Source organism: Setaria viridis, chromosome 1 (genome assembly GCF_005286985.2).
Source record: "Setaria viridis chromosome 1, Setaria_viridis_v4.0, whole genome shotgun sequence".
Lineage (NCBI taxonomy): Eukaryota > Viridiplantae > Streptophyta > Magnoliopsida > Poales > Poaceae > Setaria > Setaria viridis.
In genome coordinates this window covers 15007394-15151572 of record NC_048263.2, presented here as the reverse complement: position 1 = coordinate 15151572, position 144179 = coordinate 15007394, and the positions used below count along the sequence as shown (strand labels likewise).

Genomic DNA, 144179 nt, shown 5'->3' with positions numbered 1-144179 from the left:
ACGCAAATGTTCTAAATGCTCCTCCATAGACTTGCTGTAAATGAGGATATCATCAAAATAGACAACTACAAACAATCCTATGAAGGGCCTCAGAACTTCATTCATCAAACGCATAAATGTGCTGGGCGCATTAGTCAAACCAAACGGCATAACCAACCATTCATATAACCCAAATTTCGTTTTAAAAGCCGTTTTCCATTCATCACCTAACTTCATGCGAATCTGATGGTAGCCACTACACAAATCAATCTTAGTGAAAATAATGGCACCACTAAGCTCATCTAGCATATCATCAAGGCGTGGTATAGGGTATCGGTAGCGAATGGTAATGTTATTAATAGCACGACAGTCTACACACATACGCCATGAGCCATCTTTCTTTGGAACAAGTAACACGGGAACGGAGCAAGGGCTAAGAGACTCACGAATATAACCCTTGTCAAGCAACGCCTGTACCTGGCGCTGGATTTCCTTCGTCTCATCCGGATTTGTACGGTACGGTGCGCGGTTCGGAAGCTGTGCGCCGGGAATGAGGTCGATCTGGTGCTCAATGCCACGAAGTGGTGGAAGTCCCGGTGGCAAATCTTTTGGAAAGACATCAGCGTACTCCTGCAAAATGTTAGCAACCGCAGGGGGAATATCCAAAGATGGTGCATCATCAAGTGAAACGAGCACACTAGAGCATATAAGGGCATAGCATGGCAAAGGAGCATCGCGTAACTCATCAAAATCAACACGTGTGGCAAGCAAAACAGGAGCATTCAACTTGATTTCAGAATTAATAGATGTCGATGGTTCAAGGTGTTTAGCAGTTTTAGCAGCTCTAGCAAGATCATCTTTAAGAATTTGTTCAGGTGTCATTGGATGTATAATTATTTTCTGACCCTTAAACATGAAAGAATAGTGATTTGAACGACCATGATGCAAGCTATCAGTATCATATTGCCAAGGTCGCCCAAGTAACAGAGAGCATGCTTCCATGGGAATAACATCACAATCGACAAAATCAGAATAAGCACCCATGGAAAAAGGAACACGGACTGATCGAGTAATTCTAATTTTCCCACCATCATTAAGCCATTGAATGTGATATGGATGTGGATGCTTACGAGTGGGTAAAGACAACTTTTCAACCAGCGTGGTACTCGCCAAATTATTGCAGCTGCCGCTGTCGATGATGATGCGAATCGACCGCTCCTGCACAACACCCTTGGTATGGAAAAGAGTGTGTCTTTGATTCTTCTCGGACGGGGCGACCTGTGTACTAAGAACATGCTGCACAACAAGACTTTCATACCTATCGGCGTCGCCCGGGTTGACATGTACCTCCATAGCTGCATGGTTAGTGGCAAGCATCGCATGTCGAGTATCTTCAGAATCACTAGCGGAAGAATACTCACCATCGTCACAAAGAAGCAAAGTGCGCTTGTTCGGACAGTCCCGAATCACGTGGCCAAATCCTTTGCAACGATGACACTGAATATCCCGTGTACGACCTGTGGGAGGGGCGGCGCCTGTGGAAGGGGGAGCGCTTGCAGGTTTGGCCGTTCGCTCGCGCGGTGTAGTGGTAGGCGTGGGTGGCGCAGGGAGAGCGGGGGCGGAGTTGGAAGTCGAGCTTCTTCCTGCAAAAGAGTTAGAATATGTCTTCGAGCGGCGTCCCTGCACTTCACGTTCAGCTTTGCAAGCATATTCAAATAATGTTGTCATATCTGTGTAGTCCTTATAATCAAGTATATCCTGAATTTCGCGGTTCAAACCACCACGAAAACGTGCCATAGCAGCGTCATTTTCCTCCAATAACCCACAACGAATCATGCCTATTTGTAATTCCTGGAAATATTCCTCAACAGATTTGGAACCTTGCTGAAAACGTTGCATTTTATTAAGCAAATCGCGAGCATAATAAGAAGGCACAAATCTATGGCGCATAGCAGTTTTTAATTGCTCCCAAGTGGTTGGAATGGTATTGGGATGTTTGTGTTTATATTCACGCCACCAAATTAAAGCAAAATCAGTAAATTCACTAATAGCAGCTTTAACTTGAGAATTAGCAAGAATATCATGGCATGAAAATTTCTGTTCAACTTCTAATTCCCAATCAAGATATGCAGCAGGATCATATTTGCCATTAAAAGGTGGAATTTTAAATTTAATCTTGGAAAAGGAATCATTACCACCGGGACGCCGTGGCACGCGGCGGGCACGGCCTCGGCGGTCGCCATCGTCCTGGTCCGAGTCACCACCATAACCCTGCTGCAACTCGGCGACTGTTGTGTGCAATGCATCGAGTCTAGCCACAACTGAGTCGAGTGTGGCCTTAGCGGCCGTCTGTGCAAGGTCGAGCTGGTCACACCGCTCGGTCGTCGAGGAGATCGTCGAGTCCAGCCGTTCATGAATCGTCTGAATGTCGGTGACAAGCCCTTCAACTTGCGCCCGTATGCCCTGCAGCTGGTTAGCCCCCGCGTCGACATCATCTGCCATGGTTAGCGCAAATACAAGAACAAAAGCAATGGCAAAACAGGGGTGTAACGGCTCACAAGGCACTCACACTAGTGCTGTTATCAAATTCTTATCCGTTCTTACCACGCACACAGGGGCGAACTGCAACCAACCGGTGGAACCTGTGAAAGATTGGAGGAGGGATTGCCTGGAGAAACAAAAGCTGCTCGTCGTAGAACTATGTGGATTTTTGGGAAGGCTGCACTCAAATGAAGGATTAGCACAATCAAACAATAATGCAAGGTTGAATTATAGTGCCAAACACGTAACAAGTGTTGCTGGTAACAAGGGAAATCGAAAGAACAGAGGCAAAGGTGGAGAGGGCGCACCTCTTTTTTTTTCTGTTTTTTTTTTTTTTTTTTACAGAGGGTGCCCCAAAACTGATAATATGAACACAGAGGATCTCAAATATCAAATTGCGGCACACACTTTTTCCGAAATGACAGGGGTATTCCGGTAAAAAAAAGATGTAAGGCGAACCTCAGAAAAATGTACCCCGAAATGACACTTTTCGTCGTAGAACTCTCTCTCTCTCTCTCTCTCTAGAGTAAGGCGAACCTCAGAAAAATGTACCAAGAAAGAGGGATATGGATATGAAAAGTTGGCACGGGATGCGTGGGGAAGGGCGTGGTATGCGTGGGGGGGGGGGTTACGGAGTTGCCCCGGAGGGTCGTGACCCAGGGGGGTTCACGGCGCGCGCAAGGAGTTTCCACCGAAACAAAACCGGATCACCTTCCTTCTCCCTGTTGGACTCTTTTTTTTTTGTTTTGCTTCTTTCCTTTTTTTTTTGCACTCTCCTTTTTTTTCTGATTGCTTTCTATCTTTCTTTTTTTTTTTGGATAGGGGAGGGGGCGATCGGAGGGGTGGGATGGCGCGGAGCGGTTGTCGCGAAGGGGGGCGGTGGGCGTGGCGTGGTAGGGTTGGCGAGCAGCGGAACGGCGGCGGCGGCGAAAACTAGGGTGAGAAGAAAAACGAGAAACAAGAGATTAAACACAAGTAGCCAGCAACAATTGAACGAGTAGGCACACAAATTCAACAAAGACACTTATGGAAAGAATGTGCGAGGCTAAACGGTTGCTGGGACAAGGATCTAACCTGAAAAATTTGTTTTGGTTTTGTGGACTGTAGGAAGGAAAAAAACACTCGGTAAAACTCACCGATCAACCTGGAAAGCTGATACCACTTGATAGAGTCGGAGTGCCCGATCTTTCGGTGAGTGGAGATAAATTCGACTTGGTGGAAGTAGACCCTCACGATCCGACTACGACGAGCGAACCCGAAGCGCCAATGCAATCGCTGAACCAACTCCCGATGGTTACCAACCTCGCCGGTGCGAGATCAGCCTGATCACGAAGATCGATTCCTGTCCGCAATCGAAGAACGAACAAGAAAAAGAGGCGAGCAATCTAAATATCACTCGAAGGTGGAGTTCTGAATCAACAAGGACAGCGCGTATTTGCGCGTGTTCAAGAGTAGCTAAAGCTAGATGTAAAACAAAACTCAAGTCGTAAACAAAAAGGACTCGGACTAAATAAAGGGGGCGCAGCCCCTGGAGTCCGAAGGGGTCACGGCGCCCAACCCTAGGCGCCCCACCTGGGCTGCCCTGTTGGGCCATCTTCTTATTCCGATGGGCCTTCGTTCCTTAACAGCATGATGAAGTTTAATTCTCTCGCACGGGCTCGAGTGATTGGCCCAACTGGATGAGCAACTGTAGGCGCCTGAGGTGGATGAGCAACTGGAGGCGCCTGAGGTGCTGCTGGTGTAGATGTACTCGTGGTGTCCTCATCAGAAGTGCCGTCGGATTTCTTCCGATTTAACCACTTGAACAGGACCATTTAGCAAACCCACACGAAGGTGAGCGGTTCCAGCAAATACAACAAGTCCACCGAGTTAACAACTTAACCATTTAGTTTGGTTATGAAATAAACATCAGAGTTTTACAAGGTTTCAAAGGAAAACAACAGAAGGTAAAACCACTAGCGGAAGCAAAACGTCGGGGTCGGACATCCCTGGTGAGGCCAACTGGGACATCACTGATCCCTCTCCTCGCCGTCTGAGGAGGGATCCCACTCGACCGTCCAACCCGGAGGGAGCTGGGGCGGCCAAGTGCCAGCGGCAGAAGGCTCGGGAAAGACAACTTCACCTGAAAAACAGGAGCTACAAGAAGGCTGAGCTACTAAGCTCAACAAGACTTAACCGACAGGGAGTAACTACTCCACCACTTCTAGACATGCAAGGCTCTTTGGCTGAGGGGGGTTGTTTGCCAAGAAGCACTAAGTAAAACCCTATTTTCAAGTTTTAGCTCCGGTTTTAAGTTCATTATCCGGTCTAAGTGTTTGCAACGTATTCTAAGCAATCATAGAACCAACCAAAGGTATATATATATCATCAACAAAACCATGTCATCATCAGATTCCTTATTTACTCAGGGTGACATAGCGATCAAGCAGTCTCAAACTGTAAGAGGCAGACGAATCGATTCGAGTTTCTTAACCATGCATGGAGAACCTAATCTCACGACATCCGCGCACCACAAGGGTCGCTTCCTATGTCGGCCGTCCCCATCAATTCCCAGGCGCGTGTCAGGTCCAAACTTCCCTTGGCATGCAATGCTCCACAGTCCCGGCCTCTACCGTACTGTGACCGTACTTGCACCCACATGATGCACCATGGGAACCTCGTTCCCGGGACAACAGGGGTATAAGCCATGCCCTAGTTCAATCAGGTACTAGGCTTCTCCATCCCATACTAGGTATGAGATTAGTACCTTCAAACACTTGATCACGAACACCACCACTGTCGGGCCTTAGCAAGTTTCATAAACAGACGGGGTGATCAACCGACCACCAAAGAGCTACCCAACCCTGCCCCGTCCATCGTCCTTATAGTTGTAACAGAAGGGTAGACATCCAACTCCTACAACTCGCGAGTGACAGGAATCACTCGGCTTTTACCATTTCCTATTTAAGCAGAGCATCTACTCGGTCCAACAGCTAGTGTTCAGATCATGGGAGCTAAGTCATGCATCTAGGGTTCCAACCAACTCCTATACGTAAATGCACAAGCATGTTTAAGGAAGGCATGCGCAAGTTTGTCAAAACAAACATAGGATTTTCATGCAACCAGGGCTTGCCTTCAAGCAAGAAAGGAGGAAGCTGCTCTTCTGCTTGGGCAGCTTCGGCTTCTGGGGGCAGGAGCTCGGCTACACCGTTGTCTTCTGGCGCAGGGTGCAGCTCGTAGCACCCATCGGCGAGACGCAGCTCTACACGAATGCAATGCATTAGTTAGAATAGACGGTTATTTCAACAGCAACACTTGCAAGTATGAGCCCAGAAACTTGCAACAAGTAACAAAAGGGTGGAAAAGTTCAATGGAGTTGATGGAGATCAAGAGGTAAGGGTCGGAGGAAAGGAACTTATGATCTGACCCTTAAACTAGAGGGTTTGGTGTGCTAGGGGTCCTCAGACTCAACGCTGAAAGGTCCCCAAGTTTTACACATACACCCTCGGTTCAAAGAAAAAGAATACAACCGAGTCCTCGAGCGAGGCGGAAAAAGGGTCGGCGGAACAGACAGGGTCGGGCAAGACGGAACCGGGGTCGGGCGGATGAGAGGGGTCGGGCGAAGCGGACAAGGGTCGGACGAACAGAAGGGGTCGGATGAGACGGACAAGGGGTCGGCAGCTTACCTTCGTCTCACAAGGAAAGCTTGGGGTCGGGAAGAAGCAGACTTGGGCGGAGGGACTAAGGCTTTGAACAGCGGCGAGGTCCGGCAGTGCTCCGGCGGCGGCGGTGCTTCTTGTGGATCACAAGTAAGCTCTTACGCAGCACGAAGGAGCAAGCGGCTGGGTGGATTGGGGAAAGCAGTGTGGAGCGGAGAGGAGAGTTCCTCAGGGACTTAGTGTGGCAGCGCTGGGAGCTCGAACAGGGAGCAAGAGAAATGGCGGGAGGGCAGCGATGGCGAAGGGGACTCCGGCGGGGCTTGCCATTCCCTTTTATAGCAGCGCGGGAGTGAGAAGGGGAGCGGCGCGAAGGCCGGGGAAGAAGCAATGGAGTGCTCTGCCCGGGTGGCGATTGAGCGACGAGGGCGGTGGAGCAGGACTTCGGGGATGATGCCAGCGGTCATTGGGCTCTGGCGTCAGGGTGGCGCAGGCGCGGGTTTGCCGGTGGTTGAGATTTGGCGGAGGCGGGCGTCGTCGTGCGGTGGAGCTGATGGAAGTGACCGGGATAACGGCGCTAGGAACAAGGGCGCACAGGTGAGAAGACAGGCGGCCGCGGGCGCGCGGGCGAGCGCGGAGCAACAGATTGTCGGGCGGCTTCTGACAGGGCGGGAAAAGGAGCTATCGCTGCCGTGGTCGGGGTTGGCAGAGGAGGAATCGTCGGGTAGCGAAGACCAAGTGGCGCGACTGTGTCGAAGTGATGGAAAAGACGGGCGACATCGGGCTCTGCGGCCGGGATCTGGCGATGTGATGATGGGCGTGGGCGGCGAGGTGCTGCAGAAAGGTTGCAGAGGGGCTTCCGCTGCGATTGGGGAGGAGGGCGCGAGAATCCATTCGGTCGCGGGCTGAAGACGAGGCGGAGCGGCGGACGTCGGAGGAGTTGAGCCACGCGGCGAGGGAACTCTGAAGCGGGCATGCAACTCGAGTGCGCCTGTCGCGGGGGATCTAGGAGAAAAGATCTCGTGGGCCCACTGGTCAGTTTCGGTGGTCCACTGCTCGAACTGGAGGGCGATGCTGCGGAATGGCTTAGGAAGATCCGACGGTGAGCTGGGGGTCGGCGGGGTCGGAACTAGATGCCAGCGGAGAGGGGTCGGGTCTTAGGGGTCGGGACTGGTCAGGAGGTTGAACACTTAGGCTTGGAAAACTAAGACAGGTGATTAGGGGCTCAGGTTAAGATTAACTCGAGAGATTTGGGGGTCGGTCGTCACACCAACTCAACTGAGAGATCACAAGAACTCTCTTGCCTGAAACTGGAGGTTCCCATTTCGGAAACCAGATGCTCCGGTTCTGTCAGTGAGCTGGCCAGTGACTGCTCCATTAGTGAAGATCATTCTTGTCATCAGCCTCATGAAGAGTCCATTTCTCCAAGTCACTCGTCTTCACATCAGTACACCCATAAATGCTTCATGGCTATGGGTGATGTGGAAAGTGAAAGTGAAGATGAAGGGCTTAAGCTTGGTTTTGACAAGATGACTTGGAGAGACAAGAAAGATCTAGAAAAAGGATATGCATATGCTACTCACTCTTTTTCGTATGTAGCACAATTGGAACAAGAAAACAAAAAGCACAAGGCTCAACTTGAAGAACTCGCTAGCAAGTATGTGAATTTGCAAGCTACTCACAAGGAACTAGAGTGTTCTCATGAGAAGCTTGTGGATTCATATACTATGCATAAAATGGCTCATGAGGTTATGATTGCCACAGTAAAATTATTAGAACCTTAATTGCACAAGTGTACATGCTCAATAGCTAGAAATGATATATCTTGTGCTGACCCTTGCGACTCGCAAGCAAAAGTTTATTGGTACGATCAAGTTCTTGTAGAGTCGTGTGATGACCTCATTACCCAAGAGAATGATAATTTGAAGCAAGAGGTCGAGAAGCTCAAGATGGACTTGTCTAGGCTAAATGGCAAGGGCGTTGCACAACCTCCTCAAGATAACCATGATTCTATGGTGAAGAAGCTTGACAAGGGATCAACTTTGCAAAGCTCTTGCGATAATGCTGTCAAGTCCACCACAAAGCAGAAGTAAGACAAGAAGAAGAAAAGACTTGATCACATTAAGTGCTTTGAGTGCTCTAAGATAGGACACTTTGCTTCTATGTGTCCAAAGAAGAAAGAAGACAAGCCAGCACTCTCCAAGAGATAAAGAAGCCTATTAAAGAGAAGATGCTTCAATTGTCATGAGAAAGGACACAAGATTACATCAGGTGCAACCAGTGGGCCTCACTCTAGGAAAACCAGAGGTTCTGATTTGGCAAAACTGGAGGTTCTGATTCTGGTAGTAAAACCCCGGATCAAGCTGAACAGAGGCTTCTTGAAAGCTCAAGGTGTTGCTGTCAGAAGACAAGATAAGAAAGCAACAAGCAACATCAAGCACAAAAGTTGCTATGCAGGTCGAAAGAAGGGTCACCTTGGTAAGGATTGCCCAAATGATAATGCTCCTAAGCTCAAGTCCATTCATAATGATTCTAAGGAGCTTAGGAAGAACTTAAATGACTCTTGTGCTACCAAAGTGACTCACTCACCTAAGGCTAGCACAAAAGCCATTTGGGCACCTAAGACCTTGTTGACTAACTCTAGTAGACCCAACATGGTTTGGGTACCAAAGTGTGCTTGAAAGTTCTCTACAGGTACTTGTAGGTGCATTGGAACTTGGCATACTTGAGAAGATCTTTATCTTCTATCTTTAGCTCAAGTGGGAACTTCATGTCTATCCAAGAAAAAAAAAGGCCAAGTGGAAACCTATGAACCATTTATTCTTCAATGCATCCTTTGTGACAAGTACCTCACTCCTGACTCTCTAGTTGGTTGTATATGAATATGCTCATGTGCTAATCATATACAACAACTAGATAGCATTCTTGATCTAGTTAAGTAATATTTATCTCTCATGCCATTAGATGCTTTTGACCACTTCTTCGGAACTCTTGTGATAAATATACCTGCCGATCATAAATGGCAATATTATATTCAAGAAAACAAGTCAAGGATGTTAGCAGAACCTCAACATTGCTTTAGCAAAAACTGGAGGTTCTATTTTCTGAATCTGGTAGGTCCAGTTTCTCTGAAGAGAAAGAATCTGCAGGGATTCCGCAACTTTCTGCGGAAGTTTCTGGAAACTGCGGAAATTCCATAGGTTTCTATGGAGTCCCTGGAAATTCTATCATCATTGATCTTTTTTTGTTGATTGAAGAGGATAAGTTGTCATGTGCGTCACATTTATTCATTCTGTTGGTGTAAGCATCCAAGAAAAGAGACAGTAAGAAATGCCTTGCTAAATTGCATCATGGCATTTTTATGTGACTAAGACAAAGATATGAAATGAGTTTCCCTTTGAGTCTTAACTGAGTCAAGTGCATGTTTCAAGAATTCCATTCTTGATGCACTTATTAAGGGGGAGCTCATCTCATAACTTGTGCTCCTGCTACTAACATCTTCCTCGAAAAGCATTGTGCTTATATGATTACGGGAGAGAAAAGAAGAAAGGAATCACCCAAGAAAACTTACAATATAAAGAGGTTTAGGATAGCTCAATTGAAGTCAATTATTCAAACTGGAGAGGCAAAACCAGCAATTCCAGTTTGGTAAACCGGTGGTTCCGGTTTTGGTAAGTTGGATCTAAATCAAAGGAATAAAGTGCAAGTCAACAAAGGTGACTATATTTTTATGATCAGACCTCATGCTTCACCTCAGGTTACATCACTGTGAGCAATTCTGAACTTAATCCATTTCTTGGCATGGTTCTACTTTTGTGACTCAAAATATGGGTCAACCACCTCTAGTCCCTTAAATGAACTAAAAGTGCATGTCTCAAGATTCAAATCTTTGATGCACATTTAAGGGGGAGCTTGTTTCATATTTTGTGTCCTAACTACTAACTCCATTTTTAAGCTCTCATGTGTGTAGCAAATACTTATGTCATATGCTTAAATATCACATCTTCCCTAAGAAGCAATATTGTATTATATTTGCTATAAACACAATGACAAATAATTCAACTTGAGCGTTTGATGGACATCTAACGGAGCTAGTACTTGGTCTTAAAGAAATGTCTTATGCAAGAAAATGGTGCCATCATTCTTCTATGTGAAGAAGTCTTGTTCTAGGTCTAAGGTATGAAATCTCTCAAACTCCTTATTTTTACCTCATGCATCTAGGCTCATTCATGCTAGTGTGTTTGGCATGCAAAGATTGCTAGACTCACTTTTGTGTGTGCCTTTAAGGTTGTGATGGGTTTTGGATATTTAATTGATGCCTCTCTATCTTTGTTGACTAGAAAAGAGGGCATGAGTTAAACATACCAATTCTTATCTTGTCTATGTGATCATTGTATGCTCTGCATGAGATAGATAAATCTTCAAAAAAAAAACTTAACTAGCTTGATAGGAAGTGTGCTTTTTCCAAAACTATTTGGATCTTGGTCTTTGTGGCCATGTTGACCATTTGTAGTTATGGTTATCCTTGCTTGTTTGCTGGCTAACTACAAATGGTGAAGCTTTCTCAAGTCCATAGGATCTTCTCTAAATCTTATCTCAAGGGCTACATGATTGGATATTCTTTTCAAAACCTCTTATCTCTAAGAAATGTCCTATCTGTGTTCCAAAATCTATCTTCTGAGGGACATAAATACTTAAGGATCTCAATCAACTCTATCAAATCACAAGCTCCATCTCAAGTGTGACATATCATATCCTCTCTGTGGGCTAAGTCAAAATCGGAAGTTCCGGTTTCCGTCGGGCCCTCCAACGGTTATATTCCTATGGACCTGTGACTTACCCCTTCTCTCTCCCTTTCATCCCTATCCACTCAGACCGAACTGGTTACAAAAAAGAGAGGCGGAGAGAGGCGACAAAAGGGTGATTCAAGGATATCTGAAGATACAACCAAGAAATCCAAAGTTTGGTGGTTGATTCTTCCGATTCAAGACTGGAGCATCCGTTTCCCCTCCATTTTTCTCCTGCAGATTTTCAAAACCATGTCTCAAGATCCTCCAAAGGGAAGCAAGGATATTGTTTTTCGAAGAAGGGGCAAAGAGAAAGCAAATCCAAGCAATGATCCACCAGTGCAGCCTAGGAGATCTCAGAGGGCCACCGTCACACGGGAACTATCCAGAGGGACTATTCGTATTGAAAATCCTAGCAGTGATGGGAATGACACATCTAATGATGATGAGGAGATCGAGGTTGAGACCTATGTGCAGCCACCTCGTGAGATCTTGAAGAGGAAGGGCAAAGCCATAAGAACCAGCATTCATGAGGATAGTCAAGGTACTGGCAGTGGTAACAATGGAGAAGAAGAAGGTGATGATTTTGACATGCCCACATCTCATTTTTCAACCTTCACAAACAGTTATCCTTCAACAAGCAAGGATAAGAGCACCTCAGCCAGCTATTTACAGAGTCAAAGTGAACTACAAGGTTGCGGGAATGATTGAAATTTGCTGAAAAGAAAGGAAAAAGAATCCCCAAAAAATTGAAAAGGCAAATGTGGATTATAGATTCTACATAGATTTCACCAAAACTTCTATGATTGTGCTATTCTTGCTAAAGGTATACCCATTGCTCGCTCTCAATTCAGTGATTGATCTCACTCTGCAAATTTGGGAGACCCCGTGGTGAATTTAGTAATTCAAGCTTGCAAGGACAAAAATATTTATTTCATAATGGGCTTTGAACATAGTTGGAATAGAGAAATCATTTCTCAATTCTATGCCACTTGCCACTTTAATGTGATGAAAGGGGTGAGATGGGTGCATTGGATGATGGAAGGAAATTGGTATGGAATATCCATAAGGGAGTTTGCTAAACTCCTTAGCTTTAGCACGGATGATCTAGACCTTGTGAGGATTCACATTAGTAAAACACTCTCGAAAGGTGAAATGTCCAGAATGTATCTCACACCTCAACCGGTCAACTATGGAGAGACACATAACATGATTCCATTCTATGGCTATCTAAACCGGTTGTTTAGAAACACACTTGCGCCAAGAGAAGGTGATGCTAGCAAGGTAACCTTTTATGGTTGAAATTTTCTTGAGGCCATGTCACCTAGTGCGAGTGATTTTAGTGTGGTGGATTACATTTGGGAGGAGATAAAAGAGATTGCGAGCTCTCCACAAAAGTGTTGTGGATATACTCCTTATCTTATGCATGTGATTGAGCATGTGACACGGCTTTGATTTGAGTATGATCACATCCATAAGCCATATCATTTGAAGAATGACATTGATGGGCCAACACATGAGTAATTTTTCAACCCTCCCAGAGGTGTTTCTAGTCCATCTATTGAGCTGGAGGAACCTTCTCATGCTGCTGCCCCTTCCGGTGCTCCTTCTAGGGCTGCTGCACCATCTAGGGCAGCAAGGACCACATCTACACAAGGTGGTGCTAGTGGCTCTCAAGCAAGGTATAAGCTTCCCTCCCCTCTTCGCAAGATGTTCAACTTCTTCATGGACATGTGCAACTCTATGAACTCCAAGTTGCATAAAGAGAGGCAAAAGAGAAAGAAGGACACTATATGGCGCAAGCAAATGCAAGAGCTCAACATGCTAAACAATCCTCCCTCTCGCATTGGTTCGGATGGTCAAGAAAGTGAGCCAGAAACAATTGAACAGTAGTGGGAGAATGCTCAATCCACTGATTATTTGGGAAGGACATTTGGTTATTATAATCCCACATTTGTTGATATGATAAGTGGTGGTGGTTCTTCTTCCGGTGATCCATTTCTTGGCACCAACACTCCTCAGCCCTCCACTGTTGACCCAAACATCCTTGGAGATGTAGTACAGCAGCAGCTTGCTTCGATGTTCTTTAGATTTCCACAAAATCCTCCTCCTCCTCCTTTTCATGGCCCGAGTGGCAATGATGGTGATAGGGAGCCCCATGATGATCCAGTTGAAGACTAGAAGCTAAAAAAAGCCCCCAGAAGCCTTTGTGGTGATGGATGATAAAGGGGGAGAAGAAGTTAAGGATTAAAGCTTCGGTCCAAGCTTATGTCAGTAGCTGTCTGGCAAAACTGGAGGTTCCGGTTTTTCAGAACCGGATGTTCCGGTTTCTAGCTGTTGGATGCAACAGGCCCCTTAATATATTCAATCTTAGCTCCTGTGGACTTAAGAATTTATGTAATGTGTACTACTATGTGTGTTGAACCTGTTTAAGCTTTGTTAAACTCATTTGCATGCTAGTGTGGTTTTATTGGTTGATATATGTCTTTGGTTAGTGCTGTCAGGCAGAAAACGGAAGTTCCGGTTTTTCAGAATCGGAGGTTCCAGTTTTGGCCTGGCAGGCAGCACCACTTTCTCTCATTTTATTTGATTGGCGAAATATTTGCTGCATGCATCACGTTATTTGTTCACACACTTGTCTTGCACCGCACAGATGCTGAGATTTAGGGGGAGCTCCTTGTTTGTCTTGAAAATGTGCAAATTGGCATTTTAGGCCAAATTTGATGAAAAAGAATTCTATGCACATATTGAGGGGGAGCTCTATCCAAATCTTAGCACTCAAAAGCTTTATTGATACATCTTTAGTAAGCTTTAATCAAGATTGTCATCAATCACCAAAAAGGGGAAGACTGAAAGAGCATCTAGGCCCCTAGTGGGTTTTGGTGAGTTGAATGACAACGTGATTATAGGTCTAATGAGCTTGTTAAGTCTATGAGCAGGTATAATACTATTGATGAATAATCTTTGTGGGAAAGATTGTATTAAATGGCTCATGTAGTGAAAAGAAGAAATATAGTATATGACATTGTTCATCTAAGCAAGCAATGGTGTAAAAGAGAGTTGAGGCTTGGATAGCCTCATATCACAAGATTGCTTGAGTTAAAGATGAATGTCATAATAAGGAATATTATGTGAATCCCATGATACTTATATGTGGTATGTGACAAGCAAATTGAAGTAAAGATAGAGGCATGATGGCATTGGATTATCAGTTGATCTCTAAATAAAATGAGAAGCTTGTTATAAACAAATGGGATATAGAAATCAAAACAAGATATGATCTCAAAAGGATTTCATTCTTGATGGAAAAACAAAGCTAGACTCAATGCAGTAGCGTATTGGATGAAGAAATCAAGCAAGTGATTAGCAACGAGGTACTAGGCAAAGTTTGGTCAAGTAGTGACTTGGGACATGAGCTTTGCTAGGGTGAAGCGGCTAGTGCTTGGAGGATTTTAAGGTATCAAGTCAAGCCTTACCAAGTATATCAATGGGATGCATCAAATGTTCATTGAGTCATATGAAGAAGTGACTTGTGATCTAAAAATAAGGTTTTACTCATATACAGTTGAATATTGATCCAAGTCACTAGCTCAAGGTTGATGTGCTCAAATCAAAGAGACAAAGATGGATGCAACTCTCAAGAAGATATGATTATCAAAGTATGGCATGGTTCATGGTAAAGAAACTCAAAATGATGAATATGGTATTTATCTTTTGATCTTGAGTATAGGTGTGCTGTACTATCAAGAGGGAGGCATCACATGGCATTTGACAAAGTCTGGGTGCTCAAGTATCCTTTGTGAGGGATGAGAGACACAAAAAGCCACACATACACACTAATGGTTCAGGAGGTGGCAAAACAAGAGTTTCCGGAGAAGTTTTTAGAAATTCCAGATTTTCTGGAGAAAGTTCCGGAAACCTCCGGAACTCAACCCCTAATCGAGAGTTGGTTTGAAAAACCGTAGGTTCCGGTTTTGGGAAACCGGAAGTTCTAGTTTTGGTCTAACAACTCTAACGGCTAGTTTTTGAGGAGGGGAGTATTTATACCCAATGACCCCCTCAGTGGCTGGCTGCTATTTTTGCAGTTGCTAGTGTGCTTCTTGCCTATCTAAGCTGAATTAAAGCTAAATAGCTCTCCCCAACCCCTCTTTTTGAGGTAGTGTGATCTTTGCTAGATGTTGTGAGTTGGGTAGTAGAGAGGAGTCATTTGAGAACACTAGACGAGCACTCATACGCTTGAGCACTGGTTTGCTTTATCAAGTTTCAAGTGAAGCATTTGTTACTGTTGGAGGTGCTCCTCCTAGACGGCTAGGCGTCACCCAAGAGCTACCAAGGTGTAGTGAACCACGGGACAGTCTGTGTAGGTTAAGCTTTGCCTCCGAAAGGGAAGAAGCTAACTAGTGAAGTAGGGAAAGGGTTGAGTGCAACCCGGCTTCTTTGGAAGCACCCAACGAAGATGTAGGATTCCCCCGGGGGTGAATCTGAACTTTGGTGAAACAAATCACTATATCTCCTCACTGGTTTGCTTAGATTTGCATTGCACTTCCATTTCATTGTGATCACATAATTTTGGTTGATGTACTCGGTTGCTTGTGTTTATGAAGTGCAAGAACTTTGTGATCCTACTAAGAAACACCATTTGAGCATCTCTCTAAACCTGGGTTGATTTTTACCTCACTTGCAACGCACAAGGTTTGGGGTTTCTCTCTGCCCGAGCCAAAACCAGAAGTTCTGGTGTTGAAACCGGAAGCTCCGGTTTTCAAGCAGACTATTCTATTCCGCTGTTTAAGGCGTGTGTTTTCTATCCTCGGAGATTTCGGAGATTTCTTCGAAGATTCCGAAGATTCCATCTGAGCAAAACTGGGCAAGCATGTATCTGCTCATATGGCATCTTAAGTGCACGAAGGAGTTTCTGTGCCTAATACATGGTCTTTGGCAAGATGTGATCCTCCGGGAGCAGGCTCCCAAAAACTGTCAACATAATATCGAAGGCATCTCGATTCAAGCTAAACTAGGACTTCACGGCCATTAGACGTGCAATGGCATCCAGTTGAGAAACCTTGGTATGCTCGTGAAGGGGTTGTCGTGCCGCAGACAACATGTCGTAATACGCCTTTGTAGTAGCCTCTAGCTCCTCCTCCCTACGTGCTTCATGATAGTCATCTAACATGTCTCCTACCCCGGCATCATCATCATATTCCTCGATGCGTTGTCTGACAACCTCATCTCTCCCATGATCAGCTTCACCATGGTAGATCCACCTAGTATAGTCTGATGTAAATCCGTGCTTAACAAGATGTTTACCCATGTCCAGCTTGTTTTGCCGACGCATGTTTCCACATTTGCTACATGGACACCAAGTGGATCTTGCTCCTTTGATCCTTGCAAATGCCCGTTCCAAGAAAGCATAGGTCTTGTTAATCCATTCATCAGTCAATGAATTCTGACTAGAGCGGCCCGTGTACATCCACTAACGATCCTCCATCCTCTAGCATATCAGCGAATAATGTAAAAAATCACGTTGCATCTACACGTTCCTATACTGTCTATTAGGTGAAGATAGTGTTGGGATACGAGGTAGGCTACACTAGCGCAAATCAAAATTTCTACCGCGTATAACCAGGAAGAACTGCCGTATAAGGATCACGGGATTACCACTTGACGCACTACTGGTGCGGAAGATGTAGATATGCGTCGGTGCAGCAAAGATGATCATGTAGTCATACGTAGTCGATCACGTCCAGCAGCTCCTCAGCAGCTCGTCCACGTGCAGCAAGATCGCCTCCGGTGCCGCGGCTCGTCGTCGGCTCGTCGTGGCTCGTCGGCGGCTCGTCGATGGCTCGTCCAAGTGCTGCAGGCGCAACACCTCCAAGGTATCCACACGTGCAGGGAGGAAGCGTCGCAAGCCGGATTGCTAGATCCGCGAGTTGCAACAGGCGAGGGCGTGGGAGGCGCGGCAAGTGTGTTTCGCCAAAAAGGTGTAAACCCTAGGGCGCCCCCACCCCTCTATTTATAGAGGTTCCTGATGGGCCTCTGGATCCGAGGCCCATTAATACTCCTAAACCTAATCCAACTCGGATCAGATCCGAATTGGGCTTCCAGCCCCTTAAGTGTGTGACCCTATGGGTTCGGATACGTATAGACATGGCCCGAGTACTCCTACTCGGCCCAATAGTCGGTAGCGGCCTCTAGCAAGACGTGTCAACTCCTATACGCACACGAAGATCATATCAGACGAACCATCACAACATAATATACATGCTATTCCCTTTGCGTCACGATATTTGGTCTAGCTTCAAGCCGACCGCTCTTTCTCGATCCTGTGATTCGGAATCCCTTTGTAGGTTAACTCTTAACCGTACGTAGTATGGCCATGCATTTTCGGATCCGATCACTCGAGGGGCCCAGAGATATCACTCTCAATCAGAGAGGGGCAAATCCCATCTTGATTGACCATGTCTCATAGCATGCTTCTTGACAAACCCGAAAGCTACCTTTATAACTACCCTGTTACGGCGTAGCGTTTGATAGCCCCTAAGTAGGTCGATCCACATCTAGAATACATGCGACAATCTCAGGTCTAAGGACAAAGCGTATATGTTGTTTAAAGAGAGAACTACTTCTCGTGTTGGGTCAGTCCTAACACATGTCTCCACATGTGTCCACATTATTAGTTCAACATCTCCATGTCCATGACTTGTGAAACATAGTCATCAACTAATACATGTGCTAGTCTAATATTCATGTGTGTCCTCACATGAACTCCGACTAGGGACAACTTTAGAATAACCATACAAGTAAAGAGTTTCACATACAATTCACATAATTGCAAATCAATTCAAGTAGCCTTTAATGGATATTCAATGAACACAATATACAAATCATGGATACAAATGGAATATCATCATCTCTATGATTGCCTCTAGGGCATACCTCCAACAGATAGGTCCTAATCCCACCCGAGGATGTGTAGGTGGGTTTAGTTTCCATGGTCTACTCCGACCCGAGATAGAATTTTGGCAGCACCTCCCCGCTGTTCTCCAAATACACGTCCTGGAAGGGAGATTGTGTATTCGGAGAACAATAGGGAGGTGCTGCCGAAACTCTATCTCGGATCGGAGTAGACCATAGAAACTAAACCCACCTACACATCCTCGGGCTGTCCAAAAAATGTGGACAATTCGAAACAGATACGGTTATACATATGCAAACATCTGCATATTTTCAACCGTATCTTTTTCGAACGGGAGATGCCTAACTAGGTTACGTGATATACGAACATCATATAGAAAGAGAGGTGTAGGATGCCTCACCTTGCTATCCTGCAAAGTGACGACTCGAGGACGGTAACGTAGCCTCTCCTGCAAAAAAAGAACATACTATTGTCAAATTAAAATTTTGACAGCATCAAATGAAATGGCACGATGGCCGACAACCATATCTACAGCAACGGAACGGCACGATGGCCGACTTCCACATAAAGTTCTTATACCTTAGATTGCCAAGTCAAACATCCTTTTCTAATTTCTAAAACAAAAGTCCTACCACCTTTCTATCTTATCCTTTCCTAATTTCTAATTCTTTTTGTAATTTCTAATTTCTAATTCATCCTACCACCTCTCTACCCTTTTCTAATTTCTAATTTCAATTTTCTAACTTGAAGAACAAAAATTGATTACCGGGAGGGGTGAGGGGCACCGGCCGAGAGGGGTGAGGGGACGTCTGGTGGCGGCGGCCACACCGGGGGTAGGGCGCCAGAGGCAGGGGCGGGGGCGGCAGGTCGGGTGGGGCACCGCGGGCGGAGGCCAGCTGAGCGGGGGCACCTCGGGTGGGATGCTAGGCGGGGGTGGCGGGCGGGGGCGGGGTGTGGCGCCGAGGGCGGGGTGCCGGGGGCGGGTGTGACGAGCGGGGCGCGGGGCGCCGAGGGCGGCGGGCGCGGCGGGCCGCCAAAGGAAGAGGGCGCCGGGCGGGGGGGCCGGCAGGCGGGGCACCGGGCAGGCGGGGGGCGGCGGCGGCGGAGGGTGGTGGTGGAAGTGATACCGGGCGGTGCAGGGGCTAAGTGTTTGGGCGCCTGAGTGTTCGAGTGAGAAGGCCAGGGGGCTTAAATCAGGAGGTTTGCCGAGTGGCCGCGATCTGGCACTCGGCAAAGTCAGACTTTGCCGAGTGCCCGCGATCGGGCACTCGGCAGCAAAGTGCGCCTTTGCCGAGTGCCCTCGATGTGGCACTCGCCAAAGTAAAGGTTTAATTTTTTTTGAAAATTTTCAATCGGTACACGCGCCTGTCAGCGGAGCCGTGTACATACTTTGCCGAGTGTCTAGTGAAAGCACTCAGCAAACTATTATCTTTGCTGAGTATCTTCTGCAAACACTCGACAAAGTACACTTATATTTCATGTATACTTCTTCAATAATGTGTTTTACTAACTTTTTTCCGAGATACTTTGGAAAAACCTTGCCAAATTCACTCAATAATGCATATTTGATTTTTCTACTAATATTATTCCATTATTTCATCGAGTTATAGCTCAAATTGAATTTATATCTATTAAAATTTATAATTGCAGTTAATAAATAAAAATTATCAAACCGATCCGAAATTTTTTTAAAATTTGACATGAACCAATCTATGTTGTATGTTGCCTATACAAAAAGCTTTGAAGTCAAACCCCAATTCAAGTGTCACTTGGACTCCAAATCTTATCGGATCCTTTCTAACTTCTACGAATCTTATTGGGAGATGTGTCCGTTTGTAAGTATCATATGTCAGAAATTGTGCGAAACCTTCTCAATTTTTTACCATAGCCTCCACATATAATATCATGACATCTTGACAAATCTTGTGATTTTCAGACTTCGTTTGCTTTTTCTAGAATTTAAAATCCATTCAACCACACGTTCGTGGTTGTGTTTTCTAAAAACAATGTTCAAAATTTCTTTTCATTTCCTGGTTGAGACCTCAATTCGGATTCAATAACATGAATATGATTTTTTCACTAATTTTATTCCATTATTTCAATCACTTGCAGTTAAAATTTGACTTAAATCAATAAATTCCTATTAATGATATTAATTCATTAAAAATAGCAAACAGACCAAAAAATTGACCAACTTTTAACATGCAGTACCAAATATCGTATGTGGGGAGTAGAAAAAGTGTGGAGGGTAGAGGTGGAAAAACATGTTTTGCCTTTGCCGAGTGCCTACAGAAACACTCGGCAAAACTCTATGTTTGCCGAGTGGCGGCGGGAAACACTCGGCAAAATTCTAAGTTTGCCGAGTGTCTGGAGGAAGCACTCGGCAACATCTTACTTTGCCGAGTGTCAGTAACGGACACTCGGCAAAGTACTAACGGGCCGTCACACTGCCCTAACGGACGGCGCACATGCGAGCCACGTGCTAGAGAGTTATTGAGTGTCGTGTCGTTGCCGAGTGTCGTGTGGATTTTTGCCGAGTGTGTTCTCTGCGACACTCGGCAAATGCGTTGTTTGCCGAGTGTATTATGTATGCCGAGTGCCCGACAAAAAGCACTCGGCAAAGATTTTACACTCGGCAACTTTCCTATTTTCGGTAGTGCAAGCGTGCTATGAGAGTATCGTTGGGTCCGTGCCCCAAGACGTAGACCATGAGCTTCTCATCTTCGAGCACATGGAAGTCTTCTAGGGCATGGCCGCTGTAGTAGAGCACGTCGGCGATCCTAGCGTGTGGCAGCATCTTGACCCAGGCCGCGTTCCTGGATCTCCGCGGGTGTCGACGGTACCCAGTGTTCCATGCCGTTCGCTTTGATGCGCTAGAACGCGATGGTGGACACGGATCCTTCGATGATGGTGGCGAGGTAGCTGACACCTTGAATCCCACATTGTGCATGGTGTGGATGATCATGACATAGTCGCTGGCGCGGTCGGGCGTCCTAAGGATCTCCGGGAGGGGGAGGCGCTGCCCGGTATGGTGGTTGTGGACCACGTAACTGCGGGACTATTGGAGCTAGCGTGAGGAAGAGCCAGCCACCGGGGGCGGAGCTGCAGCAGCGCGCACTGCGAACATCAGCTGGAAGGGCAGCGAGGTGGGTGGCCCCATAGTGGAGGTAGAAGAAGCAGGGCTCCTGCAAGTGCGCAGCGAAGGACGGGAGGAGCAGCCATGGGAGCTTCCGCAGGGGCGGGTTTTGCTAACGCGCGGCGGCGAGCCAGGCACTTGGCGCAGATGACAACAAACGCAGCACGAAAGGTGAGGCACGAGAGGCGGCTGATAACGTGGTTGAGGAGGCCCACAGGGAGATCCGCCCAGGTGGCGGCCATTGGTGGTGGGCTGGTGGCAACTAGCAAGCGCGCTTGTAGGGAAATGAGGCAGTGCTGCCCTGCCGCTGGGTGGGAAAGGGAGGAAAGGGAAGTAGTACCTCCGTTCCAAATTTCTAGAGCGAAAAATTATGTATCTAAAAAAGGTAAAATGACTTATAATTTAAAACAAAGGGAGTATATGGTATTAGAGGAAGACGGTTTAGATTGAGCATTGGTGTATTAACATTTTGGTCCTGGCTCCTTTTTTGTAGTGACGGAATTAAGAACAATATCATCAAGATCGCCTAGGGAAACAGAGAAATTCAAGAAAAATTTTGTTAACCTCGTGACACATCTTTGGCATGAGTGCCCCGCTTGGCCTCGAGAACGCACCGGATAGTGCTCGTGCCCCTTCTGGCTCTGCCATGGATTTGTCGAAGGCAACATAGATTCGGCACGGCACGGTCAGCTTAGGCACAGGCCTCATGATGCAGAATCCATATCAGCATAGAACGTTGAGTGTTCTGTTGATTTCAAAATGTAAGGCTCAATTTTGCGTTGGATGTTTGGAGATAAAAACAATCAAGATGCATGGAAACATCTGGCTTCATTCTTTACTTGATCAAGAAATGCTTTACATTTTTGTTTCTGAAGTTCTGCTTCCTTGTAATACAGAAGTTCGGTGTTTCCTGATCCATTAATAAATTTCTTTTCTCTGATCGAGATGCCAACCAAAATGAATCTTCTACTGAGGTGAGGAGGGCTGCTTGTCTCGATTCTGGGAATTGTTGTTGCTGATATGTGTGTTCTTCTGGAATTTAACATTCTCTTTCTCCCTTGTATAGATGGATACTTCTGCAATCTCTGTTATTGTTGAGTTAGAAATTTCATAATATCAAGGCTAGATTGGGTGGTTGGATGACAAAGAACAAGATGAATGGAAGTACTTGGCTGAAATACAAATTTAGTTTCAAGTTGTGATGCCTGGTAACATAGCATCTCCCAGTTCAGTGTTTCCTGACCAACTACAATGCTAACCCTTGATTATAATACAATGCTAATTCTAGCAAAAATATCAAACTGTATCTTCAAGCTGAACATTGTCATGGTGCAATATGTGTGCTGAGGAATCGATAACTCAAGCCTGATTCATGCTAATTTGTCCTTTTTTTCAAATGTCACATGGATTCGCTGCTATCCAGTTTTCGGATTTACAGCACTGAATAAAAAAAAGACCTCTATTTTATCTTTTTGTTTTTGGTGCGTTGAAGAACGACTTCAACTGGGCCTTGCACTTTTGAGTGTGTTTCTGAATAGTCTATTTAGGAAGTTGTTGCGTGGCGTATCTATTGCTCTGAAATTTAACATTTCATTATTTCTCCCTCCATTGGATGATGTTCTGAAAAATGTGAAATTAATCATCGCTATAGAACATGATTTATGGGAAGCTGGATGATGTAGATTTTCAGTATATCTGCAGATCCTAGTGTTATTGGGATTTCAGAATTTTCCTTAACCAAACAAACTTACAGTCTTAATAGAAAATTTGAATAGAAGCTAATAGAAAATTTGAATAGAAGCTCTCCAGTTATGGAAAAATTTGTTAACGTAAACTGCTCAATTCTTAAGATAAGCTCTTTATTCAGACTAAACAGTCAATTAAACAGTCATTAAATGAGCTAAACGGGTAATTAAAGGGACACGACTAGGCATTGGGTAGTGTTTACATGGTGTGTAAATAGGTTAAACGGCCGGCAAACACTGGATAAAATAGAAAGCTTCACATTTCCAACATGGCTTATACTAAACTCCCAATACATTGATTTAGCTCAAATCGACGTCAAACCAGCAGAATTACGAGCCACAACGAAACGAAGACAAGGGGAATCAAACTCCAAACGAAACTAGTGTGTACACAGGAAAGGAATAGGCAGGTCTTGCACGTAAGCTCTGAAACAGCAACGATCATTGAGTTCATCCGAAATTATTCAGTTTCTGACGTCTGACACCTTCCTGGCCGTTGAACTAGCTCCTGATTCTTCTTTTCTCAGTGGTACCCGATCGACGCGGCCACCTCCCGTAGCCATGCCCCTGGCGATGGATGTCCTGCACACGTTCCCATGCCAAATTCAGAAAAACATCATACACGACGATTAGTTAGCCCGGATGCCGTTGGATGTTTGCTAGCTGGCTCACGGATGCGTAGTGGTTGACGTTGCGGTGGTGCGCCTCGTCGGCTCGAACGGCCTCGACGACGTCCCTGAGCGTGGCGCCGACGGGGAGGGTCGACGGCGATGGAGGGCGCCGGCACGTTCTCGATCTTGCCGGCCACTAGTAGAGAATTGGCCTTTAGTTCCGGTTGGTAGGGTGCATATCTCCTGAAAATCCATCCGGGATAAACCAACGGGATAAAAGGGGGTCTTTAGTCCCGGATCTTTCAACCGGGAGTAAAGGTCACCCTTTAGTCCCGGTTGGTGACACCTGTCACCAACCGAGACTAAAGGGCCTGCTACGCCAGGCGCGGGACAGGCCCTTTACTCCCAGTTGGTAAAAGCAACCGGGAGTAAAGGGTGCCCTTTAGTCCCAGTTGTGTTTCCCAACCGAGAGTAAAGGGTTACCCTTTAGTCCCGGTTGGATTTCCCGACCGGGACTAAATGGTGCCCTGCATGCAACCTGCGTGGCGCCTGAAATTTTCATGCATCACGTATGTAGTACCGCAGTCCTTTTGTTAACCTTTAGTAGTTGAGATTTTTTTTAGAATGAAATCAACTAGTATTTAAACGAATGAAATTTGTAATTATACAATTACTATATATATACACAATTCATATACACAATTCAACTAGTACAAATCGATCATAATTAACGCGTATTATATATACAAATAAATCAAACTATATATCTACAATGTTCCCGTCGAGGTGTTGCTGCTCGGAGCGTCTAATTGTCGTCCATCGTAATAAAATTCTCCTTTTGGATTTACCACCTCGTCCATTAGGAATCCAATGAGACCTTCACATATTGCCGCTACTCTTTCTTCCTTCAAGAATCCTTGTTGAATATTTAACGTCTATAATTTAGAAATTTGTGAATGTTACACGAACAAATAAATATAAGGAGCTAGAAAATAATTAACTAGTAATAGTTTTATTTTACTTACTTTAAAGTTGTGCGGCGTCATCTTTAGTCCCTTGGGTCCCATAAAACTGTGCATGTGCTCACAGATGTAGTAGCCACATAGATTATTCCTGGGTTCCTGTCTTAAGCACTTCAGTGTGGAAAAAAATAAGTTATGAAATATTCGTGTTATACAATATAATAAATGTGTAGACTTCATACGTACCGGGAAGTTTGTGTTCCATGTAAGTTTTTCTTTGAATGGACCTTTGTGTGTTCTTATGAATTGTTTCCATGCGCTGTGGATTAGAATAATGAATGATATAGTGTAACAGGGATAAAATTTAGGAAACAAACTTTTGCATAGAGATAAATATCCAGAATTATTACAAGCCTAGCATGTTTTGCATGTCTTGGTACTCCACCGAATCTTTCCTCAACGAATCAAAGACAGTGACGTGGCTTCTTTCAGGCTCAATTATAATAAGGATCCAGTGGAAGCTGTGTACGTAAAATGTTCATGCATATTAGAGCTAACTAACATTAATCAGGTAAGGAAAAAGATAACGAAACTAGACGGTATACACACACTTACTTGAAGTTGTATGGAAGTAGTATGAAATTATTGAATGTTTGTTTGTCTAGGAAATTGTATACTTCCACCAAGGTTTTTTCCGGCGATAATTGTATCTGTTTTTGGTTAACTACAGATGGATCCATGAAGCCTATATGTAGGTACGCCTCTCGTCGGCACGTCTGAATTAGCATCCTACATAAAATGGAAGATGAAGTTAGTACAGTGACGCACGTCAAAATTTACATGTAGAGATAAACGGACACTTACAGAACCCAAGCGTTGATCAGAGAGATGTCCAGGGCATCATGATGGTACACTTCGTATATATCCTTGAAGTCTAGCCACAACACTTTCTCGCCTTCGCTGTAAAAATCTATCGGTTTTACCTTAAGGCCGAACATCTCCCTTGTGTCGGCGGATGCCATCATGTACCATTGATGGAATTTGTACATCTTTGTTGATAGCTTTCGTACCAACGAAGGCCTTACAAGAGGTTTGCCTAGCTCATAAGGCCATCTCGGCTCAGGGGGCGGTGTAGTTGGCATCTCAACTTGCCCTAAACATTCATCAAGTCCCAGACCTGTTTCTTGCATGAATTTCAATACTTTTGCTTGTTGATCCAAGGGCATTGCTGCTACCCTTTGAGCGGCTTTTTTTGATAAATGCTCGAGGTCGGGGATAGCACCACTGGAAGATGACTTTCCTTTCCTTTTGTCCTTTTCATCAACCTTTACTAAAGCCTGTTCATACTTTGATAAGAGTGGTATCCTTTTCTTGGCTCCTTCTTCCATCCTGATAAAAAATTTTAAATCTCTTCGATTTACTGGTGGTGGCTCCATCTCCCTTGCTTTTTTTTCTTCAGCTTGTTTCTTGAACCACTCACTGGCCTCTCGTTGGATTTCTTCCCACTGTTCCGCATGAGTCATTGCCTCCCAGCGTTCCTTACAAGTCACTTCAGGCTCCTTTGTTTTCTTCTTTCTCTGTCTTTGCTTGGGAGGCGGTGCTCGTGACTTCTTTAGTGGTGTTGCAGGTTTCTTCATGGGGGCTGCTCTTGGTCCCGGTGACGGTGATCGGGGAGGGGTGTTGTTATTGTCGTCGTCGCTCCCACCATCAGGATGTGGTGGAGATGGAGACCTTGATATAGCAGGAAGCGACGATCCTAGAGCAGGTTGTGCATGAGATGACGGTCTCGAGCTATGAGGAGAAGGTCATTGCTGGGGATCTACGGGGAGCGGTCTTGAGCTCTGAGGAGATGGCTCCGTGCTGGGAATGATGATGTAGTGTTTTCGCCATAGAATAATCCCATGAAGCGCATCTGCCAGTGTCCTTTCCCCGTCGCCTCCCGGGAGGTCGAGCTCTAGGCCTTCATATTGGCTATCAACAATTTGCTCTACGCGGACGCTGGCGTAGCCAGGTGGAATCTCCATGCCATGACTGCTCTGCCCCGCTAGGGTTGCTAATGCACTCCCGTACGCTACCTATACATATAGCAGAAGTAAACAAGTTATTAAACTCTGATCACGAGGTGTGGATCAATTGACAAGATTGCATAAATATTATGTATAAGTATACCTTAATAGTGAGGTTGTCGACCGGTGCATGCAGCTCACATGTGGTGCGTTGTGTGATGGCATCCACGCGGAACCGTTGCTCCTCCACAGTAACCTAGGCATCTGCGCATTGGGGACCCATGTAGAAGCACAACTGCTCAAGAGGCGTTGAGAAGGGCTGGCGTAGTTTGGATTCGGCAATACTCCAGATTGGGCCAACTCCGCAACTGTGTGGGCCACTCGACGATTGATTTTCTCCAACATTCTTTCTTCTTGTGCCTGCACTTTGGATTCTAGCATCTGCAGCCAGCTCTCATCGATCTGTTCCTTTCTTCGCTTGCGGCTTCTGTACGATGCACTGTCGCCTCGGAAAGCAAACTTCCACGGAATGACCCTGAACCCTCGGCAATGTCCTGGGTGCTCGGGATTACCGAGGGCCAATGTGAGCTTATCATTCTCTCGGTCCACCTTCAACCTCCCAGCCTTAGAATCTTCAATGTTCTTCATAAGACGTTCGGCCTTCTCACGTATTGTGTCATTGAAAATCAACGTCCCATCCTCTTGGCTCAGGGAGCCTCCATGAGTGTAAAGGCCCTTTTGTCCTGAGTCCCATTACCAACCGGGAGAAAAGCCCCCCCCCCTTTTATCCCAGTTGGTGATGGGACCCGGGACAAAAGGGTACTCCACCTGGCTGGACTTGAAACCTACCCTTTTATCCTGGGGGCCAACATCAATCGGGATAAAAGGCCCCCCCCTTTTATCCCGGTTGCTAACTGTAACCGGGATAAAAGGGTACGTCCCCGACGGGAATCGAAAACTACCCTTTTATCCCGTTGCAGTTGTCAACCGGGATAAAAGCCCCACCTTTTGTCCCGGTTTTAATTGGCACCCGGGATAAAAGGGCCTTTTCCCACACTTTCATCTCCCGCCTATTCTTTGGAAAAGGATTTTATTTATGTTTTCACTGCATTTTAGGATGCAAAAACAAAAAACTTCACATATTTTGTACATGCAAAAATATATTTAATTAGCGAGTATATTGACAATAAGTGTGATTTAGTCATTAATTCTATATCAGTTCGTTTAGCCTCTAAAATATTTATTTTACTGCATCGCTGTGATCAAGAAATTATTCAATTAAATAATTTCAATGCGCAAAAAATCCATGTATGTATGTGGTTAACATTGTTCATGTTTATCTAATAAATAATCAACTAACAAATTTAAGAACACATAGGGTAAATGAAAAATTGTATCAAGTACTACGCAAAGGTCATGTAAATTTAGCGCATGACAATACAACGTTGTAAAATTTCTTCTTCACGAACGTTCCTTAATCATGATTGCAGCGTAAGTACGGAGCCTCTTCTTTGGATAGCAGGATGCTTGGATCAACTTCAACTGCGAATGGAGGCATGCCATCAAACTGATCATAATCATTTGATTGGTCTGTTTTATCCTCGACTCCCATGATTTTTCTTTTACATGGAAGAACTATGTGGCACTTTGGCTCCCATGTCTCTTCTGGATTTCTCTTGGGTTTGCTACACATGTCCTTCACATAGAACACCTGATGCACATCATTGGCAAATACGAATGGGTCATCACTGTATCCAGTCTTGCTTAGATCTACTATTGTCATTCCGTACTGATCTTTGGTTACGGCAGTTAGCTTCACCCAATCGCAAAGAAATAGAGGGATGTACAGCGGTCCGTATTTGAGTTCCCATATCTCCTGTATGAAACCATAATATGACTCCTTGCTATTATTTCTATCTATGGCATCTATGAGGACACCACTATTCTGGTTCGTGCTTTTCTGATCCTGGGCTCTCGTGTAAAATGTATAACCATTTATCTCATAGCCTTGGAATTTCACGATTGTGCTAGCAGGTCCCTAGCTAACCAAGCGAGCTGTGGGTGAATCTCAGAGTTACCCTTAAGTTTTTGGCGCAACCAGGAGGGAAAAGTTTCCATGTGATGACGGGTAAGCCAAGCATCAGATTTGGTCGGGTTTTTGAAAACTAGCATCTGTCTGTGCTGCTCAATATACGGAGACACAAAGGATGACTGTTGTAGAACAATGTAGTGTGCCTTGTCGAACAAATCAGTATCATTGCTGAAACTTGATTTCCTTCCAAGGGTGCCTATTCCCCGGAGCCTTCCCTCGTGGCGTGAAGTTGGAACCCCAATCAAGTCAATTGAATCAATAAAATCAACACAAACTCGATCACCTCCTTTGTTCCATATCCCTTGGCGATGCTTCCTTCTGGACGGGCATGATTAAGAACATAGTTTTTTAGGACTGCCATGAACCTCTCGAAAGGACACATATTGTGCAGGTATACAAGTCCAAGAATACCAATCTCTTTTACTAGGTGAACCAGTAAGTGCATCATAATATTGAAGAAGGATGGTGGAAATAACAACTCAAAACTGACAAGACATTGCACCACATTGTTCTGTAGCTTTGATAGCTTGGATGGATTGATTGCCTTCTGCGAAATCGCATTGAGAAACGCACATAGCTTTACGAGCGGCAACCGGATATTTTCTAGTAGAACACCCCTCGGTGCAACCAAAAGCAACTGGGTCATCAACATGTGGCAGTCATGGGCCTTGAAATTTGTAAACTTCTTTTGTTTCATATTTATTATTCCCTTTATATTCGAGGAGTACCCAGACGGGACCTTCATACTATTCAAGCATTCAAACATGCTATCCTTCTCTTCCTTGCTGAGAGTGTAACTGGCAGGACGTAAGTAGTGATGTCCATTATCTCTCTTTTCCGGATGTAGGTCATCTCGTTGCCCCATGGCTTTCAGGTCTTGTCGTACTTCCAATGTATCTTTCAAGGTCCCATAAACACCCAAGAAGCCTAGCACGTTCACGCAAAGATTCTTCGTCAGGTGCATCACGTCTATTGCGTTGCGAACCTCTAGGATTTCCCAATAAGGTAGCTCCCAAAATATTGACTTTTTCTTCCACATGGGTGCATGTCCGTTATCGTCGTTCGGAACAGGTTGGCTACCATAACCCTTTCCAAAGACTACATTTACATCCTTCATCATCTCGAAGACACGCTTTCCATTACGGTGTGTAGGTTTTTTACGATGGTCTGGCGCCCCTTTGAAATGCATCCCGCTCTTTCTCAGCTGGTGGTGACTCCAACCGGGACAAAAGGGTGCCACCACCGACGCTCCGGAAGTAGCCGTTGCAACCGGGACTAAAGGGGGGCGTTTAGTCCCGGTTGCAAATACCAACCGGAACTAACTCTCCCCTCCATTTTTGCCTACCGTGGCGCACCCCCTTTTGTCCTGGGCCAACTTTAAACCGGGATAAAAGGGGGCGCATCGAAAGCCAATTCTCTACTAGTGAGCGTCGAGGTCGCGGAGGAACTTGGTGTAGGAGTGCACGGCCTCCTCCTTGAGGTAGCTGACCATGTGGTGCGCGGTCGCAGGTGAGAGGAGGTAGGCTGCGAGGTACGCGTGGAGGAAGACCCCCTGCACGGTGACAACAAGCGCGCGCTCGTGCCACCGAGGCCGGGACACCTCCATGAAGGTCATGAGGTGCATTCGCTCATTCTCGGCTTCCTCCAGCAGCGCGCGTATCCACCCACCGCTTTGCTCAAAGCGCCGCAACGACCGGAGGTGGAGCACCGCGCTAGCCACCATGCCGGGCATCGCCGCCACCATCTCCAGCATCATCCCGCGGCAGCCGTACCTCCTCTGCGTGCGTGCGTCGATTCATTTCAATTCAATAAAGAATTGTTATTGAATAGATCAAATGACAGCATCCATATGCCAAAGATTCAGTGTGGAAACTGTAGTTTGGCAAGGGAGACAGCGGTACCTGGAAGAAGATGTCGGTCGGCCAGCGCAAGGCCTTGACCATCCACCAGGCCATCTTGTCCCCCAACGTCACCGGCTCGTGGTGCTTCGTCAGGTCTATCGACACATCCGCCGCGTACATGTCCCACGGCTGCAGAGTGCAGAGAAGTGTGACGACCCAAAGTTGCAAAAGTTTAACATGTTAATATGAGCATCATGAGCATCATTTTTGCATAATTGAGCATCATGGTTATGCATTTATTTAAGTTCGTAAAATTATTGTTTATTGTTGAAATTCAAACTTGTGAAGCAACTCATATTTCTACTATGAAACAGTGCCTCCTGTTATTTTATTTAAATACTAAGTGCAATTTGATAATTTTACAGCAATTTTTCTTAATTTTTCAGTGATGTTTCCTTGTGTTAAAAAATTCATTTAAGTTTCAGCTTTGGCTATTTTCTTTTGTCAATTGTGTGAAAACCTGAGTTCTTGAGGTGATTCTTATGGTATTGTTTTCTTTGTGATTTTATATTTCAAATGAGTGGAGATTTTTGGGTGCCTGTACCTGGGTCGTTTGAGTGTGGAAAGTTGAACGCCTTGAACCCGGTCGGGCCCACGCCTCACCTCCTTTTCCTCCTCTCCCATGCCTGCGCGCCCGCCCGTTGGGCAGCGGCGCTGCCATGGCCGGACTGGCCACTGTGGCTCCACCCCACACAAAATGCCACCCCTGCCCTCGCCACGCTCCTATTTTTTAAGCTCAAGCGTCGGCTCCCCCAAACCCTACCCCACCCGCCACCAGTGCCACCACCGCCACCTTTGCCGACCCAATTTGTCACCGACGGTAAGCCGCCGGCCGATTCCTCGTGCATGAATCTTCCTCATGAGCCCATGAACCCATTCCGCCACTCACCGGTCGCCCTCCTCTCTCGTGCACGGCGCTCGCCGGCCGCCATCATCCGTCGCCCGCCGTCACCCTTGGATCTCCACTGCGCCACCTCCTCCTCACCGTTGAGCCCTGTTAGCGAGCCCCTTGACCTCGGGGCACAGCCCACAACCCGGCTGCTCTGCCCGCTGTGCCGCGCCGTTTCCCTCACCGCCGTCGACCAAGGCCAAGGCCGGCCACGTGCCGTGCGGTGCCCGTGCCTATGTGTGTGTGGGGGGGATGTTGTGTGGGAAGAATAAAGGGGGAGAGGGGTTATGGGAAAGTTTTAGGGACCTAAGTGCAAGAGTTCAATAGATCTAAGGGTTTAAATGTCGGGATACGAGCTAGGCTACACTAGCTCAAATCAAAATTTCTACCGTGTAAAACCAGGAAGAACTGCCGTATAAGGATCACGGGATTACCACTCGACGCACTACTGGTGCGGAAGATGTAGATTTGCGTCGATGCAGTGAAGACGATCAACATAGTCGTACATAGTCGATCAACGTAGTCGTACGTAGTCGATCACGTCAACGTCCAACAGCTCGTCCACGTGCAGCAAGATCGCCCTCGTGCCGCGGCTCGTCGTGGCTCGTCGGCGGCTCGTCGTGGCTCGTCGGCAGCTCGTCCAAGTGCTGCAGGCGCAACACCTCCAAGGTATCCACACGTGCAGGGAGGAAGCGTTGCAAGCCGGACTGCTAGATCCGTGAGTTGTAACAGGCGAGGGCATGGGAGGCGCAGCAGATGTGTTTCGCAAAAAAGGTGTAAACCATAGGGCGCCCCCACCCCTCTATTTATAAAGGTTCCTAACGGGCCTCTGGGTCCGAGGCCCATTAGTACTTCTAAACCTAATCCAACTCGGATCACATCCGAATTGGGCTTCCAGCCCCTTAAGTGTGTGACCCTATGGGTTCGGATACGTATAGACATGGCCTGAGTACTCCTACTTGGCCCAATAGTCGGTAGCGGCCTCTAGCAAGACGTGCCAACTCCTATACGCACACGAAGATCATATCAGATGAACCATCACAACATAATATACATGCTATTCCCTTTGCCTCATGATATTTGGTCTAGCTTCAAGCCGACCGCTCTTTCTCGATCCTGTGATTCGGAATCCCTTTGTAGGTTAACTCTTAACCGTACGTAGCATGGCCATGCATTTTCGGATCTGATCACTCGAGGGGCCCAGAGATATCACTCTCAATCAGAGAGGGGCAAATCTCATATTGATTGACCATCTCTCATAGCATGCTTCTTGACAAACCCGAAAGCTACCTTTATAACTACCCTATTACAGCGTAGCGTTTGATAGCCCCTAAGTAGGTCGATCTACATCTTAATACATGCGTCAATCTCAGGTCTAAGGACAAAGCGTATATATTGTTTAAAGAGAGAACTACTTCTCGTGTTGGGTCAGTCCTAGCACATGTCTCCACATGTGTCCACATTATTAGTTCAACATCTCCATGTCCATGACTTGTGAAACATAGTCATCAACTAATACATGTGCTAGTCTAATATTCATGTGTGTCCTCACATGAACTCCGACTAGGGACAACTTTAGAATAACCATACAAGTAAAGAGTCTCACATACAATTCACATATTTGCAAATCAATTCAACTAGCCTTTAATGGATATTCAATGAACACAATATAAAAATTATGGATACAAATGGAATATCATCATCTCTATGATTGCCTCTAGGGCATACCTCCAACAGTCTCCCACTTGCACTAGAGTCAATCTAAAAGGTACCTAATACTCATAGCTCTTACATGCGCATCATGCTTAGCCTGCGGGAGTGGTTTTGTCAACGGATCAGAAATGTTCAGATCCGTGTGTATTTTGCATATCTTGATCTCACCCCAGTTAACGAGGTCTCGAATGAGATGAAATCGCCGCATTACGTGTTTGTTCTTCTGGTGGTTCCTTGGCTCCTTTGCTTGCGCAATTGCCCCATTATTATCACAGTAGAGATTCAATGGGTTGGATGCATTCGGAAACACACCAAGCTCAATGAGGAAATTCCTTATCCAAACACCTTCTTCGTGGCTTCCGAAGCCGCGATGTACTCGGCTTCTGTCGTAGAATCGGCCACCGTCTCCTGTTTGGAACTCTTCCAACTAACAACACCACCATTTAGCGTGAACACAAATCCTGATTGTGACTTTGAATCATCTCTGTCGGTTTGGAAACTAGCATCGGTGTAACCTGTTACAACGAGCTCCTCCTGACCTCCATAGACGAGGAACATATCTTTAGTCCTTCTCAAGTACTTAAGAATGTTTTTCACCGCTGTCCAGTGACTCTCACCTGGATCAGATTGGTGTCTGCTTGTCATACTTAGCGCATATGAAACATCTGGGCGAGCACTTATCATTGCATACATGATAGATCCAATAGTCGAGGCATATGACACTCTACTCATGCGATTCCGCTCATCAGCAGTCGAAGGACACTGAGTCTTGCTAAGGTGTATGCCATGTGACATAGGCAAGAACCCTTTATTCGCCTCTTCTATGCTGAACCGCTTCAACACTTTGTCAATGTAAGTATCTTGGCTTAAACCTATAATCCTTCTCGATCTATCTCTATAGATCTTAATGCCCAGAATATATGCCGCTTCCCCTAAGTCCTTCATCGAAAAACTATTTTTCAGTGAAGTCTTTACGAACTCAAGCATAGGAATGTTATTTCCAATCAGTAATATGTCATCCACATATAAGATTAGAAATACTACAGAGCTCCCACTAACCTTCTTGTAAACACAAGACTCTTCTTCGTTCTTGGTGAAGTCAAACCCTTTGACCACTTCATCAAAACGAATGTTCCAACTCCTAGATGCTTGCTTCAATCCATAAATAGATCTCTGAAGCTTGCATACCTTTCCAGCATTTTTCGGATCGACAAAACCCTCGGGCTGTATCATATACACGTCCTCAGCTAGGTTTCCATTCAGGAAAGCTGTCTTGACATCCATCTGCCATATCTCATAATCAAAATATGCAGCTATAGCTAGAATAATCCGAATGGACTTAAGCATCACTACGGGCAAGAAGGTCTCGTCGTAGTCAACTCCTTGAACTTGTCGAAAACCTTTTGCGACAAGTCGTGGTTTATAGATGTGAACATTTCCATCCATGTCCTTTTTCTTCTTATAGATCCACTTGCACTCTATGGCTTTAACACCATCAGGCGGGTCAACAAAGTTCCAAACTTAATTGTCTCCCATGGACTCTATTTTGGATTGCATGGCACTCTGCCATTTTTCAGAGTCTGGGTCCATCATTGCTTCTGCATATGTCACAGGCTCATCATTGTCCAACAATAATATTTCCCGCATTTCACGGAGCCTTGCCGACCTTCGTGGTTGTGGCGGTGCTTCTCTTGCCATGGGTATCTCAACTTTTTTTGCTACGTTAGCATCACTCATTGATTCTTGCCCGATCGGCTCATCTTGAACTTTTTCAAGATGCACTGTCTTTCCACTCTTTTCTCCTTTGAGAAAATCTTTCTCTAGGAAAACCCCGTTCCGAGCGACAAACACTTTGCCTTCTGATCGGTTGTAGAAATAATATCCCAAAGTTTCCTTTGGATATCCCATGAAAATGCACTTATCCGACTTGGGTGTGATCTTGTCCGACTGAAGTCGCTTGACAAACACTTCACATCCCCAAATCTTTAGAAAAGACAAACAAGGAAACTTTCCAGTCCATATATCATATGGTGTCTTAACTACGGATTTAGATGGTACCCTATTAAGTGTGAAAGCTGCTGTTTCTAGAGCGTATCCCCAAAATGACAACGTTAGGTCCGACTGGCTCATCATTGATCGAACCATGTCTAACAAAGGTCGATTACGTCGCTCGAAGGTGTTCCAGGCGGCATAAGTTGTGGAACAATTCCGCAACTCTTTAGATGATTGCTAAACTCGTGGCTCAAATACTCGCCTCCACGATCAGATCGTAAGGCCTTAATTTTCTTGCCACGCTGATTTTCAACTTCATTCTGAAATTCCTTGAACTTTTCAAAGGTTTCAGACTTGTGCCTCATCAAGTAGACCTAGCCATATCTACTAAAATCATCAGTGAAAGTTATGAAGTATTGGAATCCTCCTCTAGCCGTCGTGCTCATTGGTCCGCATACATCACTATGTACGAGTTCCAACAAGTCTACTGCTCTCTCAGGAAATCCTGTGAAAGGCGTCTTGGTCATCTTGCCTAGCAAGCAAGCCTCACATGTCTCGTATGATTCAAAATCAAACAAAGTTAGAAGTCCATCAGAATGGAGCTTCTTCATGTGCTTTTCACTTATATGACCCAAACGACAATGCCACAAGTAGGTAGGACTCAAATCATTAGGCCGAGGCCTTTTAGCACTTACGTTACAGACGGGTGAACCATCAAGATTTAAAACAAATAATCCATTCACCATGGGTGCAAAAGCCATAAACATATCATTCTTAGAGATCACACAACCATTGTTTTCACTCGCAAATGAATAACCATCCTTCATCAAGCATGAAGGAGACAAAATGTTTTGACTTAAACTAGGAATGAAATAACAATTATTCAACTCCATAATAAATCCTGACGGGAGGTGGAGTTGCATCGTCCCGATGGTCAACGCAGCAACTCTTGCATTATTGCCCACGCGGAAAACAACTTCTCCTCTTTCCACGCTTCTACTTCTTATCATTCCCTGCATCGAATTGCAAATTTGAGCAACCGATCCGGTATCAAATACCCAAGAATTAATAATTGTATTAGCGAGAAAAATGTTGTCTATAACATTAACAACAAGCGTACCTGAGGTAGAAGTACTCTTACTTCCGCCATTCTTCAACGAAGCTAGGTACTGCTTGCAGTTTCTCTTCCAGTGACCAGGTTCGTGACAATAAAAGCACTCTTTATCTGGAGCAGGTCCAGCTTTAGGGCGCTGGGTTTGGCTTGGACACTCCAGCCTTACCCTTCTTCTTCCAAGAATTGCCCTTCTTCTTGAAGGTAGGCTTGTTCTGTACAGCCATCACATGGCTGGTACTAGCACTTTTCTTAATGTCTACCTCTGCTGTCTTGAGCATACCACACAGTTCATTCAAACCCTTCTCCGTCCCATGCATATGGTAGTTCGAGATGAAGTTCCCATAGCTAGGCGGAAGAGATGAAAGAATGAAGTCAGTGGCCAACTCTTTGCCCATTGGGAAGCCCAGCTTCTCCAATCGCTGAGTGTAACCAACCATCTTGATTACATGTGGTCCTACTGCTGCGCCTTCTGCTAGCTTGCACTCCAGAAAGGCTTTGGACACATTGAACCTTTCAGTCCTAGCCTGTGTCTGGAACATGTCCTTGAGCGCCACGATCATATCGTGTGCCTCATTTTTTTGTTTCGAACTACATCTGCAGCTCGGGTTCCATGCAAGCAAGCATAAGACAGCTTACCTCAAGATTAGCATCAAATGCCTTCTTGTAAGCAGCCTTAACGGCAGCAGATGCATCATCAGCAGGTACTGGTGGTAGTGGGGTGTCTAGAACATCTTCCTTTTTATCGGCCCTGAGAACAATTCTCAGGTTACGGATCCAATCCGAGTAGTTTGTTCCATTCAACTTGTCCATCTCGAGGACCGAACGCAAAGCAAACGGTGTGGTGTTGCTAGGTCCTTAACGGTTAAGATAACCTTGTTAAGCAAACCAACCCTTATGCGTGTAAGTGTCCGACACAAACCTGTCTAATCAAGGAAAACTAGTGGCACCCTAATTTTATAGACCCACCACTAATTGTACAAGATATGGGACGGTGCAAGTTTTAGTTGGGAGGGCATACTAACTTAAACTTTGTGAGGGATCATTCTACTTCTAACATCACAGCATGCAGAAAGTAAAACATAAACAAAATAGCATTCACACAGTTGTGACACAGTATGGCCCGTTTTCATATGGTGATCTCCATCTCCATAGAACCTGTTCACCATGGTGATCTCCATCTCTATGTTCCATGTGCGCCATCCTCCTGGTGATAAGTCCTCCAAGAACTAGATTATGCTATTTCGCCTAATAGCTAGTGAGGAAGCTAGTAATGAAGATTACATAGTTGCTTGGATCATCACAGATTGGCACGCAGACCATTAAATACATTAAGGTGACAACACATATGGCTCCTGCCGTGTTGCCGTACGCACGACACGCAGGTCACGAATGAGTTACACACATGCATCACATACACAAAGGGGCCATACTGATCACAAGATACATACATCCTACAAAATAGAGTTAAGTGTCCTAATGTTCCAAACTTCGGATGCCCGAAACTCCATCTTCCAAGCCGAATTTGGGAAATCTAATTTCACCAAAAATGGCAAAGCGGTTGAATTTCATGTGTAACTTTTTTTGTAGATCAATTTTCATATAAAATTCGCCCCGATCCGAGATCGTACCGAAAAGTTACGGCTGATTTACCGAAGCATACGCACACGGCAAAAATCCCGACCCCGGTAGTAGATCCCATCTACTATTGCACATCTAATGCGCCTGGCGTATGACCCTGGATTTCAATTCGACCAATCGTATTGATCTTCGCTCACTGCAACTGGAATTACGTGTATCACTTAACTCCGATGGCGGAAACCGACCGGTAGGAGTATGTCGTTACACTACCATTGCAGCAAGAGCACGAAACCAGGACATAGATCAAACTGAAAACTCGCATATCTCCATATGCACAAATCCCGAATCTAAAACTAAACAGCTACGACTATGATACCACTGTCGGCATACGAGGTAGGCTACACTAGCGCAAATCAAAATTTCTACCGCGTAAAACCAAGAAGAACTGCCGTATAAGGATCACGGGATTACCACTCGACGCACTACTGGTGCGGAAGATGTAGATTTGCGTCGATGTAGTGAAGACGATCAACGTAGTCGTACGTAGTCGATCACGTCAATGTCCAGCAGCTCCTCAGCAGCTTGTCCACGTGCAGCAAGATCGCCCTCGTGCCGCCGCTCGTCGTCGGCTCGTCGTGGCTCGTCGGCGGCTCGTCCAAGTGCTGCAGGCGCAACACCTCCAAGGTATCCACATGTGCAGGGAGGAAGCGTCGCAAGTCGGACTGCTAGATCCGTGAGTTGCAACAGGCGAGGGCGTGGGAGGCGCGGCAGATGTGTTTCGTAAAAAAGGTGTAAACCCTAGGGCGCCCCCACCCCTCTATTTATAGAGGTTCCTAACAGGCCTCTAGGTCCGAGGCCCATTTGTACTTCTAAACCTAATCCAACTCGGATCACATCCGAATTGGACTTCCAGCCCCTTAAGTGTGTGACCCTATGGGTTCGGATACGTATAGACATGGCCTGAGTACTCCTACTCGGCCCAATAGTCGGTAGCGGCCTCTAGCAAGATGTGCCAACTCCTATACGCACACGAAGATCATATCAGACGAACCATCACAACATAATATACATGCTATTCCCTTTGCCTCACGATATTTGGTCTAGCTTCAAGCCGACCGCTCTTTCTCGATCCTGTGATTCGGATTCCCTTTGTAGGTTAACTCTTAACCGTACGTAGCATGGCCATGCATTTTCGGATCCGATCACTCAAGGGGCCCAGAGATATCACTCTCAATCAGAGAGGGGCAAATCCCATCTTGATTGACCATGTCTCACAGCATGCTTCTTGACAAACTCGAAAGCTACCTTTGTAACTACTCTATTACAGCGTAGCGTTTGATAGCCCCTAAGTAGGTCGATCCACATCTTGAATACATGCGACAAGCTTAGGTCTAAGGACAAAGCGTATATGTTGTTTAAAGAGAGAACTACTTCTCGTGTTGGGTCAGTCCTAGCACATGTCTCCACATGTGTCCACATTATTAGTTCAACATCTCCATATCCATGACTTGTGAAACATAGTCATCAACTAATACATGTGCTAGTCTAATATTCATGTGTGTCCTCACATGAACTCCGACTAGGGACAACTTTAGAATAACCATACAAGTAAAGAGTCTCACATACAATTCACATAATTGCAAATCATATCAAGTAGCCTTTAATGGATATTCAATGAACACAATATACAAATCATGGATACAAATGGAATATCATCATCTCTATAATTGCCTCTAGGGCATACCTCCAACATTAAATGCAAGATGACCATGGTTTTCTTTTGTTTCCTAGATTTAAATGGCTGCAAATTTGGGAAATGCATAGAAATGTGTAGAAAAATGCTCAAAATGTGAAACTTATTTTGTTGTGTTACTGATGACATCTAGTTTATTTCAAAAATGATTATGTGCATGTTCATGTTCTATATCTGGTGCTATGATGTATTTTGTTCTAAGAGTTGTTAAAAGCTTTATACATCATGTCGTGTTCCAAAAATTGTGAAACCAATTTTGTTAGCTTCCATTTGTCATGTATGTTCTAGATCTGCAACTTTTATTAGTGGAATCTATGGTTTGCATGCTATTTTAAATCCAATTCTTGTTTGTTATCTTAATTTTGTTTTTTTCATGATAATTAGTGGAAAAATGATAAAGTGTTAAAACCACTTCTACTAGCCTGTGTTTCCTGCATAGAAGCTAGTAAAAATGATGTTGATGCTTTTCTAGTTGATTTACATGCCTTTTAAGATTTAATGTGCTTAATGGTAGTTTGTCTTGTTTATTTTATATCTCCACATTGAAAATTGATTTTCATGAGAATCCAATTCTCATGATTTTGTATTGTTGTCTTCTGTTACTATAATTTATTTCATAATTGTTTCTCAACAAATGATCTTAATCTTGCAATTCCGTGCTTACTTTTGGCTTATCAAACAAAGTAATCCCTCTCATCGTTTTCGTATGATTTTATATTGTTTTTAGCTAGATTGTTCTGTTAACAATTCATTTCTTACTGTTTCTATTATTTTCCATGCATTTTATGAGCATTTGCACTCATAGCATCATGTCTAATGCATGCACGGATTTCATTCATTTTGGAGAGCGACTTGTCGGAGGACGTGACCATTGAGACTGAAGTCGAAGCCGAAGTAGAGGTTAAGGTTGACCCCAAGGAAAACCAAGGCAAGCAACTATGCATACTTATCCTACTTCTCTAAATAAATTGTTACTATGTATAGCTAAGGGATGCATATGGGTTATGTATCTTATTGCATTATTAGAATCTATGTGTTTGTTTTTTATTGTCTCCCTTAATTTGTTATCATATACCTTTTCACTCAAGTAGTATGGGTAATAGTGAATTGATCTCGTAATTGTTTAGGCATGCTTAGACATAGAATGATCACTTTGGTAAGAAAATGGTTATAGGTAATCAACGCTGTTTGTAATAAGGTTCTTTAATGTTGTTAAATAAATGAACATGATGGTTAATTGGATATGAGATTTGAGCGATGTGTAGGGTCACCAGAATGGAGTCTCTGTGACATAGACCGCTTGAGTCGACTAAGGACCGTTCGTTATTGATGTTGGTTTGAGCACCCTTTTCGGTGCTACCACATATTTATGAATGGGATGAATAAACCTAATACCTTACTTGACTCACTCTATGAGGCATGAACCTAGATGTGTGGTCCTTGGACTATGTAGAGGAGCCTACGAGTGTCCCTGGTGGACCTTCGTTGTCCTCCACACAAGCTAGGCGTGTTTTACTCATAGTTCGGGGCGGTTTGGAGAGGGTTGGCATAAGTACCCCTTGCGCATCATTGATCGAGTGTGCGAGCCGCAAGGTCCTTGAGTCGTGTGGGTAATGAGTACACCCTTGCAAGGTTAAATCAATTCGAATTGCCGCACTCTTGGTTATGAGCAAGCTCAAGTCCCATGAATTCATCATAGAGTCATCAGATGCTTTTGATACTTGTTCATATATTTATGCTCTATGTTACCATGTTGATGCAATTATTTTCAACTAAAATTTGTGGTGGGTTTAGGCAAGATTAATAAAACTTGCTAGCTGTCCATAGGGTGTTATTCACATGCTTATGGTCAAAAATTAAAGATAGGATGATATAGGATTTTGCAAATCTACTTAACCTTAAAGCCTTACTCCTTGTTCATCCTTATGCATGCTCCTTGTAATATATTTGTATAAGACTTGCGAGTACCTTTATATACTCATGTTGCTATCGCTCACTAAAGTTACAGGTGAACCGGAGGCCATGTTCGATCAGTTTTACCCCACCGATCCGAGGGTGGGTGATGAGTGACTAGACCAGTCGTTTGTTACTTCGATGGTGTTCTTGGGCAACAACACCATCATTTCTTTTGCATTTTTTCTATCATATCCGCTGCGTAGATGTGCTCTTTTCTTGGGTTAGATGTTGGGAAAACTTAAACCTTAATGTTTAATCTCATGTTGTTGTTGTTGTCATGAGTCCAAAACTTGTATTTTGGAGCTCATTTAATCAAATTTCAGAATTGAACCATGTGTGTAATGAACTTGTAATCTTAATTGTTGAACTTGTGTAATGTTTAAAATTGCTCTTTATGGTTTATGTGGTGATGTGCGATTTGTACGGTTGGTGTTGCTCGATCTTGGACGTGTTGTGAAATACCTACCGGGACTATCGGATTTGTCTCTTGTTATGTTGAATTGCACCAATTCTTGCATCACTAGGTGTGGGTTGTCACTTGACACGTCGCAAGATGAATAAGTGTCGTCTCTCATCCTATTGGCATGACCGTCAATTCACTTAATTTGAGTTCAAATTGGGCAGTTCTCACAAGTGGCATCAAAGCCAAGGTTCCATAAAGTGAACTTAAAATTTGTTTAGTGGGGTGTGTAAGGAAATAAAATTTTGACCACTTGCACTAAATTTTATGTTCTTAAAATTTGAACATAAGGTTAATTGCTCTATATTTTCTCTTTGTCTTAGAGCTTGTTCTCCCCCTTGCTTCATTTAATTGTTTATTTAATGTGTTCTTAACTTATCTTGTCTTTTGTTTGGGTTAGATGCCTCCTAGCTTCACGTTGATCATGGCAACCCGCGCCACGGACGCGGTTGGCTTTCCCGCAGTTCTCAACGAGATGTTGGTGAAAGCGGGCTACACTCTTAGGCCTGAGTATGAGGTCTATGCTCATGGCTTTGGAGTGCGCATGGTGGAGTATGTGGCCTCTCTTCACATTCAAGCAAAGATGGTGACGGGATCCATACCCTATGTTTTCCAAGCAAGTGAAACCTCCCCGAAGATGGCGTACAAGAGGTGGCTCACGAAGCCATCATGCACCTTCGTTATGAGCACCGAGAGCTTTGGGAGGATCCTTTCTCATACCTACCGATGCAAGGGCCCGAAGACCCACTTTGCCACCGTACCGGTGGGAGCCCCTCCTCTTGTGAGGTGTATGGCGGAGACAATCTCCGCTTACGAGTGGGCTTATCGGAGTGTCAAGTGGGAGTTGGAGGAGACAAGAAGGCGTTTCCTCAAGTTCCAAATTGAGGTGGAGCCTTTTGTGAGGTCTAGAAAGGTGCAAATGTCGACCATACATCTATGGGCCCACTTGAAGGCTTGGACAGTTCTACATACGGGGCTATACACCAAGACATGTTAGACATGGAGACTACGGTGCAGGACGGCGTGGTCTACATGGAGGACAAGGACTAGTCGAGGATTAGGAAACTACTCGTAGCAATTAGAGTAGGATTCTCTAGTCAAGTCCGACTAGTACTCTTATAAACAACCGAACTGTAACCCTACCCCCGGCAATATAAGGCGAGATAGGGACCCCTCCAAATGATGATCAATCAATACAATCAAACCAACACATAGGACATAGGGTATTACGTGACATAAGCGGCCCAAACCTGTCAAAATTGTATGTTCGAGTTCACCTTTGAGTTTCTGGTCTTTGGCGAGCCCCACGCACAAAACACTACCTTGGGTACCCCCTCAGTAGGTTGTCGGGTCTAAACACCGACAGCTGGTGCGTCAGGTAGGGGCTCTCGCCAAAGATCAACTGGTGAACTTGATGGCTTCAATCATCATCAAGCCCACAATCACGTTTGAAGAAGGTGCAATGTTCATCTTTGGCTCCTGGGTCTGCATCGCGGATGGCGCTGGGAACTTCCACCACCACATCGCGCCGGCCCAGGAGGAGAAGCGCTACGACATCAAACTCCATCGCCAAGCTTTGGAGGATTTCGTTGAGAAATTCAACAAAATTTTCAACCTCTTCCCAGGCCCAAGGGATGAGTCCAAGTTCAACTCGACTTTTCCCACTAGTCGGACTGGTTCCCATGAGCTGGCGCTCGAGCCATCGTGAGAATCGATCTATAGTACAACTCGATTCCCGTTCGGACTCTGAAACGCGGGTGCTGTCTACCAAGCTTCCCTGTCCAAATCTCAATCCAACTTGGATTCGATCAAGGACTTTGACTACCACTGGGATCCAGACTAGGAAAGTCCTTTATCAGGTCTGCAGCTAGGTATAGTAATCACATCTACTCCACAAGGCAGATTCGTCCACTGGCCCAGTATGAAACCATTTGCTCTTGCTAGGGACGACGAGTCATGCCTTGTCGCGTACCTCAAGAACCTTCCATACCAGTAGGGAACACCTCTGTCTCCTATCTACGAAGAAGAAGGACCCACAAAGCCATCATGTCAAGTTCAAGTAGTTTCTCCCCAGAACAAGAACTGCTCAGCATCATCGCTGCACAAGACAGCGATGGAGCAGATTAACCTGAAAGAATTCCACGACGCGAGCGCCATCCAGACGACATGTCGGCGGATGAACTCTCTGCCAATGGCCAATGAGAAGAGACTGAGAGTCAAAGGAATCATCGGCGTACAAGGAACGCGGCACGAGCAGAATGTCATCACGACCTTGCATTCGACTTACCCATCATGAACTTGGATCACGTGTTCGAAGCAGTTCAGATGCGTCACCATCACACTCCTCTCACCACCATCACCTCCATTGACTTGCTGACTCGCGCGATGGCACAAGACAAGTACACTATACAACTGGCTCGACTGGCGGAGCATGCGTATGAGCAACTCGATTGTCAGAACCCGATCAGCTCGATTCGATGCACCTCCTCCCATCATGGCAGCAGTAGCAGGCATCCAAGTCACAACGAAGCTGCTAGACCTAGCCAAAACAAGGTTCCCAAAATCGAGAACCCCAGAGCAAGTTAGCACAGAGCAGAAGGTAGTTGGACGGGACCCTCGGGTGGCTATGGCCACTGTAGGCCCCACCAAGAACCTGAGCAACCTCGTGACCTCCGTTAGCAGCTCAACCAAAATCACGACACTCGCATCATCATCGAAGGATGCCGCCGCAAGCGCAAGCAGGAAGTCGACTACTCGGGAGAAGACACTGACGGGTTCCCCACCTTCTTAAGATGAGTACGCAAGACGGTTCTACCCGACAAGTTTAAACTTCTAGGCATTAACAAATACGATGGAAAGCAGGACCCAATCCAATGGCTGAGGTGCTACTCGCTAGCGGTCTAAGCTGCGGGAGGAAACGATGACACTAAGGTCATCTACTTCCCCATCTGCATGGAGGCAGGGCCACTCACTTGGCTCGAGTCTCTAGAAAGGAACTCCATCAACACATGGAGTCAGCTCAAGGTGGTGTTCACAAATAACTTCGCTTGGACAATGCAACATCCTGGTAATAGGATCAACTTGTTGCAAGTCACACAACAACAAGGCAAAACTCTGCATAGTTATCTATGTCGTTTCTTTGACAAGAAGGCCACTGTCGTGGACATCACGGAGAAGGATGTTATAGAGTGCTTCCGAAACGGTCTCTATGACCGACGGATATTCCAAGACTTTCGCAGAAGACGCCTGCAGGATATCAAGTCTCTCAAGACCATGATACAAGTCTAGGAAGATGAAGAAGACAAGGAAATCGAGCGGTTTGAATCTAGTCATAACAGAGGCTAAAACAACAACAACCAGAGCAACGGCCAAAGTATCGGCAAGAATCGCAATGATCATCCCAACGGCAACCGAAGCAACTACTCGAGGGGTCAAAATCGCAAGAGGAAGCTGGACAACACTGTCGTGGTGATGTCCCAATCCTCCAAGAAAAATGATGGAAACCAAGAGAGGACTCCGTTCAAGGAGCTCCTTAAGAAGCAGTGCCCATGGCACCCACACTCCAAACACTCTACGATGGATTGCATAAGCCTTCGTAGAGTCATGAAAGATCTACCGGAAACTTCTGAAGCTAAGGATAAGGGCAAGGCCAAAGAAGACGAAGACGAGAACGACAATGGGAAATTCCAGAACCCGTCCAACACCGTCAACGTCATATTCGACAGCACTCCAGGTACTGCTACCAAGCGGTCCCAGAAACTAGCAACACTTACATTGCTCAAGTGGTCCAAGGTTCCAATCACCTTCTCTAGGAAGGACCAGTGGACTAACTTCTTAGACCTGGGGTGCTACCCTCTTGTCCTGGATCCAGTAGTCACAGGCTCTTGCCTCACAAAAGTACTCATCGACGGCGGCAGTGGCCTCAACGTGCTCGCCAAGACTTTGAGGAAGATGGGCCTCGATGTAACAGATATGCTTACCTCAATGAACCCTCCATTCTATGGGACCTTCCAAGTAATGTGGATGTACCCTTGGTCAGGTGGTTCTGCCAGTTACCTTCGGGACCAAGGATCACTATCGGACCGAGTATATCCGGTCTGAGGTGGCCGACTTCAAAACTTTGTATCTTGCCATCCTCGAAAGACCAGCACCGACCAAGTTCATGGCCATCCCGCATTATGTGTACCTAGTACTCAAGATGTCGGGACTTAACGGAGTACTCTCCCTGCGCGGAGACTTGAAGAGATCATACAACTGCAACACAGAAGCTGTGGAGCTGGCAGAGACTACTCAAATGCCAAACTCCATGATGCAATTCTTCGTCACATCCAAGAAGCTATCCCCGATAGAACTCGAGATCCCAGAGAAGAAGTCGGGGGCAACCAAGGTCAAGCCTTCGGGAGAGGTTGATATCAAAGCTATTGACCTTGAGACCGGCGACAGCTCCAAGACAGCACTGATTGGCTCAAGGCTAGATCCAAAATAGGAAGACGTGCTCATCAGCTTCCTCTGGGCCAATCGAGACATCTTTGCATGGAAGCCATCTGATATGCCGAGGGTGCCCAGGGAGTTGATTGAGCACTCACTGAATGTGGATCCCAAAGCTATGCCCAAGTGGCAATGACTACATTGGTTCGCCCAAGATAGAAGAGAAGCTACTAAAAAAGAGTCAGCCAAACTACTCGCGGCTGGCTTCATAAAAGAAATCTATCATCCATAGTGGCTGGGCAACCCTGTCTTAGTGCAAAAAAAGAACAACAATGAGTGGAGGATGTGTGTAGACTACACAGACCTTAACAAGCACTGTCCAAAGGATCCCTTCAGGCTCCCTAGGATTGATCAAGTCATCGACTCAACAGCTAGGTGCTCTCTACTCTGTTTCCTTGATTGCTACTCGGGGTATGACCAGATAGCACTCAAGGAAGAAGACCAGATCAAGATTGCGTTCATCACCCCATAGGGAGCTTTCTGCTACACTACAATGTCCTTTGGGTTGAAGAACGCAGGCGCCACATATCAACGAGCCATCCAAGAGTGCTTCAAAGAGCAACTACATCGCAACATAGAGGCGTACGTGGATGACATGGTCGTAAAGATCAGAAATCCTGACGACTTGATTGTGGATCTCGAAGAAACCTGTTGAGATACGAGGTAGGCTATGCTAGCGCAAAACAAATTTTTTCTACCATGTAAACCATGAAAACTGTCGTATATGGATCACGGGATTACCACTCGACGCACTGGTGCGGAAGATGTAGAATCACGTCGGGGCAACAAAGTTGATCAGCGTAGTCGATCACGTCGACGTCGAGCAGCTCCTCAGCAACTCATCCATGTGCAGCGAGGTCCTACTTGTAGCGCGGCTCATCAGCGGCTCGTCGTGGCTCGGCGGCGGGTCATCCAAGTGCTACAGGTGCAACACCTCCAAGGTATCCACACGTGCAGGGAGGAAGCGTCGCAAGCTGGACTGCTAGGTCCACAGGTTGCAACAAGGCGAGGGTGTGGGAGGCGCGGCAGATGTGTTTTCGGCCAAAGGGATGAAACCCTAGGGCACCCCACCCCTCTATCTATAGAGGTTCCTGATGGGCCTCTAGGTCCAAGGCCCATTAGTACTTCTAAACCTGATCCAACTCGGATCATATCCGAATTGGGCTTCTAGTCCCTTAAGTGTGTGACCCTATGGATTCGGATACGTATAGATATGGCCCGAGTACTCCTACTCGGCCCAATAGTCGGTAGCCTTTAATGGATATTCAATGAACACAATATATAAATCATGGATACAGTTAGATATCATCATCTATATGATTGTCTCTAGGGCATACCTCCAACAGTCTCCCACTTGCACTAGAGTCAATCTAGAATATATCTAATACCCATAGCTCTTCTGTGCGCAACATGCTTGGACTGCGGGAGAGGCTTTGTCAACGGATCAGAAATATTCAAATCTGTCTATATTTTGCATATCTTGATCTCACCCCGATTAACGAAGTCTCGAATGAGATGAAATCACCGCATGACGTGTTTGTTCTTCTGGTGGTTCCTTGGCTCCTTTGCTTGTGCAATTGCCCCATTGTTATCATAGTAGAGATTCAATGGGCTAGACGCATTCGGGAACACACCAAGCTCAATAAGGAAATTCCTTATCCAAACACTCTCCTTCGCGGCTTCCGAAGCCGCGATGTACTCGGCTTCTGTCGTAGAATCGGCCACCGTCTCCTGCTTGGAACTCTTCCAACTAACAGCACCATCATTTAGCATGAACACAAATCTTGATTGCGACTTTGAATCATCTCTGTCGGTTTTAAAACTAGCATCGGTGTAACCTGTTACAACGAGCTCCTCCTCACCTCCATAGACGAGGAACATATCTTTAGTCCTTCTTGAGTACTTAAGAATGTTTTTTCACCGCTGTCCGGTGACTTTCACCCGGATCAGACTGGTGTCTGCTTGTCATACTTAGCGCATATGAAACATCTGAGCGAGTACTTATCATTGCATACATGATAGGTCCAATAGCCAAACCATATGGCACTCTACTCATGTGATCCCGCTCATTAGTAGTCGAAGGACACTGAGTCTTGCTAAGGTGTATGCCATGTGACATAGGCAAGAACCCTTTCTTCGCCTCTTCCATGCTGAACCGCTTCAACACTTTGTCAATGTAAGTATCTTGGCTTAATCCTATAAGCCTTCTCGATCTATATCTATAGATCTTAATGCCCAGAATATATGCCGCTTGCCCTAAGTCGTTCATCGAAAAACTATTTTTCAGTGAAGTCTTTACAGACTCAAGCATAGGAATGTTATTTCCAATCAGTAATATGTCATCCACATATAAGATTAGAAATACTATAGAGCTCCCACTAACCTTCCTGTAAACACAAGACTTTTCTTCGTTCTTGGTGAAGCCAAACCCTTTGACCACTTCAGCAAAACGAATGTTCCAACTCCTAGATACTTGCTTCAATCCATAAATAGATCTCTAAAGCTTGCATACTTTTCCAGCATTTTTCTGATCGACAAAACCCTCGGGTTGTATCATATACATGTCCTCAGTTAGGTTTCCATTCAGAAAGCTGTCTTGACATCCATCTGCCATATCTCACAATCGAAATATGCAACTATAGCTAGAATAATCCGAATGGACTTAAGCATCACTATGGGCGAGAAGGTCTCGTCATAGTCAACTCCTTGAACTTGTCGAAAACCTTTTGTGACAAGTCGTGCTTTATAGATGTGAACATTTCCATCCATGTTCTTTTTCTTCTTATAGATCCACTTGCACTCTATGGCTTTAACACCATCAGGCGGGTCAACCAAGTTCCAAACTTGATTGTCTCCCATGGACTCTATTTCGGATTGCATGACACTCTGCCATTTTTTGGAGTCTGGGTCCATCATTGCTTCTGCATATGTCGCAGGCTCATCATTGTCCAACAATAATATTTCCCGCATTTCGCAGAGCCTTGCCGACCTTCGTGGTTGTGGCGGTGCTTCTCTTTCCATGGGTGTCTCAACTTGTTCTGCTACGTTAGCATCACTCGTTGATTCTTGCTCGATCGTCTCATCTCGAACTTCTTCAAGATGCACTATCTTTCCACTCTTTTCTCCTTTGAGAAACTCTTTCTCTAGGAAAACCCCGTTTCGAGCGACAAACACTTTGCCCTCTGACCGGTTGTAGAAATAGTATCCTAAAGTTTCCTTTGGATATCCCACGAAAATGCATTTATCCGACTTGGGTGTGATCTTGTCCAACTGAAGTTGCTTGACAAACACTTACATCCCCAAATCTTTAGAAAAGACAAACTGGGAGTCTTTCCAGTCCACATCTCATATGGTGTCTTAACTATGGATTTAGATGGTACCATATTAAGTGTGAAAGCTGCTGTTTCTAGAGCGTATCCCCAAAATGATAATGGTAGGTCCGATTGGCTCATTATTAATCGAACCATGTCTAACAAAGTTCGATTACGTCGCTCGGATACACCATTTCTCTGAGGTGTTCCAGGCGGCGTAAGTTGTGGAACAATTCTGCAACTCTTTAGATGATTGCTAAATTCGTGGCTCAAATACTCACCTCCATGATCAGATCGCATGGCCTTAATCTTCTTGCCACACTAATTTTCAACTTCATTCTGAAATTTCTTGAACTTTTCAAAGGTTTCAGACTTGTGCCTCATCAAGTAGACATATCCATATCTACTAAAATCATCAGTAAAAGTTCTGAAGTATTGGTACCCTCCTCTGGCTGTCATGCTCATTGGTCCGCATACATCGGTATGTACAAGTTCCAACAAGTCTAATGCTCTCTTAGGAAAACCTATGAAAGGTGCCTTGGTCATCTTGCCCAGTAAGCAAGCCTCACATGTCTCGTATGATTCAAAATCAAACGAAGTTAAAATTCCATCAGTATGGAGCTTCTTCATGCATTTCACTTATATGACCCAAACGACAATGCCACATGTAGGTAGTACTGAAATCATTAGGCCGAGGCCTTTTAGCATTTATGTTACAGTCAGGTGAACGATCAAGATTTAAAATAAACAATCCATTCACAATGGGTGCAAAAGCCATAAACATATCATTCTTAGAGATCACACAACCATTGTTTTCACTCGCAAATGAATAACCGTCTTTCATCAAACATGAAGGAGACATAATGTTTCGACTTAAACTAGGAACAAAATAACAATTATTCAATTCTATAATAAATCCTGATGGGAGGTGGAGTTGCATCATCCTGACGGTCAACGCAACAACTCTTGCCTTATTGCCCACGCAGAAATCAACTTCTCCCTTTTCAACACTTCTACTTCTTATCATTCCCTACATCGAATTGCAAATATGAGCAACCGATCCGGTATCAAATACCCAAAAATTAATAATTGTACCAACGAGAAATATGTTGTCTATAACATTAACAACAAGCGTACCTGAGGTGGAAGTATTCTTACTTCCGCCATTCTTCAACGAAGCTAGGTACTGCTTGCAATTTCTCTTCCAGTGACAAAGTTCGTGATAATAAAAGCACTCTTTGCCTGGAGCAGGTCCAGGTCCAGCTTTAACAGTAGCAGATGCATCATTAGCAGGTTCTTCAGGTAATGGGTTGTCTAGAACATCTTCCTTTTTCTCAGCCCTGAGACCTATTCTCAAGTTACAGATCCAATCTGAGTAATTTGTTCCATTCAACTTGTCCTTCTCAAGGACCGAACGCAAAGGAAACGGTGTGGTGTTGCTAGGTGCCATTTAATCTACAACAAAAGTAATGCAAAATACACTAAGACAAACGTATCCATAATAGAGTAAATCACATTAAACTTATTTAACAGAATCTACTACCACTAAAATCAATATCCCTCCATTAATACTTAGTGATTCAGGATCCACAACTAACAAGTCTACTAGTGAGCTTTAGCATCACCGCTAGCAAAAAAGGTAGATCGGTAAGCAACTCCTTGCTAATCATATCACATACGACTCCTGTTGTTGGGTGACATCTCCATGTCTTGGCGCCCAACCTTTATGCCCCAAGGTCCTTAACCGTTAAGATGACCTTGTTAAGCAAACCAACCCTTATGCGTGTAAGTGTTCAACACAAATCTGTCTAGTCAAGGAAAACTAGTGGTACCCTAATTTCATAGACCCACCACCAATTGTACAAGACATGGGACGGTGCAAGTTTTAGTTGGGAGGGCATACAAACTTAAACTTCGTGAGGGATCATTCTACTTCTAACATCGCATTGTGCAGGAAGTAAAACATAAAGAATAACATTCACACAGTTGTGACGCAGTATGGCTCGTTTTCTTATGGTGATCTCCGTCTCCATAGAACCTGTTCACCATGGTGATCTCCATCTCCATGTTCCATGTGCACCATCCTCCTGGTGATGAGTCCTCCAAGAACTAGAACATGCTACAACATCTAATAGCTAGTAATGAAGATTACATAGTTGCTTGGACCATCACAGATTGGTATGCAGACCATTAAATACATTAAAGTGACAACACATATGGCTCCAGCCATATTCCATACGCGCGACACGCAGGTCACGAATGAGTTACACACATGCATCACATACACAAAGGGGCCATACCGATCACAAGATCCATCCATCCTGCAAAACAGAGTTAGGCGTTCTAAGGTTCCAACTTAAGAGCCCGTAACTTCATCTTCCAAGCCAAATTTGGGAAATCTAATTTCATCGAAAATAGCAATGCCATTGAATTTTATGTGTAACTTTTTCTGTGGATCAATTTTCATATAAAATTTGCCTCGATCCGAGATCGTACTGAAAAGTTACGGCTGTTTTACCGCAGCACACGCATACGGCAAAATTCTGACCCGGTAGTAGATCCAATATACTATTGCACATCTCATGCGCCTAGGGTACGAACCTAGATTTCGATTCGACAAATCACATTGATCTTCGCTTGCTGCAACTGGCATTACGTGTATCACTTAACTCCGATCGCGGAAATCCGACCAGTAGGAGTATGTCATTACACGACCATTGCAGCAAGAACACGAAAACAGGTCATAGATCAATCTGAAAACTCGCATATCTCCGTATGCACACATCCCGAATCCATAACAAAATAGCTACAGCTCTGATACCACTATTGGGATACGAGGTAGGCTACGCTAGCGCAAAACAAATTTTTTCTACCGCGTAAACCAGGAAAACTGCCGTATATGGATCACGGGATTACCACTTGACATACTGGTGCGGAAGATGTAGAATCGTGTCGGGGCAGCGAAGTTGATCAGCGTAGTCGATCACGTCGACGTCGAGCAGCTCCTCAGCAACTCGTCCACATGTAGCAAGGTCCTCCTCGTGGCGCAGCTCGTCGTCGGCTCGTCGTGGCTCGTCGGCGGCTCATCCAAGTGCTGCAAGTGCAACACCTCCAAGGTATCCACACGTGCAGGGAGGAAGCATCGCAAGCCAGACTGCTAGGTCCGCAGGTTCCAACAGGGCGAGGGCGTGGGAGGCGCGACAGATGTGTTTTCGGCCAAAGGGATGAAACCCTAGGGCGCCCCACCCTTCTATTTATAGATGTTCCTGATGGGCCTCTAGGTCCGAGACCCATTAGTACTTTTAAACCTGATCAAACTCGGATCATATCCGAATTGGGTTTCGAGCCCCTTAAGTGTGTGACCCTATGGGTTCGGATACGTATAGACATGGCCCGAGTACTCCTACTCGGCCCAATAGTCAGTAGCGGCCTCTAGCAAGACGTGCCAACTCCTATACGCACACGAAGATCATATCAAACAAACCGTCAAAACATCACGTACATGCTATTCCCTTTGCCTCATTATATTTCGTCTAGTTTCAAGCAGACCGCTCTTTCTCGATCTTGTGATTCAGAATCCCTTTGTAGGTTAACTCTTAACCGTACGTAGCATGGCCATGCATTTCCGGATCCGATCACTCGAGGGGCCCAGAGATATCACTCTCAATTAGAGTGGGGCAAATCCCATCTTGATTGACCATGCCTCACAATATGCTTCCTGACAAACCCGAAAGCTACATTTTTAACTACCTTGTTACGGTGTAGCGTTTGATTGCCCTTAAGTAAGTAGATCCACATCTTGAGTACATGCGACAATCTCAGGTCTAAGGACAAAGCGTACATGTTGTGTAAAGAGAGAACTACTTCTCATGTTGGGTCAGTCCTAGCACATGTCTCTACATATGCCTACATTATTAGTTTGACATCTCTATGTCCATGACTTGTGAAACATAGTCATCAACTAATACATGTACTAGTCTAATATTCATGTGTGTCCACATATGAACTGCGACTAGGGACAACTTTTAGAATAACCATACAAGTAAAGAGTTCCACATACAATTCACATAATTGGAGATCAACTCAAGTAGCCTTTAATGGATATTCAATGAACACAATTGTGATGACCGACCCGAAATCTTTCAAGTTAATCTTAATCCGAGTCCCTGATCCCCCTATCTCAGCTCCCTCAAGCTTAAGTGCTCAACCTCTGGTTCCGGTCCCGACCCCTGAGAACCCGACCACTCTCCGCCGGTTCCCAGCTGCGACCCCTGAAGACCCCCCAACCCACCCCGCCGGATCCTTCAAAGTCGCACCCAAAGTGTCTCCTTTCAATCCGGAGCAGAGGATAAACCGAGTCTGACCGGTGGACCCACAAATCTTTCCCCCAGATCCCCTGAGACCGACGCACTCGAGCGGCCTGCACCACTTCAGAGTTTCCCCGTCGCGTGGCTCAACTCCTCCGACCCCCGCCGCTCTGCCCAGTTGCCGGTCGCGACCAGATGGATTCCCACGCCTTCCTCCCCAATCGCAGCAGAAGCCCCTCTGCAACCTTTCTGCAGCGCCCCGTCTCGCTCGCACCCTCGCCGGCCGCGCCTCGGTGCTCCGTCGCCGCTGTGGCAGAGTTTTGCCGCCTGCTGCATCAGACCCCCGGCTGCAATGCCCGATGCCTTCCGGCTTTTCCGTCGCCTCTCCACAGTCGCGCCGCCCCGGACTGCGCTACGCAACGATTCCTCCATTGCCAATCCCGACCCCGACCACGACAGCTCCTTTTCCGCCTTGTCAGAATTGTGCCACGGCAGACCGCCGTTTCGCACTCACCCGCGCAGCCGCAGCCCGCCTGTCTTTTCACCGGGTGCAACCTCGCTTGTAGCACCGTTCCTCCTGTCACACCCATCATATCTGCCGCACGACAATGCCCGCCTCCACCAAACCGCAACCACCGGCAAAACCGCGCCTGCGCCACCCTGTCTCCAGTGCCCAATGGCCGAAGGCATCATCTCCGAAGTCCAGTTCCACCGCCCATCGCTACTTAATCGCCGCCATGGCAGCGCACTCCATTCGTTTCCTTCCCGATCTTCGTGCTGCTCCAACTCTCTCTCTCTCTTCCGCGCAGCTATAAAAGGGAATGCCAGAGTCCTACCGGAGTTGCCTTCGCCATCGCTGCCTTACCGTTGTTCCTCTGTTTCGTGCTCGAGCGCTGCCGCCTATGTTCCTGAGGAACCCTCCTCTCTGCTCAACACCCGCCTTTCCCAATCCACCAGCCGCTTACTCCTCCGCGCTGTACTAGAGCTTGCTTGTTGTTCACAGGAAGCACCGCCGCCACCGGAGTACCGCCGGACATCGCCGCTGCCCAAGTCCGCGCCTTCCCGATCCCAAAGCTTCACCTGTAAACTGAAGGTAAGCTGCCGACCCCTTTTTCCGTCTCGCCCGACCCTCTCTGTTCGTCCGACCCTTTTTTTCGTCTCGCCCGACCCTCTCTGTTCGTTCGACCCCTTTTCTGTCTCGCCCGACCCCCTCTGTTCGTCCGACCCCTTTTCCATCTCGCCCGACCCTCTCTGTTCGTCCGACCCCTTTTCCGTCTCACCGGACCCTCTCTATTGAAATAACCGTCTAAGTGCTAACTCCTGCATTTGCATTCGTGTAGAGTTGAATCTCGCCGATGGCATCTACGAGCTGCATCCGGTGCCAGAAGACGGAGCAGTAGCTGAGCCGTCGACCGTAGGAGCTGCAGCAGAACCCTCAGAAGACCAGTTCTCCTCCCCTCCGCTTGAAGGCAAGCCCCGGAGCATGAACCTATCTTTCTAAACTTACACATGCCTTCCGTTGTTGTATGTGCATTTAAGTACAGGAGTTGCGTGAAACCATAGATGCATGACTCAGTTCCCTTGATCTGAACACTAGCTTGATGAGTCCGAGTAGTTGCATTGCTTAATAGGACTCGGTAAAAGTTGAGTGATTTCCTGTCACTCGCGAGTTATAGGAGTTGGTCGTTCTCTTCTGGTTACAACTATAAGGACGATGGATGGGGCAGGGCCTGGTGAACTCTTTTGGTGGTCGGTGGATTGCCCTGTCTGTCCTTTTGAATTTGCTAAGGTCGAAAAGTGTTGGTGTTCGTGATCAAGTGTTTGAAAGTACTAATCTCATACCTAGTATGGGATGGGGAAGCCTAGTACCTGATTGAACTAGAGCGTGGCTTATACCCCTGCTGTCCCTGGAACGAGGTTCCCATGGTGCATCATGTGGGTGCAAGTGCGGTCACAGTACGGTAGAGACCGGGACTGTGGAGCATTGCATGCCAAGGGAAGTTTGGACCTGACACGTGCCTGGGAATTGATGGGGACGGCCAACACAGGAAGCGACCTTTGTGGTGAGCGGATGTCATGAGATTAGGTTTGCCATGCATGGTTAAGAAACTCGAATTGATTCATCTGCCTCTCACAGTTTGAGACTGCTTGATCGCTATGCTACACTGAGTAAAAAGATGGAACATGATGATTCTATGAACCCGATGCTTGTTCTAGACTTTGTTGTTGGAAAACTATGGTTGTTTTGAGTAAGTTGCCAACATAGACTAATTAATGAACTTAGAACTTGAGCTAAAACTTGAAAGAAAGGACCCACTGTAGTCGCTTTTGGCAAACAAAGCCCCTCAGCCAAAGATCCTTGCATGTCTAGAAGGGGTGGAGTAGTTTACCCCCGGTCGGTGAAGTCTTGTTGAGCTTAGCAGCTCAACCTTGTTTGTGGCTTTCTTTTTAGGTGAAGTCGTCGCTCCTAAGCTTGTTCGTGTTGGCACTTTGCCGCCCCAGCTCCCTCTAGGTTGGACGTTCGAGTGGGATCCCTCCTCGGACGGCGAGGAAGGGGATCACTGATGTCTTGGCTGGCCTCACCAAGGACGTCCGACCCCGGCACTAGCTTCCGCTGTTTTATCTTTCCGCTGCTTTTGAACCTTGTAAAACTCTGATTTTCATTTTGTTGTTGAACTAAATGGTCAAATTTGTTTAACTCAGTGGACCTGTTGTATTCTCTGGAACCACTCACCTTCGTGTGAGTTTGCTAACTCGGTCCTGTTAAAGTGGTTAAATCGGATGATATCCGACGGCACTTCGTGTTAACTTGACTAAGGCATGAGTGTCGCGTGTTAGGCGACTTAACCATGTTTTAATCAAGCTAATCCGAGGTGGATCCGCCACAGCTGGTACCAGAGCTGGTTTAGCAAGACAGAGAACACAATAGGCCCTAAACACTTCTTTTAAATAAAAGTTGCAAAGAAAATTTTTGAAAATCTCGTACGGTCGTTAAGGATGACTTTAGCACGAGAGGCCCTAGGGGATTTTGGGTTGTTTTAGGTGGCTACTATTTATTGGTTATCTTGCTAACCTCCAGCACTTCGCCACGTGTATCATACGTGTGCCAAGTTCCGCATCACGAGTATGCGAGGGTTGATAGGGAGTTCTATTCAAAGGACCCTATCATCGCGGTTGTTTCGCCCACGTCTATCACACGTGCGCAGGTTCCGTGTGTTGATTCATACGAAGGGTGGTATGGTTCGATTCCAACGAGCCTATCATCATGGTTGTTTGCCCACGTCTATTATACGTGCGCTGATTCCGCATCACGAATATGCGAAGGGTTATACGGTTCCATTCAAAGCGGACCTATTTCCATGGTTGTTGTGCTATCCATGCAGCCTTGAACGCATGGGTGCCGTTCCTATAGTGAACGGTAATGCTTGGGGACGCTTTCGTGGGTGCTGGCATGAAAGGTTCATGTGGTTGTGTTTTCTGCAGGTACACTAACCGCGTTCACTTAGAAGACGCTACTAGAACCCGACTAGCTATTATAGGGAGAGACGTACTGGTTGCCTTGCCACCGGCATTGACTGCGTAAGACCAAATTTTGGCAGTTGTTTTGGTTGAGAAAATGAGGTAGGCCGTGCATGCGACATAAGCTAAAATCTGAGAAACCCTCACTAAAGCAACCTTGCCTTGGAAAAGCTCTTCTTTGGTTTTAAGGATTTCTAGCTTCCTTCCAGCTTGTGCACGGTCAACTCTGAGTACTTTTCTGTCCGACCCTTTCTTCTTAGAGTTTCTATCTCATGATGTTTTGGTTCTTGGTTCCAGATGGCTGCCCCCGGACACATGTTGTACGGCGCCGATGGCTTCTCCCACTCAACGTGCTTACACTTTGAAGGTTTTCCTACTATTCTGTGGGACACCTTAAGGTGGTTCGGGTATCAGTCCCCGCCTTTGTACGTGGGATGGATGTACCTGGAGCACGGAGTACAAAGGTGCAACGTGCAGGCGGTGGTACCTCCACCCCCTGTGCGGCCCGAGTGGCCCCAGCTCGAAATCTCGACTTACGGACACACCTTGGAGGATACGTGGGAGTCAGCTGCTCTGCAGATCCTCACCCAGTTCTGTCAACTACACCCGCTTGAGGTCACCTTGGACCCAATCAGCCTGTTTCCTGCCAGGGACCGGATGGACCCGACTTGGCTTGATCGTGTCAACAACATTGAGGTGTTGGCCACATCCCACTCGCTGGTCACCATCTCCACCGCCACCAGATGCATGTCAGCCTTATATCGGCTGATCAAGCTTCAAGGCCGACCAATGGCTGTCTTGGCCCGGATAGCCATAGACACCAAAGGGAACTTCAACGCCGCCAAGAGAGACTTGGTGGTACAAACATATCAACTCATCCAACGAGGTATACAGATCCACGACATGCAAGACCGCATCTCCGAACTCGAGGGAGAAGTAACGGACCTGGTGGATGGCATGATCGAGCTGTCCGAAGAAAAGATGGAGGTCGAGATGGAGCTAGCAGTTGCTAATGCTCATCTGGACGAGCACCACGCCGAGCTCGATGCCATGCATGCCCTTCAGATGCAATTGGACAAGCAAGAAGACCCTGAGGAGGTCATGGGAGCGTCCAGCATGGATATTGAGGATGGCGACGCCCCTTCTCCAACTCCCAGTGTTCCCTCGTAGGTCGGGAGCTGTAGGGATCTCATCTTTTGTTGTACTCCTCGGCAACCTAAGTTTTGGATAGTGATGTAATAGGTTAGCCTTGAGTTGAGTATTCCTCCTGTGTTTTAAGACCAGCAATGTAATGACCTCAGTGAAGTTAGATCTTAGCTTAACCTTTGACTCTTTTGCGACACGCTTGGGATGCCGGGTTGTGTGAGTTTATGCTGTGACCACCCACTCGTTTTCTGAGGATCTGTCCAGAGTTTGGCCGACCCCGGGTCATGAGGTCGGACGCGCCTGACCCCTCGAGGCAGTTCTCCGCCTCGCCCGACCCCTTCTTGTGTGGTTCGCTTCACCCGACCCCTTCTTGTGCTGTTTCGCTTAGCCCGACCCCTCGAGGCAGCTCTCCGCCCTGCCCGACCCCTTCTTGTGCTGTTTCGCTTAGCCCGACCCCTTGGCCTAAGGTCAGATATAGTGGAACTCCTGGGATATGGATATGGTTCGCCCGAAGTTGTGTGCAGAACTAAGATAGTTGCTAACTAAGATGGCAAGAGGAAGTGTGTATCTCCTTAATAAGAGTTGTGGTTGTGTCACCTTATCGGCAAGAGTTGCATTTGTGGATTTAACATATGCGTTCCCACATAATTGGAATACTTCTGAGGTTATGGAATTAATGGGACGTTGACTCTTGCAGATGGTGCATCGCACCAGATCTGGCTCTGTGCCCAGCAGCAGCGAGCAAAGGCAGGATCTTCCCCCGTCCCCGCCCCCGTCTCCGCTGGAGGCGATCTTAGCGGCTCAAACCGAGCTGCTGAGACATATCGTACAGGGGCAACAACAGCAGCCCCATGGAGGGAGGGCCCATCAACAACCCCAAGTTGCTCGTTATGAGGACTTCTTGAGCACGCAGCCTCCCTTGTTCCGGAAGACACAAGACCCGCTCGACGCCGATGCCTGGGTTCGTACGATCGAATCCAAGTTCGAGCTCCTCACCACCCCGTGCCCCGACCATAACAAAGCTATGTTGCGTGGCTCCGCTCGGTTTTGGTGGGATCACCACCATGCTATGTTGCCAGCCGACCATGCTGTCAGCTGGAATGAGTTCAAGACCACGTTCAGAGGGCATCACATTCCATAAGGTCTCCTGGAGCGTAAGCTCAACAAGTTCCTGGCCCTTACCCAGAGAAATCAAGATGTCCTGCACTATGCGCAGGCTTTCAATGATCTGTGCCGGTACGCTGGGTACCATGCGGACACAGATGAGAAGAAGTGGGACAGATTCCGCAGAGGGCTAAGCTTGGAGCTCAGGGAAAGGTTAAACCCGATAAGGGTGGATACGTACAATGAGTTGGTCAACTTGGCCATCTCACAAGAGGACTGCATGAAGGCTCTGGCAGCCAAGAGGAAGAGGAAAGCTCCACTGCCAACGCCCAGCCGACCTGCACAGCGTTTCAGAATGGTTCCACCCCAGACGCCCAGCCGACCCTAGCAGTCGGGAAGATGGGTTGCCCGACCCCCACCAGCAGTAGCACTTCGCTATCTGGGATTTCAACCTCAGGCTCCGCGACCGACCCCACCGCCACCACCATGCCCTACAAATGGTAACCGCTGCTTCACCTGCGGCACTGTGGGGCATTTTACCAAGGACTACCCCAGAAATCAGAATCAGCACCCAGGGCAGAGCAATGCGATGCTCAAGGGAAGAGGCCCAAGATGCAAGTTCGCCAAGGTTGGCTGAACTTCACCAACGCAGCAGATCGGGAGCCTCACATAGTTTTATCGGAAGAAAGACCCATGACAAGTGTGGGTTACAGGAATGCCAAACAAGAGGGTCTTTTAGGATATCCACCCCGGGTGGAATAATCACATCTGATAGGATGAGTGTCAATGTGCCTATCCAGCTAGGCCAAACTCTTGTTAAGGAGAATCTTGTTATTCTCGATCTAGAGGGGATTGATGTCATTCTAGGGATGGATTGGATGACGAGACACCAGGTTGTGCTAGATGTTCCAGCCCGAGCTATCCATGTCAACTCACCCCACCAAGGCCCCTCTGTTATCCAGTTGCCTCGCCAAGAAGATGTGAATTCTTGTGCGTATCCCGCATTTGAGACCCAACCGAAGGACATCCCTGTAGTCTGTGAGTACCCCGACGTGTTTCCCGATGACTTGCCGGGCATGCCGCCCGATAGAGATGTGGAGTTTTCCATATAGTTGATCCCCGGCACCGCCCCTATCTCCAAAAGACCTTACCGGATGCCGCCCGCTGAGCTGGCCGAGTTAAAAACCCAGTTGGAGGATCTGTTGGAAAAAGGCTTTTCCGACCCAGCACTTCACCTTGGGGTTGCCCAGCCCTGTTTGTGAAGAAGAAGGATGAGAGTCTACGCATGTGTGTGGACTACCGACCCCTCAATGCGGTGACTGTCAAGAACAAGTATCCCCTTCCCCGCATTGATGATCTGTTTGATCAGTTATCTGGAGCAAGAGTATTCTCCAAGATCGATCTTCGTTCCGGTTATCACCAAATCAAGATCCGACCCTGTGACATTCCCAAGACTGCCTTCTCCACCAGATATGGACTCTACGAGTACCTGATTATGTCTTTTGGACTCACCAATGCACCCGCCTATTTCATGTATCTCATGAATTCGGTGTTCATGCCCGAGTTGGACAAGTTTGTGGTGGTGTTCATTGATGATATCCTAGTGTACTCGAAGAATGAAGAAGAACATGCCGATCATCTTCATGTGGTTCTTCAACGGTTGAGAGATCATCAGCTTTATGCCAAGTTCTCCAAGTGTGAATTTTGGTTAGATAGTGTCAAGTTCTTGGGACACACTATCTCTCGAGATGGCATAGCAGTTGACCCCAGCAAGGTACAGGAAGTCATGGACTGGAAGCCTCCCACTTCAGTTCATCAGATCCAAAGTTTTCTTAGATTGGCAGGCTACTATCGGTGCTTCATACCAGATTTCTCCAAGATAGCTAAGCCGATGACTGAGCTACTGAAGAAAGAGGTCAAATTTGTGTGGAACGACAAGTGTGAAGAAGCCTTCAAGACCCTGAAGCACTTGCTGACCTCAGCCCCGGTTTTTGCTCAACCCGACCCTTCTAAACCGTTTGACGTGTACTGTGACGCCTCTGGCACTGGACTTGGGTGTGTTCTTATGCAAGACCACCGAGTCATTGCCTATGCCTCACGGGCATTACGACCTCACGAGCTGAACTACCCGACCCATGATCTTGAGTTGGCAGCAGTGATTCATGCCTTAAAGATATGGAGGCACTATCTGATGGGCACCCACTGCAACATCTACACTGATCACAAGAGCCTCAAGTATATCTTCACTCAAGCCGACCTCAACATGCGCCAAAGAAGATGGTTGGAGTTGATAAAGGATTATGACTTGGAAGTACACTATCACCCCGGCAAGGCCAACATAGTGGCAGATGCTCTTAGCCGCAAGACCCTTTGCAATTGCTTGTCGGCAACCAACTTCACCGAGACTCTGTGTCATGAGATGGGAAAACTTAAGTTGGAAATCGTTTCCCATGGAACCCTCGGTCACATCTCCCTTGAGTCTGCTTTGGAGGACCGAATTGGGTCAGCACAATTAGAGGATGAGGAAGTAAGGCGAATCAAAAGGAAGATTTCATGGAAGGATGAAGGGTATAAGCAATTCTGACAGGATGAGAGTGGGAGAGTGTACTATGAGAACAGACTTGTTCTACCATCCGACCCCAATCTGAGAAAGCAACTCCTAGATGAAGCTCATCTTTCCAAGTTCTCAATCCATCCTGGCAGCAATAAGATGTATAATGATCTCCGTCAAATCTTTTGGTGGAGTGGAATGAAGCCAGAGATTGCACGGTATGTTTCAGAATGTGACACCTATCAACGTGTCAAAGCCAGCCATTTAAAGGTAGCAGGTACCCTGCAGCCCCTACCTATTCCCTCCTGGAAATGGGAAGACATCAGCATGGATTTCATTGTTGGACTGCCCCTTACATCGCAGCGACATGATTTCATTTGGGTAATTGTGGTTCGTCTTACTAAGTCTGCCCACTTCCTTCCTGTCCACACCACCTACACGGCCAAGAAGTATGCGGAGTTGTATCTTGACAGCATTGTTTCCCTGCACGGTGTGCCTAGGACGATCATCTCTAATCGAGGAGTTCAGTTTGTGGCCCGTTTCTGGGAATAGCTACAAGCATCACTTGGCACCAAGCTCATTCGTAGCTTGACTTATCACCCTCAAACCGATGGTCAAACAGAAAGAGTAAATCAGATCCTTGAAGACATGTTGAGAGCTTGTGTCATCCATTATGACAAAAATTGGGATAAGTGCTTACCCTTGGCAGAGTTCTTCTATAATAATAGCTACCTGACTAGCTTGAAGATGGCACCATTTGAAGCCCTATATGGTCAGAAATGTCGGACGCCACTGAATTGGTCACAAATTTGCGAAAGACAGACCTATGGCCCTGACTTAGTGGTAGAAGTAGAAGAACAAGTGAAGGTAATTCAAGCGAATCTCAAGGCCGCCCAATCTCGACAGAAGAGTTACTCCAACAGGAGAAGAAGACCCCTGCAGTTTGACATTGGTGATCGTGTGTATCTTTGAGTCTCCCCGACCAAAGGAGTGCAACGGTTTGGAGTAAAAGGAAAACTGGTCCCCGTTACATTGGCCCTTATGAGCTTGTGGAAATTTGTGGACCCGTTGCTTACCGGATCCAACCTCCTGAACAGCTTTCGGCCATACATGATGTTTTCCATGTCTCCCAGCTGAAGAAATGTGTCCAAGTCCCAACTGAGATCTTGGGATAGGATCAACTTCAAATCGAGCCCGACCTGACCTACGCTGAGTACCCGGCCAAAGTTCTTGACCGCAAGGAGAGGCATACCCAACGACAAGTGGTGAAAATGTACAAGATACTATGGAACAACCACACAGAAGAAGAAGCAACCTGGGAAATAGAAGAGTATCTGAACAAGCATTTCCAAAGTTTTCTTTCCAGCCAAGGAGGTAAGGACTGCACACCCCCACTGGTTACTCTTACACCCGAATCTCGGGACGAGATTCTTTTTAAGGGGGGTAGGCTGTGACGACCGACCCCAAATCTTTCAAGTTAATCTTAATCCGAGTCCTTGATCCCCCTATCTCAGCTCCCCCGAGCTTAAGTGCTCAACCTCCGGTTCCGGTCCCGACCCCTGAGAACCCGACCACTCTCCGCCAGTTCCCAGCTCCGACCCCTGAAGACCCACCAACCCACCCCACCGGATCCTTCAAAGTCGCACCCACAGTGTCTCCTTTCAATCCAGAGCAGAGGATAAACCGAGTTTGACCGGTGGACCCGCAAATCTTTCCCCCGGATCCCCCGAGACCGACGCACTCGAGCGGCCTGCACCACTTCAGGGTTTCCCCGCTGCGTGGCTCAACTCCTCCGACCCCCGCCGCTCCGCCCAGTCGCTGGCCGTGACCAGATGGATTCCTGCGCCTTCCTCCCCAATCGCAGTGGAAGCCCCTCTGCAACCTTTCTGCAGCGCCCCGTCTCGCTCGCACCCTCGCCGGCCGCGCCTCGGTGCTCCGTCGCCGCTGTGGCAGAGTTTTGCCGCCTGCTGCATCAGACCACCTCGCGGCTCGCGCCCATCATCACCTCGCCGGACCCCCGACTGCAAGGCCCGATGCCTTCCAGCTTTTCCGCCGCCTCTCCACAGTCGCGCCGCCCCAGACTGCGCTACGCGATGATTCCTCCGTTGCCAATCCCGACCCCGGCCACGATAGCTCATTTTCCGCCTTGTCAGAACTGTGCCACGGCAGAGCGCCGTTTCGCGCTCGCCCGCGCAGCCGTAGCTCGCCTGTCTTTTCACTGGGTGCAACCTCGCTTGTAGCGTCGTTCCTCCTATCACACCCATCAGATCCGCCGCACGACGACGCCCGCCTCCGCCAAACCGCAACCACCGGCAAAACCGTGCCTGCGCCACCCTGTCTCCAGTGCCCAATGGCCGAAGGCATCATCTCCGAAGTCCTGTTCCACCACCCATCGCTACTCAATCACCGCCATGGCAGCGCACTCCATTTGTTTCCTTCCCGGTCTTCGTGCTGCTCCAGCTCTCTCTCTTCCGTGCAGCTATAAAAGGGAATGCCAGAGTCCTACCGGAGTTCCCTTCGCCATCGCTGCCTTACCGCCGTTCCTCTGTTTCGTGCTCGAGCGCTGCCGCCTAAGTTCCTGAGGAACCCTCCTCTCCGCTCAACAGCCGCCTTTCCCAATCCACTAGCCGCTTACTCCTCCGTGCTGTACTAGAGCTTGCTTGTTGTTCACAAGAAGCACCACCGCCGCCGGAGTACCACCGGACATCGCCGCTGCCCAAGTCCGCGCCTTCCCGATCCCAAAGCTTCACCTGTAAACCGAAGGTAAGCTGCCGACCCCTTTTCCGTCTCGCCCGACCCTCTCTGTTCGTCCGACCCCTTTTCCGTCTTGCCCAACCCTCTCTGTTCGTCTGACCCCTTTTTCCATCTCGCCCGACCCTCTCTGTTCGTCCGACCCCTTTTCCGTCTCGCCCGACCCTCTCTGTTCGTCCGACCCCTTTTCCGTCTCGCCCGACCCTCTCTGTTCGCCCGGCCCCTTTTTCCGTCTCGCCCGACCCTCTCTATTCATCCGACCCCTTTTCCGTCTCGCTCGACCCTCTCTGTTCGTCCGACCCCTTTTCCATCTCGCCCGACCCTGTTTGTTTCGCCGACCCTTTTCTGCCTCGCCCGAGGACTCAACTGTATCTTTTTCCTTGACCCGAGGGTATATGTGTAAAAATCGGGGACTTCTCTGCGTTAAGTCTGAGGACCCCCAGCACAACTATTCCTCTATTCTAAGGGTCAGATCATAAGTTTCTTCCAGTCCGACCCTTGGTCTTGTTCTCTATCCACTGAAGCTTGAACCTCCACACTTTTTTCGTAGCTTTTGCTACAAGTTTCTGGGCTAAAACTTGCAAGTGTTGCTGTTGAAATAACCGTCTAAGTGCTAACTCTTGCATTTGCATTCGTGTAGAGTTGAATCTCGCCGACGGCGTCTACGAGCTGCATCCGGTGCCAGAAGACGGAGCAGTAGCTGAGCCGCCGACCGCAGGAGCTGCAGCAGAACCCTTAGAAGACCAGTTCTCCTCCCTTCCACTTTAAGGCAAGCCCCGGAGCATGAACCTATCTTTCTAAACTTACACATGCCTTACGTTGTTGTATGTGCATTTAAGTACAGGAGTTGCATGAAACCATAGATGCATGACTCAGTTCCCTTGATCTGAACACTAGCTTGATGAGTCCGAGTAGTTGCATTGCTTAATAGGACTCGGTAAAAGTCGAGTGATTTCCTGTCACTTGCGAGTTATAGGAGTTGGTCGTTCTCTTCTAGTTACAACTATAAGGACGATGGACGGGGCAGGGCCTGGTGAACTCTTTTGGTGGTCGGTGGATTGCCCTGTCTGTCTTTTTGAATTTGCTAAGGTCAAAAAGTGTTGGTGTTCGTGATCAAGTGTTTGAAAGTACTAATCTCATACCTAGTATGGGATGGGGAAGCCTAGTACCTGATTGAACTAGGGTGTGGCTTATACCCCTGCTGTCCCTGGAACGAGGTTCCCATGGTGCATCATGTGGGTGCAAGTGCGGTCACAGTACGGTAGAGACCGGGACTGTGGACCATTGCATGCCAAGGGAAGTTTGGACCTGACACGTGCCTGGGAATTGATGGGGACGGCCGACACAGGAAGCGACCTTTGTGGTGCGCCGTTGTCGTGAGATTAGGTTCGTCATGCATGGTTAAGAAACTCGAATCGATTTGTCTGCCTCTCACAGATTGAGACTGCTTGATCGCTATGCTACACTGAGTAAAAAGATGGAACATGATGATGTTATGAACCCGATGCTTGTTCTATACTTTGTTGTTGGAAAACTATGGTTGTTTAGAGTAAGTTGCCAGCATAGACTGATTAATGAACTTAGAACTTTAGCTAAAACTTGAAAGCAAGGACCCACTGTAGTCGCTTTTGGCAAACAAAGCCCCTCAGCCAAAGAGCCTTGCATGTCTAGAAGGGGTGGAGTAGTTTACCCCCGGTCGGTTAAGTCTTGTTGAACTTAGCAGCTCAGCCTTGTTTGTGGCTTTCCTTTCAGGTGAAGTCGCCGCTCCTGAGCTTGTCCCTATTGGCATTTGGCCGCACCAGCTCCCTCCGGGTTGGACTGTCGAGTGGGATCCCTCCTCGGACAACGAGGAAGGGGATCACTGATGTCTTGGCTGGCCTTACCAAGGACGTCCGATCCCGGCGCTAGCTTCCGCTGTTTTATCTTTTCGCTGCTTTTGAACCTTGTAAAACTCTGATTTTCGTTTTGTTGTTGAACTAAATGGTCAAATTGGTTTAACTCAGTGGACCTGTTGTACTCTCTGGAACCACTCACCTTCGTGTGAGTTTGCTAACTCGGTCCTGTTAATGTGGTTAAATCGGATGATATCCGACGGCACTTCATGTTAACTTGACTACGGCATGAGTGTCGCGTGTTAGGCGACTTAACCATGTTTTAATCAAGCTAATCCGAGGTGGATCCGCCACAACAATATACAAATCATGGATACAATTAGATATCATCATCTCTATGATTGCCTCTTGGGCATACCTCCAACAAAACCTTCACAAGCCTGTGAGCATACCGGTGGAAACTAAAACTAACAAAGTGCGCATTCAGTGTTAACTCCGGAAAGCTACTCGGGATCATCATCAGCCATCGAGGAATCAAGGCCAATCCCGAGAAGATCGCTGCCATCACTGTCGGGCATACTCCCCAGGCCCACGAGTAGGCCTTGGACGGCCCACTAAGGGATGTACTCGGACAAGATCAGAACAAGGATAGGTGTATCCTTCTCAGACTAGTATGTTTATGGAAAACTATTCGGGCCAATACCAAGTAGAACTCTGTAATAGTACCCGACTAGGACTCAGACTTGTAACCCTGCCCTCCCGGGTATATAAGGCCAGGCAGGGACCCCCCTCAAACACAATCCTCAAGACCAGATCATACATCAATACAAACCAACACACAGGACGTAGGGTATTATGCGATCTAGCGGCCCGAACCTGTCTAAATCGTGTTCCTTGCGTCACCATTGATTCCTTGATTCTCGACGATCCTTACCGCATAAAAGACCACCTAGGGTACCCCTGGGCGGGTTGCCGGTCTAAAACACCGATAGCTGGCGCGCCAGGTAGGGGGACTCGCTGAGTTTCTCAGCGCGAACTCAATGGCGAAAGTCATCATCAGACCCGTCTTCTTCATCGAAGCCGGCGCCACCTTCGTTTTTGGATCCTGGTTCTGCGTCGCCGAAGGCTCGGGATCGTTCTGGCGCCAGATCGTCGACATTCACGAGAAGAAACTAGAAGATTTGACTAGAAAAAATCAAGATTTCAAAGTCAACGAGTTCGAGTTCGACTACGCGTCGGATCCGACTTCCCCTCGAACTACTCCGATTCCCCGCTCAGGGGTCGAGCGCAACCGACCCCAGGACTCAGGGTCGGGCGAAGCGGAGCCTCACTCGGGGTCGGGCAAGGTGGAGTCTCGCTCAGGGGTCAGGCTCTCCCGACCCTAGGACTCGGGGTCAGGCGAGGCGGAACTACTCCTCCAAATGGTCCGGCACTCCCGACCCCAGGACTCGGGGTCGGGCGAGGTGGAATTCCACTTAGGGTTGGGCGAGGCGGAGCTACTCCTCCAAAGGGTCGGGCTCAGCTGACCCCCGGACTCAGGGTCGGACTCGCTTCGGATTCGGCGGCCCCAGTCAGCATCCAAATCAGTTTCGACTTCAAAGCGGTTCCCGCATGGACTCCGCAACGCGACAAAAGTCTACCAAGGTTTTTTTGCTCAAACCCGAGTTGAACTCGGGCATGACGAGGAAGTTGACTCCGACTCATCCTACTCACCAGAGATACCATTATCTGGTCCAGCCCAAGGGTTGGTAATAACTTCGACATCTCAAGGCAGATTCGTCCACTGGCCGGGATTGTGAGCATATCTTCTCGACCGTGACTACGACTCACGCCTTGTCGCCCATATAGACAACCTACCGTTTCAAGAAGGTGTTCCACTCACTTCCAACCGTGAAGAAAGTTACACAGAGATTGCAACATCAAGCTCCGGAAGCTACTACTCGGACAGGGAGGTACTTGTTATTACCCAGAATAACATCCCGGGTACTAGCCAGAACAGAACCCCCAGGCGATTAGCACAAGTCGACTCCATCTCTGAAGATGAGTCTACAGCCGACGCCCCTCACAATGAAACTTCCGAACAACGCAACCAACGAAGGGCGCGCAATGCCACTCGAGCTGAGCGACGACAGTCGATGGCTACAAATATTCCTATTACAAATCTTGAATGGCCTTTCAACGCAGTCCAGGCTCAGGAGCACAAATACTCCACTCGCGGCTATCGCTTCAATCAACCTTTTAACGACATTAATGCCTCAAGATAAGGATAATGCACCCACAGCTCAACTTGTGCAGCGTGGCAACGGACTAATCGCACAACTCGCGAAGCAAGCTTACAAGCTACTCAACAAAGAATCACCAATCCCGTCCGTTCCTCGCATTACATCGCATCAAGACAGAAGCAGGGGGGCTGTAGATAAAAATGCCGCACCACGAAACGATGATGCAGTCAACCAACCCCGGCAACACAGCCAAGGTCCAAGCAAGCATAAAGCTCCTACTCGACAGAAGGATGTGGGTGAAGTCAGCTGCACCAACTCGGTTAAAAGTATTCGCCCTACTCGGAAGGTCCGCGAGATGTCTAACTTCAGCGATCTATGAGAAATCCTCAACAGTCGGCGCAAATGAGAAGTCGACAGCTACAACCACTTTCCTGCTTTCACAAACCGGGTAATGAAAACAAAATTACCCGAAAAGTTCAAACCAACCGGCATTACCAAGTACGACGGCAAGCAAGACCCAGTTCAATGGCTACGCTGTTACTCGCTAGCCGTCCAAGCAGCCGGGGGTAACAACGACACCAAAGTCATTCATTTCCCCATATGCAGGGAACCCGCACCACTGACTTGGCTCGAGTCACTTAAACCCAAGTCCATTGACTCTTGGGCAGACTTGACAAAGGCTTTTACCAACAACTTCGCCGGCTCCATGGCTAGACCAGGTAACAAGATCGACTTAAGACAAATTAAGCAGAAAGAGGACGAGACCCTGCGCGACTATTTGCGATGGTTCTTCGAAAAGAAGGCCACTATAGTGCACATCTCCGAAGCAGACGTTATTGAGTGCTTCCAAAATGGACTCTATGATCGACGAACATACCAAGACTTCGGTCGCCGACGACCAGCCGATGTCAAAGAACTCAAACTCATGGTGCAACAGTGGGCTGATGAAGAGGACAAAGAACGAGAACGGTTCGGTTCCCACCGTAACCGCGGACGTGACAACATCCACAACAATGAAACAGATAAAACTCGGCATAATGATGCTCGGAACTCCTATCTGGGTAACCACAATCGCAAAAGGAAACCCGACAATACCGTTGCCGCCGTGACCAGCTCCGAAAAAAAGGGACATCGTAGAAACGACGAAGGACCAACCTTCACAGAGCTACTCAAAAAGCAGTGCCCATGGCACCCGACTAGCAAGCACTCCGCAATAGACTGTTACAGTATGCGCCGAGTCATGCAAGACTTAGCCGTACCACCAACTCTTGAAGAGTACGCCAAAAACAGAGATAAGGGTAAAAACAAAGCCCGCAACGATGAAGATGAGGACGGCGATTTCCAACCAGCTTCCAAAACCATCAACGTCATTTTTTGTGGCATCCCTGGCACTGCATCCAAGCAAGCTAACAAACTCGTACTCAGGGAGATCATGGCCATCGAGCCGATAGACCCCACACCGCTAAAGTGGTCGGAAGTTCCAATTTCTTTCAGCAGAAAAGATCAATGGACAAAATTTTCAGAACCAAGCCGTTTTCCACTAGTCCTGGATCCAGTCGTGGCAGGTTCAAAGTTAACCAAAGTACTCATCGACGGCGGGAGCGGCCTCAACGTTATTTTTGCCAAAACATTAAGGAAAATGTGCCTCGACGTCACTGAAATGCTTAACCCAACGGATTCACCTTTCTACGGCATTATGCCCGGAAACGCGGCCATACCACTGGGACAAGTTGTCCTTCCAGTCACCTTCGGAACTAAGGAACATTACCGCACCGAGTACATCAGATTTGAGGTCGCCGACTTTGAGACATCTTATCACGCCATACTCAGACGGCTAGCACTAGCCAAGTTTATGGCCATACCACACTATGTCTACCTGGTACTCAAAATGCCAGGTCCCAAAGGAGAGCTCACGCTACGAGGAGATCTTCGGAGATCCTACGAATGCGACACCGAAGCCGTGGAAATTGCTGCGACTACTCAATCTTTGAGTCCCATGCAGCAAATCTTCACATCTCAAAAAAGCTTCATCCAACTGAACTTGAGATCCCGGAAACCAAGTCGGGATCCACGAATGTGAAACCTGCCAGTGAGCAAGACTTCAAGTCAGTCGACCTCCAAACCGGTGATCCTTCCAAGATAGCCCTGATCGAAACAGGGCTAGATCCTAAATAGGAATTCGCGCTCGTCAGTTTCCTTCGAGCTAACCATGATATCTTCGCTTGGAAGCCGGCTGACATGCCAGGTGTGCCCAAGGAACTGATCGAGCATTCCCTCAATGTCGATCCCAAAGCTACTCCAAAATGGCAACGACTACGCCGGTTCGCTCAGGACAGACGAGAAGCAATCAAAAAAGAGTTAGCCAAGCTACTCGCGGCAAGATTCATCAAGGATGTCTTCCATCCTGACTGGCTCGCCAATCCTGTGCTTGTTCGTAAGAAAAACAACGAATGGAGAATGTGTGTCGACTACACCGACCTCAACAAACACTGCCTGAAAGATCCTTTTGGGCTACCCAGGATTGATCAAGTGGTTGACTCCACCGCCAGGTGCGCCTTGCTATGCTTCCTCGATTGCTACTCCGGCTATCATCAGATAAGCCTCAAAGAGGAAGATCAAGCCAAAACAGCATTCATCATGCCCTTTGGAGCTTTCTGCTACAAAACAATATCCTTCGAACTAAAGAATGTAGGAGCAACTTATCAAAGGGCCATACAGATGTGCTTTGAAAAATAACTTCATCGCATGTCGAAGCTTATGTCAACGACGTCGTCGTCAAAACAAGGAACTGGGAGGAACTCATTGCTGACCTGGAGGAAACTTTCTCCAGTCTCCGTGCTTTCCGATGGAAACTCAATCCTACTAAGTGTGTCTTTGGAGTACCTTCCGGCAAACTACTCGGGTTCATCATTAGCCATCGCGGCATTGAGGCCAACCCAGAGAAGATATTTGCCATCACAAACATGCAGGCACCAGCTAGCATTAAGGATGTGCAGAAACTCACAGGCTGCATGGCTGCTCTCAACCGGTTCATCTCGAGACTTGGAGAATGGGGACTACCTTTCTTCAAGCTTCTCAAACGCCAGGACAAGTTCAAATGGACGGAAGAGGCAGATAAGGCATTAACACAACTCAAAGACTTTCTGTCAAAGCCTCCTGTACTCACCGCTCCCTCGCCGAACGAAGACTTGCTCCTATAGATCTCCACTACTACTCATGTCGTCAGCACGGCAATAGTAGTCGAACGGTCTGAACCGGGTCATGCTTACAAAGTCCAACAACCTGTCTACTTCGTTAGCAAAGTACTCTCGGACTCCAAAACTCGGTATTCACCGATACAAAAGCTATTATACGCTATTTTGCTCACCTCCCGGAAGCTGCGCCATTATTTCCAAGAGCACAACATCACAGTCATCTCCGACTTCCCGCTCGGCGAAATTCTCCATAACAGAGATGCCACGGGTAGAATCTCCAAATGGGCAGTTGAACTCGATGCTCTCACTTTGAACTTCAAGCCAAGGACAGCCATCAAGTCTCAGGCTTTGGTCGACTTCATAGCCGAGTGGACCGAAAATCAAGTTCCAACTCCGGTCGAACGACCAGAACATTGGGTAATGTACTTCTACGGATCCCTCAAACTTGAAGGGGCCGGCGCAGGTGTCTTACTCATCTCCCCTAGGGGAGACCAGCTCAAGTACGTGCTGCAGATATTCTGGGAAGCATCTAATAACGAAGCCGAGTACGAAGCACTGCTACACGGCCTTCGCCTCGCAATCTCCCTTGGCATCAAACGACTACTGGTGTACGGCGACTCCCTAGTCATCATAAACCAGGTCAATGACGAGTGGGACCGAAACAAAGACAACATGGACGCTTATTGCAAAGAAGTCCGTAAACTGGAAAACAAATTCTCCGGCTTGGAGTTTCATCACATCATCCGTGACAACAACGTTGCCGCTGACGTTTTATCCAAAATGGGCTCAACTCGTGCAGAAGTTCCAGCAGGAATTTTCGTACACGAACTACGCAAGCCGTCCATACCTGAACAGGTCACACCGCCAGTAGTCCCGACTACTAACGTCTCCCGAGAGATCATGATGATAGAAGTCGACTTGAGGACACCCTTCATCGACTACAGCAAAGATCACCAGCTACCATCCGACAAGAATAAAGCTGAGCAAATCTCCCGACGAGTAAAGAATTACGTTCTAGTCGGAGACAAGCTCTACAGGAAAGGTGCATCATTTGGAGTACTCATGAAGTGCATCACCAGAGAAGATGGCCAAGAAATCCTAGAAGAGATTCATAGAGGAATCTGCGGCAACCACGCATCTTCAAGGATACTAGTTGGCAAGGCTTGCAAAGCGGGCTTCTACTGGCCAATGGCTTTGGCCGACGCCAAACAACTGGTTCAAAAATGCAAAGGTTGTCAATTCTTCACAAAACAGCAACACGTCCCGGCCTACAAGCTAGTCACAATACCTCCAACATGGCCATTTGCCTACTGGGGGCTCGACATGATTGGCCCGTTACCAACTGCACCAGGAGGATTCAACAGAGTACTCGTGGCAATCGACAAGTTCACCAAATGGATCGAGGTCAAACCGGTCACTTGCCCCAAGGCAGACCGAGTCCTCGACTTCTTGGATGAAATCGTACACCGCTATGGTTTTCCCAATAGGATTATCACAGATCTCGGGTCAAACTTCAATAATCACGACTTTTGGGAATATTGCGAGAACAGCAGCATCGACGTCCGCTATGTCTTGGCTGCTCATCCACGAGCCAACGGACAAGTCGAGCATGCTAATGGCATGATACTCGATGCTCTGAAAAAATGACTACATGACGTCGGCAACACCAAAGGTGGCCGATGGCTCAAAGAGTTACCCAATGCCTTGTGGGGCCTATGTACCCAACCATGCAAGACTACGGGACTATCACCCTATTTTCTGGTGTATGGCTCAGAAGCCATACTACCCGCCGACATCATGTGGCAATCACCATCTGTTGAACAATACGACGAAGAACTTGCAATAGAAACGCGGCGCACGGATATAGACAGTTTCGAAGAAACACGATGCACAGCACTAGTGCAATCTGCCAGATATCTTGATGGTTTAAGGCGTTATCACGATCGCAATGTCAAGGAAAAATCCTTCAACTCAGGCGATATGGTCCTTAAGCGTATCCAAGACACGTCAGGATTGCATAAACTAAATTCACCGTGGGAAGGTCCTTACATCGTATCAAAGGTTATAGGACCTGGATCTTACAGACTCCAAGAGCTCTCAGGAGAACAGGTGCCAAACTCCTGGAATATAGAACACCTGTGTCGCTACTACCCATAGCAGCACCCGAGTACTCACTTCAAGGCAACTACTCGGGACGACTACCCGACTACCGACTTCAAGGGGTGTTAGCTTCGACGAGCTATCAGTACAACAAGGATCCTTGCCCTGATACAAAACCTTCATATCAATCTTTACTGAAATAAGAGTACATCAAGTTACATACAAGAACAAAGACTCGGCTTACACGAAGACTACAAGCAACTGCCTACTGGCGGGCTGCATTTAAGCCTTAGGCTTTTACTATATCACAAGGCCACCCAGGTCTGCCGACCGCAGGAAGGGCCCACACGCAAGGAAGCTGCGCAAAATGCAGCCATGCCCAGGTACCCTACCCAAGGTAGCGCCATGTACTCCATCACCGCCATCGCCTAGACAGCGGCAACGCCAAATCCGGCAAGACGCGCCTAGAGGGAACCAAGGCTGCTCTTTTGCTAGCCTTGCGAAGCCCATCTACTCTACGGCCGCAGCTCCACCTCTTTGAGAGCGGGATAAAGACTGCGGCACTCGTCACCCATCACTCGTGAGTTCCAGCGCGTACTCCACTGGATCACGAGCTGCAAGATGAGGCGTGCGACGAAACCTCCTACGAGGATTCTTCTAGCATCGCGGCCATCCCTACGAGCGCAGGAGTCTGTGGAGCGAAGGTGGCCTCAACCTACGAGTAATCTTCTAGCACCGGTGCACTCTTTGATGGCTCTATACACTCAAACAGAAGCAACCGCAGGCAATCCATCGCTACTTAGGAGCTTGAGTTGGTTCACCCACCAGATGGCCTTATTTATAGCCGAAAGCTCCAACTACCACCTGCTCAAGAGTTACTATGCACCCGTGATCAATGAGTCTGATGACTCCTGACTCTGCCCATGTGACTGCACTCATGCCGCAAGGGACAAAGGAGCACAGTACACCCGTGCATCCGCAAAGGATAAAAGAGCACAGTACACCCGTACATCCACAAAGGACAGACGAGTACAGTACACCCGTGTGCCCTAGAAGACGAGTACTCAAACAGCATTACGACTACTCGACACTCGGGACTACTACAAGCCAAGCATAGCCTACATGTCGGGGTCGGGCGAGGTGGAGTTTTCACCCTCGACGAGGCCAGGCTTAGCCGACCCCAAAACTCAAGGTCGGGCGAGGCGGAGTTTTCACCCTCGGCGAGGTTAGGCTTAGCTAACCCCAAAACTCAAGGTCGGGCGAGGCGGAGTTTTCACCCTCGAAGTGGTCAGGCTTAGCCGACCCCAAAACTCAAGGTCGAGCGAGACGAATCCCCTCCCTAGAATGTCGGGCACAACAGAGTTGCAATACTTCGGGATTCGACAAAATGAAGTAAAAAATACTCTTCGCAAGACAACGACACAACAAATTCAAAGGCTTGGCATTTCAAAACATCAATGTACTCGAATACAAGAGTACACAAACAGCTCAAAACTCTTCTAAGGAGACAAACTCCGACATCTTGGATGCAATAGGCTCCGCCTCCTCGAGGTACTGCGCATAAGCCTCCTCTGTGCAGTTGCGAGCCACGCCATCACTAGCTGCCGCCAAGTCTGCCCTCGGGTAGTAGGACTTCACAACCACAAGAACTTGTTTGCAAACAGTCTTGCAAAGTCCCACCACTTTACATGGGGCAGCTCTTAGTCGCTTTACTAGCGATTGCGGTCCTGCGCCTTCCTCCACGGGGGCTATGGCATTCACCAAGTCTTCGGCCGCTACAGAAAGCTCTCGGAGTTCGCCCCGAAGTGTTCCCTGATAGAGTCGGAGTGCCCGATCTTTCGGTGAGTGGAGATAAATTCGACTTGGTGGAAGTAGACCCTCACGATCCGACTACGACGAGCGAACCCGAAGCGCCAATGCAATCGCTGAACCAACTCCCGATGGTTACCAACCTCGCCGGTGCGAGATCAGCCTGATCACGAAGATCGATTCCTGTCCGCAATCGAAGAACGAACAAGAAAAAGAGGCGAGCAATCTAAATATCACTCGAAGGTGGAGTTCTGAATCAACAAGGACAGCGCGTATTTGCGCGTGTTCAAGAGTAGCTAAAGCTAGATGTAAAACAAAACTCAAGTCGTAAACAAAAAGGACTCGGACTAAATAAAGGGAGCGCAGCCCCTGGAGTCCGAAGGGGTCACGCGCGCCCAACCCTAGGCGCCCCACCTGTGCTGCCTTGTTGGGCCATCTTCTTATTCCGATGGGCCTTCGTTCCTTAACACCATGATGAAGTTTAATTCTCTCGCACGGGCCCGAGTGATTGGCCCAACTGGATGATCAACTGTAGGCGCCTGAGGTGGAGGAACAACTGGAGGCGCCTGAGGTGCTGCTGGTGTAGATGTACTTGTGGTGTCCTCATCATCCTCCCCTTCTTGAACTGAAGTCGTCCTCGACGGCAACTCCTCATCTTCGCCCACATACGGTTTCAAATCTGCAACATTAAAACTCGTGGAAACACCAAACTCCGCAGGCAGGTCAAGGATATAAGCATTATCATTAATCTTGGTTAGCACTTTAAAAGGACCAGCAGCACGTGGCATCAATTTAGAACGACGTAAGGTAGGAAAATGATCCTTTCTCAAATGCAACCAAACCAGATCACCCGGTGCAAAAGTAACATGTTTTCTCCCTTTACTACCCGCAACCTGATATTTAGCATTAGCAGCAGCAATGTTTTGTTGAGTTTGCTCATGCAAGCTAATCATTTGATCAACATGTGCAGCGGCATCTATGTGTGGGGCATCCTCGGCATCAAGTGCAAACAAATCAATAGGCGCCCGAGGAATATAACCATAAACAACTTGAAAAGGACACATCTTTGTAGAAGAATGTGTTGCACGATTATAAGCAAACTCAACATGAGGCAAGCAATCTTCCCAACGTTTCAAGTGTTTATCTAAAACAGCCCTAAGCATTGTGGACAAGGTTCGATTAACCACCTCAGTTTGTCCATCAGTCTGAGGGTGACAAGTGGTGCTAAACAGCAATTTAGTTCCCATTTTATTCCACAGTGATTTCCAAAAATGACTGAGAAACTTAGCATCACGATCAGAGACTATTGTATTTGGAATACCATGCAAACGAATAATCTCGCGAAAGAACAATTCAGCAACATTACTAGCATCATCAGTCTTATGACAAGGTATAAAATGAGCCATTTTGGAGAAACGATCAACAACCACAAAAATACTGTCCCTCCCCTTCTTAGTTCTAGGCAATCCCAAAATAAAGTCCATAGAAATATCAAGCCAGGGAGAAGTAGGAACAGGCAAAGGCATGTACAAACCATGGTTGTTCAATCGTGACTTAGCTTTCTGGCAAGTAGTGCAACGTGCAACAAGGCGCTCAACATCAGCGCGCATCCGGGGCCAAAAGAAGTGGGCAGCCAGCACTTCATGCGTCTTGTAGACGCCAAAGTGCCCCATGAGACCGCCTCCATGCGCTTCCTGTAACAACAAACAACGAACCGAGCTAGCTGGAACACACAGCTTGTTAGCGCGAAACAGGAACCCGTCCTGTATGTGAAATTTGCCCCATGGTCTGCCATGAATACAGTGGGCGAAAGCATCTTTAAAATCAGCATCATCCACATATTGATCCTTCACAGTTTGCAAGCCAAAGATTTTAAAATCTAACTGTGACAGCATGGTATAGCGACGAGACAAAGCATTAGAAATGACATTTTCCTTCCCGCTCTTGTGTTTAATAATGTAAGGGAAAGACTCAATGAATTCTACCCATTTAGCATGACGACGGTTCAGGTTTGTTTGGGTACGAATATGCCAAAGGTAGTGCTGCCAAGTATGCAAAGTGCGCACTAAAGCATAAAGCTCCTTATCATAAGTAGAATAATTCAAGCTAGCACCACTTAATTTCTCGCTAAAGTAAGCAACAGGTTTTCCTTCTTGTAACAAAACAACACCTAGCCCAATACCGCTAGCATCGCATTCAAGCTCAAACACTTTAGTAAAATCAGGCAACTGCAAGAGAGGAGCATTGGTTAACTTATCTTTCAAGGTGCTGAACGCAACCTCTTGCGAATCACTCCAAGCAAAGGGAACATCCTTCTTTGTAAGCTCATGTAGAGGCGCTGCAATGGAGCTAAAATCACGAACAAACCGGCGGTAGAAACCTGCAAGGCCAAGAAAGCTTCGAATTTGTGTGACCGTCGTCGGTGTAGGCCACTCCCGAATGGCATCAATCTTGCTGCTATCCACCTCAATGCCCTGTGGAGTAACAACATAGCCAAGAAACGAGACACGTTGTGTGCAAAACATGCATTTTTCAAGGTTAGCAAATAAATGGGCTGCACGCAACGCATCAAAAACAGCACGCAAATGTTCTAAATGCTCTTCCATAGACTTGCTGTAAATGAGGATATCATCAAAATAGACAACTACAAACAATCCTATGAAGGGCCTCAGAACTTCATTCATCAAACGCATAAATGTGCTGGGCGCATTAGTCAAACCAAACGGCATAACCAACCATTCATATAACCCAAATTTCATTTTAAAAGCCATTTTCCATTCATCACCTAACTTCATGCGAATCTGATGGTAGCCACTACGCAAATCAATCTTAGTGAAAATAATGGCACCACTAAGCTCATCTAGCATATCATCAAGGCGTGGTATAGGGTATCGGTAGCGAATGGTAATGTTATTAATAGCACGACAGTCTACACACATACGCCATGAGCCATCTTTCTTTGGAACAAGTAACACGGGAATGGAGCAAGGGCTAAGAGACTCACGAATATAACCCTTGTCAAGCAACGCCTGTACCTGGCGCTGGATTTCCTTCGTCTCATCCGGATTTGTACGGTACGGTGCGCGGTTCGGAAGCTGTGCGCCGGGAATGAGGTCGATCTGGTGCTCAATGCCACGAAGTGGTGGGAGTCCTGGTGGCAAATCTTTCGGAAAGACATCAGCGTACTCCTGCAAAATGTTAGCAACCGCAGGGGGAATATCCAAAGATGGTGCATCATCAAGTGAAACGAGCACACTAGAGCATATAAGGGCATAGCATGGCAAAGGAGCATCGCGTAACTCATCAAAATCAGCACGTGTGGCAAGCAAAACAGGAGCATTCAACTTGATTTCAGAATTAATAGATGTCGATGGTTCAAGTTGTTTAGCAGTTTTAGCAGCTCTAGCAAGATCATCTTTAAGAATTTGTTCAGGTGTCATTGGATGTATAATTATTTTCTGACCCTTAAACATGAAAGAATAGTGATTTGAACGACCATGATGCAAGCTATCAGTATCATATTGCCAAGGTCGCCCAAGTAACAGAGAGCATGCTTCCATGGGAATAACATCACAATCGACAAAATCAGAATAAGCACCCATGGAGAAAGGAACACGGACTGATCGAGTAATTCTAATTTTTCCACCATCATTAAGCCATTGAATGTGATATGGATGTGGATGCTTACGAGTGGGTAAAGACAACTTTTCAACCAGCGTGGTACTCGCCAAATTGTTGCAGCTGCCGCTGTCGATGATGATGCGAATCGACCGCTCCTGCACAACGCCCTTGGTATGGAAAAGAGTGTGTCGCTGATTCTTCTCGGACGGGGCGACCTGTGTACTAAGAACACGCTGCACAACAAGACTTTCATACCTATCGGCGTCGCCCGGGTTGACATGTACCTCCATCGCTGCATGGTCAGTGGCAAGCATCGCATGTCGAGTATCTTCAGAATCACTAGCGGAAGAGTACTCACCATCGTCACGAAGAAGCAAAGTGCGCTTGTTCGGACAGTCCCGAATCACATGGCCAAATCCTTTGCAACGATGACACTGAATATCCCGTGTACGGCCTGTGGGAGGGGCGGCGCCTGTGGAAGGGGCAGCGCTGGCAGGTTTGGCCGTTCGCTCGCGCGGTGTAGTGGTGGGCGTGGGTGGCGCAGGGAGAGCGGGTGCGGAGTTGGATGTCGAGCTTCTTCCTGCAAAAGAGTTAGAATATGTCTTCGAGCGGCGTCCCTGCACTTCACGTTCAGCTTTGCAAGCATATTCAAATAATGTTGTCATATCTGTGTAGTCCTTATAATCAAGTATATCCTGAATTTCGCGGTTCAAACCACCACGAAAACGTGCCATAGCAGCGTCGTTTTCCTCCAATAACCCACAACGAATCATGCCTATTTGTAATTCCTGGAAATATTCCTCAACAGATTTGGAACCTTGCTGAAAATGTTGCATTTTATTAAGCAAATCGCGAGCATAATAAGAAGGCACAAATCTGTGGCGCATAGCAGTTTTTAATTGCTCCCAAGTGGTTGGAATGGTATTGGGATGTTTGTGTTTATATTCACGCCACCAAATTAAAGCAAAATCAGTAAATTCACTAATAGCAGCTTTAACTTGAGAATTAGCAAGAATATCATGGCATGAAAATTTCTGTTCAACTTCTAATTCCCAATCAAGATATGCAGCAGGATCATATTTGCCATTAAAAGGTGGAATTTTAAATTGAATCTTGGAAAAGGAATCATTACCACCGGGACGGCGTGGCACGCGGCGGGCACGGCCTCGGCGGTCGCCATCATCCTGGTCCGAGTCACCACCATAACCCTGCTGCAACTCTGCGACTGTTGTGTGCAATGCATCGAGTCATGCCACAACTGAGTCGAGTGTGGCCTTAGTGGCCGTCTGCGCAAGGTCGAGCTGATCACACCGCTCGGTCGTTGAGGAGATCGTCGAGTCCAGCCGTTCATGAATCGTCGAAATGTCGGTGACAAGCCCTTCAACTTGCGCCCGTATGCCTTGCATCTGGTTAGCCCCCGTGTCGACATCATCTGCCATGGTTAGCGCAAATACAAGAACAAAAGTGACGACAAAACGGGGGTGTAACGGCTCACAAGGCGCTCACACTAGTGCTGTTATCAAATTCTTATCCGTTCTTACCACGCACACAGGGGCGAACTGCAACCAACCGGTGGAACTCGCGAAAGATTGGAGGAGCGATTGCTAGGAGAAACAAAATATGCTCGTCGTAGAACTATGTGGAGTTCTAGGAAGGCTGCACTCAAATGAAGGATTAGCACAATCAAACAATAATGCAAAGTTGAATTATAGTGCCAAACACGTAACAAGAGTTGCTGGTAACAAGGAAAAGCGAAAGAACAGAGGCAAAGGTGGAGAGGGCGCACCTCTTTTGTTTTTCTTTTTCTGTTTTTTTTTTCACAGAGGGTGCCCCAAAACTGATAATATGAACACAGAGGATCTCAAACAGCAAATTGTGGCACACACTCTCTCTCTCTCTCTCTAGAGTAAGGCGGACCTCAGAATAAAAAGGACCAAGAAAGAGAGATACGGATATGAAAGGCTGGCACGGAATGCGTGGGGGGGGGAATTTTGCCCCAGAGAGTCGTGACCCAGGGGGAGTCACGGCGCGCGCAAAGGGAGTTTCCTCCGAAACAAATCCGAAACACCTTCCTTCTCCCTGTTGGATTCTTCTTCTTTTTTTTTTTGCTTCTTTCCTTTTTTTTTTGCACTTTCCTTTTTTTTGATTGCTTTCTATCTTTTTTTTTTGACAGGGGAGGGGCGATCGGAGTAGTGGTATGGCGTGGCGCTATTGTCGCGGGGGGAGGTGCGGTGGGCGCGGCTGGTAGGGTTGGCGAGCAGCGGAACGGCGGCGGCGGCGAAAACTAGGGTTAGATGAAAAACGAGAAACAAGAGATTAAACACAAGTAACCAGCAACAATTGAATGAGTAGGCACACAAATTCAACAAAGACACTTATTGAAAGAATGTGCGAGGCTAAACGGTTGCTGGGACAAAGGATCTAACCTGAAAAAATTTGTTTTGGTTTTTGTGGACTGTAGGAAGGGAAAAACACTCGGTAAAACTCACCGATCAACCTGGAAAGCTGATACCACTTGATAGAGTCGGAGTGCCCGATCTTTCGGTGAGTGGAGATAAATTCGACTTGGTGGAAGTAGACCCTCACGATCCGACTACGACGAGCGAACCCGAAGCGCCAATGCAATCGCTGAACCAACTCCCGATGGTTACCAACCTCGCCGGTGCGAGATCAGCCTGATCACGAAGATCGATTCCTGTCCGCAATCGAAGAACGAACAAGAAAAAGAGGCGAGCAATCTAAATATCACTCGAAGGTGGAGTTCTGAATCAACAAGGACAGCGCGTATTTGCGCGTGTTCAAGAGTAGCTAAAGCTAGATGTAAAACAAAACTCAAGTCGTAAACAAAAAGTACTCAGACTAAATAAAGGGGGCGCAGCCCCTGGAGTCCGAAGGGGTCACGCGCGCCCAACCCTAGGCGCCCCACCTGGGCTGCCTTGTTGGGCCATCTTCTTATTCCGATGGGCCTTTATTCCTTAACACCATGATGAAGTTTAATTCTCTCGCACGGGCCCGAGTGATTGGCCCAACTGGATGATCAACTGTAGGCGCCTGAGGTGGAGGAACAACTGGAGGCGCCTGAGGTGCTGCTGGTGTAGATGTACTTGTGGTGTCCTCATCATTCCCAAGGTCTGGGCATGATCTCTGCATGCCACCATGGCCATGGCAAGCATCACGCCATTCTGCATATTTCGGTCCCGCTGATGCTCGCAAGCAGCCTGTGCTTCCGTGAGCGCGGCCCGAAGATGTTCGGCTTCATCCGCCACTCGGTCATGAGCGTTCCTCCAATTGATAACTTGGCTCCTTGCAGCCGCTTCTTGCTTCTTGAGCTCTACAAAGCAAAGAACTCAGGCCACAGCCAACTACAGTTGGACACACCCAAAGTAGTCGCAATGCTTACCTTGATACTTCTTGTTCAAGGACTTGTAGCGGCTCTCCAGTTTTTCCTGCAGAACCGCGTGATCCGCGCGTTCCACGGCAAAGGACTTCGCCCCGACTTCATGAACCCAAAGAGCTTCTGTCAGTCGGGCACATTCTTGCTCCAACTGGCGGCTTCTTTCCTGAAAAATCCAAGTATGGTGTAATCAGTTTAGAAGCCTCACGACTACTCGGGTCATGCAATAACATCAACAATATCTACCTGGAAGCCCCGGAAAACATCAATGGCCCTCTGGAACTCCAAGTCAGAAGGCAGACTGAGTACTGGCCTTTGGGTACTCTCCACAAGATGAGGAATCGTACCCAGAGCAGCACCTACAACATTCACCATATCAGCTACCAACTACGACTACAATAAACATCCCACAGGCACTTACCTGGAGCAATCGCTTGTTTGGCTTTTCCAACATCTACTACGGCCAGCGATCCGCCAGTAGATGATGACAAAGCAGCGCCTCCTGAGCCCGATGCAGCGGCGGGAGCTTCCACCGAGCGGATCACGTCCTGAAGCATCGATATAGTAGCTCCAAGACGGCCGACATCAACCTCGGGTACCTCTTCAACAATCAAGTCCTCCAAATGAACAGATGTCAAAGGGTCCGGCTCTATCCCTGTCTCTACAGGGATAGTCTCCTCTGCATCCCTGCACCAACAAAGTGTCACTGCATGATTCCAAGACAAATTCAAAGTTATTCAAAAAGAAATGAAAGCTCACCGGGTTGAACGTGGCGGTAGTCGCACACGCTTCTTCCCGGCAACGGGCGACCAAGTACTAGGCACCGTGGAAATACCGACCGGTGCTGTCTTCTCGCCAAGACCTACAAAACCGAAGTTAAGACTCCAATACTACTCGAACGAATACACCAAGAAGGGATAACGCTTACCACTGGCGATCACATTGGATAGCAAGGTACCAGTAGCAAGTACTAGCGACACCTCCTTCACTGTACCCGCTACTCCAGCAGGAAGTCTCAGGACCGCCTGATCAGCAATAGGCGGCATGATGGCCAATGAAGTTGGCACGGTTAACTCGGGGGCTACCTCAGTTTCTGTTGACGGCACCTTCTCCGGGAACGTGTCAACAGCCACATCACCGACCTCTGGGTCGGGCACGGCCATTTCTTCAGAAACAACCTCATCTTCACCAAGTGCTGTATCCATAGCCTTCGCGAACCAAGACAAGATTCACCACATCAATAACGAATTTCAAGTTCGTTAGTAATAGACAAGTTACCGACTACAAACCTTGGTACCCCGCGACTTCTCAGGGGTCGAAGCCGACTTAGCCGCAGACATCTTGCGAACTACTCTGCGTCTCTTAACAGGAGGAGAAGGCTCGTCCTCCGATTCCTCGACGACAGGTTCCGACTCTTCTTCCGACTGCGCCAAGTAGCCGGCAAGAACTCGGGACTTCAAGCAACAAATCAGCATCAGCAACAAGAATCACAAGTCAAAGAAGAACAAGTCAGGAGGAAAATATTTACCACTTCTGGCTCGTACCAGGATTCATACTGGCGAAGGGCTGCAGGGATTACTGGTACTCCTTGATAGTTCCTAAAAAACTTAGTCAGCAGCGCCTCTACGTCATCATCAGATATGTCCTCATCAGACATACGCGATGGATCTTTCAGACCTGCGTACTCACTTCCCGAGTATGCACATTTTTGAAGTGGCTGGACCCTTCTCTTCAGGAAGCTGGCTGCCACGTTGATCCCATTCAAACCGAGTGCCTTCAACTCGGTGATCTGCTGCATTAGGTGATCAAGCTTAGGGGTGTCGGCTCGCTCACCCAGTTCTCTGCATGCTTGGGCGTGTGACCAGTCACCATAGGCAAGCAGGGTTCATGGTTACCGATATAGAACCACCTTTTCTTCCACTCCCCATGCGAATCGATCAGGTTGTACTCAATATACGCGCCCGAGTTCCTGAGTTGGAACTCGGCGCCTCCAAAGACTTCCGTCCGCTGGGCACTTGGCTGAGGCTTGCAACGAAATAGCTTCCTAAACAACTTGAGACTTGGAGGTACTCCCAGATAAACTTCGCACAGATGTACAAATATAGACATGTGCAGTACACCATTGGGATTCAAGTGGACGAGCTGAAGCTTGTAGTACTCGAGAATACCTCTGAAGAAGTTGGAGGTGGGCACCGCCAGTCCCCTCTCCACAAAGTGAGCAAGCATCACCGTCTCGGCAGGATGTTCCTCAAACTGCCACGCATTGGGAAACGCGGGGCGCCACTCAAGGATCTCCTTCGGCTGAAGGAGTTTGGCATCAACTAGCGCTTGGACAGCTTCCTCCTTCATCACCGAGTGTTGCCAAGTTACCCTAGGTGGCGGCAGTGCAGTTTGGTTCGTCGGCCCCACCTTCGGCGCCGGCAGCACCAACTCCTTCCCCTTCTTGGATTTGACCATACCCATCGCCGGAGCCTTGCCTTGGATCTTCTCGAATTTCTTGCCCATCTTCTTGGTGCGCATTCGATGGACTCAGCCTCAAGTTAAGAAGGGGCTCCCACTTGGATCTATTTCAAAAAGTGGCAATGGTGGAGGCGGCGGCACTGGCGGCGGCGAAACACCGAGCGCAGGCGCAGAGGAGGAGGAAAAAGGGATCTGATTACCATACAGAGTAACAGCAACCGAAAGGGGACCTTCCAGTTTTATCTCCGCCAGCTCCGGTTTCTACGCGTCAGTTGCGCAACGGCCAGATTAATCGCCTTAAACACCCAACGGCTACTCTATTCAACGGACTGCTGACCACTTCAACAACAAAAATCGCCTAAGTGCTCGGGGACTGCGGGTACCGTACCCATTGTCCAGTTTTTTCTTTTCCCAAGATCTCCAAGGGTAAAATGGACAAAAGCTGGCTTGACCCTAAGCCTGACTCTTCGACTCAACTTAAGGCTCAGGGGCTACTCCATATGGAGTGCGATTGACATCGCACTACCATATAAAATTACTCAGGAACAGAGACAACTCGAAGCTGCAGAAAGAGTACCTTCCAGCCACGCGATAGTACTCGAGCACTTCAGTCTGCAAAACTACTCGGGTAGTGCCTGCAGTACCCAAGACTATGGCGCACGACTACAAAGTACTCGGGGGCTTGTCGGGCATACTCCCCAGGCCCACGAGTAGGCCTTGGACGGCCCACTAAGGGACGTACTCGGACAAGATCAGAACAAGGATAGGTGTATCCTTCTCGGACTAGTATGTTTATGGAAAACTACTCGGGCCAATACCAAGTAGAACTCTGTAATAGTACCCGACTAGGACTCAGACTTGTAACCCTGCCCTCCAAGGTATATAAGGCCGGGCAGGGACCCCCCTCAAACACAATCATCAAGACCAGAACATACTTCAATACAAACCAACACACAGGACGTAGGGTATTACGCGATCTAGCGGCCCGAACCTATCTAAATCGTGTTCCTTGCGTCACCATTGATTCCTTGATTTTCGACGACCCTTACCACATAAAAGACCACCTAGGGTACCCCTGGGCAGGTTGCCGGTCTAAAACACCGACAATCACCAACTTGCATGCCCCATCGTGCATCAAGGACGTCCAGAAGCTAACTGGATGTATCTAGTGGATCGAGAAGGCAGAACAAGCCCTTCAACAATTGAAGGACTTGTTATCAAAGCCACCGGTCCTCACGGCACCTACTCCCAATGAAGACATGCTGCTCTACATCACCGTGACTACTAATGTCATCAGCACGGCGATCATTGTCTAAAGACTAGAACCAGGCCATGTGTACAAAGTATAGAGGCCCGTCTGCTTCGTTAGTGAGGTGTTGTCAGACTCCAAAACCAGGTACCCACCAGTACAGAAGCTGCTATATGCAATACTACTCACCTCGCGAAAGCTACAACACTACTTCCAGGAACACAACATCTCCTTTGTCACAGACTTTCCCTTCGAAGACATAGAGATGCAACAGAAAGAATCTTCAAGTGGGTAGTAGAACTCAAGGCCTTGTCCCTAGATTTTAAACCAAGGACTGCTATCAAGTCGCAAGCACTAGTCAATTTCATGGCAGAGTGGTGGGAAAATCAAGTACTTGCACCGGAGCATTGGGTCATGTATTTCGATGGATCACTCAAGCTCAAGGGCGCCGGTGCAGGAGGACTCTTAATCTCTCCCAAAGGTCAGCAACTCAAGTATGTGTTACAAATCTTCTGGGAGGTCTCCAACAACGAAGCAGAATACGAGGCACTACTGCACGGGCTCTAGCTGGCAGTCTCACTGGGAATCAAACGGTTGTTGGTTTACGGTGACTCACTGATAGTCATCAACCAAGTCAATGAGCAGTGGGATCGCCACAAGGATAATATGGATGTGTACTGCCTTGAAGTGTGCAAGCTAGAGAACAAGTTCTCTGATCTGGAGTTCCATCACGTGGCTCGTGACAAAAAGGTAGCCGCAGACGTCTTGTCCAAGCTCAGGTCTACTCATGCCCAAGTCCCAGTTGGGGTCTTCGTCCATGAACTACACAAGTCATCCATACAGGAGCCAGCATCATCTAAAACCACCGATCGTGGCAATGATGCGCTAGACCGGGAGGTTATGATGATCGACATAGATTGGAGAACCCCCTTCATCGACTACATCAAGGAGCATAAGTTGCCAGCTGACAAGATAAAAGCAGAGCAAGTCTCACAGTGCGGCAAGAACTACGTCCTAGTTGCGGATAAGCTCTACAGACAAGGAGCATTATTAGGAATACTCATGAAGTGTGTCTCACACGAAGACGGCAAGGAATAACTAGAGGAGATTCACAAAGGCATATGCGGCAACCACGCATCATCCAGAACAATCATAGGCAAAGCTTTCAGTGTGGGATCCTACTAGCCTACAGCTCTCAAAGACGCTAAAGAACTAGTCCGCAGGTGCCAAGGTTGTCAATTCTTCACCAAGCAGCAGCACGTCCCTACCTACAAGCTGATCACCATACCGCCCTCCTGGCCCTCCGCATGCTGGGGGCTAGACATGATTGGCCCTCTGCCTACAACGCTTGGGGGCTTCAACCGAGTACTCGTGGTGATCGACAAGTTCACCAAGTGGATCGAGGTGAAGCTAGTGACATGCCTAAAGGCAGACAGAGTACTTGACTTCCTCGACTTGATCGTCCATCACTACGGCTTCCCCAATCGCAGCACCAAAAACTTGGGCTTGAATTTAAACAATCACGAGTTCTGGGAGCACTGCAAGAATAGCAGCGACATGGTCCTCAAGTGTATTCAAGACACCAAGGGCTGCAGAAGTTAAACTCGCCTTGGGAGGGTCCTTACATCGTCTCCAAGGTCACTGGACCTGGGTCGTACAGGCTCCAAACTCTTATTGGCCAAACTCTTATTGGCGAAGAAGTCAACAACTCATGAAACATTGAACACCTGTGTCAATTCTACCCATAGTCTACATACTCATGTCAAACGGCCATCGGCCACATTTGTACAGGTTACAATTTACATAAAGCAGAGTTATTTTTTTGTCTCAAAAGACTAGTCTCTCTCTGCCCACTCGCAACTTGTACCCACAAGTCTGCACACTTATCTTTTAGATTATTCAACTTGTTAGATAGCAGCAACTTCCGCAAAAGCAAGCCTGCACACACGAATCTCGAGCTAATCAGCTACTCGGACAAATCTGTCCATCGACGGTCTTTGCAAATAGAAGTTGTCAAACAACTTGGGAGTTATCTATACTGCCCAAATCCTTACCTGGACAAACCTGTCTAGTCGTAACTTATAATAACAAGTTTGCAAGTTTTGGGTCTTCGGAGCACAACACCCAAACAACCCAGAGAGGTTGCGAAGGTAGGCTCCAGTACATGAAGTCCCAATGAGTCTACTCGCTTGAAGAGTTTGACTACCCAGATACACAAGTACTGGAGCTCCACAAAGAGGAGTCACATCCTAAATCTACTCTACATACTGTATTTGAAGAGGCTCCCAAGAGCAGCCTTGTGCGCGGACACTCATGACTGCCACATGAGCAAACATCTAGGTAGTCCATGAGATGCACTAAACCAAATGATTTCAAGCAAGTCAACAAGCAAAAACAAATTGCGACAAGACTTCAAAAAATTTGCATTAACATAACTTGTTTACATTACAGACAATTGTTTTTGTGAATCATTCAAGGTCTATCTGACCGGCTACTTCTAGAGCAATAGGAGCCATCTCCTCCAAGTACTGCTAGAACTGCTCATCAGAGCAGAGCAGTCCTTGGCAATGCCTTCTGCCACAGGTGCCAAGTTGGCTTATGGGTAGAACGACTTCACCATCGCCAGCGGCTGCTTGGAGACAGACTTCGCAGTCTTCCTCACATAGCTGGTAAACTTCTCGGGTACATCCTTGAGTTTCTCCACCAAGGAATGAGGTTCTACGCCTTCCTCCGGGGGCTCCACCATGTCAGCGATCGGCTGAGCGGCTTCTGTTAGCTCCCTGAGAGCAAGATTCTTCACCTCCAGCCCAATCTGCTGCACTCGGAGTTTCTCCATCAGGTATACAAGTTGGACCTCCCATCCTTGCGGAGGTGCTTTTCCTTGTCAAACTTGTGCTCTAGGGTTTCGTACTTCTTGGTCACCTTGTCTTACTCATTGGTGACCTGGTAGTACGCGTTCTGCTAATCCATGGCACGGCCCTGGAGATCGTTGTTCTCCTTGGTCAGCTCTGCAGGCACAAAAGCAAAGAAAAAGTCAGCATTAGCAGAACCAGACAAGTACTTGGAGACAACGGAGGATAACAGCCTACCTTCATTTCGGGTCCTTAGGCCTCTGTTGAGTACCCGGAGCCGATCCTTTTCTTCATTAGCTTTCTGCAAGAGGTTCCGGTACTCGGCGGCCTGGCCATTGTACTTCATAAGAAGCCAGGAGGAGTATTGCCTCTCCTTGGCCAGTCTCTGCTCCAGCGCCTCGGCCCACTAGATGGTGTCTCCAACTCCTTCGAAAAATCTTGATTTCTCGCGGGAGCGCTGGATCGGTGTCTACAACAACAAAGCAAGTAACTCGTGTTCAGTAACGAGTACCAAATTAACGACAAAGTTCAAGATCAAAAGTAAACTTTACCTGTGTGTACTCGCCTACTTGGCAGTACATGTCCATTAGTGTAGCCTCGAAATCTACGGTGGCCAGGGGGTTAGCTATCAGCTAGTCTCTCTCTCAGTTCATCACATGAGGGAGCTGCATGTCATCATGCTCCTTGGCACCCGGCGCACCGAGAGGGACCATCGCCCGGCTGGTCAATGGACCAGCCTCTGATGACAAGGAGGTAGTCGCTGCGCGACTAGTCAACAGCCCCGCCTCGGATGGCGTGACAACAGGCAACACTTGCAGCATCCCAGCAGCTTCCACGTCAGCTACTGGCTCGGGGGCTACACGTGCAGCCTGGACTTCATAGGCGGCCACCACTTCAACCTCGGCCTCTAGCTCCACCCGACCTCCGTTTCTTGCTTAGCATCTGGATTTACCATCATCGCCACCAACTCCATCACCATCACGGAAGTACTCTCCGCGACGGGTTTGGCCTCCAGCAGCTCGGGGGCTGGTACTATAGAAACATCAAGTAACGATAACAAGTCATGCATAAGATCTGCGACAAAAGATACCACACCTGGGGCAACCTCAGGCATGGGCTGATCCTCTAGCGGCAGAATAGTAGGCTCCAAGGCGGGCTTAGGGGCTGAGCAGCTATCACCATCAGCTCCAGAACTTGGGATGACTTCTTGAACTGAGTGGCTACTACCATCAGCACCAGACTTCATACACGGGCTCTCGGTTTCCACATTGGTTGATCTCCTACAACAAAGATAAGCATCACAACATATTACATGGCGATACTACTCGGCACACCAAGTCAACATCGGTAAACGAATACTTACTGGGTAGACCTCCTTATTCTGAGGGAGGGCCCAGTTCCTAGACGCAGGACCTTGACAGCGGGTGATGACTTCTTTGGCACGGCTCGCTGGATCACAAGCAGATCCTCGCTAGCATTAGTTGTCATCTCCCCTCGTCGGGTACTTGATGCCTAAACTTCTTGTATGGTCAGCAGCCTTCACCACCGCAGGATCAAAGTAGTCGGTTCTTCTGCCTCTGTCTCCTCCTCGACTACCTGCACATCAGCAGTGTCCAAGTCAGGTTCTGGTGACAAAGAAAACAACAACGGGTATTCGATCCTTAAGATCTTGTTACCTGAGGAGGGACTTCATCAGCTGATGACTTCTTGGCCACCCTCTTGGCAGTGGCAGTATGCACCTTCTTCGGGGGTGGTGCCACATCAACTTCTGGAACATCCTTCACCACACGCTTGGACATCCCCGATGATGACCCCGCTTTGTTAGAAAGACAGGGCTTCACAACATACTTCTCAGCAGACTTTGAATCGGAGCTACCGAGGGAGGACCAGTCTGGTGACTCCTCCTTTTCTCCTTCCTTCTCCTCCTCCTCCTCGAGTGCCCTCTGCACAGCCTCAAGGGACTACATACAGGGCGTGACATCAGCACCTGGTGGAGGAGGGTTGGAGACATACAAGTTCAACTCCTTCTGCAAGCAATAAAAGACTAGTCAGCACGGTGACAAATATCAACACTAGTACTCGGGGCTGCAGGCCATGGATATTTACAGGATTCGGTGGGTTCCCGGCATAGTGCTCCTGCAAGATCGCTGGGATGCCAATGACGCACTTGAAGAAATGCTTCAGGTGCGCCATCACCTTGTAAGGGGATACCTCCTCTGATGTCATCCTCGATGGGTCATTGGGATCTGAGTAATTGTACCCTAGCAGTGCACCAAAGTTGCGGGGGCTGGACACGCCTCCTCATGAAGCTGAAGGCCACGCCGACACCAGTGAGACCATCCTTCTTGAGCTAGGCGATCTTTTTAATCAGGTTCGACAGCTGAAAGTCATTGCAACTACTCTGCTCGTCCAGCCAGTGGTTGTTCCAGACTGAACGATGGCCAGTGACCTTAGGAAGACAAGGCTCGTGATTTGCAATGCAGAACCACCGTTGCTTCCATCCAGAATGGGAGTCTATGACCTCATACTCGATGTACTACCTCTTGTACTGCTCCCGAAGCTGGATTCCTGCCCCTTTGACTACTAGCGTGTGATCCATCTAGGGGTGGGGCTTCACTCTAAAGAATTTCCTAAAGAGCTGGAAATGGGGCTGAATCCCCAGGAAGGCCTCGCAGAGGTGCACGAAGAAGGCTATGTGTAAAATTGAGTTGGGGTTGAGGTGGACTAGTTCCAGATGGTAGTACCTCAGCAACCCCCTGAAGAACTCGAACAACGGCGATGCCAGCCCACACTCGATGAAGTGTGCAAAGATTACTGTCTCGTCCGGGTAGCTCTCAAAAGGCCACGCATTTCCTGCTGCTTCCCTCCAATCTGCTAATTCTTTCTCCTGGAGCAGATTGGCATGCACTAGTACCTGGATCTCCGCCTCCTTCAAGGTGGACGGCTTCCAGGCCATGGCATGATTTGGCGGCACCGTCTGGTCGGTCTTCCCGTACTTTGGCGCCGGCAGCTGGACCTCCTTCTCCTTCTTGGTGGCCTTGAGCTTCTTTGATTCCGCCGCCTTGCTCGAGGTTGTGATGAGGACATCGCCCTCTTGTACACACATGAGTCATGGTCTTCCCCAAGTCACAAGTCATCACCAACTCAGTCGTTGCGTTCGGTTCGGATTCAGCCGACACCCCTGCACGATTTCGACCATATCTCCCCCATACGACATCAAAACGAGGCGTTCTTTGATGCATTGGAAAGGGGATGACGACGCTGTTCTCTTTGTTCTGGTCCTAGCTCCAAAAGGTTTGTGGATTATTCTGTGTGATGACGACAAGGTGCTACGTCACCTATTTGGGCCAACTTGGCCTTGTATCGTGTCGGGCTTTAAGCCCATGTTGTGGGCGCCTCCCCCCTAGTCGCCCCCAACCCTAGGACGCCCCTTCGGGTATAAAACTCAGTAGCCACCGCCTTTAGAACACGGGTTTTATCTAGTTCTAGTTTTTCATTGAGAAACTGAGATTGATTCATTGTAACTGTGGTGACAAATCCGTTTACAGTGATCCAGGGCCCCTGTTTTTGTTCTCCTCGCCTATGATGATTAGTCAATTTGAATCAAGAGCTTGAACCCCATATGGATCTTTACTTCATCCATATTTGCAATTTCAGATTGCGTGTTTACCATTCTCTTGCTTGTGTTCTTCGATTCGCTTGCATGGAAAGCCTTTTCGGCGAGGTCAATCAAGTTGTGCTTGGTTGATAATTAACGGAGCAGTGGTGTAGCAGTTGCAAGGTTCGAATCATGTTTGATTTGAAGCCAGATCATCAATGTCGAGTCTCCACCAAATCGAGTGTATCTATACTTATCGGAAGATCGGGCTAGTTCTACATCAAGTAGTATCAGAGCTAGGCCCTCAGGCGTATTCAAGACACCAAGGGGCTGCAGAAGTTAAACTCGCCATGGGAGGGTCCTTACATCGTCTTCAAGGTCACTAGACCTGGGTCGTATAGGCTCCAAACTCTCACCAGTGAAGAAGTTGACAACTTGAGGAACATTGGACACTTGTGTCGATTCTACCCATAGTCTACATACTCATGAAAACTGGCCATCGGCCACAGTTGTGCAGTAAAAATTTAATAAAGCAGAGTTATTTTTGTCGCAAAAGACTAGTCTCTGCTCACTTGCATCTTTTATTCACAAGTCTTCACACATATCTTTCAGGTTATTCAACTCGTTGGATAGCAGCAACTTGCGCAAAAGCAAGCCTGCGAACAAAATCTTGAGCAAATCAGATCTTTGGACAAATCTATCCATCAACGGCCTTCGCAAATAGAAGTCGTCAAGCAACTTGGGAGTTATCTATACTACCCGAGTTGTTATCTAGACAAGTCTGTCTAGTTGCGGCTTGTAAAAAAAAGTCTACAGTTCCAGGCCTTCGGAGCACAGCACCCGAGCAACCCAGAGAGGTTGCAAAGGTAGGCTCTAGATGATGAAACCCTGAAGAGCCTACTCACCTAAAGAGTTTGACTGTCCAGATACTAGAGTACTTGCACCCAGCAAAAAGGGCTGCGTGTTAATTGCACTCAACATAGTGTATCTGAAGAGGCTCACAAGAGCAGCCTCGTGCATAGACACTCACGCTACCGCACGAGCAAACATCAAGGTAGTCCATGAGAGGCACTAAACCAAAAAAATTCACAAGTCGACAAGCCAACAAAAATTGCGACAAGACTTCAAAAAATTTACAATTCATACACATAACCTGTTTATATTACAAACAATTGTTTTTTGCAGATCACTCAAGGTTTATTTGACTAGCTACTTCTTGAGCAATAGGAGCCATCTCCTCCAGATACTGCTGGAACTACTCATCAAAGTAGTCCTCAGAAATGCCTTCTACCACAGGAGCCAAGTTGGCTTGTGGGTAGAACGACTTCACCATCATCAGCAGCTGCTTGGAGACAGACTCCACAATCTTCTTGACAAAACCGGTGACCTTCTCACGTACATCCCTGAGTATTTCTGCCAAGGGATGGGGCTCCACACCTTCCTCTAGAGGCTCCACCATGTCAGCAATGGGCTGAGCAGCTTCTATTAGCTCTTTGAGAGCAAGACCTTTGCCTCCAACTCAGCCTGCTACACTCAGAGTTTCTTCATCAAGTCAACAAGCTAGACCTCCTCGTCTTTGCGCAACTTCTTCTTGTTCTCGAATTTATGCTCCAAAGTCTCGTACTTTGTGGTGACCTTGTCAAATTCATCAATGACTCGGTAGTACGAGTTCTGCCAGTCCATGGCACGACCCTGGAGATCTTTGTTCTCCTTGGTGAGCTCTACAAAAATAAAGGCAAGGAACAAGTTATCGACAAAGGACAAACAAGTAATCGAAGACAATAGAGGATAACAGCTTACCCTCATTCCGATTTCTAAACCCTTTGTTGAGTTTCTGAAGGTGGTCCTTCTCCTCCACAGCATCTTGCATGGTATTCTAGTACTTGGCGGCTTGCCCGTCATACCTCATCAGTAGTCAGGAGGAATACTACCATTCTTTGGCTAGTTTATGCTCCAATGCCTCAGCCCGCTGGATGGTGTCCCCATACCCTTCAAAATAGTTCGATTTCTCGCGGGAGCGCTGGATCAGTGTCTTCAACATAGAGAAAAGTACTTGTATTAGCATCGAGTACCAATTTCAAGATGAAGATTAAGATGGAAGTAAAACTTACCTGTGTGTTCTTGCCTACTTGGTGATACATATCCATCAGCGTGGCCTTAAACCCCACGGTGGCCAGTGTAGGGATACGAGGTAGGCTACGCTAGCGCAAAATAAAATTTTTCTACCACGTAAACCAGGAAAACTAACGTATATGGATCACAGGATTACCACTCGACGCACTGGTGCGGAAGATGTAGGATCGCGTTGGGGCAGCGAAGTCGATCAGCATAGTCAAACACGTAGTCGATCACGTCGACATCAAGCAGCTCCTCAGCAGCTCGTCCACGTGCAGCAAGATCGTCCTCGTGTCGTGGTGAGTCATCGGCTCATTGTGCCTCGTCGGCTGCTCGTCGTGGCTCGGCGACGGCTCGTCCAAGTGCTGCAGGTGCAACACCTCCAAGGTATCCACACGTGTAGGGAGGAAGCGTCGCAAGCCGGACTGCTAGCTCCGCGAGTTCCAACAGGGTGAGGGCATGGGAGGTGCGGCAGATGTGTTTCGGCCAAAGGGATGAAACCCTAGGGAGCCCCACCCCTCTATTTATAAAGGTTACTGATGGGCCTCTGGGTCCGAGGCCCATTAGTACTTCTAAACCTAATCCAACTCGGACCATATCCAAATTGGGCTTCCAGCCCCTTAAGTGTGTGACCCTATGGGTTCGGATACAAATAGACATGGCCCGAGTACCCCTACTCAGCCCAATAGTCGGTCGCGGACTCTAGTAAGACGTGCCAACTCCTATACGCACACAAACATCATATCAGACAAACCGTCATAACATCATGTACATGCTATTCCCTTTGTCTCACGACATTTGGTCTAGCTTCAAGCCGACCGCTCTTTCTCGATCCTGTGATTCGGAATCCCTTTGTAGGTTAACTCTTAACCGTACGTAGCATGGCCATGCATTTCTGGATCCGATCACTCGAGGGGCCCAGAGATATCACTCTCAATCAGAGAGGGGCAAATCCCATCTTGATTGACCATGCCTCACAGCATGCTTCCTGACAAACCCGAAAGCTACCTTTTTAACTACCCTATTACGGTGTCATGTTTGATAGCCCATAAGTAAGTCGATCCACATCTTGAGTACATGCGACAATCTCAGGTCTAAGGACAAAGCGTACATGATGTGTAAAGAGAGAACTACTTCTCGCGTTGGGTCAGTCCTAGCACATGTCTCTACATATTCCTACATTATTAGGTTGACATCTCCATGTCCATGACTTGTGAAACATAGCCATCAACTAATACGTGTACTAGTCTAATATTCATGTGTGTCCACACATGAACACCGACTAGGGACAACTTTTAGAATAACCATACAAGTAAAGAGTTCCACATACAATTCACATAATTACAGATCAATTCAAGTAGCCTTTAATGGATATTCAATGAACATAATATACAAATCATGGATACAATCAGATATCATCATCTCTATGATTGCCTCTAGGGCATACCTCCAACAGTCTCCCACTTGCACTAGAGTCAACCTAGAATATATCTAATATCCATAGCTCTTATGTGCGCATCATGCTTAGACTGCGGGAGAGGCTTCGTCAGCGGATCAGAAATATTCAAATCCATCTATATTTTGCGTATCTTAATCCCACCACAATTAATGAAGTCTCTAATGAGATGAAATCGCCGCATAACATGTTTGTTCTTCTAGTGATTCCATGGTTCCTTTGCTTGCGCAATTGCCCCATTGTTATCACAGTAGAGATTCAATGGGCTGGATGCATTTGGGAACACACCAAGCTCAATAAGGAAATTCCTTATCCAAACACCCTCCTTCGCGGCTTCCGAAGCCGCAATGTACTCGGCTTCTGTCGTAGAATCGGCCACCGTCTCCTGCTTGGAACTCTTCCAACTAACAGCACCTCCATTTAGCGTGAACACAAATCCTGATTGTGACTTTGAATCATCTGTGTTAGTTTGGAAACTAGCATCGGTGTAACCTATTACAATGAGCTCCTCCTCACCTCCATAGACGAGGAACATATCTTTAGTCCTTCTTAAGTACTTAAGAATGTTTTTTCACCGTTGTCCAGTGACTTTCACCCGGATCAGACTGGTGTCTACTTGTCATACTTAGCGCATATGAAACATCTTGGCGAGTACTTATCATTGCATACATGATAGGTCCAATAGCCGAAGCATATGGCACTCTACTCATGCGATCCCGCTCATCAGTAGTTGAAGGACACTGAGTCTTGCTAAGGTGTATGCCATGTGACATAGGCAAGAACCCTTTCTTCACCTCTTCCCTGCTGAACCGCTTCAACACTTTGTCAATGTAAGTATCTTGGCTTAATCCTATAAGCCTTCTTGATCTATCTCTATAGATCTTAATGCCTAGAATATATGCCGCTTCCCCTAAGTCCTTCATCGAAAAACTATTTTTCAGTGAAGTCTTTACGGACTCAAGCACGAGAATGTTATTTCCAATCAGCAATATGCCATCCACATATAAGAATAGAAATACTATAGAGCGCCCACTAACCTTCTTGTAAACACAAGACTTTTCTTCGTTCTTGGTGAAACCAAACCCTTTGACCACTTCATCAAAACGAATGTTCCAACTCCTAGATGCTTGCTTCAATCCATAAATGGATCTCTAAAGCTTGCATACTTTTCCAGCATTTTTCGGATCGACAAAACCCTCGGGCTATATCATATACATGTCCTTAGTTAGGTTTCCATTCAGAAAGCTATCTTGACATTCATCTACCATATCTCATAATTGAAATATGCAACTATAGCTAGAATAATCCGAATGGACTTAAGCATCACTATGGGTGAGAAGGTCTTGTCGTAGTAAACTCCTTGAACTTGTTGAAAACTTTTTGCGACAAGTCGTGCTTTATACATGTGAACATTTCCATCCATGTCCTTTTTCTTCTTATAGATCCACTTGCACTCTATGGCTTTAACACCATTAGACGGGTCAACCAAGTTCCAAACTTGATTGTCTCCCATGGACTCTATTTCGGATTGCATGACACTCTGCCATTTTTCAGAGTCTATGTCCATCATTGCTTCTGCATATGTCGCAGGCTCATCATTGTCCAACAATAATATTTCCCGCATTTCGCGGAGCCTTGCCGACCTTCGTAGTTGTGGTGGTGCTTCTCTTGCCATGGGTGTCTCAACTTGTTCTGCTACGTTAGCATCACTCGTTGATTCTTGCCCGATCGTCTCATCTCCAACTTCTTCAAGATGCACTGTCTTTCCACTCTTTTCTCCTTTGAGAAACTCTTTCTCTAGGAAAACCCCGTTCCGAGCGACAAACACTTTACCCTCTGACCGGTTGTAAAAATAGTATCCTAAAGTTTCCTTTGGATATCCCACGAAATCGCATTTATCCGTCTTGGGTGTGATCTTTGTCCGACTGAAGTTTCTTGACAAACACTTACATCCCCAAATCTTTAGAAAAGACAAACTAGGAGTCTTTCCAGTCCACATCTCATATGGTGTCTTAACTACGGATTTAGACGGTACCCTATTAAGTGTGAAAGCTGCTGTTTCTAGAGCGTATCCCCAAAATGATAACGGTAGGTCCGATTGGCTCATCATTGATCGAACCATGTCTAACAAAGTTCGATTACGTCGCTCGGATACACCATTTCTCTGAGGTGTTCCATGCGGCGTAAGTTGTGGAACAATTCCGCAACTATTTAGATGATTGCTAAATTTGTGGCTCAAATACTCACCTCCACGATCAGATCGCAAGGCCTTAATTTTCTTGCCACGTTGATTTTCAACTTCATTCTGAAATTTCTTGAACTTTTCAAAGGTTTCAGACTTGTGCCTCATCAAGTAGACATATCCATATCTACTAAAATCATCAGTAAAAGTTATGAAGTATTGGTACCCTCCTCTGGCTGTCATGCTCATTGGTCCGCATACATCGGTATGTACAAGTTCCAACAAGTCTAATGCTCTCTTAGGAAAACCTATGAAAGGTGCCTTGGTCATCTTGCCCAGTAAGCAAGCCTCACATGTCTCGTATGATTCAAAATCAAACGAAGTTAAAATTCCATCATTATGGAGCTTCTTCATGCGTTTCTTACTTATATGACCCAAACGGCAATGCCACATGTAGGTAGTACTCAAATCATTAGGCCGAGGCCTTTTAGCATTTATGTTACAGTCAGGTGAACGATCAAGATTTAAAATAAACAATCCATTCACAATGGGTGCAAAAGCCATAAACATATCATTCTTAGAGATCACACAACCATTGTTTTCACTCGCAAATGAATAACCGTCCTTCATCAAACATGAAGGAGACATAATGTTTTGACTTAAACTAGGAACAAAATAAAAATTATTCAATTCTATAATAAATCCTGATGGGAGGTGGAGTTGCATCGTCCTGACGGTCAACGCAGCAACTCTTGCATTATTGCCCACACGGAAATCAACTTCTCCCTTTTCAACACTTCTACTTCTTACCATTCCCTGCATCGAATTGCAAATATGAGCAACCGATCCGGTATCAAATACCCAAAAATTAATAATTGTACCAACGAGAAATATGTTGTCTATAACATTAACAACAAGCGTACCTGAGGTGGAAGTACTCTTACTTCCGCCATTCTTCAACGAAGCTAGGTACTGCTTGCAATTTCTCTTCCAGTGACCAAGTTCGTGACAATAAAAGCACTCTTTGCCTGGAGCAGGTCTAGGTCCAGCTTTAACCTTGGGCGCTGGGTTTGGCTTCGCAGCCTTGCCCTTCTTCTTCCAAGAATTTCCCTTCTTCTTAAAGCTAGGCTTGTTCTATATAGCCATCACATGGCTGCTACTAGCACTTTTCTTAATGTCAGGCTCTACTGTTTTAAGCATGTCACATAGTTCATTCAGACCCTTCTCCGTCCCATGCATATGGTAGTTCGAGATGAAGTTCCCACAGCTAGACAGAAGAGATAAAAGAATGAAATCAGTGGCCAACTCTTGGCTCAGTGGGAAGCCTAGTTTCTCAAACCATTGAGTGTAACCAACCATATTGATTACATGTGGTCCTACTGCTGCGCCTTCTGCTAGCTTGCTCTCTACAAAGGCCTTAGACACATTGAACCTTTCAGTCCTGGCCTGTGTTTGGAAGATGTCTCTAAGCGCTACGATCATATCGTGTGCCTCATGGTTTGTTTCGAACTGCATCTGCAGCTCGGGTTCCATGCAAGCAAGCATAAGACAACTTACTTCGAGGTTAGCATTACATGCTTTCTTGTAAGCATTCTTAAAAGAAGCAGGTGCATCATCAGCAGGTTATTCTGGTAATGGGTTGTCTAGAAAATCTTCCTTTTTCTCAGCCCTGAGAACAATTCTCAGGTTACAGATCCAATCCGAGTAGTTTGTTCCATTCAACTTGTCCTTCTCAAGGACCGAACGCAAAGCAAATGGTGTGGTGCTGCTAGGTGCCATTTAATCTACAACAAAAATAATGCAAAATACACTAAGACAAATGTATCCATGATAGAGCAAATCACATTAAACTATTTAACAGAATCTACTTCCACTAAAATCAATATCCCTCTATTGATACTTAGTGATTCAGGATCCACAACTAACAAGTCTACTAGTGAGCTTTAGCATCACCGCTAGCAAACAAGGTAGATCAGTAAGCAACTTCTTGCTAATCATATCACATATGAGTCCTGTTGTTGGGTGACATCTCTATGTCTCGGCGCCCAACCTTTATGCCCCAAGGTCCTTAACCATTAAGATAACCTTGTTAAGCAAACCAACCCTTATGCGTGTAAGTGTCCGACACAAACCCGTCTAGTCAAGGAAAACTAGTGGCACCCTAATTTCATAGACCCACCACCAATTGTACAAGACATGGGATGGTGCAAGTTTTAGTTGGGAGGGCATACTAACTTAAACTTTGTGAGGGATTGTTCTACTTCTAACATCACATCATCCAGGAAGTAAAACATAAAGAATAACATGCACACAGTTGTGACACAGTATGGCCCGTTCTCTTATGGTGATCTCCATCTCCACAGAACCTGTCCACCATGGTGATCTTCATCTCCATGTTCCATGTGCGCCATCCTCCTAGTGATGAGTCCTCCAAGAACTGGAACATGCTATTGCATCTAATAGCTAGTAATAAAGATTACACAGTTGATTGGATCATCACAGATTGGTACACAGACCATTAAATACATTAAAGAGACAACACATATGGCTCCAGCCGTGTTGCCGTACGCGCGACACGCAGGTCACAAATGAGTTACACACATGCATCACATACACAAAGGGGCCATACTGATCACAAGATACATACATCTTGCAAAATAGAGTTAGGCGTTCTAATGTTCCAAACTTCAGAGGCCCGTAACTCCATCTTCCAAGCTGAATTTGGGAAATCTAATTTCATCAAAAATGGAAGAGCCGTTGAATTTTATGTGTAACTTTATCTGTAGATCAATTTTCATATAAAATTCACCTCGATTTGAGATCGTACCGAAAAGTTATGGCTGTTTTACCGAAGCACAAGCATACGGCAAAATTCCGACCCGGTAGTACATCCAATCTACTATTGCACATCTCATGTGCCTGGCCTATGAACCTACATTTCGATTCAACCAATCACATTGATCTTCGCTCACTGCAACTGGCATTATGTGTATCACTTAACTCCGATGGTGGAAATCCGATCAGTAGGAGTATGTCGTTACACGACCATTGCAGCAAGAACATGAAAACAGGCCATAGATCAATCTGAAAAACTCGCATATCGCCGTATGCACACATCCCAAATCCATAACAAAATAGCTACGGCTCTGATACCACTGTAGGGATACGAGGTAGACTATGCTAGCGCAAAACAAAATTTTTTCTACCATGTAAACCAGGAAAACTGTCGTATATGGATCATGGGATTACCACTTGACGCACTGGTGCGGAAGATGTAGAATCGCGTCGGGGCAAAGAAGTCGATCAGCGTAGTCGAACACGTACTCGATCACGTCGACGTTGAGCAGCTCCTCAGCAGCTCATCCACGTGCAGCAAGATCATCCTCGTGCCGTGGCTCGTTGTCAGCTCATCGTGGCTCGTCGGCGGGTCGTCCAAGTGCTGCAGGTGTAACACCTCCAAGGTATCCACACGTGCAGGGAGGAAGCGTCGCATGCCGGACTGCTAGGTCTGCAAGTTGCAACAAGGCAAGGGCGTAGGAGGCGCGGCATATGTGTTTCGTCCAAAGGGATGAAACCCTAGGACGCCCCACCCCTCTATTTATTGAGGTTCCTAATGGGCCTCTTGGTCCGAAGCCCATTAGTACTTCTAAACCTCATCATCAGATATCATCATGGCTACAGTGCGCCGCCCGAAAACTGTGGCGGGTCACATCGAGGAGCGCGGGCGCCTTTTTGCGCACCAAAGCCGCATCACATTTATGGCGAGATCAGTGGGGGCCCACGAGATCTGCACCCTTGTCCGCTGATCTGCGCCCGCCCTCGGGCGAGGTGAAGCTCTGTCCTATGGGTCTGGATCCGTCCGACCCCTTGCGCCTGGGGTTGGGCGAGGCGGAGCCTTGCGTCGAGGGGTCGGGCGAGTCCGACCCCTTCCACCCGGGGTCGGGCGAGGCGGAGACCTACCGCGAGGGATCGAACGCGTCCGACCCCTCTCGCCCGGGGGTCGGGCGAGGCAGAACTCTTTCGGCTGAAATGAGGAGTGGCCTCGGGGGGTCGTCACGTCCGACCCCTTGTCCCAGGGGTCGGGTCAGGTTGGCAGAGGTTACTGTTGCTGGAAGTGGGCCCGAGCCCTTATGACCGTTGTTTAAAGAGTATAAGGAGGTCCTTAATATTTCCCCCCAACAGCAGTCGAATACATCGATGTCGAGCAGCTCCTCAGCAACTCATCCACGTGCAGCGACATCCTTCTTGTGCCGCGGCTCGTCAAGCTTGTCGTCGGCTCATCAAGCTCTCATGCGGCGGCTCATCCAAGTGCTGCAGATGCAACACCTCCAAGGTATCCACACATGCGGGGAGGAAGCATCGCAAGCCGGACTGCTAGGTTCGCGAGTTACAACAAAGGCGTGGGCGTCGGAGGGGGCGCGGCTGTGGTTCGACCAAAAGGTTAAACCCTAGGGCGCCCCCACCCCTCAATATATAGAGGTTCCTAATGAGCCTCTCGATTTGAGGCCCATTAGTACTCTTAAACCTGGTCCAATTCAGATCATATCCCAATTAGGCTTCCAGCCCCTTAAGTGTGTGACCCTATAGGTTCGTATACGTATAGACATGGCGCGAGTACTCCTACTCATCCAATAGTTGGTAGCGGCCTCTAGCAAGACGTGCCAACTCCTATACACACACAAAGATCATATTAGGCGAACCATTACAACATCACGTACATGCTATTCCCTTTGCCTCACGATATTTGGTCTAGCTTCAAGCTGACCACTCTTTCTCGATCCTGTGATTCAAAATCCCTTTCTAGGTTAACTCATAACATCACGTAGCATGGCCATGCATTTCCAAATCTGATCACTCGAGGGGCCCAGAGATATCTCTCTCAAATAGAGAGGGCAAATTCCATCTTGATTGACCATGCCTCACAGCATGCTTCTTGACAAACCTGAAAGCTACCTTTATAACTACCCAGTTATGGTGTAGCGTTTGATAGCCCCTAAGTAAGTCGAACCACATCTTGAGTACATGCAACAATCTCAGGTCTAAGGACAAAGCGTACACATTGTATAAAGAGAGAACTATGTAACTCGTGTTAGGTCAGTCCTAGCACATGTCTCTACACGTGCCCACATTATTAGTTTGACATCTCCATGTCCATGACTTGTGAAACATAGTCATCAACTAATACATGTGCTAGTCTAATATTCATGTGTGTCCTCATATGAACTCCGACTAGGGACAACTTTTAGAATAACCATACAAGTAAAGAGTTTCACACACAATTCACATAATTGCAAATCCATTCAAGTAGCCTTTAATGGATATTCAAGAAACACAATATAAAACATGGATACAATTGAATATCATCATCTCTATGATTGCCTCTAGGGCATACCTCCAACACTACAGATACATCAAATGATGACATGATATCATGCATACGTGCAGCTACAAGAGACACCGCACCTGGAGCGACTTTGGGTGCGGGCTGCTCCTCCGGTGGCAGAACTTCAGACTCCAGGATCACTTCCTAGGCTGAGCGGCTGCTGCTATCAGCCCCAGACTTCGTAATTGGTCTCTCAGCTTCCACACTGGTGGATTTCCTGAAATGAGACAAGTATTATGACATACTACTCGGCGATACTACTCGACGACATCAAGTTAACATCGGTACACAGATACTTACTCAGTGGCCCTCTTTATCTTGATGGAGGGCCCAGTTCCTAGGCGCAGTGACTTGACGGTAGGTGACAACTTCTTTGGCATGGCTCGCCGGATCACAGTTGGATCCTTGGCAGCCTTAGCTGCCATCTTCTCCCTTTGGGTACTCGACGCTGGAACTTCTTCTATAGTCAGCAGCCTCTGCTGCACGACTACTATAGTCGGTTCTTCCACTTCTGTCTCCACCTCGACCACCTGCACATCAGCAATGTCAAACTTAAATTCTGGTGATAAAGCAAAACAGTGTACAGGTACTCGATCCTCAGGATCTTGTTACCTGAGATAGGACTTCATCGGCCGATGACTTCTTAACCACCCGTTTGGCGGCGGCAGTTCGCGCCTTCTTCGGGGGTGGTGCCACTTCAACTTCCTGAACAGCCTTCGCTGCATGCTTGGACGTCCCAGCAAATGACCCTACCTTGTCGGAAAGATGGGGCTTGACAATATATTGTTCAGCAGCCTCTGATTCAGAGCTGCTGAAGGAGGACCAGTCTGGCGAATCCTCCCTCTCCTTCTCCTCTTCTTCCTCGTCCTCCTCGAGCGCCCTCTGCACAGCCACAAGGGACTGTGCATGGGGCATGACGTGGGCACCAGGCGGAGGAGGGTTGGAGACATACAAGTTCAATTCATCCTGCAAACTAAAGACTAGTTAGCAAAGTGATAGATGCCAAAACAAGTACTAGGGAGCTGCAGGCCACGGGTACTTACAGAATTCGGCGGGTTAGTGGCGTAGTGCTGTCGCAAGATCTTCGGTATACACTTGAAGCATTTGAAGAAGCATTTCAAATGCGCCATCACTTCATCAGGGGACAACTCCTCCGACGTCATCCACATGGGTCATTGGGACCTGAGTAGTCGTACCCTACTATGTAATGCAACTGCAGGGGCTGGACACGCCTCCTCGTGAACCTGAAGGCTACACCAACGCTGGTCAGGGCATCCTTCTTGAGGCAGGCAATCTTCTCAATCAAGTCCGGCAGCTGAAAGCCATAGCAGTACTCGGCTCATCCAGCCAGTAGTTGTTCCACACTGGACGGTGGCCAGTGACCTTGGGAAGACGGGGCTCGTGATTTCCGATATAAAACTGTCATTGCTTCCAACCAGAATGGGAGTCTATGAGTTTGTACTCGATGTACTAGCTCTTGAACTACTTCCGAAGCTAGATCCCTGCCCCTCCGACTACTTCTGTGTGGTCCATCCAAGGTTGGGGCTTCACTCTGAAGAACTTCCTAAACAACTAGAAGTGGGGCTGAATGCCCAGGAAGGACTCGCAGAGGTGCACGAAGATCTCATTGTGCAAAATAGAATTGGGCTTGTGGTGGACTAGCTCCAGATTGTAGTACCTCAACAGACCCCTGAAGAAGTTGGACGACGATAGAGCCAGCCCACGCTCAACAAAGTGCGCAAAGATGACTGTCTCATCCGGGTAGCTCTCTAGTGGCCATGGATTGCCAGATGCTTCCCTTCAATCAACAAACTCCTTCTCCTGGAGAAGATTCGCATTCACCAGTACCTGGACGTCTGCCTCTTTCAAGATAGATTTCTTCCAAGTGTAGGCTTGAGTCAGCAGCGCCGTCTGGTCGGTCTTCCCGTACTTGGGCACCGGCAGTTTGATCTCCTTCTCTTTCTTGGCAGTGCTACAGGATGGCAAGCGGCGGCGCTAGGGCAATAGTGCTCGAGGATGGCAAGCGGCGGCGCTCAGGCAACAGTGAGAAGAGGAACGGGCGCACTAGCTCGGGTAACTGGAAGGGATAAGATTCCTCCGGTATTTATAACCGCGGCACAGGTAATCGAGTGGCGAGAATTATGGGGAATATTCCATTTTTTAAGCCATCAGTTATCGCCGGAACAGTTACCAAGTTTTTCAGCAGAGATAAGATTTCTAAAGACGAACGGTCACATGGACCAGTGGTTGACCCTTATACCCAAACTAGTCATGTAACAGCTCAGGGGTTGTGTGCCACGTGCCCATTGGAAAAAAAGTTTTTTCTCCGGGTTTTAAGGGAAAAAAGATGTGAAATTACAAGATTGACCCTCAGCCTGATTCTTTGATTCAACCTAAGGCTCAGGGGCTACTCCATATGGAGTGTGATTTTCATCGTACTTCCATATAAAGATTCAAGATTGAAGATCCAAGATTCAAGACTAAGTTGAATGAGGCTTGAGCACCTTCTAGCCGCATGGCAGTACTCGAGCACATTCGAAGACTCAATCCGATCGAGTACTCAAAAAGAGCATCACAAACTAGTTGGAGATGTCTACAGAAGTACTCAGAACTGCTGCATTTGACTAAAAAGTACTCGGGGTTTGTCAGCCATACATCTATGGGCCCACCGGGAGGCTTGGACAGTTCTACATACGGGGTTGTACACCAAGATGTGTCAAACATGGAGACTACGGTGCAGGATGGCGTGGTCTATGTGGAGAACAGGGACTAGTTGAGGATTAGGAAACTACTCATAGCAATTAGAGTAGGATTCTCTGGTTGAGTCTGACTAGTACTCTTGTAAACAACCGACCTATAATCCTACCCCTGGCAATACAAGGCGAGGTAGGGACCCGCTCCAAACGATGATCAATCAATACAATCCAACCAACACATAGGACGTAGGGTATTACACGACATAAGCGGCCTGAACCTATCTAAATCATGTGTTTGAGTTCTTGGTCTTTGGCAAGCCCCACGCATAAAACACTACCTTGGGTAACCCCTCGGTAGGTTGCTAGGTCTAAACACCGATAGCCAAGGTACGTTCTTGATGGATTGCTGAGTGCCACGACACAAGAGATGGCAGCCCCTTCTCACCGTTTTCTGCTTGTGATGGATACTTGGGCAGAAGCTCAACCTAGGCTAAACCCTATCTGCATGGGTTTGCACATGCACCAATTTCCCCGAGTGCGCACCACTCACAAGACTCTTTTGGGAGCCCTGGAACGCTTCGCGTTGTGAACCTTCTCATCAAAATCTTAGCAAGTTGTGGTGGGTTGAGAGTAGTTAAGAGGATGGGTTGTGGCTTTTGCTCTTGTATCACGACGTAGATGCTTACTATGTATCGTGCCCTATGTGCTAAACTTTTGAACTTTGGTGGTTGCAACTTGTTAAGTTAATGTTGGTTTAATTATGGTTCTTGTTCCTTTAAATTCCTTCATATCCTGCTTCATTTGTGCAAGTTATATCATGTTCATTTAATTTATTGCTTACTGAAATTTATGTTTGGGCCAATCTAATTGCTTAGAATGATGTGAAGAAGCATCATATTGCATCCATACATTGCATACATGTTAATATACATATGGGTTATCTTTTGGAGCAACTTTATCATGATTTTCTCGCTGTTTTGATGTCCAAAACTGAGCCTAAACTCAGTGGTATACTTGCTGTCCAAAATCTATCAATGTTATCTTGTCCCTTCTAACACTCTATACATGTGTTATTCTCTAATGTTTTTGACCACAATCCAATCTATACTAAATCTTTATCTTATCGCTAACCAAATCTAATTGGACGACAGGATGAGGAACCGTTCGGGCCTTGAGCATGGTGAAGCCTCGGGCGAGGATAATATTCCTCCCCCTCCCGTGAATCCCTCTCTTATGATGTGCTTGTCCAACAGACTCAGCTCATTGAACAACTTGTCCAAAACATGGGCAATCCACTTAGGAGGGAGGCACCCCCGGTGCATGGTCATGGGGATTTCTTTAGCACCGGCCCTCCTATCTTCCGTGGAACCAAGGACCCTCTCGACACGGATTATTGGCTTGGTACTATTGAGCAAAACCTTGGTCTCCTTCGGTGTGATGAGCATGACAAGGTTCTCTTTGCCGCTCATCAACTTCAAGATGCTGCTGGAGATTGGTGGCGTGGTGTGCTTGCCGCGCGACCACCGCTTCACTTGGGAGGAATTTCGGACGGTGTTTCGCGCCTATCACATTCCCAAGGGAATTTCTTAGCCTCACTCAAGGCAACAATGATGTGATGACTTATTTGCATGCCTTCAACGTTCTCGCTCCATACGCTCCCGAGGAGGTGTCTAGTGATGCCAAGAAGAGAGAACGCTTTTATGAAGGGCTCTCGAAGGAAATGCAAGACAAGCTCTCTACCAACAAGTTTGTTGATTTTAATGATATGGTTGATGTGGCTATCCAAGCCGAGCACAAGAGGAAGAAGCTTGAAGCAAAGAGAAGCGTGCCACTTCTACTTTGGCGGGAGGTAGCTCTTCACTTCCGTGTATGGGGCCTTCTCCTCCTCCTCGTACACCGGGTGCCCCTCCCCCACGTCCTATGTGGATTATGTGTTGCCCTTCCAATTCTCAAGGACAAGTATCAAGGCCCGCCAACCCTAGTTAGAACAATACTAGTGGTGGTCCAAGGGGTCCATGCTACAATTGTGGTGGTGTGGGCCATATTTCTAAGAATTGCCCCTCTCCAAGGCAAGTTAGTGCTCCCAATGCACCAAGGCAAGGAAACCCTCTACCTCAAGTTACATGTCAAGGGAACAAGAATCAACAAGCTCCAAAGCATGGCCGCCTCAACTATCTCACCGTGGAGGAAATTCCAGAGGATGCCGAAGTACTCTAGGGTATGCTACTCATAAATTCCTCTCCCACCGTAGTTTTTTTGTTATTCCGGAGCTACTCGTTCATTCATCAACAAGAGTCTAGGGCTACATCATAAGTTTAATGTTCAAAACCTATCATTCCCATATATCATTGACTCACCGGGTGGGAAAATCATTGCTAGATATTTTGTTGAAAAGGTTCCAATTCTCATAGAGGGAGTTATCTTTAAAGCCAATCTTCTCATACTAGATAAGTTGGGTTTGGATGTTATTCTTGGAATGAAATGGATGGGTAGACATGATGGGATTATCAAGTGTGGACCTCGCACAGTGGATCTTTTACACTATTCTGGCAAGAGAGTCACCCTTTCTCTTGATAAAGAAGAGTCTTGTCTCTATACCATGTCAGGTACTGAAATCACAGCATTGGAAGAAATTCCCGTGGTTTGCAAGTATTCGGATGTCTTTCCAGAGGAATTACCGAGAATGCCTCTCAATAGTGAGGTTGAGTTTGCCATCAAGCTATTACCCAGAATGGCTCCAATCTCAAAATGTCCCTATCATATGCCTCCTAACGAGTTGAAGGAATTGAAAAAGCAACTCAAGGTCTTATTGGAAAAGGAGTTTATTCGTCTGAGCTCCTCACCTTGGGGATGCTCGGCTCTCTTTCTGAAAAAGAAGGATGAGAGTTTACGGATGTCTGTTGACTACCGTTCATTAAATGAAGTAACCGTTAAGAATAAATATCCTCTTCCTCACATTGATATCTTGTTTGACCAATTATCCGGTGCTCGTTATTTCTCTAAGATTGATCTAAGGTTGGGGTATCATCAAATAACGATCTGAAAAGAAGACATTCCTAAAATGGCATTTTCTACTCGGTATGGACTTTATGAATATACCGTCATGTCCTTTGATCTAACCAATGCACCGGCCTACTTCATGTACCTTATGAATAGCATATTCATGGAAGATCTTGATGTCTTTGTTGTGATATTCATTGATGACATCCTTATCTACTCCAAGACCAAAGAAGAACATGCTTGTCATCTTCACATTGTTCTCCAAAGGCTTAGAGATCATCGCCTTTATGCCAAGTTTAGCAAGTGTGAGTTTTGGCTAGAAGAAGTACCTTTTCTTGGTCATGTTCTCTCTAAGGATTGCGTTGCGATGGATCCTAGTAAGGTGCAAGATGTTGTTGATTGGGAGCAACCAAAAAGTGTCTCTGACATTAGTAGTTTCCTTGGGCTAGCGGGATATTACCACCGGTTCATTGAAAACTTCTCAAAGATTGCGAGGCCTATGACTGAATTATTGAAGAATGGGGTCAAGTTTGAGTGGTCCAAGGAGTGTGAAGAAGCTTTCCAAACCTTGAAATCTCATCTCACTACCACTCCCGTTCTTGCTCAACCAAACATCCACAAGAGCTTTGATGTCTATTGTGATGCATATCGCATTGGTCTCGGGTGCATCCTTATGCAAGAAGGTCAAGTGGTAGCTTATGCTTCTCATCAACTAAGCGTCATGAAGAAAACTATCCCACACATGATCTAGAACTTACGGCTATTGTTCATGCCCTAGAGATATGGCGTCACTATCTCCTTGGTAATCATTGCAATATCTACAACAATCAGAAGAGCCTTAAGTATATCTTCACCCAATCCAACCTTAATATGAGACAACGAAGATGTCTTGAGTTGATCAAGGATTATGATTTTGAAGTCCACTATCATCCCGGGAAGGCGAATGTTGTTGCCGATGCTGAGTCGCAAGGCTAGGTGCTATTGTTTGACCATTGAACCTCACATGAACACTCTATGTGATCAGTTTCAAAAACTTGGAATTAGGATGGTCAAAGAAGGTTCTCTTGCTACTCTCATTGTTAAGCCTGATCTTTATGACCAAATCAAAGAAGCTCAAAGGGATAACAAAGGGATGGCCCGAATTCTTGCTTTAAAGAAGGAGGGCAAGGCCCAATGTTTCTCCATTGATGATCAAGGCGTCATTTGCTTTGGGAAGAGAGTTGTTGTGCCCAAGGTCCCCAAGTTGAAGTGTCTCATTCTTGAAGAAGCTCATAACTCTCAACTTTCTATTCACCCGGGAAGTACTAAAATGTATCAAGATCTCAAGCAAAGGTTTTGGTGGACTCGCATGAAGCGAGAAATCGCTCGGTATGTTGCCAAATGTGATGTTTGCTAAAGGGTTAAAGCCGAACATCTCAAACTGACCGGCACCCTTCAAACCTTGCCTATTCCATCTTGGAACTGAGAAGACATTGCAATGGATTTTATCACTGGCCTACCGAAGGCTTCTCAAGGGTATGATTCTATTGACGAAATCGGCTCGCTTTCTTCCGGTAAAAGCCACCTACCTTGCCAAGCAAAATGCGAAGCTATATCTCACTAGAATAGTATGTCTCCATGGTGTCCCAAAAACCATAGTCTCCGATCGTGGTCCTCAATTTGTTGCTCACTTTTGGAAAAGTCTTCACAATGCCATGGGAACCAATCTCACTTATAGTACCGCTTATCATCCTCAAACCGATGGTCAAACCGAAAGAGTTAATCAAGTCCTAAAAGATATGTTGTGGGCTTGTGTGCTTATTTATGAGAAGAAGTGGGTAACTTGCTTGCCATTTGCGGAATTCTCTTATAACAATAGCTATCAAGCAAGTATCAAGATATCCCCTTTTGAAGTTTTCTATGGAAGGAGGTGTAGAACTCCTATCAATTGGTTCAAATCCAAGGAAAGACCTTTCTTTTGTCTCAATTTCGTAATGGAGGTTGAAGAACAAGTGAAGACCATTCGTGAGAACCTTCACGTAGCTCAATGTCGCCAAAAGAATTATGCTGATCTTCGTCGTCGTGAGCTACATTTCGAAGTTGGTGACCATGTATACCTTAAGGTCTCTCCTTTCAAGGGCACTTGTCGTTTCCTAGTGAAGGGAAAATTGGCTCCTCAATATGTTGGACCATACAAAATCACCAAAAGAATCGGCGTCGTGGCCTATCAATTGGAACTTCCTCCATCACTTTCCGTCGTTCATAATGTGTTTCATGTATCTCAACTAAAGAAGTGTCTTAGTGTGCCAACTGAAAATGTGGACTTGGAAATTCTTGACCTTCGACTGAGCCTAACTTATGATGAGCATCCTATTAGTATTCTTGATCACATTGAGAGGAATATGAGAAAGGGAGATGTCAAGTTTGTCAAGGTTCAATGGAGTAACCACTCCGAAGATGAAGCAACTTGGGAACGTGAGGATAAAATGAGAGAAGAGTATCCCGAGGTTTTCTCTGATGAGTAAACCCTACCTACACCGAGCACACCATGTTTCCTTGTGTTAATTAATCTATCTATATCTTTATATGTGTACACAATCACCACCAAAAAGGTCTCACTAATCCCTCACTAACCAACCATGTCCTTGTGAAATCTCTTGGTTAAATTAACATGTCTAGGTGAATGTGGCCTCTCTAACCATGGGGTTTTTCATGAATTCCTTGCTATCCCTCCATTCTACCTTTCAACTCATCACTTGAATCTCACGATAAGATTCTCTTAAGGGGGAAGATTTGTCACGATCCGAAGTTGCAAAACAAGTTTAACATGTTAACATGAGCATCATGAACATCATTTGTGCATAATTCAGCATCATGGCCATGCATTTGTTTAAGTTCACATGATTGTTGTTTATTGTTGAAATTCAAACTTGTGAAGCAACTCATATTTCTGCTATGAAACTGTGCCTCCTGCTATGTTATTTTATTTAAATACCAGGTGCAATTTGATGATTTTACAGTAATTTTACTTAATTTTTCAGTTATGTTTCCTTATGCTAAAAAATTCATTTAAGTTTCAGTTTTGGCTGTTTTCTTTTGTCAATTCTGTCAAAACCTGAGAAGTTCTTGAGGTGATTCTTGTGGCATTGTGTTCTTTGTGATTTTATCTTTCGAATAATTATTTTTTGAGAGATTTTTGTATTCCTATAGCTGTGTTATTTGAGTGGGGAAAGTTGAACGGTTTGAACTTGGCCGGGCCCACGCATCAAACTCCTTTTCCTCCTCTCACGTGCCTGCGCGCCCGCCCGTTGGGCAGCACCGGCGGCACCTACCACGCTACCATGGCCGAACTGGCCACCGTCACTCTGCCCCATGCGAAATGTCGCCCCTGCCTTGCCTTACTCCTCCTTTGTAAGCTCAAGCGCCTGCTCCCCCAAACCCTACCCCATCCGCCACCAGTGCCGCCGCCACGTCCAAGCATCGCCGCCGCCTTTGCCGGCCCGATTCGCCACCGATAGTAAGCCACCGGCCGATTCCTCGTGCTCGAAGCTTCCTCGCAAGCCCACAAACCTATTCCGCCACTCATCGGCCGCCCTCCTCTCTTGTGCAAGGCGCTCGCCGGCCACCACCGTCCGCCGCCCGCCGCCGCCCTTGGAGCTCCACTACGCCACCTCCTCCTCGCGGTTGAGCCTTGTCGGTGAGCCCCTTGACCTTGGGGCACAGCCCGCGACCCCACCGCGCCGCGCCGTTCCCCCCGCCGCCGCCAGCTAGGGCCATGGCCAGCCACGCGACGTGCAACACTAGTGCCTCTGTGTGTGTGCGTGCGCACGCGTGGGGGGTGTTGTGTGGGAAGAAGAAAGAAGGAGAGGGGGTATGGGAAAGTTTTAGGGACCTAAGTGCAAGAGTTCAATAGATCTGAGGGTTTTAATGCTAGATGACCGCAGTTTTCTTTTGTTTCCTAGATTTAAATGGTTACAAATTTGGGAAATGCATAGAAATGTGTAGAAAAATGCTAAAAATATGAAACTTATTTTGTTGTGTTCCTGACGATATCTAGTTTATTTCAAAAATGATCATGTTTATGTTCCTGTTCTATATCTGGTGCTATGATTTATTTTGTCCTAAGAGTTGTTAAATGCTTTATACATCATGTGGTGGTCCAAAAATTGTGAACCCAATTTTGTTAGTTTCAATTTGTCATGTATGTTCTAGATCTGCAACTTGTATTAGTGCAATCTATGGTTTGCATGCTATTTTAAATCCAATGCTTGTTTGCTATCTTAATTTTGTTTTTTGCATAATAATTAGTGGAAAATTGAAAAAGTGTTGAATACACTTCTGTTAGCCTGTGTTTTTTTGCATAGAATCCAGTAAAAATGATGTTGATGCTTTTCTGGTTGATTTCCATGCCTTTTAGGATTTAATGTGCTTAATGGTAGTTTGTCTTGTTTATTTTACATCTCCACATTGAAAATTGATTTTGATGAGAATCCAATTTTCATGATTTTGTATTGTTGTCTTCTGTCAGTATAATTTATTTCATATTTTTTCTCGACAAATGATCTTAATCTTGCAATTTCGTGCTTCCTTTTGGCTTACCATGTAAAATACTCTCTCCTCGTTCTTGTATGATTTTATACTATTTTTAGCTAGATTGTTCTGTTAACAATTCATTTCTTACTGTTTCTATTATTTTCCATGCATTTCATGAGCATTTGCACTCATAGCATCATCTCTAATGCATGCACGCATTTCATTCATTTTAGAGAGCAACTTGCGGAGAACGTGACCGTTGAGCCCGAAGCCGAGGCCAAAGTAGAGGTTGAGGTTGAGCCCGAGGAAAACCAAGGCAAGCAGCTATGCATACTTATCCTACTTTATAAATAAATTGTTACTATGTATAGCTATGGGATGCACGTGGGTTATCTATCTTATTGCATTATTAGAACCTATATCTTTGTTTTTATGGCCTCCCTTGCTTTGTTATCATATACCTTGTCGCTCGAGTAGTATGGGTAATAATGAATTAATCTCGTAATTGCTTATCCATGCTTAATCATAGAATGATCACTTTAGTAAGGGAATGGTTATAGGGTAATCAACATCATTTCTACTAAGGTTCTTTATGTTGTTGAATAAATGAACATGATGGTTAATTGGATACGAGATTTGAGTGGTGTGTAGGGCCACGAGAATGGAGTCTCGGTGACATAGACCGCTTGAGTCGACTAAGGACCATCCATTGTTGATGTTGATTTGAGCACCTTTTTCGTGCTACCACATGTTCCCGAATGGGATGAATAAGCCTAATACCTTACTTGACTCACTCTATGAGGCACAGTCCTAGATGTGTGGTCCTTGGACTATGTAGAGGAGCCTAGGAGTATCTCTGGTGGACCTAGGTTGTCCTCCACACAAGCTAGGCGTGTTTTACTCATAGTTTGGGGCGGGTTGGAAAGGGTTGGCATGAGTACCCCCCCCTTGCGCACCATTGATCGAGTGTGCGAGCCGCAAGGTCCTCGAGTCGTGTGGGTAAAGAGAACACCCTTGCAACATTAAATCAATTTGAATTGCCGCTCTCTCGGTTATGAGCAAGCTCAAGTCCCATGAATTCATCGTAGAGTCATCGGATGCTTTTGATACTTGTTCATATGTTTATGATCTATGTTACCATGTTGATGCAATTGTTTTCAACTAAAATTTGTGGTGGGTTTAGGCAAGATTAATAAAACTTACTAGATATCCATAGGGTGTTATTCACATGCTTATGGTCAAAAATTAAAGATAGGATGAGATAGGATTTTGCAAATCTACTTAACCTTAAAGCCTTACTCCTTGTTCACCCTTATGCATGCTCCTTGTAATATATTTGCATAAGACTTGCGAGTACTTTTTGTACTCATGTTGCTATCGCTCACTAAAGTTGCAGGTGAACTAGAGGCCGTGTTCGGTCACTTTTACCCCACCGATCTGAGGGTGGGTGATGAGTGACTAGAACGATTGTTTGTTGCTTCGGTGGTGTTTTTGGGCAATGACACCATCATTTGTTTTGCATTTTTTTCTATTGTATCCGCTGTGTAGATGTGCTCTTTTCTTGGGTGAGATGTTGAGAAAACTTAAACCTTAATGTTTAATCTCATGTTGTTGTTGTCACGAGTCCAAGACTTATATTTTGGAGCTCATTTAATTAAATTTCAGAATTGAACCATGTTTGTAATGAAATTGTAATCTTAATCGTTGAACTTGTGTAATGATTAAAATTGCTCTTTATGGTTCATGTGGTGATGTGTGATTTGTACGGTTGGTGTTGCTCGAGCTTGGGCATGTTGTGAAATACCTACCGAGACTACCGGATTAATCTATAGTTATGTTGAATTGCACCGAGTCTTGCATCACTAGGCGTGGGTTGTCACTTGACACGTCGCAAGATGAGTAAGTGTCGACTCTCATTCTATTGGCATGACCGTCAATTCACTTAATTCAAGTTCAAATTGAGCGGTTCTCATAAGAAGCATCGGCCATGGAGTTCCACGGTGAAATTAAATTCGAAGTCACAATGAAACCAACTAACATAATCGGCATGAACTCACGACGCGGCAGGACGATCAATACGTACCATGAAGCACAACCACTTCCACTCGATACTGTCATCATTGATGACCCGGGTCGGTGCCATGCCCCAGTAGCTCACATCCTCTTCCTCGTGCTCTCTCTTCTTCTCCTTAGTGGTGTCTGTCAGCGCCACATTGAAGCAGCCTGGTGCTGGCACCATAGCTGTCATACTAGCCAAGTGAGCGCGTGCTATCCAGGGCATATGCACCACTGGCCCGAGCATGGACATGGGTGAGTGGCCAGCAACTGACCCCATCGAGAAAAGACACATTCCCAGAATCGTGATCATCGCCGACCCCACGGCACGCCGCGCTGACTTCATCACCATGGCCATTTCTTGTTGCTTCTTGCCTATGCGGTTAATTCCTAAGACCAACTATCTTGTGAACTTGTGAATTTGTGATGTGTTGTGTGCAGAGACAGAGAGAAGGGGTTTATATAAGCGAAGAGGGGAGGGGCCGAGAGAGCGCGCTCGGTTGCTCGCCCCAGCTTGCCACGCCTTGGATTTGGCGTCGCCAAAAAAATCTTGCAGGTGCTTGGATCATCAATAAGCTGCAGCACGCCACAAGATTTCCATAGCCAGCCAGTTCACAGGTATGGCGCCGCAAGTTCAGCACTGCCACACGCACGGCGTGGCAATATATCTGCGGCCGGGAAGCAAACAGCCCCGTAGTTGCCAAATTGGCAGCTGGCTGATTAGGGCCTACAAGCTTAGTGGTAAATAGAGAATTAGAATTAGTAACATGAAAAGAGTGCCTTTTTCTCTCGCTATTTTAAATTTTCAGGATTTCTACTACTTTCATTTACTATCGGTGATTCGGTGTAAGCTGAGCATCCTAGTGTTTAGGTCACCAATAGCACTTGTTCCCTTTTTCTTCTTTTACAAATTGCATGTCTTAGAGCATGCTTGTTCAGCTGTAGATTGTGGCATATCTTAGAAGATCATTCGTGGCAATCTTAGAGTCGTCATGCAACATTGTGTGACTCTATGTATATACATTTATTGGCTCGCTTTGACATTGTTCCCTCGAGTACTCAGTTCGTCTAAAACCTATATTACTACTGGGCAAACGACCAATTGTACCGATTTCCAATCCCCCCTTTAGTATCAGTTGTACAACCGGTATTCTATGTCGGTACGGGTCCTTTAGTACCGGGTCAAATAACCGGTACTAAAGGGTACTCATTAGTACCGGTTCGTTGTGTTTTTCGCCAAAAAAATAAAGAAAAAATACGGCGAACATTCGGGAGGCACCCACACATGCCCGCACACGCGTAACATGTAGGATTCAAACTCATGACCTCAAGCCTCGTGTGAGGCTTCATTACCATCTCACCTACACATCACATGTGATGGAGGTAGATATCCTTTCCTTTTGAAGTAACCCGTGAAGAGACCACATCACATGTGATGAAGGTAGATATGCTTTCCTTTTGAAGTAACCCGTGAAGAGACCTTAAATAGCGGGTCATAACACCACCCGGTACTAAAAGTGACCCTTTAGTACCGATTGGTGTTATGACCAGGTACTAAATATTGTAGCACCTTTAGTACCAGGTCATAACACCACCTAATACTAAATGGTCACTTTTAGTACCAGGTGATATTATGACCCGGTACTAAAGACCTCCGGGGACCTCCAAATTTGGATCCGGTACTAATGTTAGCATTAGTACCGGGTCAAAATGCAACCGGTACTAAGGCCGAGGATGAATGCTCATATTGATATGGCAGGGGCTGTTCCCAATCTTTCGATGAGAGGAGGAGTAACTTTGATTTGGGGGTGGAATCAACGTTGGCTGTCCGACTACAACAATCACAGGATGCTGTGCCTTAGCAACAGGTACACCGATTCCGACGTTGGTTGTTCTTGCCGAGCCAAGAACACCCTTGAACCTGCTAGCAATCGAGAACAAACAAGAACAAGATGAACAAGCAAATAAACACACGGATCTGAACCAAATGAAACCTGAATCACGAGTTGGGGTCTTGAATCAAGCAAATCGGGTGGTCTAGTCGACACACGCGTTCACTAGGAAGTAGCAGTAGCTAAACTTGCATCTAAACAAAACCCAAGTTCATCCTGGTGGCTGCTAGATGTATTTATACATGGGCAACAGCAAGGAGGCATGGGAGGGTGTAAACCCTAAGCTGGAAAGGGCCCCTAGTGGGCTGCACGAGATATAAGGGTTTCAGCCTAAGACTGGAAGGCCGAAAGTCTCTTTGTCAATTCTGCTCAGCTCCGGTGGAATTTTGTCATGAGGTTGGATCCATCTGAAAGTAGACTTCAAAATCTTTCCAATGAGTACTCATATGCCTCAAACAACATCCGGAGTTGAGAAATATTACCACATCAGTTTGATGTTGCCTGGTTGTACGAACTTGAAGTCTGAACTTGATGTCCGATCTTGTGCTTTCTTATTGTTTTATCTTGATGCCCAAACTGATTGGTTGATCCATTAGGCTCCTCTCCATCATTCCTAATAATAATAAAATCATCACAATGACTTAGTAGCATCCAATTCTGAGATGAGGGTTTATGGACAGCGAGGAACGAGTTAACCTGATATTTAGCTCTCGTGCACGGGCTCTTGTCATTGGTCCTTGCTGCATAGTAGGCATGGTTGTATCATTGGAAGGGATGTCCTCATCATCCTCCCCTTCTTGCATGTGAGTCGTCCTCGACTCAAGTTCATCTTCCTCGCCCAAATATGGTTTCAAATCTACAATGTTAAATGTGGGGCTGACCCCAAAATCTGGAGACAACTCAAGTTTGTATGCATTATCATTGATCTTAGCTACAACTTTAAAAGGACCAGCAGCTCTCGGAAGCAACTTTAACTTTCTCAAATCAGGAAACCGATCCTTTCTCAAGTGCAGCCAAACCAAATCACCCGGTTCGAAAGTAACATGCTTCTTTCCTAAGCTACCAGCAAGTTTATATTTAGCATTCATGTTCTCTATGTTCTCTTTTGTGGTCTCATGCATTTTTAACATCAACTCAGCACGTTGTTTAGCATCAAAATTCAATCTCTCAGAAGTTGGTAAAGGCAGCAAATCAATAGGGGCACGAGGCACAAAACCATAAACAATCTCAAAAGGGCTCTTTTTAGTAGTAGAGTGTTGTGAACGATTGTAAGCAAACTCAATATGAGGCAAACATTCTTCCCACATTTTTATGTTCTTTTTTCAAAACTGCCCTAAGCATGGTAGATAAAGTTCTATTCACAACCTCGGTTTGTCCATCAGTTTGGGGATGACAAGTAGTGGAAAAAAGCAACTTAGTACCCAATTTAGCCCACAAAGTTCTCCAAAAATGACTAAGAAATTTTGCATCACGATCTGAAACAATTGTGTTTGGTACACCATGCAAACGAACAATCTCACGAAAGAACAATTCAACAACATGAGTAGCGTCATCGGTCTTATGACATGGTATAAAATGTGCCATCTTAGAAAATCTATCCACAACCACAAAGACACTATCCCTCCCCTTCTTTGTTCTAGGCAGTCCTAAAACGAAATCCATAGAAATATCCTCCCATGGTGCATTAGGAACAGTTAGAGGCATGTACAAACCGTGAGGATTAAGGCGTGACTTAGCTTTTTGGCATGTTGCGCAGCGAGCAATGAATCTCTCCACATCCCTCCGCATTTGGGCCAAAAGAAATGATCAGCAAGGATGCTTTCCGTCTTCTTTGCACCAAAGTGTCCCATCAGCCCTCCTCCATGCGCCTCCTGCAATAATAACATACGCACGGAGCTAGCTGGAATGCATAGCTTGTTAGCTCAAAATACAAATCCGTCATTGAGGACGAATTTGTTCCATGTCTTTCCCTCCTTGCAATTCTGCAACACATCTTTAAAATCACCATCATGGGCATATCGCTCTTTTATTGTTTCCAAGCCAAAAAATTTGAAATCAAGTTGTGAAAGCATGGTATCACGTCTAGACAAAGCATCAACAATTACATCTTCCTTCCCTTTCTTGTGTTTGATGACATAAGGAAAGGACTCAATGAATTCAACCCAGCGAGCATGCCTACGGTTTAGTTTTGCTTGACTTCGAATATGCTTCAATGATCCATGATCAGAATGTATAACGAACTCTTTGGGCCATAAATAATGCTGCCATGTTTCTAAAGTCTGACTAGAGCAAGCAATTCTTTATCATAAGTAGAATAGTTCAAACTAGGCCCACTCAACTTCTCACTGAAATATGCTACAGGTTTTCCTTCTTGTAACAACACAGCTCCCAAACCAACTCCACTAGCATCACATTCAAGTTCAAAAGTTTTAGTCAAATCAGGGAGTTGGAGCAAAGGGGCATGGGTTAACTTATCTTTCAATGTGTCAAAAGCACTCTTGTGTGCTGCAGCCCAAGTGAACGTAACGCCCTTCTTGGTGAGTCCGTGCAATGGGGATGCAATGGTGCTGAAATCCCTCACAAAATGGCGATAGAATCCAGCAAGCCCGAGAAAGCTTCTCACTTGTGTGACCGTTGTGGGAACTGGCCAACTATGTATTGCTTCAACCTTAGCTTGATCAACTTCAATTCCCTGTGGGATCACAACATAGCCAAGAAAAGAGACTCGATCCGTGCAAAAGGTGCACTTCTCAAGGTTACCAAACAAACGTGCATCGCTTAGAGCATTAAAAACATCACGCAAATGATCAAGATGTTCCTCAAGTGATCTGTTGTATATCAAGATGTCATCAAAATATACCACAACAAATCTGCCAATGAAAGCGCATAAAACTTCATTCATTAGTCTCATGAAAGTGTTGGGTGCATTAGTGAGGCCAAAAGGCATAACTAACCACTCGTATAGACCGAATTTAGTTTTAAACGCTGTTTTCCATTCATCTCCTAGCTTCATGCGAATCTGGTGGTAACCACTACGCAAATCAATTTTTGAGAACACAATGGAGCCACTTAACTCATCAAGCGTATCATCTAGCCTAGGAATAGGATGATGATATCTGATTGTAATGTTATTAATCGCTCGGCAATCTACACACATGCCCCAGGATCCATCTTTCTTAGGAACCAAATGAACAAGAACAACGCAAGGGCTAAGAGACTCACGCACATAACCTTAATCGAGCAATTCTTGCACTTGGCGCTGAATCTCTTTAGTTTCCTCGGGGTTGGTCCTGTATGGCGCACGGTTGGGCAATGAGGCTTCGGGAATAAGGTCAATCTGGTGCTCAATCCCACGGGTTGGTGGCAGCCCTGGTGGCACCTCGTTTGGAAAAATGTACGCATACTCCTGCAAAAGGTTAGTAACTACAGGAGGCAAAGAAGAAGGTATCTCCTCAAGTGAAAACAAAGTTTGTTTGCAAATCAAAGCATAGCAAACAGCAGCATTAGCATCAATCTCATCCAAATCAGATTTGGTTGCAATGAAATATGACCCTTTCAGCTTGATCTCATTTTTATTATTATGGGCAGATTTAGTATTCTTCTTTGTGTGCTTTTCAAGTTCATGTGCTACAATCTGATTTTCACTATTAGCATGCTCCTGATTCATTACTTTACTAGCTCTAGCAAGTTCATCTTTCAAAATAGCTTTAGGAGACATTGGATGCAAAACAAGTTTCTTGTCATTATGCATAAAAGAGTATTGATTTGTTTTACCATGATGCAAAGAATCAATGTCAAACTGCCATGGTCTTCCTAACAACATAGAGCATGCTTGCATGGGTACAACATCACAGTCAATAGAATCATCATAAGAACCAATAGCAAAATTAACTCTCACCAACCGTGTTACCTTTACCTTACCGCTACTGTTTAGCCATTGAATGTAGTAAGATTGTGGATGTGGCTGGGTGCACAATGCAAGCTTCTCCACCATTTCAGCACTTGCCAAGTTGTTGCAGCTCCCTCCATCAATGATGACTCGGCAAGAATGCTCCTTGATCACACACTTGGTTTGAAACAAAGTGTGGCACTGATTTTGTTCAGCCTTCTCCATTTGTGCACTCAATGCTCGCTGCACCACAAGGCTCTCATAGTTTTCAGCATGTTCCGTTCCAATGTGCTCCTCATTTTTGTTGTGCTCCTCATCTTCCCCTACATTGTTAGCTGCAAGTAAAGCATATGTTTCTTCATCTAAATCACTAGCAGAGGAATACTCACCATTAGGATGCACAACTAGCACGCGTGCGCTTGGGCAGTCCTTGCGCACATGACCGTAACCTTTGCAGCGGAGCCATTAAATGTCTCTCATTCGCCCCGAGGATGCAATTGAGGATGAACTCTTGGTTGGTGCAGCAGCTGCCACCTTTGTGGGTTCAGGAGGGCATGGTGAGGAGTTCGTTGTCAAAGGTTGTGGTTTGCTGCTTGATGAAGATGGGGCAGCGACTCGGTACAGTTGGGCAACGGGGTTGGATGGCGTCCAAGAGGTAGCACGACTTGCAGAAATGTTAGTTCTCATGCTAGCTCTCCGTTCCTGTACTTCCCTTTCAGCTTTACAAGCAAGATGAAACAAACGAGTGATCGAATTGTATTCTTTGTAAGCCAAAATATCCTGAATTTCCTGATTCAGCCCACCCATAAACCTAGCCATAGCTGCATCCTCATTTTCTACCAAACCACAACGAAGCATCCCTGTTTGCAAATCTTGATAGTACTCTTCTACAGATTTGTTTCCCTGTCTCAAAAGCTGAAGCTTATGCAAAAGATCACGTGCATGATAAGAGGGAACAAATCTAGCTCGCATAACTCTTTTCATAGCATCCCAAGTTTGTGGAGTGTTGTTTGGGTGGCTACGCACATATTTGTTCCACCAAATAGAAGCAAAATCAGTAAACTCACTAGTAGCAGCCCTAATACGTTTGTTTTCAGAAAAATCATGATATGCAAATTTTTTATCAACAGCTAGCTCCCAAGTGAGATATGCATTGGGGTCATATTTTCCATCAAAAGAGGGCATGCTAAATTTAATCTTCCCTAAAGAATCATCATTGTCGCGTACCTCATGTCTTGGTTGATGAGCACGTCCACCATGTTGACGGCGGCGCTGCTGCTGGTTATGTTGGCCATTTACCTCCCCATCAAGCTCCGTGTCAGCTGACTATTCTTCCTCATCTTGCCCAGCAATGATACCCTCAGTGTTGTTGTTGTTGCGTCGTCCCGAACCATCACGACTCTCCTGGTCCATCCTATCCAAACGCGCCAAAATGCCTACAAGAGAGGTGTTAAGAGCCCCAAGCGTGTTCGCCATTGAGGTCAGCTTGGTGTTGGTGTTGATCTGCATGGCCTCCAATTGGCCAAGGCGTTCGTTGGTAACTCAAAGATCCTCATCAAGGTGTTCAGCATGCACCCTTACTTGGCATTCAAAGTGTTGAATGAAGCCCCTTGTTCGAGGTGAATGAACTCGTCCATCATCCTCATTTCCTGCCATGGTTAGACAAGGGAAAAAATGTCCTACCAACTAGTGGAACTAGGTGATAGCAAACTCCATTCTCTCAATCTTGTTCCATCAAGTTCTTACATGTTCTTACCACGCTAGGAAGTTGGTGTTGGCAGCCGGTAAGAACAGCACAAAATGTTACACAAGCACAGCCCTGTGACGTAGTAGATAATTTGTGGAGCTATAGGTGGCTGCAAGAAAAAAAATCAAGGAACATCTAGAACCACGTTAGCCAAAGCAAGTTGAATAAATGTTCACAATGGTACTGTGCTGGTCCTAGGCTAAACCATATTAGAGACGTGAGCCTAGACACAAACGTAGTCACCCAACAGCGGCAAACAAGGCATACAAAGAGAGTAATGTAGCAACAAGAACTCTTTGTCTTCCTTGCTTCTTTTCCTTCTTGTTTCTTCCTTTGTTTTTTTTTGTCTTTTTTCTATTCTTTTCAGGGGCCTCAAAAGTTATGTTTGGCACAATCAAACAAAACAATTACTTCACATAGCCCTTCATGCTTTTAGATGCACAGATTACACAGCAGATATGCGGAAATCTCCATAGTGATTGCAAGGTGCTCAGAAAGAATTTGGTGGCAAGGTTAATTTTCCATGAAAGAGCACAAAGTAACCTTTCCAGAATGTATCTAAACACTTGAATTGGAGATCGGATGCAAGAAATAGAGCTAATTTCTTCTCGTGCAGATCTGGAAGTAGGGATTGCGAAAATAGTGGGAAAATGTAGTGGCATGAAAAGGTGGGGGGAAAGTGGCAGCGAATCTAATGGTGACAAAAATGTGACAAGAACTCAAAACTCTAATGGATTAGAACTTAAGAACCAGCAATTGAAACCACGATGCAACCACAAACTCAACAAGCCAAGAACTAGGTAGAACAGCAAGGGCTCAAACTAGTCTCCTTTTGGGATTTCAGATCTAGCCTATCTATTCTTTTGGTTTTTTTGGACTGTAGGTAAAGTAAAGAATGGGTAGTTACTCTCACCGATTAACCTTGCTCTGATTACCACATGATATGGCAGGGGTTGTTCCCAATATTTCGATGAGAGGAGGAGTAACTTTGATTTGGGGGTGGAATCAACGTTGGCTGTCCGACTACAACAATCACAGGATGCTGCGCCTTAGCAACAGATACACCGATTCCGATGTTGGCTGTTCTTGCCAAGCTAAGAACATCCTTGAACCTGCTAGCAATCGAGAACAAACAAGAACAAGATGAACAAGCAAATAAACCCACGGATCTGAACCAAATGAAACCTGAATCACGAGTTGGGGTCTTGAATCAAGCAAATCGGGTGGTCTAGTCGACACACGCGTTCACCAGGAAAGTAGCAGTAGCTAAACTTGCATCTAAACAAAACCCAAGTTCATCCTGGTGGCTGCTAGATGTATTTATACATGGGCAACAACAAGGAGGCGTGGGAGGGTATAAACCCTAAGCTGGAAAGGGCCCCTAGTGGGCTGCACGAGATATAAGGGTTCAGCCCAAGACTGGAAGGCCGAACGTCTCTTTGTCAATTATGCTCAGCTCCGGTGGAATTTCGTCATGAGGTTGGATCCATCTGAAAGTAGACTTCAAAATCTTTCCAATGAGTACTCATATTCCTCAAACAACATCCGGAGTTGAGAAATATTGCCACGTCAATTTGATGTTGCCTGGCTGTACGAACTTGAAGTCTGAACTTGATGTCCGATCTTGTGCTTTCTTATTGTGTGATCTTGATGCCCAAACTGATTGGTTGATCCATTAGGCTCCTCTCCATCATTCCTAATAATAATAAAATCATCACAATGACTTAGTAGCATCCAATTCTGAGATGAGGGTTTATGGACAGCGAGGAACGAGTTAACCTGATAATTTAGCTCTCGTGCACGGGCTCTTGTCATTGGTCCTTGCTGCGTAGTAGGCGTGGTTGTATCATTGGAAGGGATGTCCTCATCACATATTTCTTGTAGTGTATCTTTATACTTGGACAAAGTTTTTTATACTTGGACAAAGTTTAATAGAGAGGAGCATCAACATCTACGACACTAAATAATTAAGTATTATTATATTTATCACGAAATATATTTTCGCTATATACCTACTTAGTGTTATAATTGTTGATATTACTCTCTATAAATCTCGTTCAATTTAATATAGTTTGACCTAGGGTAAAAAAATAGAACTTTGCATTTTCCCAGCGGAGTGAGTGCGTCACATCATCAATCTATAAATTCATATCGTACATATGCACTATCATACTCCCTCCATTCCAAATTATAGGCTGTTTTACCTCTTTCAAATTTATAGATATTATTATGCATCTAGATATAGTGTATATTTAAAAGTCAAAACGAACTGTAATTTGAAACAGAGGGAACATAATTCATGGCTGCAGTGTAGCAGCTAGCTTGGTAATTATTATTCATCTAGATATAGTGTATATTTAAAAATCAAAACGAACTACAATTTGTAACGGAAGGAACATAATTCATGGCTGCAGTGTAGCAGCTAGCTTGGTAAGTCTGATGTCGGCGATGACAATTTGTAAGCATGCAGAGCTGGGGAAGGCAGACCACGTACCAGGCGACAAGAACATTCCAAAGAATGGTATTTTAGTGCTGGTGCTTGGTGCTGACGGCGGTTCTTGATCGCTCTCGTCGTCAAATAATGGACTGTTGGGCACTGAAGGTGCGTAGGTACGTAGGGCCTTGTTTACTTGCCAATTTGGGAGTGGCAAAATTAGCATTCTGTCATAAATGCGACACTGTAGCGTTTCGTTTGTATTTGTGAATTATTGTCCAAATATTGACTAATTAGGCTCAAAAGATTCGTCTCGCAAAGTACAACAAAACTGTGCAATTAGTTTTTGATTTCGTATACATTTAGTACTCCATGCATATACCGCAAGTTTGATGTGATGGGGAATCTTCTTTTTGCATAGTATCAAAGTTGGGAGTTTGAAGGGAAGTAAACAAGGGCTAGAAGGGGAATGGAATATCGTTGGACTGGATTCTGTTCACACTAAGCTGCATGACCAAGTGGAAGTGTCAAGTGTGGAACGTACATTCGCATGGTTCAGCGCATCTCGTTATTATTATTATATACTAGCCGGATCGGCGCGTGCGCCCGTTCCGAATTATTGTCGTGAAGTCTTAACTTCAGTTTACGTACGGAGAGCAGTACGTTGGGGACATAACATCTGTGTTAAATTCGTAGTAACTTGAGGTCTTTTCTGCTCAACGAACGGAAAAAATATTATTTTTTTTACTCATGGCATCCGTTCAATAGAACCGTGGGGAACACAGAGATAAACACTTCACTACTAGAGAACTGACCTTCCATCCAGGAATTTTTGTCCCGGTTGACTTTGAACTTAGGACTAAATTGCATTTAGTCCTAGGTCAAAAATGAGGCACCAACGTGGGGCTTTAGTCCCGGTTGGCTTTAGTTCCGGTTGTAAAGACCAACCGGAACTAAAGCCCCCCTAGTCCCAGTTGTAACGACTAGAAAATACCGCACCGACGCCTCCCCTTTTGTCCCGGTTGGAAATTCAATTCCAACCGGGACAAAAGCTCCCCCGTACCGGTTGGTAATTCCAACCAGGACAAGGGGGTTTTTGTTCTGGTTGGAAATACAAAAGCGTCCCCCCTCCTCGGTACCGGTTGGTAATTCCAACCGGGATAAGGGAACTTTTGTTCCGGTTGGAATTTCCAACCGGGACAAAAGCATTCATCCAAAGTGTTGTAAAGGTTAGCTATTTCATCCTACCTTCATTTATTGTTATTATGCTTCGTTTTATGCTTAAGAGATTGAGAAAAAAAGTTTTTTAGAACGAGGGAAAATGGATAGGATTTTTATTTATGCATATTTTTGAGCTAGAATTTGATAGATAGCTTGCTTGTTATATACTATTCGTATCAGTTAAAAAAACTTGATCAATATTAGGTACGGGAAAAAAATAGAGTAAATGTGTTTTAATATTTAGTCATTGCAATAAAATTAAGGTAAATAAATTGTAGGTGTAAGAAATAGAATTTGGTCATTGCTACAATTTTCATGTCAATGTAATTTAACAATAATTGTATTTCTTTGACCAATAATTTATTTATCTCATGTTTATTGCAAGGACTAAATATTATAAACACACTTACTCTATATTTTCCCCTACCTAATATTGATCAAGTTCTTTATGTAATACAAAATGGTATGTTCATTTTCCACGTAATACGATGCAGATGGACTGGCAACGGATGTACCACCTCCGCTCCTCAAATTCCAGAGAACAATGTCTGCACATAGCATAAATGTGTTTACACTTTTCTTTGCACATAACTCAACTTTCTACGAAGTCTACGGAGAGTCACATCCGCTCCTCCAGTACCAGAAAATAATGGTAGAACAGAAGAGATTCGAATCCACAAACTCGGGTTGAATATCATAAAAGAATCTTGAAATAGTATTCCAAACGCCTTTTGGAGCCTAATTCTCATAATAGAAGTATGTTGGCGCAATATCCTCTTCAGGCAGACATCTGTTCACTGACCTTGACCTAGCGGCTTTTGGATGGTTTTGGCTTGCCACCATAAAACATGTTAAGTGAACAGATCTTTTTGCCTGGACGGGCTATTGTGTGTGTGCCACCATATTTCTATTATGAGAATGTGGCACTTGCTTCAAAAGACGTTTGGACAATTATTTTTTCCTTTATGATATTCAGCCCGAATATGTGGACTCGAAGATCTTCTGTTGTACCATTATTTTTTGATACTGGATATGTGGAGGTGACTCTCGATAAACTTCGTAGAAAATTGAGTTATGTACAGAGATGACTTGTAGGGCGAACATTCTGCTATGTTGTATCATTATTTTATGATAATTGACTAGGGCGAATGATCCGGGACTAAAGGACCCCTTTTGTCTCGAAAACTTAGTCCCGGTTGGATTTTCGGGATCTATGATCCTATCCAACCTGGACTAAAGGTGGGTTTTCCAGTAGTATGGTGCTGTTACAATATGAGACCCAATATGAGACCCGACTGTCAGTCTTTATTAAGTGCGTTATAGTAACTTGAGACCTTCTTTATTTGCTGAATGGGTAAAACATATTAATTTTTTGATCATGGAACCCACTCAATAGAATCGTGGGTCCTATCTGAATAGTATGTAGGTCCCATCCGAATAGTACATGGATCCCACGTGGTCCCATTGAATAGTGTGCGGGTCCCACATGGGCTCCACCTGACCAGTACGTGGGTCCCATATGAATAGTGCGTGGGGCCACGATTCATGAGAGAGCTCTGAAGCCAGAGCTTTAATACTGTATTATATTTATACTGCATGAGATAGACTTCTTGCTGGTCAAGTACAAAGAATATACTCCTACATCTTAAATTATGTGTGGAAGTGCTGCTAACTGAGCTTGAGCTTTGGTACGTGTGAGGAATCGCATTACAGAGACGTACACTACTGGAAAACTGATTCGTCCCGAGACTCAGTACTAGTTGTATTTTGACCCAGTACTAATGTGAGTATTAGTACCGGGCCTAACGGATAGTTCCCGAGATGGCCCCCGTGACCTCCTTTAATACCGGGTGGAGCCTCCACCCGGTACTAAGGGCTCCCACCCGATAACCCTTTAGTACCGAGTGGAGCTCCCACCCGGTACTAAAGCTCCCATCCACCCCCTCCCCCCCCACCTCTCTCTCTCAGCCACATCTTATCCGATCCATCCCCCAGCGCTTCTTATCCTAAAGCTCCCGTCTGCCTCACACTTCCTCTCTCTCCCGTCTGTCTGCTTCTCTATATCTCTCAATCTCCTCTCTCCCACCCTTGTACTTCCTCTCCTCCTCTACCTCTCCTCCCCTTCCCCCTCCGCTCGCCCCTCACCGGCAGTGAGGAGCAGCGCGCGGGGCGAGGTGAGGCGGCAGCGGCGATGGCGAGCGGCGGGAGCGGTGGCGGGCGGCGGGAGCAGCGGCCGTGGGAGGGAGGGGGTGAAGGCGGGAAGGCCGAGGGCGGCAGGTGGAGGGTGGGTGGGCGGAGGACGGCGAGGTGGAGGCGGATGCGGGGTGGAGGGTGGCGGGGCAGAGGGTAGCGGGGTCGGGTGGGGGCGGACGATGGGGCGAAGGGCGGGCGGAGGGCAGCAGTGCCGGGTGGGAGCGGCGGGGCCCTAGGAGGGCGGGTGGGGGGGCGGGGACCGGTAGAGGGATTGCTTTTTTAATTTTTTTAATACTCTTTTAGTACCGGTTATTTCAACGGGTACTAAAGGCCCCCCTTAGTACGGAACCAGTAGTACTGGTTGCGAAATCGATACTAAAGGGGATTTCCCAACCGATACCGATAGCGCATTCCCTAGCAGTGGTAGTCACGTACACAGTTAGCTACATCTTAAATTATGTGTGGAAGTAGCAAAGTTGAGGCCCCATTTGGTAGGGCTTCTCAAAGTGCTTCTCCACAGGCTTTTGGTGAAGCCCTACCAAAGGACCAATTTCAAAACAGTTTCACCACCAAAGCCGAGGAGAAGCCGCAAAACGGCTTAGGGCCTGTTTGGTAGGGCTTATTGGACGGCTTCTCGAGCGGCTTCTGGAGAAGCCGTACCAAACGCCCTTCCAAAAAACGGCTTCTCTCGCGAAGCACCCGTGAAGCCGTTTTCCAATTTGTACTGGGGAGGAGAAGCCCAAAAAACCAGCTCCCCGCGGCTTCCCCTCCATCCGCGCCCCCCATGTTACCAAATTACCCTTCCACTTCGCCGAAATTACATCGAATTGCCACCGCCTCCTTTTCCTCCCTCTCGAGCTGTTCCTCTGTGAACCGTTCCTTTCTTTCTTCTTCTGGTAGCGGAGGGGCAGCCGCCGGTCTGGTCTGGTGGCGGCGGCCGGCATGGATGCGGCTCCGGCGGCGGGAAACTTGAATCCGGCGGTCGAAAGGGGTAGATCCGGTGGTGGGCTCCAGGATGCGCCAAGCGGAGGGGCCAACGGCGCGCCGTATGTGTCCGGCGGAGGGGCTGGCGGCGCCCCGTTCGTGTGGCCGGGAGGCCCGCCGACGGGTCCCCTGGGTGCCCTCCTGGCCGCCGCGGGAGTGCCTCCCGGCATGTTGGCGGGCGCATGGCCTGGAGGCGCAGCAACCGCGGCGGGCCAGCCACCGGCGCAGCAACCGGCCATCCCAGCCGCGGCGGGCCTGGCCGCCGACGCGTGGCCCGGCATCCCCGGCGCATGGCCCGGCGTCCCCAGCACGGGGCCATCAGCTTCACAGGCCTCCGGCATCCCCAACGCCGCCATGCCTGCAAGCACAGGCATGCCCGGAGGATGGCTGGAGTGGTGGGCCGGAGCAGCGGCGGCGGCTCTAGGGCCGGATTGGCTCCGTGCCGATCCTCAACTCGCTTCACAGGAGACAGCTTCACAGGAGGTTGGAGGTAATGATGAGCGGCTGCCGGTTCGGGTCACCTCTGGTCCAGTTCGGAGCTCCTCAACTCGTCGGCGAGGTACCCGCGCACCTAGGCCACCACCGGCGGCTAGGACAGCTACTGCTCCTGCATCTGTGGACGTCGACCTCACCGATCCAAGGTAAGAACATATGATCCAATTAAAGTGATTTCCTTGTTTTCAATGGTGATACTGGTATCATGGTAACACCATGATATGGTTCCACAGTAGCCATTGCCCATTGCTCAAATTTTGTAAGAGATGGCTCAAATTCTGGTTCCTTGTTTCCACAGTAGTATTGTTACTGATATGGTTCAAATTCTGGCTCAAATTCCACAGTAGCCATTGCCCATGATATGGTTCCTTGTTTCCAATTAGTATTGTTACATTTGCCAATTTACTAGTCTGAAGCAGAAGTAGGGGAATGTGCCTTCTCAATGTTCAGTTTCATGACTTCTCTGCCATCATGCCAGTTAGGCTAAAAATGACTTGTACTGTTATATGACTTGTACTGTTATCTGAAGACTAGTATATGATTCTCTTGAATCTGATCTTCTACTCCCATCATGCCAGTGAGACATTTCCATATTTCAGTAGGGGATGAGCTCTGAATGACCCCTATGGCGTTCTGCTCAAGAATGCACCATTTCCATATTTCCAATTTATTTTGCAGTAGCAGCACATTTCGGTACTGGAAAGCTCTATTGTGTTAGGCTAAAAATTCAGACACAGTCATAGTAGGCACAGGCGTTGGAGTAGTACCCCCAGTAGTTAAATTCAACTGGTTTTGTTTGGATTTAGGTTTCCAAACAAAATTGGAAGATCATTCTTTGCTTGTTCAAGATCAGTTTTGACCAAAGATCAATTTTTGTTGGTTTTGTTAGGGCACTGATCATTCTTTACTACGACGGGCTGGACCCTGTTCCAGGAAACTAGGGGACTGGCTGTCCGATTCTTGTACATGTGGTGCTTGTGCCTATGCTTTAATTGGAGTACTGATGATGTTATTTGCTTTCTGCTGCCTTGTGCTTGATGATGCTTCTTCCCTGCTTTGCTTTGTTGATTGCTGGTCTGGTCATATTTGGTGCCGAAGCTGCTTTGCTTATACGTAGCCCAACTCTTTTCTAGATGCACCAGTGTCCAGCTTTGTTACTTTGAGCATTGGTCTACCTGACTCACCCATGCTGCACCCACTGGTCGGTTGCTTTGTGTCTGTTCCGTTCACTGAATACTGTACAGTATAATCTGTTGAAAAATTGAAGTAAACACATCCTGATGGTCGGTCGCGACTCAACATCAATCCTTTCTTTTGCAGTAGGAGCACATTTTGGTACTGAAAATCTCTATTGCGTCAGGCTAAAAATGTTTGCCAATTGTTTCTTCATAAATTTTCACTTAATTCAGATACAGTCATAGAAGTCATTGGCGTTGGAGTACCCCCAGCAGTTAAATTTTGTTGATTTTGTTTAGATTCAGGTTTCAGTGAACTGTCCTTTTGTTGTGGTTCACATAATCATATTGACCTCCTTCCTACTTGTGTGTTTCTCGGCATAAGATGCCTTCTAAGCAAGCAGGGCTTGGCTGATTGGTGTGATGCCTCTTTAAAACAAGATGCCTTCTAAGCATCTTGTTTCAGGAACATTATACTATGTTTGGTCATGCATAAGATGCCTCTTTACAGCATTTTGTTGGTACCTTCTCAATCTTCTGCTAGTATAAGGAACCTTTACTAGTTTCATGACTGATGGTGCCAATGTTGGTTTACCAGCATTTTGTGCTAGGATATTGATGCAAGCAGGGCAAGTGCTACTGTTTCAGTGCTAGGATAGTTCCAGAACTATAAATCCTACTGTTCCTGCTAACTATATCCTACTGTTCCACTGCTACTGTTTTTGTTCTGATCCTGAATATAAATTACTGCCATATATAGTTTCTGAATATATCCTACTATTCCTGCTAACTATAAATGGGCACCACTGCCACTGCCACTGCTACATATAGCCTGAACTTTCCCTTATCAAACTGATTTTGTTGGCAACAGCTTGGCTGATTGGTGTGATGAGAACAATAGGATAGTTTGTGAGATTTTTGCTGATGAAGTTTTAAAAGGAAATAGATCAAGTACTCATTTGAGTAAGACCGGGTACAAGAATGTGATAGCAAGGTTTAAAGAGAGGACTGGGATTGAGTACACTAGAAAGCAATTCAAGAATAAATGGGATAAGTCGAAGCAAGATTATGGTATTTGGAAGCAGTTGAAAAATAAGGAGACTGGGATTGGATGGGATGAAACTGGGAAGAATATTGTAATGTCAGAGGCATGGTGGAAGAAAACAGCAAAAGTAAGTAGACAAGTTGCAGTTGTTTCAAATTTTTCATTTTACAATATGTAAAAATATTAATATCTAACTATTGCATTTCAGGATATAAAGGGCTCTACCAGATTCAAGCTGAAAGGACTACAAAATGAAGAACAGCTAAGCATTATGTTTGAAGACCTCAGAAATACTGGTGATGAACATTGGTCCGCTTCTAGTGGTATAGCACCTTCTTCAGCAAACTTGTCTCGTGAAAGCTCTCCAATTCCTATTGATGATGAAGATGAAGCAGACAAAGTGGATTCGGACAGCGAGCCGGAGGAGGTGACACCTAGGAGTGTGCATGGTTCAAAGAGAGGTCGAGGGGCTAGTAACATCAAGGGAAAGAAACCCAAGACAAGTACAGGGCATTGGTTTCAGGAACAAATGGGCAAGATTGTGGAGATGAATGAGAGGACAACTGCATCTTGTGAATCTATTGCAAGGAGGGAGGATACATCTGGTTGTTCCATCCAGGATGTCATGGCTTTGGTCAAGAATTGTGGGGCTCTTCCCTCGACGAATGAACATTTTGTTGCATCTCTAGTTTTTACCAAGAGGGCTGAACGAGAGATGTTTATGACTTTGGATACACCTGAGGAGAGGTTTGATTGGCTGAAGAGGAAGTATGAATGGATGACTAGAAATGATGTGCCTAAGTAGTTTGTATCCTTTAGATTGGATTCTATTTCTATTTCTATGCTACTCTGAAATATGTATGCTTATGTATGCTACTTTGAATCTATATTCTATATATGCCTAAGTAGTTTGAGTGTTGTTACTTTGAATCTTATGTATGCTACTTTGAATCTATATTCTACTTTGTAATTCATGAGTGTTATTTATATCATGAACAGATCTGAATCTTCTGATGATGAGATGTCTGATCATGATGAATGGGTTAAAAACACTCTAGGATTGTTGTGGTCTGCTCAAAATTGTCAATTTGCCACTGCTCTTATTTCTTGCAAGTACTTCATGACTTACCATGACAAGAATGATGTTAGAATTCCGGCTCAAAGTGGATTCGGTTGGACAATGGAGAAGCTGAACACTCCAGGTGAAAGTCATAAGCAATTCCGAATGAATGCATCTCTATTTTACAAGTTGCATGATCTGTTAGTGGGTAACTATGGACTAAAATCATCTCTTCATATGAGTTCTATGGAATCATTGGCTATTTTCCTACTTGTGTGTGGGCATGGTACTTCTACCAGTGGTGTACATGGTATATTCAAGCACTCTGCAAAAACAATTAGTAGAAAATTTGAGGAGGTATTGATATGTATGGTGGCTATGAGTGCAGACTACATAAAGCCAATTGACCCTAATTTCTCTACTACACATCCTAGGATTAGTAATGATCGTAGGATGATGCCACACTTTAAAGATTGCATTGGAGCTTTGGATGGCACTCACATTTCAGCGACACCACGTCCTGAGGACCAGATTAGGTACATTGGTCGGAGTGGCAAAGCGACACAAAATGTTCTTGGTATTGTTGATTTCGACATGAGGTTCACTTATGCGTCTATTGGTCAGCCCGGGTCTATGCATGATACTAATGTTCTCTTCCATGCACTTCGACATGATCACTCTACCTTTCCACACCCCCCTCTAGGTATGTCGGATCACGTACCTTATCTTTTCTCATGTCTATACATGAATGCACGTGGCTCACAACCTTCATTTTTTTACATGTGTATTTAGGAAAGTATTATATGGTTGATGCCGGGTACCCAAATAGACCTGGATACTTGGCACCATACAAGGGTGAAAGGTATCATGTGCCAGATTGGAGGAGAGGTCCTGCTCCAAATGGTGAGCAAGAACATTTTAACCATTTGCATTCAAGTATTCGCAATGTGGTAGAGCGCTCTTTTGGTGTGTGGAAAATGAAGCGGAGAATCCTTCTCAAGATGCCGAGTTACCCAATGGAGAAGCAAATGATGATAGTTGCCGCAACCATATGTCTCCATAACTTCATTCGTGAAAACCACACACAAGATAAGGATTTCCGCAAATGCGATCGGAATCTCGATTATATGCCCACTATACCTTCAAGATATAGGAAGCACTATGTCTCTCAAGATGCTGGAGATACATCCAACATGGAAACAGATGATCGGACCATGGATAAATTCCGAGATGATCTTGCTAGAGCAATCTTCCTTTCTAGATCATCTTGAGTATGTCAGTTAGCTTATATGGTTGCATGCTATGTAAGGATCGTAGCTATTATTAGCTTTTAGCTTATATGGTTGAATGGAAGGGCGTGGATCACATTAAGGAAAAGAAAAATTAAAAAATCTTGTTTCAAATATTCAGCTTTTATGTTTCTGTGATTCAAATATTCAATTCCTTTTTGAGGTTAGAAACTGAACCATGAGTACATCAGCTCCAGTTCGGTCCGAAAGAAACTCGATCCCCGTACTCACGGTCAAATATGCAAATATCAGCTGAATTCAAATATTTCTAACCTGGATGCGACATCAGCTTAGCATTCGCTAGTAATCTATTTATGAACCGTGAGTATCTATTTTCATCTATTAAAAAAAATCCATATAGTTAAGGGCATCTATGACATTTGATTTATCAAAGCCATTCCTAAAAATACAGGAGAAGTCGTTTTGCCAAACACTTTTCAGAATGGCTTCAGCTTCACCAGAGAAGCTGTTTCACCAGAGCAGCCACAGCCGCAGCCGTTTCAGCCACAGCCACAGCCCTACCAAACAGGTCCTTACACTAAAGAGGACAAGCTGAAAAAATGGCTTCACCGGCTTCTCCTCTCTCTCCAAGCATTTAGGCCCCGTTTGGTAGGGCTTCTCAAAGTGCTTCTCCACCGGCTTTTGGTGAAGCCCTACCAAAGGGCGAATTTCAAAACGGCTTCACCACCAAAGCCGGGGAGAAACTGCAAAACGGCTTACACTAGAGAGGAGAAGCCGAAAAAAAGTGGCTTCACCGGCTTCTCCTCTCTCTCCAAGCATTAAGTGATCATAAAATTACATATATTGCCATTGAGAAGCCGTTTTACCAAACGTTTTGCAAAACGACTTTAGCTTCACTAAAAAAGCCACTCCACCGAAGAAGCTGAAGCCGAAGCCATTTTATGAGAAGCCGAAGCTCTACCAAACTGGGCCTAAGCGATCATAAAATTACATATATTGCCATTGAGAAGCTGTTTTACCAAACGTTTTGCAAAACGGCTTCAACTTCACTAAAAAGCCACTCCACCGAAGAAGCCGAAGCCGAAGCCGTTTTATGAGAAGCCGAAGCTCTACCAAACGGACCTAAGTATAACCGGTGTACTGCTGAGCAACATTTTTTAACAAAAAATTAGATTTATGTTATTACCAACTACGGTTACTACTCAAGTTTAATTTAGCACCATTGGCTCGGAAAAGGTGTTCACTTTATGCCAGTCGACAAGACGGAAGGTAAAAGGTGGCCAGGCCAAAAAAAAAAACTCGAGTATTCTGCATTCTTCGAATCTGTATTTCTCTGCATGCTTTCTTCTCTAGCCTTTGGTCAGGCTCATCACCTCTCCTCTTTTTTCTGTCCTTCCATAACCAAGTCCGGTAAGAGATGCACGACAACACAATGATGCGGGTAGGCCGGGACGAAGCTTTTCGAAATTAGATACCAGGCCGCTGGTGGTCCAATCTTGTTTGTCATTTAGCTCGGCCCATCAGCCTGCATGGATAGGCCGGATTTAATTTTGGGCCAACATCGTGAGATGAGGGCCAACAGAATAGTAATTAGTAAACTCTTTTCGCCAGACAGCTGTCCTGCTCGGTTCCCCTCTAGCTCGATAGTTGCTCGACGCACCTACCGCGGCAGAGTTGCGCAGAGAGAGTCCACGGCACGGCTTGGTTTCATTCCACCAACCAACCCGATCCTCTCCCAACCATGGCCGCGGCCCTCCCTCGCCGGCGGCCCCTCCTCCTCCAGCTGGGTTTCGCTATCGCCGTCTTGCTCGCGGCGGCCCCGGCGGCCGAGGCGTGGACGGGGGAGATCCGCGGCCGCGTCGTCTGCGACGTCTGCGGCGACGCCGCCATCGGCCCCGAGGACCACGCCCTCGAAGGTCAGTCAGCCCCCCCTGCACCTACCTCCTCTCCCCTCGTGCGGATTCACCGAGCGTCCTCTGCGCTGAGCGCCTCTGGTTCCCGAGATGGGTTTGCTCCAGCGGATCTCGGATTAGTTACTTCAGGTCTCGAAAATGTCTTCCCTCCGGCTACCTCGAGGAAGTTGTTAGACGTTGAGGAGAGCAGCGAATTGCGTTGCTGCCATGAGTATTCGTACAGAAAGAGGGTGTTTGTGTTATTATAAGCAACTGTTTTGTGCTATTAAGCTCGGGAGGAATTACAGTCTATGTTATTAAGCAATTGGTTTGTCAGGAAATTAAATTGGGCTATTGGCGAATAGGGCATAAGTTTAGCGATGCTTAATTGGTGTGTCAATTTGTTGTCTGACGTGCTAGGCCCCATGTTCTAGCCAGTGAGTAGCATAGATGCGTAAATTGGTGCATGCCTCACAGATTCGTCAAGCTTGGTCGTGGTAAAGCAAATTTAGTAGCTACCAGTAGTAGTGTAACTCTAGTCATGCTGTTTGTGAACATGAAAATTTCCATGCTGATGATAATTCCACCTGGACATTTGGCTGATGGATTTGTCTGTCCTATTCGTACAATACCCATCTGAAACTGCTTTGAGAATGATATGAGTTAATCAAAGTTAAACTGCTCCGATGTTTTCCAATGTCTGGAACAAATTATGTCCTCATCCAACTTATGCCCCAGTTGTTACTTATACCCTGGTTAGTCACTTGCTATACTCAAGGTTAAATGGACTCTCATATGCTCAAGCAAGTTAGTGACTTACATTAGAATTTCCATAGATCTTTTCTTGCACTCTATGTTTTAATACTCCTTCGTCCACTCTTGCGCCTTCGTTAGTTACCACACATTAGAGCTTAAGGATCCTGATGTAAACCATCTATTACAGCTGAGTGGATGGTTGAATATATCATGCATGTAATAGACTTGTGTTGCCCATGTTAAATCTTTTATTTTTTTAATAACGTAGGGAAATTGGTCAGACTATCCGGAAACTTTTTAGAAACTTTAGGACCTTTTGTAGAGCACAATTATCCAGCTTCCAGCAATTTGCTTACTATTAATTTGTTGGTTTTAAGCCAAATCATCTTCTATAGCGAACAATAGTAATAAGCTAGTTGTGCAAAATTGCCAATCAAGTCATATATACTTGACCTGGATATTGGATTGAGTTCTAAACCACAACCATGATGCCATCTCTTCATAATGGTTATCATTTTTTTCCTTTTTGGATGGTCTACTAGAGAATATATTTGGGCTTGTTATCATGCTCCTTATGAGGCATTTCCTTGTTTCAGCACTCAGCACTCATTTTCCCTTGTGTATTATCACCCACAGCAACTCTTATAACAAATATATGCAGTGTTGGCATATATTATCTTCCATATTCATATTGGAGATGTAGGTAATGAGCTTTGCCAGGGAACGCCACTAAAATTATTTGATGAAAACAAATTTGAATACTCTTTCCTTTGTACTTTGTACTATATTTCTCAAGCATGAGCTCATTTGGACATTGAGTCATTTATCATCGTGGCTACTGCCATTCCGAGTTGCTGGAACATATTTATTTGTTACAGAGTCAGTACTGTCCCATAAGGTGTTCATTACTTGATCCTTAAGTCTTCACTATGCGGCGTCCACTGTCCTGTTCAATTGCTGAGCCAATTGGCCTTGGCTATTCTCCCTTAAATAAAGAATCCTCTGTCCAGTAGACAAAGTATCACTGACAACCTTGATGTTTTAGTCTTCAGACTGGGAGTTCATTTAAAAGACCAGATGGTATGGTCATCTCAAAGTGATGAACCAAAGAAAGCAGTCAGATACATGAACGCTAAGAACTTGATAAATTTTTCAGTCATAACATGCACAGTTCTGGATGCCTTTGTGAATGTTGGTTCCTTAATCGCATCCTCCAAGCTCCTGATCTTCTGCTGTGTTGTGTGCGCAGCTCAATACTCCTAAGCAGTTCTCATTGCCTCTGGTTGTCCCAAATGTTCTCAATCTTTTTCCTAGTTGGACGAAAAATGGATCATTATTTTGGCAAGTGAACAACTTACAACCAACAATACTTCCTTTAGCTTTGCCTATTCAGTGGGGATATATCAGCTGTTGATCTGCTTATTGCCAGACCAATGGAATGGCTGATGAACCTACTGGGGGTCACTCTGATATCTTCACGAAGCGCACTGTAGTAAAAGACATGGGATGATTTGTCTTTTCGTTGTATTCTGATTGTCCAGGGAAAATCAGAGTGGAAAAGGCTAGCTAGGCTTATACCACTGACTGTAGTGCATTTGGTTCAGCCTTTATTTTTGGCACCGTTACTGTCAATATGTGCCAAAAAAGGAACTTTAGTTGTGCGGAAGTACCATACTGTCCAAGTGTCCAATCTAGTGAATCATGTACGTAAGAACTTTATGAATGGAAATTAGATAGAATCACATGTTATCTAACTAAAATTGTTATTGAGGAAATATCTTACTGACAAAGTGTTAATTATACCCAAGAAAATATAAACAAAATGCATGGATACACTTTAACCACATATATCTTCAAATTCTCAAACAAAACTAACTCAGGTTGAATGGCCTGGTTGTATGTGTAGCATTTTTCTAAAAAAAAACTTATTACACGTACAATCTGGCCATCCGACTGTCATATGATCAAGTCATACGTGACACTGCAGTACATGTGCACAGTAGTTGCTCATTGCTGGTTGTACGGTTGGATGGCCTGGTTGTGTGTAGCATTTTCCTAAAACTAATTGTCATTTGGAATATTGTATCGTATACTTTTTTTTTGTTAAGAGGGGTAGGCTGCTGAGAATTAGCACCAAACAATATGGAACATTCAGGCTTCACATCTTTTTCTTGTTAATATAAAAGAAACTCATGGATGCACTCAACTATGTATATATATGAAAATCTCAAATAAAACTGACTTTTTGAATAGCACATCATATATATTTTTGTAAAGAGGGGTGAGCGGGTGGCTACCGAGAATCAGCAGCAAACACTACAACATTCAGGCGACATCTTCAGTTTTGTGAAAAGAGGCATATTTGTAGAGTTGGACGATATCTGTTTTAGTTGGACAACTTGTACTTTATTATTCACAAAATAAGAACTGCTGTTATTCTTATTATTTGATGACTGTTAAGAAGTTTACATATTCTGTTGTTGCCAGTTAACACTAGAATGTTAGTCTTTGGTTTGCCATGCCGAACAGCAGATTTTTAGAACATGTGGCAAGCATGATTTCATATTTTGGATAAAGAGCTGGAAGTGCCAAGTCCTGTTTCCTGTGAGTGTTGGGTCGTTTAGTAAACACTGAGCTGCGCTTCAGTCCTTTCAAAATAAGAAAGAAAAAATCTCCCTGTGAAGTCATGTTAGTTTACTTGGCAGCACTGTGCAAGCCCTGAAGTTACTTCCTCCGTCCCAAATTACTATTCGTTTTGGCTTTTCTAAATACATAGCTTTTGCTACGTATCTAGGCATACATACATCTAGATCCATATCAAAAGTTTTGTATCTAGAAAAGTCAAAACGAATTGTAATTTGGGACGGAGGGAATATTTCAGTATTTATTCCATTGTGCTTTCTTGACTTTCGGTTCAATATATGAGTTGAAATTGCTCTAACACCTTTATGATCGTCTTGGTCATGTTTGTGTCTCATATAGGGGCCGAGGTTGCTGTACTCTGCATCACAAAATCAGGTGAGGTTATCAACTACCAAGCCTTCACAAACTCCAAGGGCACGTACACCATTGCTGAGACGATGCCAGAGAGCGACCGGTGGGAGTCATGCTTGGCAAGGCCCATCAGCAGCTTCCACCAGCACTGCACTCGGAGGGGCGACGCTCACTCCGGGGTGAAGTTCACTTACAGCAAGCCATCAGGGAACTCGCACACTGTCAAGACATTCCTTTACAAGCCTGTCAACGCCCCTCTGTATTGTAGTTAAACAGTTCCATCAGACCATCACAGTTGGTTTGAAGGCAAAAATAGGAACATACAGGAAGGATATGTATTAGTACCTTGGTTCCATTTATAAGTAAACGTAAGTAAACATGGTTTGAGTTGTAAGTTGGAGTTTCCAGATGTGAATGGGAATGTGTTGTCTTACTATCTGTACTTGCAAGGAAACAGATGCCGCATGCTTCATGATCATGAATCAGTATATGGGCCTGTTTGGGAAGGGGTGTTAAAGTTTAGCACTCCTTTTAACACCTTTTTAACACCTTGGCTCCCAAACAGGTGTCTTAAAAGAGTGGAGTTAAAATTTAACACCTCTCTTTTCATAAACACATGGAGGGGTGTTAAATATGCCAAAAGTGTTAAAAATGGTCCCCTCTCCACTTATTCCCTGGTTGTCCCTCCTCTCTCTCCTCCTCTCTCTCCTACCGCCGCCAGCGCGTCCTGCGTGGGCGGTGGGCGGCGGCCTGGCGCGGGCGGCGGGTTGTCGCGGGCGCGGGCGAGGCCGCCGGCCTCGATCTGCACGAGCTGGTCGAGGAGGCGCCGGGGGGAGCGGCGGAGCACGATTACGGGATTGAAGGGCGAGGTGCGGGAGTCGGCGCCGGCGGCTCTCGAGGCTCCTCCGCGGCGGGCGCGCACTCCTGCTCCTTCGACGAGCCCGCTCCGATGGTGTGGGGACCGGCGGGCGGCGCGGTGGTGGCAGTGAGGGCTCGAGCGGGCGCAGCCGCTGGCGCTGCGGTAGGGGACGCCGGCGGCGAGGCGAGGCCGGAGGCGGCAGGCGTAGGGGAGGGGCTGTGAGTAATGTGTACCATCATCTGATCATCTACTTCAGCAAAATGTTGGTGGTCCATCTCGATCTTTTAAATAAATGTCTAAACGTTCAAATCCCAAGAAAGTCTATGTTTGTGGTCCATCTCGACCCAGCATCTTGCTATTTAAAAATGGAGGAAGATTGGCAACTTGGCACCATATAATTTAACTCTTACTTCAGCACATCTTCTTATTAGCTCGGCTTTTGTTAGAACAATTTGTTCATCAGGAGGGGCTCCGTGCTTTTCGAATTTGTATTCTAGATCGAGCATATCAGTGCACGCACCAAGCCACCAGCACGTCGCTTTCGAGCCATCGCGTACGAAACCAAACCGATGCTTGAAACATACACAAATACTACTCCAACCCACACCAAACCTCAGCACTTCTGGTGCCCGCCGGACCATCACAACCGTCCAACGGAACCAAAAACTAACTTCTCCCCTCTCTAGTTCCGTACACGTTCACAGCTTTGATGGTGGCAAGCATGTAACTCTAAAACTTCCAAGGCAAATATATCTTCCATTTCAATCAAAGGAAACGGTACGGTGAGGAGGCGTAAAGTCAACTTGAGGAATCAACAGTAAGGTGAAATTTCTTGCAATTTGGAAATGTTAACTAAGGTCCTGTTTGTTTCAGATTATGTAGATTATATAATCTAGATTATAAGTCATGAGTACTAGAGTAAAAGAGCACTTTAAGACTACGATGGGACTACAATAATCTCAAATAAACTACTTTTAGGTAGCTTATTTCAGATTATTTGTGATCTAAGATGATCTTTTCCCCTATTATCTTTGTACATAATCTAGCTAGGGGGCAAACAAACAGAGCCTAAAAGTACAGATCATTGAATGAGGCAAACTGAGTATAAAGAAATAAAATCATACGTTAGCAGAAGACACTATATGTAGAATTTTTGGAAGGTTCTGAAGTTTGAAATTGTTGTAGCGCTAAAATAAAATTAAAGCCACTATTAATATCAACTACGATAATAGAATATGAAAGGTGAAAATATCTAAGAAATGAAAGTATATGGGACATACTCGCTCCGTCCCAAATTACTATTCGTAAGAATAGCTTTAAAAGGTAGAAGTACTCCCTCGCGCCCACAATAAAGCCAACGTGTAGCCAAAAAAATTATCCCAAATAAATCAACTTCTTACCACCAAAAAATAAATAAATCAACTTCTAGCCTAGTCACCTTTTAACCACTCATCAATTGTATTCATGCACCACTCACACCATTAACTTGTCCTTGAAATGACTTCATATTTTTATCTAGTGAAAAGGATTTTCCATTATAGTTTATGAAGGGTAAGAGTTTGAGGCCTTTTAGTTGAATTTAGAATTTTGAGCTAGAAATTCGAAAACTTTCACTAAATAGTT

At 46.2% G+C, this 144179-nt stretch overlaps 2 protein-coding genes and 2 pseudogenes across 2 annotated transcripts; 2 read left to right on the top strand and 2 right to left on the bottom strand.

Moving 5' to 3' along the window:
- Positions 1–23259: 23259 nt before the first annotated feature.
- Positions 23260–116854, bottom strand: LOC117854301 (ubiquinol oxidase 1a, mitochondrial-like; annotated as a pseudogene).
- Positions 116855–121794: 4940 nt separating this feature from the next.
- Positions 121795–124107, bottom strand: LOC140221611 (uncharacterized; annotated as a pseudogene).
- Positions 124108–130988: 6881 nt separating this feature from the next.
- On the top strand, positions 130989–134550 carry LOC117854285 (uncharacterized). The gene is made up of 3 exons (XM_034736589.1): positions 130989–131671; positions 133572–133872; positions 133954–134550. The coding sequence occupies exons 1-3, from the start codon at positions 130989–130991 to the stop codon at positions 134548–134550; spliced, it is 1581 nt and encodes a 526-aa protein (XP_034592480.1).
- A 3137-nt stretch (positions 134551–137687) lies between these two features.
- Positions 137688–142133, top strand: LOC117851545 (uncharacterized). The gene is made up of 2 exons (XM_034733371.2): positions 137688–137971; positions 141686–142133. The coding sequence occupies exons 1-2, from the start codon at positions 137797–137799 to the stop codon at positions 141967–141969; spliced, it is 459 nt and encodes a 152-aa protein (XP_034589262.1). The 5' UTR covers positions 137688–137796; the 3' UTR covers positions 141970–142133.
- Positions 142134–144179: the final 2046 nt, after the last annotated feature.

What these genes read in the sequence shown, in the direction of transcription:
- LOC117854285 (XM_034736589.1), top strand. Translation starts at nt 130,989, where the DNA reads ATGGATGCGGCTCCGGCGGCGGGAAACTTGAATCCGGCGGTCGAAAGG. An exon ending in GTCGACCTCACCGATCCAAG is followed by an intron (nt 131,672 to 133,571) that starts GTAAGAACATAT and finishes TGTTGGCAACAG; the next exon opens with CTTGGCTGATTGGTGTGATG. An exon ending in GGTGGAAGAAAACAGCAAAA is followed by an intron (nt 133,873 to 133,953) that starts GTAAGTAGACAA and finishes ATTGCATTTCAG; the next exon opens with GATATAAAGGGCTCTACCAG.
- LOC117851545 (XM_034733371.2), top strand. Translation starts at nt 137,797, where the DNA reads ATGGCCGCGGCCCTCCCTCGCCGGCGGCCCCTCCTCCTCCAGCTGGGT. An exon ending in CGAGGACCACGCCCTCGAAG is followed by an intron (nt 137,972 to 141,685) that starts GTCAGTCAGCCC and finishes TGTCTCATATAG; the next exon opens with GGGCCGAGGTTGCTGTACTC.